Genomic DNA, 144,179 nt, shown 5'->3' on the forward strand with positions numbered 1-144,179 from the left:
TGCAGTAATCTTAGCAGACTAAATGTAAGTTACAGAGGTAGAGGATGACTAGAAGAAAACTTACTCTTAGAGCAGGGCAGGTATAAAATCCCAGGGACTATATAAGGAAACACAAAGGTTTGCAAATCTAAGAAAGATCACATCCAAATGTGAAGATGGGAGCAGCATACATAATTCTATCATTGGTATTAATGAATGAAAATGTTAGAAAACAAAATCTGTCCCTAAGAAAAGAAATACAGATTTTTTTTTTTTTAGTAAAGTCCACACCCTAATAACATGACTATCTTTCATTGAATGATCACTTATCCTAAACACTCTTTCCAGCAAAAAGTAGACACCATAGAGGTAAAAAGTAAAGTAAACAATGTTCTATGGATGATAAGTGAAGGAATTGAAAGTATTACATAAGAATAGTATTATAATCAACAAATAGTGGGAAAATAAGACTATCAAAGAACTATATAGAAAAATATTAAAAAATTTTGCGATGTGACAGTAAGGCCAATGAAATATAATATAGCAAGTAGGAAAAACAAAAAACAAAAGCAAATGAATTCCAAAACCCATATATTTTAGAAACTGTTTTCTAACACATAATAAAATTTTACTACCCTTCTTTCCTACAAAATCAGCTTTTACATACTAAGATCATGAAAAGTTTATATTCAAATTATTCATTCTTCAATAACACTAACGCAAAAGTAATTCAATTCATAGTTATGAATTAAATAAATAAGAAGACATTGCAAAAGAATAGTTATAAAATTAATATCTACATGTGATGGGGACACATGCAGGTATTGCATGATATTGTTAAGTTGTTTATTACTGAGTTCAATTGATTTCAATTGGAGTCATTGGAAAAATTTCTAGTAAAGCTCATTTGGAGTACTTGATGTAATCTGAGTTAACTGTTTTAAATGGTCATCAGAAAACTGATTTAATGAGCTAGGCTTGTTAGAAAATTTGCCCAAGAGGAACCATGCCTTATTTTCATGTCTTCTAACATGGATGGAATCATAAGGTATATGGATGAAAGTATAACAATGAAGAAACTTATTACCCCTTATTTGTTAACTGAATATATGAACTCAGATGGTGATCCAAAGCCATAGAGTTCATCAGAATCCTCCAGAGGCAAACAAAGAACTAAAAAGTAAATTGCTAAGAAAAGTATATTTGTCCTTTCATAGTAAGTACAGCAATAAATTGTGGCAGTTGGTTGGGTTCACAAAATATTAATACATGAGATTCTATCTATCTGACTGTATATGCTGCATTTTGCTCAGATAGAAATCGTACTGACAGGAAAAAGATGTTTTCTATGATCTCTGTCTTCTGGTTTCTGAAGATTTCCCCTATTTTTTGTCATTTGAGTAACCCCAGATGCTTTTGGAGAATAAAAACACTCAGAAAATTATAGAGATTCTGTCTATATGACTGTATATGCTGCATTTTGCTCAGGTAGAAGAATAAAAAACTCAGAAAATTATCTAGGAGATAAAGAATCTATTCATTTCTTTTCTATTTAAACAAAGTATGGTTACGTGAAGAATGATTATTTCAGTTGGAATCTAGAGAAGAAGTAAGTGCATACTGCATTAGCATATTTTACTTTATCATAGGATACAAAGCATTCTACAGGTGCTGGGATATAGACAATGATACATGTGTCTTCTGGCTCTCACTTTCTAGTAGATATCCAAAAATTATTTTATGTTTCAATGCTGATTATTTTCCCCATTCTCGTTGTTTTATGTGTACCTTATTGTCTTTAGTTTTTTTTTTTTTTTCATTTTTGAGTCACAATTTCTAGGTAAATGCTGAAAGAATGACCCATGGTATTGACAATGCTACTAGAGAGACTCCCTTAATTTGCCAATTTCCAACTTATTTTGTCCTGGGATTTACCTAAGAAAATTAGAATAAACATTGATTTTGCTTATTTCATAGAGACTACAATAAAGTATTCTTTATTTGTCTGCTAATGTTTGATCTGTCAGCATGGATGTCCAAGTCCTATACATTACCTATTTGGATATCTGCCCTTATTTTATTTGGATATGTGTATTAAGAAGACATACAGATTTTGTTCAAATAATCTATCTATTATAATTTCAAAATGTTGTGATTTATGAATCCCACAGTAGAAGTCAATACTAAGAGAACTATTTTTCTCACAAGGAGAATTTTCTTCCCTTTCTTTTACATTCTGTTTCAAAGACATTGCCACATATTTTTTTGCACTAACAAATATCAGAAACGTATGTAAATTTATAAATTAGAAACTTATGAAGCATCTCCCTATTTCAACAGATAACTTGTTAATTAGTTTCATTGAAAGATGCCCTTACAAACTACGACTTGCTATTTCTATTTTTAAGTGCTAGAATAAAATATGATGTTTGTGATACCTTATCAAATTTGAGAGAGGAGTACAATGGGTACAGAATTTTCCATTACCAAGACTGTCATTTATAGAATTCAGAATTTTATTTCTCAATATTACTATATATTTTCATCTACTATACTCATTCAACATTTAAATTTATTTCTTTTATCCTTATACTATTAAGGGTGTTTGGATTTATAAAGATTGTGTATACTTTATATAAATTAATATACATTTTATGTAACATCTTTTTAAATGTAGTTACTGTATTTGAAATTTATGTTGAAGACAATGTGATAATTTCTTCACAATATTGAAGGACATTTATCAAAAATGACATTTTAAAGTTTCAATATCACCTTAAAAATGACATCATTCTTCTCTCTGTTTGTGTGTGTGTGTGTGTGTGAGAGAGAGAGAGGGGGGGGGGAGAGAGGGAGAGGGAGAGCAAGGGGAGGGAGGTAGGGGGGAGGGAGGTAGGGAGGTAGGGAGGGAGAGAGAGAGAGAGAGATTTGTACAGTAACATTGACACATTTAGTTAAAGATTCTATTATCCTTTCAGTAGAATATATAAGAATAAAATAAAAATGGTGATGATGAATATTTGTGACTTTTGAGTAGATTAAAGAAAAATATTTAGAAGAAATTGGTAGAGTTATGGGGATAATATAATAGAGAAAATGAGTATTTAATAAAAAAAAATCAGTATTTATAGTAAAGTGTAGGATGGAGGAGATGCTCCTTAAGTCCAAATGTTGAGATAGAGATGAGGAAGTATGTACAGGAAGTTGAGTTGTTTGAACAAGTAAATCTTGAGAAAAACATTTGCCCATCTCCCATTAGCCTGTGATAAGCAAGATATTTCATATAAGCCTTATCATATATAAGGAAATGGTATTTGTAATTAATTTTAATTTCAAAATTTTCTAGCTAATGAGACAATATGTCTAAGTGTTCTCTTTTAAAAGTATGTTGCCAATGGGACTTTGATTGACATTCATTCCGCCAACATTCTCTTCACCACAGTGTGGGCAGAGACCTGGAATAAGGCCCTTCTTGTTTCCTGAGGGATTTTTACAATCCTTCCTAGAGTGTACCAGATTTTAAAACCAAAACATGGAACTTTATTCCCCTGAGAAAGCTTTTTATTTTTTCAAAATTTATTAAATATTTTCTTCATTTATATTTAAGATACTATCCCAAAAGTCCCCTATACCCTCCCCTGACCTGTTCCCCTATTTACCCACTCGCACTTTTCCTGTACTGGGGCATATAAAGTTTGCAAGACCAAGGGAACTCTCTTCCCAACAATGGCCGACTAGGCCATGTTCTGCTACATATGCAGCTAGAAACATGAGCTCCTGGGGATATTAGACCAGAAACAGAATACCAAAGATACAATTTGCAAAACACAAAAAATCAAGAATAAGGAAGACCAATGTGTGGAAACTTCATTCCTCCTTAGAAAAGGGAACAAAATACTCATTGAAGGAGTTACAGAGACAAAGTTTGGAGGTAAGACAAAATAATGGACCATCCAGAGACTACCCCACCCAGGGGATCCATCCCATAATCAGCCACAAAATGCAGAAACTATGGCATATGCCAACAAGATTTTGTTGAGAAAGCTTTTCATTCTCATAGGTTTTCTTAAAATTGTACTGAGTTTCTGTCCTTTCATTGCCATAATGTGGCCTTTTCTATGGTTGGTGAGATGTCTATACATGTTTTAATGTCATACTGCCCCATGGTAAAGCTTACTAGTCATCCTAAAACTGATGAGCCTGTATCAGTCGGTCTGCAGCACTAAGATGAGGTCCTATACTTGCCTGAAAAGTAAAGAAGAAAAAGAGATAAAGTCTTACCTGTCTGGGAGTCCCTATTCAAGCACCATTCTGCCATGGATGAGCTAAGTAGTCCTCTTTCAATCAGTGGAAAATTAGGGTTCCAGACAGGTGGGCATGGAGTTGGCTACAAAACAGGTGACAAACAGATATGAACACAACAGAGTGCTGTACCTGGATGTAATTTTTCACAAAGTGCACAGCAGGCTGTATAATACAGAAAACAAAGGAGTAGGGTGTCACAGCAGGCAAGGTTCATCAAAGTATCTGACACAAAACAGAGGAATGCCTTCAAAGGATTGACAGGAACCAGGCAATGTTTATAGTAAAGATAAAACAGCCCTGCCTAGAGTCAGCTAATGACAGGTAAGGATTTCACACCCTAGTCACAATTTATGCCTTGTGAAAATTAGCACCAGGGATTCTTCACTAGCAGTTCTTATCATGAATAATGCAATTCTACAACCATCTATTTCCTAGGCTTTGGTAAATTTTTGCATATGAGAGTAACTTGGCTGCTCTTTTAAGTATCTGTAGGGAATCTCCATTTGTCAGAAAAATTCACCAACTTTCTCCTAATATGTAATATAGTTTGGAATACCTGACTTTAATGGAGATTCTAGGCATAATTTTGTTAAGCCTGCCCTGAGACTTTTAACTCTTATCCAGTAAAATACTATAAAAAAGCATGCAAGACCTTCCACAATATTGCAGTGACAAATTTGGGGCATTCTAGCTGTGGGAATGCCAAGGTTCCAGGAGGTTAAGTTTCCATGAAACTATTTGTTTTGGGATTGCTTCTAGGCTTTCCAGGCTCATCATGCAGGTCACTACTGGAATGGATTTAGAAGTATGTGAAGTTTTATGTCTAGCTCTCTAACAATTTAACTACATGAATTTTCACTGTATGTGTTTTCACGTATTGCAGAAGAAGAAAGGTTTAGGGAAATGTTATAATTTCTTTTGACTATTAAAAGGAAAACATCAAGTCAAGAATTTCAACTTTAACAACAAACAGTAAACTTTGTGTAGAAAATATATTTTGGATGCATGCATGACTCAGTTTTTAAGTTTTTCTGTAGTCATGATCATTTACAAATGTGTGTGTGTGTGTGTGTGTGTGTGTGTGTGTGTGTGTGTGTGTGTAGTAGTAGTAGTAGTAGTAGTAGTGGTAGTAGTAGTAGTAGTAGTAGTAGATAATAAACTTCCTTTAAAACCTTTTATATTACATAGCAGATATGTTTCCAAAACAATGTATGTTTCTCATGCTATTTTGTACATACTCAAAACAGATTGTATATGATTATTCACTGTTAATTTGTCACCAATACTTGGACATTTATATCATTATTATAAACATGAGAGCAGCATTGAATAAGCCAATCATTTTTAGAAGTAAAAAATTGAATTATTGATGCACATACATGATTTGTGATCTACTTCCAAAGAAATATGATATTAGAACAATGTGAATAAATTAGGATTCTCCAAAATATGGTTATGATGGGGAAGAGACAATAAAATTTAATACAAGTTTAAATCTCAAATGGGAATCTTGTGTGGATATAGTATTTGTAGTATGAAGAGATATTCCACTTAAATACATACTAGTAAAAATTTTAAATTTGGGTTTTAGGTATTTTTGAACAAGATTAAGTTTAGAGTAAAATGAATTATAGGGGAAAGTGCAATGTGATCATATTGCCGCAGATTACATCTAACCATATCTTGAGCCATCATTATGAAAATGTAGAAGGCTTTTGATAGTTTTGTCATTTGCATTTGTAGGCTGTATAAAATCCTAGAAATTTATTTTCTATATTCCCTTACCTGTCAGTAAAAACCAGTACATAACTGTAGAATTTTTGTGTTGACTTCTTCTCTTTATTCTAGGATTTTTTGGATGTTTCTTGTACAGTTTTCTGAATTATATTCCCTATTTCTCTGTCTGCAGGGTGAAACCCAAGACCAACCATTTGATTTTCTCTGTTCATCTTGCCATGGAAGAAATAAATGAGAACTGCCACATTTTACCAACATTTTTCTGATAGTTAATATTCTATGTGATCTACCGAAATAGTGAGAAAACTAGTTTGAATTTGAAAAGTGAGGAACTTACTCTGAATTACTACTGCACAAAATAGAGACGATATTTAATTGTACTTACAATGCCTAATTCAAGAGTATCTACAAGATTTGGACAATTCTTGTACATTTTCAGCATTCCTGAGGTAAGTCAAGATGGATTAATTTTAAGGAAATACTTTCTGACATCAGTGAGACTTTTTGAGTTTGAAGGCAATTAAAAAGCAGAGAAAGAAGTTTCTTTTATTATGACCTATCAAGCATAAATACATAAATATGCTTTGTGGCAAGCAAAACAGCTATATCATAAAAGGGCATGTTAGTCAGCAGTATTTTGAAATGTTATACCAGAAGACTTAGTATACTTATACTTCTTTAGAGAATCACAAAAAGGTAGATATAATTGTAATAATGAGATGGAAAATAAACACTTTCTAACATGATTGTACTTTGCTCAAGCACACTCCAATATTAAAAGGATCCCTCTGCACTCTATCATGTTCATAGTGTTGCCTATGTTCTGTATGTTTCAGCATTACTGTGGGCTTTTTCATCTTCGTCTGAGTGATAATGAACAATTTCCTAATCTTTACCAGATATCTCCTAAGGACACATCTCTACCACTAGCTATGGTGTCCCTAATGGTTCATTTCACATAGAACTGGATAGGTCTGATCATTACAAATGATGACCATGGAATTCAATTCCCTTCAAAATTGAGAGGAGAAATGCAAAACCACATTGCTTGTTTATCACTTACGATTATTATCGAAACTGAGAAGATCATGGATCTTAAAGAGTATTTTATGAATAATAAGAAAATCATAATGTCATCAGCAAAAGTTATGATAGTTTATAGAGTCCAAAACTTGCCCATACATTTTGCCCACATTCTGCGAAAATCTAAAGGCATTTGGAGAATCTGAGTTAGTTTGTCACAATTTGAAATGATCACAATGATAGGAGATTTCTTGCTATACACCTCCACTGGGACTTTCATTTTTTTTTATACCTGCAACCTGAAATGTCTGGTTTTGAACAATGTATCCATACAGTACACCCCTCAAATTACAGTAGTAATTTTTCCCTAAATCAACTATGATGGACATATTTTATAATTTCTTTGTCACCATCTAACTGTAAGAAGCTGAAGAATTGCTTCTGTTATTTAGACAACAAAAGGAGATCAAGGGGATACAAATTGGAAAGGAAGAAGTCAAAATATCACTTTTTGAAAATGATATAATAGTATATATTAGTGACCCTAAAAATTCCACCAGAGAACTCCTAAGCCTGATAAACAGCTTCAATGAAGTAGCTGGATATAAAATTAACTCAAACAAGTGAATGGACTTTCTTTACACAAAGGATAAACAGGTTGAGAAAGAAATTAGGGAAACAACACACTTCTCAATAGTCACACATAATATAAAATACCTTGGTGTGACTCTAACTAAGGAAATGAAAGATCTGTATGATAAGAAATTCAAGTCTCTGAAGAAAGAAATTAAAGAAGAACTCAGAAGATGGAAAGATCTCCCATGCTCATGGATTGGCAGGATCAATATAGTAAAAATGGCTATCTTGCCAAAAGCAATCTACAGATTCAATGCAATCCCCATCAAAATTGCAACTCAATTCTTCAACGAATTAGAAAGAGCAATCTGCAAATTCATCTGGAATAACAAAAAAACTAGGATAGCAAAAACTCTTCTCAAGGTTAAAAGAACCTCTGGTGGAATTACCATGCCTAACCTAAACTGTACTACAGAGCAATTGTGATAAAAACTGCATGGTACTGGTATAGCGACAGACAAGTAGAAAAATGGAACATAATTGAAGGCCCAGAGATGAACCCACACACCTATGGTCACTTGATCTTTGACAAGGGTGCTAAAACCATCCAGTGGAAAAAGACAGCATTTTCAACAAAAGGTGCTGGCACAAGTGGTGGTTATCATGTAGAAGAATGTGAATCGATCCATTCCTATCTCCTTGTACTAAGGTCAAATCTAAGTGGATTAAGAAACTCCATATAAAACCAGAGACACTGAAACTTATAGAGGATAAAGTAGGGAAAAGCCGCGAAGATATGGTACAGGGGAAAACGTCCTGAATAGAACAGCAATGGCTTGTGCTCTAAGATTGAGAATCAATAAATGGGACCTCATAAAGTAGCAAAGGTTCTGCAAGGCAAAAGACAACATCAACAAGACAAAAAGATCACCAACAGATTTGGAAAGGATCTTTACCTATCCTAAATCAGATAGGAGACTAATATCCAATATACATAAAGAACGCAAGAAGGTGTACTCTAGAAAATCAAATAACTCCATTAAAAAATGGGGCTCAGAGCTGAACAAAGAATTCTCACCTGATGAATACTGAATGGCAGAGAAGCACGTGAAAAAATGTTCAACATCCTTAATCATCAGGAAAATGTAAATCAAAACAACCCTGAGATTCTACCTCACACCAGTCAGAATAGCTAAGATTAAAAATTCAGATGATAGCAGATGCTGGCAAGGATGTGGAGAAAGAGGAACGCTCCTCCATTTTTGGTGAGATTGCAATCTTGTACAAACATTCTGGAAATCAGTCTGGCGGTTCCTCAGAAATTTGGACATATTACTAGACAAAGGACCCCACGATACCTCTCCTGGGCATATATCCAGAAGATGTCCCAACTGGTAAGAAGGACACATGCTCCACTATGTTCATAGCAGCCTTATTTATAATATCCAGAAGCTGGAAAGAACCCAGATGCCCCTCAACAGAGGAATGGGTACAGAAATTGTGGTACATTTACACAACGGAGTACTACTCAGCTATTAAAAAGAATGAGTTTATGAAATTCCTAGGCAATTGGATGGACATGGAGGGCATCATCCTGAGTGAGGTAACCCAATCACAAAGGAACTCACACAATATGTATTCACTGATTAGTGGATATTAGCCCAGAAACTTAGGATACCCAAGATATAAGATACAATGTGCTAAATGCATGAAACTTAAAAAGAACGAAGCCCAAAGTGTGGACACTTTGCCCCTTCTTAGAATTGGGAACAAAACACCCATGGAAGGAGTTATAGAGACAAAGTTTGGAGCTGTGACGAAAGGATGGACATTCTAGAGACTGCCATATCGGGGGATCCATCCCATAATCAGCTTCCAAACAAAGACACCATTACACACACTAGCAACATTTTGCTGAAAGTGCCCAGATATAGCTCTCTCTTGTGAGAGTATGCTGGGGCCTGGCTAACACAGAAGTGGATGCTCACAGTCAGCTATTGGATGGATCACCAGGCCCCCAATGGAGGAGCTAGAGAAAGTACCCAAGGAGCTAAAGGGATTTGCAACCCTATAGGTGGAACAACATTATGAACTAACCAGTATCCCGGAGCTCTTAACTCTAGCTGCATATGTATCAAAAGATGGCCTAGTCAGCCATCACTGGAAAGAGAGGCCCATTGGACTTGCAAACATTATATGCCCCAGTACAGGGGAATGCCAGGGCCAAAAAGTGGGAACGGGTGGGTAGAGGAGTGGGGGGGAGGGTATGGGGGACTTTTGGGATAGCATTGGATATGTAAATGAGGAAAATACCTAATAAAAATATTTTAAAAAGCAATAAAAAAAAAAAAGCTGAAGAATTGTCCAGTTGTATATATGCTGTGGCCCAATCACTCCATGAGATGCTCCTGCAATAAGTAGACACATGGTCAAAGAATGCTGTGAAGGAACTGGAATTAGAAACTTTTAAGGAAATGAGACTTACACTAAATAGCATTTATATGGTTTGAGTTCTTTAATAGAACCACATGGTCCGAAGCCATGTTAATAAGTAATTTCACCCATGAATGAATGTATTTCTGTTCTCTAATATTTCATAGGTGGCAGATCATGTTAATGTCATAAATTATGACACAGCCCACATTGCTATACAAGTCAGTATTCACAATCTTAGTCATGAATTTTTGTCCAAATATTTGACTCCTGTATTATTTTTCTCATGAAATTATTAAATAACAATAAAAATGGCATTTCTTTTATGTTATTGAAATGTTGTTGATCAATTTACTAAATAGATACCAAGGAATATCAAGTACTTTTCCATTTACTTCACGTATTAATAATTTCTATTCCATTGCTTGTGGTTAAATATCACTATTAGCAGATAAACCATAGAGAACGTGTCATTACTCTCCAAACATAAAAATCAGAAGTGTATGTGTTAGAGAAACAAATCCAGCAATAAAACTGTATTAGTCTAAAAAGTGGAATGAATATTACATCTACATGAAATTTATTTTCATCTTTAGTACTGTATACTTCAAGAAAATTTAGAATTCTGAAAAAGATAGTAAAAATTGAAAACTATCTAAATGTAATACTTTCTCTTCTAATGTGTAAGCCTAGTTGAACCTAAAATGACAAATGAACTTTATATGTTCTCTTTTCTGAAGACCTTATAATTTGTAAATCCTGCTGGAGACCTAATCACCATGAGCCAGAATTTAAAATTGGATACAGTGTATGCCATTTTTTATATCATGGATTTTCAAAAATATTATGGACTTAAAATGAAAATAGGAAGTTTTTCAGAACATTTTCCAAGTGGTCAACAACTATATATGTCTAAGGAAATGATGGTGTGGGCTACAGATATAGGTCAGGTAATTTAGTAATAATTTTAATTCTTAAAATGTAGCATAATTCCCTACTATGTGTTCTACTTTTGCTTTGTCATGGAATAAATACTTGGTATTTCTTAATTTACTGATTTACTTTACACTGCTCCAGATATTCTATCTTTCTTATTCTTACACACATTTTTATCTTTCATAATATATAAATCATCATGCATTTACACTTTTTATTTGGAAAAAAAAACATTGACATTTATTATGATATCATTGTTTGAAACGAGGTCTTTCAGTAGATTTCTGTTTTGTGTATCACTGGTTGCTTGTCCATTAGAATATTGTCCTTATTTTTATAATGCATTTTTTTCACAGATCCTACCCTCAATATGTAGTATGCCTTGGAGACCAGGACTCAGAAGATTCATTCAGGGATAACAATGATATCTGCTCTTTTGTTTGTATGCCCTGCTGAATATATGAAATTTCCAAAGTGCCAAGTTAGGTTATCATTTATCAAAATAATTAGATTGATTTTTTTTCTCCACTATTTAACATAGTTCTGAAAAAGCCTTTGTGGAAAGGAAGAGATATATCATGTTAAGGAGTAAAAACTTTCAGAAATATTTTTATTCAAAATAAAAAACTCTCTTTCTCTTGAACTATATATTTGTCTCATTATACTAGATCCAAGGAACACAATATTTTTCCTGAATATTTCTTTAGAATTCTAAAGATTACTGCATTATGATGTTTGTACTCTTCAATTTTATTAAAAATAGGAATACTGTGCATTTTAAATACCTTTCCTTTTATTCACTTTACAGTCTTATCACAGCCCCCATCCCTCCTCTTTTGCAAAACAAATTCTTACAAATTCATCCCCCTAAAACACCTTCCCCTTCCCATCAGGAAAGGACAGCATCCCCTTGGATACTGCTCCAGCATTTTCTATCTGTTAAAAAGAGGAATAATGCTAAAGGCCAATGTGACCACCCAAGTATGAGAATTAATTTCAGTAACAAGATGGATATAGATTATGCTCCTCTTGTGACAGGAACCATGTGAACACTAAGCTGTATATATGATATTCATGTGTAGGGAGCCTAGTTCAAGCATCAGTATGTTTCCAAGTTGGTAGTCTAGTTTCCATGTGTTTCTAGAGGCCATGGTTATTTGACTTTGTGTTTTTGTAGTATCCTTGACACTTCTAGCTCACCTATGTTTATTTCAAACTTTCTATAATATTTACTAAACTCACCCTGATATTTGTTGTGAGTTTCTCCATCTATTTCCATCTGCTGCTGTATGAAGCCTCTAAGGAGACAGTTATGCTACTTTCCTATTTGCAAACATAACAGTAGTATTAATACTGGCAGGCATTGGCTCCATCATAGAACTTGGGAAAGCCATTGGGTGGCTATCCCCACGGACTCTGCTCTGTGAGTGCCCAACTCGCCAGCAAGAAAGACGCCACAACAGGATCCTTCTGCACACGTTTATTGGAAGAGCTTGATTGCAGAGGTGAAAGACCCTGAGTCCCAGAACTGGTGCTGCTTATATTTGCCTAGGAGAGGCGTGTCTACACCCGATTGGTTAGGCTTTCAGTACCTCATTTGCATGCCTCCGGCCAGGCAGTGACTTGGCAAAAACTCTACTGCACATGAGCACATTGGTTGTTTACCCAGACTTATGGGTGGTGGCCAACGGTAGCCAGTGCCAATCTGTAATGGCATATGTGGCTTCCCACATCTCTCCCTTTTAATTTTAATAAAATGATGCTGGACTAGGCCTGTGCAGTTATGTCCATCTGCCCCGGCTCCTGTTTTAGGTCGTTCCTCTATTGTCACAGCCTTACCCATCATAGGGTTACCCTATCGCCACCAGCCCCTGTGTCTTAGGTTGGTTTGTGCATGAGGAAAGTTGCCTGTCTTTGGATACCGCGACGCTGTGTGACAGCAACTGCTAAATGACCTAGGGAAAACTCTACAAAAGAGGCCAGCTAAGTTTTAAGGGAATGAATTAGCGGGAAAATCATGATCACCCTATTACGTACAATGAGGAAACCTCAGCAATGTGCAAGGGCTGATCAATGATTGGTGAGTCTCTCTCATCCCAGTGCAATGGATCCATAAATCCGTGGGGTACAAGAGCAGAGAACTCAGATGCTGACTAATTCTTGAGCAGAGATAACCAAACTTCAGAGGAGGCACCATTTTCAATGGCTAAAAGTGCCTGAGTTATAATCACCTTGTCACGTTGGGTTCTGAATTGGCAAACCAACCAAAGCATGAATATCAGTCCACAGCATATGGCAGCACCACACAAAATCACTCCTACCCATTCCTTAAAGTAAGAAAATGCAGAGGTAAGTCAAGAGGTAAAGTCTCCAAGGGTCACTGGTTCCACTCTGGTTCCATTATGGTTCAGGATTTGTATCTGCAGCTTCGTCTGCAATATTTCCAGCTCCTGTGACCAGTTCCCCTTCAGCTAATTCGATAAATCTGTACTTTTAATAAAAGAATCATTAATATACCTAATGGGAGTAATGCACACATGTGAAGTTGATGTCACACAACTCATTTGTATGACATCCATCATCGGTTCCATGTTATGTTGTAAAATATCCACTCTTTGATTCACTAACATTAATCCTGAGGCAATATGAGAATCCACCATTTGCAGGGTAAGCAATGCCTCAGACTTTTTTTTTCTGCTATCTGACTTATGGTGTCATCAGTATTAACTTGATTGGCCATAACAATTCCTGCGGTAACCACTGACGCTGCAGACACCACAATGGCAGTAACAATGGCAGCTGTGATTCCAAAATCTCTCTTTTGCCGCACAAGACTCATGATTGGGAACTTCTCTGGATCTGCCCCAACAGGCACAGGGACAAAGGTTGGTAGATGTACCACCAAGGCTAAGAAAGTGGTTCCATTCCAGCATTGCGTTGAAAAACAAGTGACATTTGTACAATCTAACCATTCTGTATTATTTTGAAATTCAGCCAATATAAAGAAAAATGGAGGATTAACACAAACTTCTATTGGAGAAGTAGTCATATTTTTGATAACTCTATTAGATGTCACATTATCTAAATGAGCAGAGGTATTGGAGAGTGTGGCAGAAACATTCAATATCTCATGAAATGTTTCAGTCAGCAATGCAAAGGCTTACAAACTGGTACTAGCACCTGCCTCATTACTTAAAATCCATTGGTAATATGGCCAAATATTTTCTTTCCCTGTAGCATCTCCTTTATCATTCATTACTTCAAAATCCAATGGAGGTGACAAAACAAAACGCTTTGCTATTTCTTTCCGAGGAAAATTTTTTGATTGACAAGGTGAAAAAACTGTAGGAAATGCAAGGTCCGGATGACACCAGGACATGCAGCGTATAGCAGTAGCATTGCCGACAGGCCATCCTGATCTTTTGGGAATAGTCATATTTCCCTTTATCATAACAGTGGTGATGTTCATAGGTGAAGTTACATTATTTCTAACATCACTTGAGCCTGATTGTGCTCCTTGAACAACTTGCGTTAAAGCATTAAGTAACACTCCAGAGCTCACTTTATTTTGGCTAATGGGATCTGCCCAAGTAGAGATAATCTTTTTCTTTAAAAACATACAAGGTGTAAAAGGTTTATCCACATTATGCACAAAGCATAGTATATAATGTAAATGAAAACTCGTACTATTATGCACCCGTGGCTCTTGTGGAGTTTGTCGTGCACAAGGCGCATCCAAAAAACATTCAGTTGCAAAAAACAAAGGCAAGGTAGAGGAATTGGAATGTACCTGTAAGGGTACTGGCCATGATCTCACTACGGCCCACAAAGGTATACTTATCCCTGTCTCAATCATCAGGAGTAGAAATAACAGGATCATCTTGGGATTCATCTTGATCTTTCACGGTTCTTGTCAGTCGTGTCGGAACCCAAAGTGGATTATCTTCACCCTGTGGAAAAACACAAATAGCTCCCCTGAATCTGATTAATATGGGATCCCAGCCATACCATTTATTATCAAGGGTATTTTTCCATTTGACCATTTCATTGGGTAGTTGAGGCCATTGTCTGTGCCTTTTGGCTGGTGATCTTCCAGCATCATCCAATTTTAAAATATTAAGAGTAAATATTGTAAGGGATAGAGCCATCTTTGGCGTCATAGCCTCTATTCCCCCTTTTTGTTTTTGCAAATATTGTTTCAAAGTACAATGGGTTCTTTCAATGATGCCTTGGCCCTGTGGGTTATAGGACAACCCAGTAATATGTTTCACTTGCATTTGTTTGCAAAATTGACTAAATTTAGAAGAGGTATATGCAGGACCATTATCTGTCTTTAGCAGCAGGGGCTTGCCCCATGCAGCCCAAGCCTCTAAGCGGTGGGATATGACATGAACTGCCTTTTCCCCCATCAAGGGAGAGGCATGTAGGACACAGAACTGGTATTGATGGACACATGTATGTATATATTGTAATTTACCAAAAGCTGGGATATGTGTGACGTCCATCTGCCAAACATCTAGGGGTCGCAATCCATGAGGATTAACGCCCATGGAAGGTGCATTAATAAATTTTACACATTTACCACACTGTACGACAATATCTTGAGCTTCTGTTCGTGTAAGCTTAAACTTCTGTCGCAATGTAGAAGCAGGGACATGATAAAGTTGAGGAAAATTCTTAGCACCTTCTATAGAACTTTGTGATAGCAAAAATCATATCTCTGGTGGCTGAATCAGCAATTGCATTTCCCTTAATCATAGGTCCAGGTAATGATGTATGTGCTCTAATATGTTGAATATAAAAGGGGTGCTCATGCATAAAAATAGAATCCTGTATTTTCATCAAAATTTCAGATACTAGACTAGACTGCTTAAAATTTCCGGCAGTCTCTAATGTTAATACAGCATTAACCACATAAACAGAATCAGAGATAATATTTATTATTATAGAGATAATATTATTATTTATCTATTTTTATTTATTTATTTTATTATTAAATATTTTATTTACATTTTAATATTTATTAAATATTTTATTATTAAAGAATATATTGCTATATTATAAATAATATTAAATATTTATTATTTTTATTAATATTATAGAGATAATATTTATTCTCAAGCCTACTCTTTTTACCCTTTGTACACTGCTTTTGCATGTGACCTATTTGTCCACAATTATAGCAGGTTATTCCTTATTTTGTGCCATCAGAACTGTGGCAGCCAGCCCTGCATTTGAAAGGGCTCCTCCTATTTCTCTACGGGCTTTCATCCACGACTGTAGTCCTTTCCCTTTCTAAGGTGTGATAGCATTTCTGCATTCTTTGGTACATTGCTCATAAACTAGTTGTTCATTTTAGCCGCATTGTGGCCTCAGAATCACCAAATATACGTCCGGCTGCTTCCATCATGTGAGCCACAAATTCAGAGAACGGCTCATTAACTCCCAGAATAATTTTTGTCAAATTACCAGATACCTCTTCTCGATTAGTCAATGCTTTCCAAGCTTTCACTGTTGCCTAATTGATTTGATCATAGACCTGCACTGGGTATCCTAATTGATTGTTTGTCCATATACCCTGACCTGTAAGCATTTCAAAGCTCCATGCTGGTTGCCCTGCAGTAGCATTAGCAAGGGCCTGACTCAAACATAGATCATGCCATATAGACTTCCAGTCTAGATACTGTACCATCGTAAGACATGCCTTTACCACACTTATCCAATCAGAAGGAGTCATGGCATGGTGAGCCAGTCTATCAATTTGGGACTGAGTAAAAGAGGCATTGACTCTATAGGTTCTTACTGACTCTACTAAATCTTTCACTTGTTTATGCAATATTGGCTCATAATATCGCTGTTGAGCTTGATCCTGAAAAACAGGAAAAGCCTGACATATTTTATGCAACCCTCTAGGAGTGCAAAAAGAGTGGCCATTACCAATTGTTTTATTTTCTGTATAAGTCGGAGGTGGTGGGGGAGCACTGAGACTCCTCCCTATTGGACCATATCTTTCTGCCTCATACTCTGCAGCAGTCTACTCCAAATCTTCCTCCTCCCCTGCTGATAATTCCGAGTCCTCCGAGCTAGATAATTCTAATAACTCAAAGTCCTCGAGAGGAGGGTAAATTGACTTAATTTTTCGATCTTCATTCTTTATATTATCTTTTGAATCTCTATATTTTGGTTTCTTTTCCTTTTCTCTTTTTATATCTCTTCCTTTACTTATTTTTCTGCGTGCTCCTTCCTTTTCATTTCTCTCTGTTTCTGACATGCTTTCCTGGTGCTCCTGCAAAAGTCGCTGCCCTTCCTTAACAGCTGGTTCACATTTCTTATCCTGGATACAAGCCTTAATCAACTTCCATAGCGATCTTATTCCTGCTTTCACTTTCCCTTCAGCTTCCTCTCTTGCTATATCTCTCCCTAACTTTTCCCAACTAGGTATTGTCAGCAACCCAGTGGGGGCAAACCAAGGAGCAAGTCTGTCTGTCTCTTTTAAGAACCCTCTCACTATACTTTCAGAAATCTTTAGACCTCGTTCTTGGTTGGTTTTTTTTTTTTTACTTTTTATTAGGTATTTTCCTCATTTACATTTCCAATGCTATCCCAAAAGTCCCCCATACCCTCCCACCCACTCCCCTACCCACCCACTCCCACTTTTTGGCCCTGGCATTCCCCTGTACTGGGGCATATAAAGTTTGCGTGTCCAATGGGCCTCTCTTTCCAGTGATGACCGACTAGGCCATCTTTTGATACATATGCAGCTGGAGTCTAGACCTCGTTCTTTAAGCAAGGCTTGCACCAGCCCTACTAACTGCATAGACTGGCCAGTACCCATGATCGTCCTGGACGAAAGCGTTCTTGAGACACTCACTTATCTACGTGAAATTCTGAGTCCCAAGATGAACTCATGAATTTATCTACACTCTCTTTATGATCGTATGTATCTGCCAAGCTATTCCCAGAAGATGCACTCGTGTCCAGGGAGATGAAAATTAAGACAATAACACAATATCAGGACAAGAAAGAAAACAAGCAACCCAACCCTAGCAACAATTACCAGATGTATTCCGAAAGAAAGCATACCTCTCAGAGACTTACATTAATTTCTTTTTACTTACTGGTACCTCCGTTTCCAAGCTGAAGAGTTCTGAATCCACGAAGTCGAATCCTTCTCAACAGCCTTTATTGTTGGTACACTTCTTCTCCCCATGATGCAGTTCTAAATCCTCCCTGTAATGGGGTGGGGGGGGGTCTTTGCTTGTGCCTGAAGATGTCTCGTCCTGGGATTCGGCACCACTTGTGAGCGCCCAACTCGCAGGCAAAAAAGACTCCACAACAGGATCCTTCTGCACACATTTATTGGGAGAGTTTGATTGCAGAGGCGAAAAACCCCAAGCCCCAGAACTGGTGCTGCTTATATAGGCCTAGGAGAGGCGTGTCTACACCCGATTGGTTATACTTTCAGTACCTCATTTGCATACCTCCGGCCAGGCAGTGATTTGGCAAAAAGTATACTGCACATGAGCACATTGCTTCTTTACCCAGACTTATGGGTGGTGGCCAGCAGTAGCCAGTGCTATCTTGTAATGGCTTATGTGGCTTCCCACAATGCTCCATATTTATCCTTGCAAATAAGTATGACAAATATTTAGTACATCTACGTTCCCTGTGTGGATTTATGTTACTTTCCTTCCTCTAGAAATTGTGCCTAACTACAGCAGGCAGCCAATTTAGTTTCTATATCCCATTCTTCTTAGAATCTCAGTTAGGGACATCACTGTATGTTCTCTGTATCCTCACCCTGCTCAGGCCTCCGTCTTGTCCCAGAGTACCCCTCATCAATTTCAGTTCTCACTCTCAGGCTTTTCTGACTCCTCTACCCATAGTTTTGCAACATTCCCTGACCCCTTTATTCTCTCGTTTATACCTTTATCTCTCTTAATTCACTTCCTAAGACTATTTTGTTACATCTTTTGTGTAATATTTGTACAATCTCATTTGGAACCTCCTTATCACCAGTTTCTTTAGGTCAGTGGATTGTAGCATGTTTATGCTGAAATTTATGGCTAATGTCTAGCTATAAATGAGTACATAAGATCCTTGCCTTTCTGTCTCTCATCCATCTCACTCAGGATAGTATACTAATTCCATTCATTTGCTTGAATATTTCAAGATGTGGGGGTTTTGAAAGCTGAATATTATTGTTTTGTGTAGGTGTGCCCTATTTTATTTATTCTTTCTTCAGGTGACAGAAATGTAGCTTTTTTCAAGTTTCTGGGTATTATGAATGAAGCTGAGATAAACAAGTTTCTCTGTGATACAGTGGGGTTTAATGGGTATATTCCTAGGAGGGTTATAGCTGGGTCATTAGGTCAACATATTACTAGTTTTCTTAGAAAACATCAAATTGATTTCCAATAAGCTCCTACAAGTTTGAACTGCCACCAGCAATGCAGGAGTGTTTTCTCTTTTTACCTGGTCTTGACATCATGTGCTACGAATTCAGATATTTTTATTTTACCCATCCTGGCAAGTTTAAAATGTTATCTCAAGATTCTTTGACTTTCATTTCACTGATGACATTTTAATAATGGTAGCATGATGTCTATGTTTGTCTTAACCTGAAGAATACATGCTCATGCCAAAGAGACTATAGTATGTGTGAATGCTAGATTCTACCCCACACCAGTTCCACCTCCACATGATCAATTACCTGAGTTGAAACCATCCTCAGCTATGGAGGTACACTCTCAAGTTTCAAATGATGACTAGCATCAATCCCTCTTGTTTAGGGACTTTCATGGGAACTACTCATCCAACAAGACAGCTAAATGTTATCTGTTCATACCAATTGCCTATTTAACAAAAATGGCAAGTTCAGTCTCTGTATTCTTTGTTAAAAGAAGTACTCAATACATCCAGGTTATTTCCACTGAATTGTATTTCCACATTTCCCTTCAAATACCTTCCATTTCCACCAGTTTCTCTCCATCCTCTGTCTGTCGATATCCTAAAACTGATCACTTCCTTTCCTGTATTTTGGTCACCAATAACAAAAATGATCTATTTCCTCTTCCCAGAGAGATACATCTTTCTCTGTTCATACCTGTTCTTTATGTAGCTCTCTGGGCCTGTGCATCATAGCTTTTTATCATTTATTTAACATCAATTGTCCACTTTTAAGCCAATACATACAATATTTACTTTCTGTGCCTGAGTTATTTTATTCAGGATGATTCCTTTCTTGTTCTATCAGTTTTACCGTAAATCTCATGATCTCATTTTATTTTATACAGGTGAGTCATCCTGCATTGTGTAGATGCAGTACATTTTCTTTATCCTTTCTTAATTTGAATTGCATCTAGTTTTTTTTCCATTTTTCTGACTCTTTTAAATAAAACTAAAAGGAACTTATTTAAGCAAGTGGCATTGTGGTAAGATAGAATATATTTTGGATGCATATATAAGAGTGTTAAAGCTGGGTTTGATGGTAAAACTAATGCCAATTATCTTAGAAATTTCCATATTGATTTCCATAGTTGCTCTTTAAGTTCAGACTCACATAGACAATTGTGGTATATTGTCCTTGGCCTATATTGTTACAAATATGAGTAATGACTATTATTATTATTATTATTATTATTAAAATATAAATTAAATTTAAATATAGTTATAAGATGTTTTTATTTTTATTGGATATGTTCTTTATTTACATTTCAAACATTATCCCTTTACCTGGTTCGCCCCAACCTGGGAAACCACATAGTCCATTTTCCACCCATGATTCTCTAGGGATGTTCCCCTTCCCACCTACCCATTCCAGACTTCCTTCCCTGCATTTCCCTACACGGAGGCAACTAATCTTCAAAGGACCAAGGACCTCTTCTCACATTGAAGCCCAATAATACTCTGCTACATATGCGGCTAGAGCTATGCATTCTTCCATGTATACTTGAGCTCTGGGTGGCCTGGTTGCTTGATACTTTTGTTCTTTCTATGGTTTTGGAAACCCCTTCAGCTCCTTTAGTCCTTACTCTTAATCCCTCCATTGGAGAGCCATGTTCAGTCCAATGGTGGCCTGTAAGCATCTGCCTCTGTGTTTGTCAGATTTTGGCAGAGCTTCTATCTAGACAGATATTTCATGATCCTGTCAGCACACACTTCTTATATTCCAAAATAGTCCCTGGGTTTTGTGTCTGTATTTGAGATGTTTCCCCAGGAGGGGCAGTCTCTGCATGGCCATTTGTTCAGTCTCTGTTCCACAATTTCTCTCTGCATTTGCTCCCTTGGATACTTTGTTCCCCTTTCTAAGAAAGAAAGAGGCCTCCACACTTGGTTGGCTATAACCTTCCTATAATATATCTTTAGAATCGTTAGGTGTATGTCTTGCCTTAGGAATTATACCAGTATTTGTCTTGGCTATAAACTTGCTGTAAATTGTCTTTAGAATCTTGACATATGTTTCTTGCATTAATGATTACACAAGTACATATCATGAAGAGGAGGAAAATCTTTTTGCTGTGTTCTTGAATTTGCAAGTATTTTATTGAATAATTTTGCATGTATACCTGTTAGATAAACTAATCATAATCCCCTTTCTTCAATGAATCTTTATTTAGCTTGTGTGTTAAGGTAACTATAGTTTCAGAAAATGACCTGTGATGTTTCTTATGTATGTCCTTTGTGGAATAACTTGAGAGGTCCTGATGTTAGTTCTTTGGAATTCTGGTTGAGTTTTTACCTAAAACCAATTTGGACATAGGCTTTGTTGTGGTTGGGAGTATTCAAATGAGTGTTGCTATTTCAATGGGAGACATTGATCAATTTAACTTGCTTGTCTGTCCATGACTTTCCTTTGGTAAGTATTTCATATCAAAAATAATTACTTTTATTAGATTTTATTAGGTTTTGTGCAGTGCTAGTTTTTAAAGTGTGTCCTAATATTTCCCTTCAATGTCTGCTATTTTCTTCTTTCACTATTATTTTTTTTTATCTATTCATTTACTATTTTGATGTTTTTCTATGACTTTCTTATTGGTTGAATAATGACCAGTCTATTTTGCTAACTTTATTAAAGAAACATTTTTTCCTATTTCTTTCTGTAATTGTCTTTTTATATTATTTAATGCATCCCTCATTTCCATAATTTGTTGCCATCATATTTCCTTAGGTATATTTAAACCTTTTGTTGTTGTTGAAACTTTAGATGTGCTGTTCACTTACCAGAATGAGATCTCTCCTATTCCTTACAGAAATACTTAGTTCTATTAACTTTTCTTTTAGCGGCTCTGTCACTATGTCCCATATATTTGAGATTTTGTGTCCAAATATTCATTGAATTCTAGAAAGTTTTCAATATTTATTTTTATTTTTGTCTTGATACATTATTTCATAAAACTACTAAGAGTTGTTCATTTTCCATGAAGGTAAACCTTCTGTGGTTCCTTTTGTATTTGTTGACCATCATTAATTCATGGTGATCTTCTAGAATGTATTGAGATATTTACATTTTTCTAGATATTTTGAGTCTTGCCTTATTTCTGAGTAGGTAGATTTTGGAGAAAACTGTGTGAATTGCTGAATAAGAATTTTATTCTTTAAAGCTTAGCATAATGATCGGTATATATTTGTTACATTAAATTGATTTATAAGATTAGTTAACTCCAATATTTTTCATTTTTCATTTTTGTCTGGATGAATTATCCACAGCTTTGAGTCTGTAGTTGAAGGTGTGTGCATTCTCCATCTGTATTAGTCAGACTATAGCACAACCTCTCTGGGACAACTATACCAGGCTCCTATCACCAATTGTTCTTTGTATCAACAATTGTGTCTGGGATTGGTGTCTGCAGAAGGGATGAACACAGGTGGGAAAATCTCTGGATGGCCTTTTATGGGGTCTCTGCTCCACTCATTGTCCCTGCACTTTCTTCTGACAAGAGAAATTCAGTATTAATATTTTTGAGGTAGGTGTGTGGCCCCATAGCACAAGTAGGGACCATGCCTATCCACTGGATCTGTTCTATGTATCCAGCCACTTCTCTTGAAATTGTTTTTCAGGTGTAGGTGTTCTCTCATGGATTTTTTTGGGGGGATCAGTTATGTGCAGTATCATATCATCTACAAATACTGTTATCTTGAATCCCTCCTTTTCAATTTGTATTATTTTAATCTCATTTCGTTGTCTAATTGCTATGGCTAGAATTTCAAGTAGGATATTTAGTATATGGGGGGAAGTGGACAGCCTTGACTTGTCCCTGAATTTAGTGGGATTGCTTCAAATTTCTCTTCATTTAATTTCATGTTGGCCATTGCTTTGCTGTAAATTTCATATGTTCTATTTATGGATGGTCCTTGATTTCCAGATTTCTTCAATACTTTTAGAAAGAAAAGCTCTTTTATTTTGTAAGTGGATTTTTCAGAATCTAATGAGATGATTAGGTTTTTTGTTTGTTTGTTTGTTTTTGTTTTTTTGGTTTTTTGGTTTATTGTTTTTGTTTCTTTATATAGTGAATTATGATGGATATCCATATATGGAGCCATCTCACCATCACTGGGATTATGTGTTCTTGATCATAGTGAATGACAATTTTGATGTGTTCTAGGAATAAGTTTGCATGAATTTTTTTCTTTACATCAATATTCATGAGAGAATTTGGATATTTTTTTTTCTGCCATTTGGGGTCTTTGAATTTTATATGTATCAGTTTAACTGTAAATTCATAGAATGTGCTGGGTTGTGTTCCTCCTTTATCCTTTTTATAAAAGAGTTTGAGAAGTAATGATATTAGGGCTTTTTGAAGGTCTGATAAAATTTTGCACAAAGATCATCCGGTCTGGGTTTTTGTTCTTGGTAGAATTTTACTGACTGATTCAATTTCCTTAGGGTATATGGTACTGTTTAATGGTTTATCTGATCTTGATTTAACTTTGGTACTTGGTATCTGTCTGGAACATAATTCATTTCATCTAGATTTTCCACTTTTATTGAGTATAGATTTTTGTAGCAGGGTTTGGTAATTTTTTTAATTTCTTCATTTTCTGTTGTTATGTCTCCATTTTCATTTCTGACATTGTTAATTTGAATATGGTCTCTGTGCCTTCTCATTAGTCTGGCAAAGTATGTATTGTATTGATTTTCTCCAAGAATCAGCTTCTACTTTTGTTGTTTGTTTGTTTGTTCATTTGTTTTTTATTTTGTTTTTTTGTCTATGTTTTGTTTTGTTTTTATTCTTTGAGTAGATATATTTGTTTCTAGTTGGTTAATTTGAGCCCTAAGTTTGACTATTACGTATTGTCTACTCCTCTTAGGTGTATTTGCTTCTTTATTATTGAGCTTTATGATGTGTTGTTAAGCTGCTAGGATATGGTCTCTCTAAATTTATTTTGGAAGCACTCAGAGCTATGAATTTTCCACATACTACTGCTTTCCTTGTAGCCCATAAGTTTCATTATGTTTTGCTTTCATTTTTGCTAAATTCTAAAAACACTTTAATTTCTTTCTTCCTTGATCAAGTTTACATTGAGTAGATAGTTTCTCAGCTACCATGTATATATAGGCTTCCTGTTCTTTTATTGTTGAAGCACAGCATTGGTCTTTTTGATCTGATAGAATGCATAGGATCATTTCAATTTTCTTGTATTGGTTGAGGCTTGTTTTGTTGTTGTTGTTTGTTTGTTTTTGGTTTTTGTTTTTTTTTGGGGGGGGTTGTTTGTTTTTTGAGACAGGGTTTCCCTGTGTAGTCCTGGCTATCCTGGAACTCACTCTCTAGACCAGGCTGGCCTCAAACTCCACTTGCCTCTGCCTCTCAAGTGCTGGAATTAAAGACCACCACTGCCTGTCTGGTTGAGGCTTGTTGTGTGTCTGATTATATAGTCTATTTTTTGAGAAGGTAACATTAGGTTCTTGGAAGAGAGTGTATTCTTTTGTTTTAGGGTAAAATATTCTGTATATATCTATTAAGTCCATTAGGTTTATATCTTCTCTTAGTTTCACTGTGTCTCTGTTTAGTTTCTGTTTGTATGATCTGTCTATTGGTGGGAGTGGAATATCAAAGTCTCCTATTATTGTGTAAGGTAGGATCAAGGTATGTTTTGAGCATCTTTAATTTTCTTTTTCAAATGTGGGTGTCCTTGCATTTGGGGCACAAATGTTCAAGATGTTCAAAATTGAGAGCTTATCCTGCTGGATTCTTCCTTTAATCAGTATGTAGTGTTCATCTCCATCTTTTTTGATAATGTTTGATTGAAAATCTATTTTACTAGATACTAGATTTGCTACTCCAGCTTGTTTCTTTGGGCAATTTGCCTGGAAAATATTTTTCCAGCCTCTTATTTTGAAGTAGTATTTGTCTTTATCACTGAGGTAGATTTCCTGTATGAATCAAAATGCTGTTCCTGTTTAAATGTCCAACCTGTTAGTCTATGTCTTTTTCTTGGGATAATTAAGCCCATTATTGTTGAGAGATATTAAGAATCAATAATTTTGCTTCCCATTATTATCCATTGTAGAGGTGGACATATGTATGTATGATTCACTTCTTTTGTTTTTGTTGTGAGGTTAGTTTCTTCTTTCCTTTTGGGTGTAGTTTCTCTACTTGTGTTGATTTTTTTTCTTCTATTATTCTCTGTAGGACAGGATTGTGGAAATATATTGTATAAATTTGGATTTGTTTTGGATTACCTTGATTTCTTCTTAATTATTTGACAGTTTTCTTGATTATATTAGCATAGGTTGACATTTTTATTTTCTTAAGGTCTGTGTGACAACTTCTCAAGATTTTTAGCTTTTAGAGTTGATGAGAACTCTGGTGTAATTCTGATGAGTATCCCTTTATGTGTTACTTGACCTTTCCACTGATAGCTTTCAATATTCTTTATTTGTTCTGTGCATTTGGCATTTTAATTATTATATAGGAGGGATATCTTTTCTGGTCCTATTTGTTTGATGTCCTGTAGGCTTCTTGTACATTTATGGGCATCTCATTCTCTAGGTTAGGGAAGATATATAAATTTTGTTGCAGATGTCCTGGCCCTTTGATTTGGTAATCTTAACTCTCTTCTACACCTATTATTTGCTCTTTTACCTTTACAATTTCTAATTTTTTTCTTCTATCTACTTGGTGTATTGATTAGTATATGGCAATTGTACTTTCTTTTCTGATCTGATACATTTGTTCTCCTGCATGTGTCTTGTGCCTTTAGATGTGTCTTCTTTTTAGGAAAGGAAGTCAATTCTATGATTTTGGTAAAATTATTTTCTTGGCCTTTCAGTTGGTATGCTCCATTCTTTATACATAATATTCATAATCTATATTTTTCATAGTGGCTGATATATCTTAAATATTTTCTCTCATGGAGTTTTATATTTAATATTTTCTTTGATTGCTGTATCAATTTCTCCTCTAGTGACTTCAATGCCTGAGATTCTGTCTTCTATCTTTTGTATTTTATTGGCTAAACTTATCTTGTTTGCCTTCCCCACTTTTTTATTCCAGATATTTCCACAGATTGTCTTTCTTTTACTGTTTTCTTTCCTTTTTCAGGTTTGAAAAACATTCATTTGTTTCCTTCCATAGTTTGTTATTCCATGATCTTCTTTTGTAGACTTACTTATTTCCTCCTATTGCTACTGTTTTCTTGACTTTCATTGACAAATTTCTTACTTTTGTTTTTTGTTTCTGTTGACCTGAATTTCTTCAAGTTATTTTTTTAATATTTTTTTCAAAGACCATACTAATCATTATATTTATGCTTACTTCTATGTTTTTTTTGTTGTTGTTTTTTGTTTGTTTTTTTTTTTTTTTGTACTTTAACTATGTTGGAAAATTAGGACATGCCATTGAAGGAGGCATATTGCTCTGGATTTTATGGGGTTTTGGAATCTAATTATTTACATTTTTGCTGATTATAGGTCTACCAGTTGCCTCCTGTTTTGTATTGGTTGTGTGTGATTTTACTCCATGGCTTTTATTCATCTCTGTATTTTTAGAGAGTAGGTTGGTTGAATTTTGCCTGCTGTACTTGTGTGTTCATGGGCAAGGCTTGCTAATGTTTATTGCTGGTTAATGGTAGGCCAGTGTGATGGTCTGTTAGAACCACAGGATGCATGGGCTACTTTGAAATAAGGATGCTCTAGTTATTTTATTACAATACCGAGACCTGAGAATTATGTATGAGGTAATAGAGACGGTCGCTAGGGTCTATAGATACCCTACACATTCTTCTGGTAAGAATGGCCAGTAATTAACCAGGGGATTTTCCTTCTTTGTATATTTTATAAAGGCTTGAATAAAAAAAGAAATTTTATATATATATATATAAAATAATCAGGAACTCTAATATACACAAATAAATATAAAATAATATATGTACATATAATAAATATATATGTGTATTATAGTACCTGATATTTAATTTTTAATTATGTTATTTTTATTACATTCTTTCTTTATTTAAATTTCAAATGTTCTTAGTTTCCCATCCAAAAATTCCTTACCCCTTCCCCATCCCCTTGCTGCTCAATCTAACCACTCCTGCTTCTTAGCCATGTCATTCCCCTATACTGGGGAGTATGACATTCATAGGACATAAGGCCTTTCCTGCCATTGACAGCCATCTTTTGCTACATATCCATGTAGAGCCATTAGTCCCACTATGTGTTTTCTTTGATAGGTGCTTTAGCCCCAGGGAGCTCTGGCAGTACTGTTAATTCATACTGTTGTTCCTCCTATGACGCTGCAAACCCCTTCAGCTCCTTGGGTACTTTCTCTAGCTCCTTCACTGGGGATACTGTGCTCCATCACAGATGGCTGTGAGCATCCACTTCTGTACTTGTCAGGCACTTGCAGAGCATCTCAGGGGACAACTTTATCAGGCTTCTTTCAGCAAGCTCTTGTTGGCATCTGCCATAGTGTCTAAGTTCGGTGTTTGTTTATGTGATGGATCCCAAGGTGGGGCAGTCTCAGGTTGGTCTATGCTCCTAATTTTGTCTCTGCAACTCTCCGTGGGTATTTTGTTCTCCCTTCTAAGAAGGATCGAAGTATCCACAGTTTGTTCTTCCTTCGTCTTGAGTTTTATGTGTTTTGCAAATTCAATCTTCGGTATTATGAGGTGCTGAGGTATCAGTTATCAGTAAATAGCATTCAGTTATCACTGAATAGCATGTGTGTTCTTTTTTGGTTAGGTTACCTCACTTAGGAGGACATCCTCCAGATCTTTCCATTTGTTTAAGAACTTTATGAATTCATTGGTTTATTTTATGAGTTATATCTACTTTATTTAAAAGCCTTACTAAATATTCAAAGGACACTTTCATCTTAATAAAATATTAGAAATATTTTCCCCTAAAATTATGTTCAAAGATCAATAGTGGACATCGTCTGCAGCCAGAGTGACACCTGACCTTCATGAACCTTGTGAACATTCCTGAGTCTTCATTAACCTTGTGCTACTCTCCCCCTGCTCAGAAGTTGTCCGTCCCTGAGCACTCAGCGCCACCATGCGTGCAGCTGGTGCTCAGGGACAGAGAGCAGTCCTCAAAGTTTGCAGAGGATAGAGTCACAGACATCCTGGTGGGTGACACATGTGAAATGAGGAGCTGATCTGCCAGGCTACCTTGATGTTGTAAAAGTGAACTGTTAGATTTATTTCTTTCACAGGTTAAATGTCTTTGTATTGGCTTGTGTTCAACTGGTTTAAAGTCTGAATCTTGCTTTTGTTGGTACTGAGAAAAATCTTCAGCTACTTCTTTTAAATGAACATCACTGACTTTTGTTGTAGTATGTGTTATAGGAAGAATAAGGTTAGAATCAGGCTGCAACTCCAGTTCCCTTAAGCTCATTGGACCATGACTGGCACATAAATCTTCACAAATATTACCTGAGGCCATATCAGATTGCTGAAATACCACCCTGAAATACCAGGGTCTGCGAGCTGATAAGAATGCTCTGCAGGAGAAGTGGGCTGCAGCATGAGTCCGAACATTCCTGCTGAGATGTCCTCTGCTGCTTTCAGCACAAGCCTCTGTCCTTCACTAAGCTCAACCACACTGTTATCCAAGTCCTCTGCTTGCTGTGAAACTAACAAAACCTGTTCTTGCTTAGTAAGAAAGGGAACGATGGCGTCTTCATAACGCTTTTTATGGGGCCTCCTAATCACCTGCCCTTCACTGGGAGGGTCTCCTTTCATTTCAAGGGCATCCTGCAGAGTGCTGGATAAGCTGTCATTTATGTTCATCAGAAAAAAAGTCCCCAGGTCTCTTGGTGGCCAAGTATTGATCACAGCTAAATAAGATCTTCCCCTCAGATATATGCCTGTCTAGCGTTTCTGTTTCAGTGACAGTTCTCATAGTGTTCTTCAGGGTAGATGAACCAGAACTTGGTATACACCGGAGAGAAGGAGCCTCAGTGCCCTCAGGAAGTGGTGCTAAGGGAGTTGACTCCGAAGGTGCAGGCTGAACAGAAAAGTCCACACTCTCAGGTTCTTCCTTAGCCACACACATTACAACAGCTCTTGGGTAAGGAAATTCTTGAAGAGAGTTAGGATTCTCTTCATTCAGTGGCATGTCTCCACTGTCCCATTGCTTGGGAAGTTCAGGGCTTGATAACTTCAGCTTGTCAAAGGAAATTTCAGACAAAGTTGGGGTAAGAGCTACTGCTGGAGGAGGGGTAGTGACAGGAGTATGTGTTGGCATACTAACAAGCATGACAGCAGGCAAAACACTTCCTTTTTCAACACGTATCTCTTTTATAGAAGAAGCCACATCCAGATCCGATTCACAGGGAGAGGAATCAGGAGTTTTCAATAACATATGCTCCTTCAAAGGTGATGGTGAACAAGGGTGGGTGGGCTGTGGTATAGCTACTGGAGCACAAACTCTTGCCAACAGGTTAGTTTCAGTTTCTGAAAGATCACCAGGAACACTTGTGGCAGCAGGCCTTTGCCTCTCTGCTTCTCTCAGCAAATATGACAATGATGGTCTCAGTCAGAGCTTCTTTGACAAACTGGCTGACCGTGTCTGAGTTCACAGGAACTCTGGGACTAACTGTACGCTGGAGCACTCCACTGATTGTTCCTGCAACAATGTCAGAAGCTGATGGTTCGCTTGACTCACTTAGTGAGACACTGGCATCAAGTCTGGCCTGTTGCTGAAGGGAAAAGAGCCCAGAGATAATTCTTGACATTATCTCTTGTGTTGAATTAAACTATTTTGCAATGTTTCTTTTCTCTCAATTACTTGATGTAAAATATCAGTAGTGTGATGGTAAGCAGAAACTATGGGAGGAAATGAAGGACCATTATAATTTGTAGGAACAACTTCTGTTAAACTCCAACATTGGTGCAGAGTATTCAGGAATTTCGTCACATTTTTCTTCCTCCTGAATAATATCGGTTACTTCATCAAGTTAGTTCCTGGAAGGGGCATCTCTTTTTCATCTACCTTCATAAAGTCTGGAGTCTGGATCCAGGTGTGTAGTGGAGGAAAAGAGGCTTCTTATGGACTTGGGGAAGAGGAAGCCATGTCAGTACCGCTGTATGAAGTGCTATCAATATCCACACTAGATAATATCTGTACAGAGAGCCCAGGAGGATCCTTATTCTCTGATTTCATCTCTATAATGGCTACCTTGGGTTTTTTGACTCCAGAGTTCCCTTTTTGAGATGCCAGAGGAATAGAAGTGACCACAGTCACAGGGCATGGCTTGTTTACTGTGTCTCCAGCAGGTGGCATGGAGTCACTATTGCTTTGGATCTGTACTAAAAGGATTGTCATATGAATTAGATGACCTTCCAGGGTACCGGAAACAGTAGGCCTTTCTCTGCTTGGGCTGAATATTTACTGCTGATCAGCATGAGGTAGTGTGGTGATGGGAAGCTGTATTTTAGAATCCATTTTCATACATGATGCAGCGTGAAAGTCAGTTTGTGTTCTTGCTGACTTGACTTTAGTGCCTTTCCCTCGCTTTATTACCCTTGGCCTCTGTGGCTTGGCAGCACCATTGTTAATAATTTGAAACAAAATTCTTCAATCTATTATTTATCATTACTTGGATGACATTTTATTGGCTGAATCTGGTGCATTAGAGAAATGGGAAACATGAAGAATTCTGCCATGCTATGTGTAACAGATGGCTACAGAAAAAAATACAAAGAGGATATTCACTTAATTATTTGGTTTATAAAAATCAATCAACAAAACATTCAACCACAAACAATACAGATTAGTAGGTACTAATTGCAAGCTGTTAGCAATTTTCAAACATTAATGGGAGATATTAGCTGGCTGAGACTTAACATTAGATTAAGGATTATGAGTTAAGTAATTTCTTTTGCACATTAAAATGGAATTCAATTGTCGACAGTCTGCTATGTCTAAGAGCTGAAGCAGGAAAAGAGTTAAAACTTGTAGAACAGAGACTGCATCATGCAAGTGTGGAGCTATTGAATCCTATACTTGATTGTATTTGTTGATTTTCCTTCAACACATTCTTTTTATAGGGTCATTTTACAAAGGGAAAATAGTATTATGGGATGGATTTTCTTAGCTCACAAAAAAGTAAAACATATAAAGACATGTATAGAAATTATTTCTGAATTAAATATGAAATATAGAATCTATATCAATAGTCAGAAACAGATATGACCAAAATTATAGTACTTCTTTCTATTGCTGAAATTTTGTGACTAAGGTTTGTCAATGAAGAACAAATATGCAAAAAGCAAAGTATACAGTTTATTAAAAGAACTAAATGGTTTCTTCCATGTATAGTAATGAGAACACCAATTCCAAATATACCAACACTTCATCCAGATCCAAAGAAGATGTGCATTTGTGGTTATAAGTTAGACAAAATATGTAAAGTAATCAAAACACAATATGCTTCAGTTCAAAAGAATTATACGCAAATCTCATAGTATCATTAGATTATTCTGAATCTCTTAGTATAATTACTGATTCATTTTATGCAGAAAGTAATTTTGCATATAGTAACAGCGAAATCTGTTTCTAGTAACTCACAATTACCTTTTTTATTTATGCAATTAAAACAAGCCATAAGTAGTAGAAACTATCCATTATATATTACTCATATTCATTGTTATACAAATTTCCCAGGTCCAATGACAAAAGGAAATGGGGAAATTGATGAATTACAAAAAAAAAAAAAAAAAACTGTTACAAACCAAATAATTTCATGATAAACATAGTAATTGGAACGTTTAAGAAAAAAAAAAAAAAACCTCCCACTACTTGTCAAAAAACAATAATAATACTGATAATGATAATGACAATAATAATAATAATAAGTCCTATATATTCCCTATATAATAAAAGTCTGTTACATGCTGTTACTCACCCTAAAGGTGTTAAAAGAAATAATGTTTGACCAATGTTTGTTTTTCATTTTCCAGATTTGGAAAAAATATATTATATATAATAAAATATTAATAATAATAAATAATAATAAAATAAATATAATATAATAATTAATAATAAATAAATATTGATAATAATAAATAATAATAATAAACATATATATACGTGTATATATATATGTATATATTATATACCATATCATTTAAACACACAGTGAGTTTCAATGGGCATCTGCTTTAAGTTCTGAAAACGATGAGTGTGTAATTACACAGTTATTAGAAATAATGGCAATTGTGGGAATACCTGTACAAATAAATGTTGATAATGTTCCTAAATATGCAACTACTAAACTGAAGCATTTCTTTGCATATTACTGTATAAGTCGTATTAGTGATATATTACACAATCCCACAGGACAGGAGATTGTAGCAAGAAGGTGCCAATCATGCCTTAAGAAATGCTTATTAATTAAAAAGGAAGATGTAACACCCCCAGGATCAGGCTTAATATTGTTCTGCTAAGTCTGGGTTTGCTTTGTGCTGGGAAAAGGAACAACAAGGCTGAGAAATACTGGATTATCAAAAGAAGAGAAGAACTAGGCCAAACTATACACTATACAGATGTGCTAATATTAGAATGGAAAACTGCAATAGTGTTAAAATATAAACCTGGTTATGCTTATATATGTACAGGGAATGAAAAATTATAACTACCAATAAAAGTTATAAACATTAGATGTACACATGGAAAAACTTCTCAGCTCAGACATAAAAGTCTTCACAAAGCAAAAAGCCCAGGTATTTCATATTCACAAACTGTATCAGTTATTGATTCTCCAATATATGCATGCAAATAAAATTGACAGGACTAGTGCAAATGATTAATCACTCAGAGACTGTACAACACAGAGACTTGACAGAAAGCAAGTGTCTTGAAAACACAGAGTGCACAACAGAGACACTGGACAGAAAAAGTTGAAAATAGCTTTACAGAAATTTGGCCAATATCCCAATTTTTCGTGGTACACAAAACATATCAATGTCATGAGATAAGTAATTTTAAGAACTTGACTCCCAAAATAAAGAAACAAACAAACAAACAAACAAACAAACTTGACTCCCATACTTCCAAACCTGGGGTGGATGTTTTTGCTCATTTGGTGTGTTAGGCTGCTATTATGTAGGATGTTTACTTATGCTTATTATTGATAATGGTCTTCTGGAAACAAATTAATGTGTAAATCATAAATTGAGCTCTGCTATCTAATTATGCGGGAAAGGATCAAAAATGGAATAAAATTAACTATATATATATATATGTATATATATATATATATATATATATATACATATATGGGTGTGTGGGTGTGTGTATATGTATGGGTGTTTACATAGATAGATAGATAGATAGATAGATAGATAGATAGATAGATAGATAGATAGATAGATAGATAGAGATGATATAGGTATAGATAGATATAGATTTTTTTAATAAAAGTTAAGTCCACTTTACTTTTGCATGGATTAATATATATTGATAAAAATTTAAGGTTATTTTGAAAACTATTATATATTTATTGATTAACTATTATATATTGATAGAAATTTAAGGTGTTTTTTAAACTTTTGTATCTTGATTTTAAAGGTTGTTTTGCTTGACTATGTTTTATTGATCAAAATTATTTGTTTTTCCTTAATTACAGTACTTTGATATATATTTAAAGTTTTCTGAATATCTTTTAATATATCATACATTATAGACTTGTTTAAATGTGATATAAAATTTAAGTTTTATATTTCCCAAATTATTTTATTGTGTATCGATTCTAAATTTTAGAGAAAATTCAATTTTTTTTTAAACAGAGAGGGTGATATGGAGTTGAAGTTTATGGTTTCTTTAAAACAACATTATTAGTATAATATGATGCTTTTCTGGTAGATGTCTTGTGAGCAGACATGTGATATTTTGCTGAAATCAGACACTTGAGAGGGCACATGATGTTCAGAAATAAAATAAGCCAAACCTTACCTTCATTGAAAGCACCCTCTTGCATTGCTACGCTGTACAATGCTTTCCTGGTTTCGCTGATCTTTACTGGTCTTCATTTTGTAGAATATTTGAGCTGATTCTGGACACTTCCAGTATTCTAGCTTATTTAGGGGAGCCTTTCGGTTTTTATTGAATTGTGCTGTCATTGTCTTATCCTTGGTCCCCTTTGATGATCCTTGGCAATAAGAAGTAAGAAGGCACAGTATCATGTACACAGATTCAGTTAGCCAGAGGAGAAGCTGAAAGATACTCATTTATTGTAATAGTTGAGAGTGCCTTTATAACCTCTGCTAAGGTCCTCTCATTCTATAAATGCTCTTCCAGCTCAGAAGGCACAGGCCAAGGGGCTGGACTGATCATAACATGCTTGCCTGTCTTTTTTTTTTTTTTTTCCATTTGCAGATATCAGGCAGATTTCAGGTTTAATAAATGAGGAAGTACCTGATGCCCATGTATATCCAGTTGTGGGTCACTAGTTGGACCATGAAGACTCACTGCTCCTACATGACCACCATTTTTCATTTAAATGTTATCATCTCAATGGGAGGCAGATTTTGCTGTTCCACCCTTTTCTACCCTCAATGGGGGAACAGCATAGGAAACTCTACTGGTCTTTGGTTGCCCCAGCTTTAGGGTCTTGTCGATCACTGACAATTTGTTATGGAATGTCAGACTCCCTTGAGAGCAGGTCTGGGCCAGCCTATTAGGAGGCCTTTCTTATCTCTGAAAACCATGCCTGTAAAACCTGGGTATTAATGACTGTTCAGGGAATACCAGGTACATCAGAACTTCAAGGAAAACTTTAATGACAGAATGCTAGTGCATTATATCACAAGGGACTATTCAAGAGGAATCAAAGAGTCTTTAAAGGTTGTCCTATACTTTTGTGATGAAGCTCAATTCAAAGGACATAGTCAGACATTGTTGAAGTTTAACTTATATATCTGTTTACTGAGGAATATGGACAAATTGAGGAGCTTGGTGGGCCTTGTTCCTTTGTTGGTTAGGCCAACCTCAGACTTTGAAGTAAATTACATGCCTGCCATGGGGTCAGGCAAGGAGATTTAAAGGTAGGGTAACAGGCAAGAGGAGATATGTCTAGTCCCATCTCGAGTTTTCCTGATAATAGACAAACTTTTGCTGCAAAATATTTAGTTACAAAAGGAAGTATGGGCAATGAGATAGTCCCCTGTCCTGGGGCAAGTAGATGCATAATATCCCAGGAAATCCTGTTGCTATTAACTAAATCCTGTAGTGGCCCAATTTCTTGAAAACAATGATGGGGGTATTGTGTTGGCCTGGTAATGGTTCTAAATGGAGGAGGTTAAGTTCTTGACCAGATTTTTTAGGGCCAATAACTGTGGTTCCAATATGGTGTGGGGCATTGGGGTATGCACAGAAAGGCTGGTTTCCAGGCAAGCTGAGATGCTGAACCCTGGGACCCAGTGGCTATAATTTACCTACATGGGATGGAAAGAGTTCTCTCATGCTTCTGGAACTCTGGCTCCTGCTTAAGTTACCGCACCCCACCCCCCCCCGCCAGCCCCCACAAGAGAAGCATGTTTGGAAGTAACATTGGCAATTTTCCGACCTTCTGACATTCAGGCTAAACCCCTCCCCAGTTACCTAGCAACAGTAAAGATAGCAGCTCACTTAAAAGGGGCTGTTTGGCCCCTCCTTGCTCTCTCACTCTTTGTTCTCTTACTCTTACTCTTCCCCTCTTCTTTCTTCTCTTCCTCTAGCCTTTCTTCCCTTTCTCTCTTTCCTGTTCCCCCTTTCTCTCCTCTTGGTCATTGCTAGCCTCTCTGTCTTTTACCTTCCTCCCCCCCCCCCGAGTTTCTCCAATAAAGATCTAAAACCATGGCCTATCTCTGTTCAGCTGCACTCACTCTCACATGTGTGGGAACCTCTCTTACCTCAGCTCTCCCTCACATAACCCCTGGCTACAGGGTGTACCCTGGGATTAATTTTAATTTTGGGGGCTGCCCCTTGACCAACCCTGTCGAGTGGTTCAGAGGCTTAAATGCCCGCCTGGAGCTGGGTGGAAAGCGTCTAGCAACCCTTACACATCTGCCTGTCCAGTACATAGGTGGAACTCTGGTGGGATGTCTATCCACCCCTCCCACTTCCCCTGGGCTCCTTTTGAGTTCCCACAGTAGGGGACATTTTATGTATTTGAATACGATAATTAACAGAGAGAAGTGATTGAACTTAAGGGGTAACAAAAACTGCACAATATTCCAGTTTACGGATATCATAGTTAATCCATGTTCTTCAGGGCATGGGGATTATTTCTATAATCTGAGCAGACTGAATATAAGTTACAGAGGTGGTAGATGACTAGAAGAAAACATACTCTTAGACACATTGGGGCAGGGTAAAATCCCAGTGACTTTACCAGGAAGCACGAAGCCTTGCAAATCTAAGAAAGATAACATCCAAATGTGAAAAGGAGAGCGGCATACACAATTTCATTATTTGTATTAATGAATGGAAATGTTAATCCCTAGGAAAGATAGAGTTTTGTATTTTTTAATACAGTCCACACCCTAATACTGTGATTGTCTTTCATTGAATGATCACTTATCCTAAACATTTTTTTCCAGCAAAATGTAGATTTCATGGATTAAAAAAACAGAGGACCCAAAGTTCTGTGGTTGATAAATGTGGGAATAGAAAGAATTAGGAAAAAATATTATGATAATCAAAAATAGGGCAAAAATAAAGACTATCAAAGAATTAAAAAGAAAAATTTTAAGGTTTTTTTGTTTGTTTTTTGTTTTTTTAAGAAATGAGAGCCAGGCAAATTCAATATAATATAGCTACTAGGAAAAAACAAAAAACAAAAGAAACTGAACGGGAAAACCCAAATATTTTTGAAACTGTATTCTAACAAATGATACTCATTCAAAAAGATCAATGCTCAGCCACATACACTGGGTTTTTTAACTGTCTTTTATAGTGAGATTTTTCACTCCTTTCAGCGGTAATTTTTGCTTCCTATTGCTTATATATACCCGTCACAAAATCTTCCATAAAGGAAACTACAATGGAAGATGAATAAATAAAAATGTTTATAACTAACTGTAAATGGTAATTCACACTGAATATAATTTAGGGCTTGTGTGCATTGTAATGATAAATCATTATGCATATATCTCTTATATTATAATAGACTGAAATTCTTTTATTTTTTAATAGATATTTTCTTTATTTACATTTCAAATGTTATCCCCTTTCATACTTTTCTAGACTGGAATTCTTAATCAGTTTAACAATTAGGTTAATAAATATTGAGGTAAATTAAGAATGATATTCTGTGTACTCAACTTGCTTAAACTTCCCATCAGAAAAAGGAAAGTAAAATTTTACTAGCCTGAAATTTCTTACAAAATCAGTTTTTTACAATATACGTTTATGAAAACTTTCAATTCAAATTACTCATTTTTCCATAACATAAGCACAAAAGTAATTCAAATAATAGTTATCAATTAAAGAAAGAGGAAATCACCCTATAAGACACCTTATAAAATTAATAACTGCAAGTGCTAGGGACCCATGCAGACATTTCATGATACTGTTAATTTGTTCATTATTGAGTTCAGTTGACGTCTTTGGTATAATTTCTAGTAAAGCTCATTTGGAATACCTGATGTAATCTGAGTTAACTGTTCCAAATGGTTATCAGAAAATTTGTTTGATGAACTAGGGTTGTTAGAAAATTTTCACAAGAGGAATTGTGCCTGATGTTCATGTTTACTAATATGGATGTAATCATAAGGGATATGTATGGGAAGGTTAATCATGAACAAAGTTATTTCCTCTTATTTGCTACCTGAACATATGAACTCAGATGCTGAGCCTAAGGATATATAGTGCTTAAGAATACTCCAGAGGCGAACAAGTAACTGTAAAGTAAATATTGCTAAGATAAATACACTTGTCCTTTAGTAGTAGATGCAGTAATAAATACTGGTATCTGGATGGGTTCACAAAATGTTAATACATAAAATTCTGTCTATCTGAATGTATGTGCTGCATTTTCCTCAGGCAGATATCTTTCTGACTGGAAAAAGATGCTCTCCTTGAACTCGGTCTTCTGGTTTCTGAAGATATCCTTTATTTTTTGTCATTTGAGTGATCCCAGATGCTTTTGGAGAATAAAAGACACTGAAAATAATCTAGGAGATAAAGAAACTTATTGTTTCTTTTCTATTTCCACAAAACATGGCTATGTGAAGAATGATTATTTCCAATGGAATCTATACAAGCAGTAAGTGCATACTTCATTTACATATTTTACTTTATCATAAGTGACAAGACATTATAGAGATACTGAGATGTAGACCATGATACCATGTGTCTTCTGGCTCTTCCTTTCTAGGAAATAACCAATTTTTATTTTATGTTTAAACAGTGGTATTTTTTTTCAATTCTGGTTGTTTTATGAGTACCTTATTGTTTTTTTGTTTTTGAGTTACAATTTCTAAGTGAATGGTGAATGAATGACCCATGGTATTGGACTTTCTACTAGAGAGAATCCCATAATTTGTAAATTTCCAAGTTATTTTTTCTTGGGATTTACCATAGAAAATTGGAACAATCATTGTTTTTGCCTTATTTCATAGAGACTGAAATATAGTGGTCTTTATTTGTCTGCTAATGTTTCATCTGTCAGCATGGATACCCAGTTCTTGTACATCAGCCATTTGGGTATCTGCCCTTATTTTTACTTATATTATTAAGAAAATAGACAGATTTTGTTCAAATTATCTATCTACTATAATTTCAAATTTTTCTTGTCTATGAATCCTGCATCAAAATTAGGACTGAGAGAACTAATTTTTTCATAATAAAAATTACTGTTTCATTTATTTGACATTGTATTTCAAAGACATTGCCATATTTTTATTGTATTAATGTCAGAATCTTATGTAAAATTATCAATTAGAATCGTATAAAGAATGTACCTATTCAAGCAGATAATTTGTAAATTTGTTACAAGGAAAGATGCCCATACAAACTAGGACTTGTTATTTCTATTTTGAGTACTAGAATAAAATATTTTGTCTGTGATACCTGATAGAATTTGAGAGAGGATTACTATGGATACAGAATTTTCCATTACCAAGACTATCCTGTACAGATTTCAAAATTTTATTTCTCATTATTATTGTATAATTACATTTACTATACTCATTCAACATTTAAATTTATTTCTGCTTTCCTAATAACATTATATGTGTTTGAATTTATGGGGATTGAATGTACTTTACATACATTTTATGTAATATCTCTTTTTAAAATTGGGTTACTGTATTTGAGATTTCATTTGAAGAAATTGTGATAATTTCTCCCCAATGTTATAGAACATTTATCAAAAAATATTTCAAAGTTTCAATTATATCATATTTAACATGGCATCATATATATATATATATGATATATATATAATATATATCATGATATATATATATAATATATCATATTTAACATGGCATCATATATATATGCATATATATATATGATGTATGTGTGTGTGTGTGTGTGTGTGTGAGAGAGAGAGAGAGAGAGAGAGAGAGAGAGAGAGAGAAAACTAGAAAAGAGAAATATTATCCCAGTGACACTGACACTTTTAGATATAGAGTCTATTCACTTTTAATTAGAATATATCAGAATAAAATCAAAATGGACATAAATATTTTGTCTTTGTATTAGATTAAAAATATTTGGAAAAAAATGGGTTGATTTAACAGAGAAAATCAGTATTTAAAAATAAAAATCTATATTCATGGTATATTGTAGGATGGAGGAGATGAGCCAGAAATACAAATAATTTTGGATTATTTGCTCAGATATAGTTGAGAAAGAATGTAAGAGAGTTGTTTAAACACGACCATCTTCAGAAATACATTTGTAAATATCTCATAAGATTATGATAAGCTAGATACTATTTCATATAAGCCTTGTCATATGTAAGGATGTGATTTTTGTAATTCATTTAATTAACTTTCAAAAATTTTCAGATAATGTGACAATATGTCTAAATGTTCCCTTTTAAGAGTATGTGAGCTTTTATGTCCAGCAGTCAAGAAATTCAAACTCCATGAATTTTCACTCCGTATTTTCAGTTGTTTCAGAAGGAGGTACATTTAGAGAAGTGTTTTAATTACTTACTATTAATAAGAAAAATACCAAGGCAAGAATTTCCTATCTAGACTTTAACAACAAAAAATAAAGTTTTATGTAGAAAATACATTTTTGGATGCTTATATGAGTCAGTTTTTAATTTTTCTGTGGTCATGATCATTTACAAATATATATATATACATATATATATACACAAATGATTGTGTATATATACATCATAGTAGAATTATTATATGTAATTTCCTATAAAGCTTTCTTTATTACAAAGCAGATATGATTCCAAACAATTTATGTTTCTCATGCTATATTGTGCCAACACAAAAGAGGTTGTTATTCACTGTTAATTTGTCACTAATACTTGGACATTTATATCATTACTATAAACATGACAGCACAGTTAAATAAGCCAGTTGTTTTCAGAACTAAAGTATTGGGGTACATTTTTGTGACCTACTTGCAAAATAATATAATATTAGACCAATGTGGATAAATTAGGATTCTCAAAAACATGACCATTATGGAGAAGATACAATTAAACGCAATACAAATTTAAATCTGAAATGGAAATCTTGTGTGGATATAGTATTGGAAGTATGAAGAGATATTCTGCCAACATAAATACTAGTAAAATTTTTAAAGTTGTGTTTTAGGTTTTCTGAGTAACCACATTAATGTTAGAAAAATATGGATTATATAGGAGAAAGTGCAATGTGATTATATTTCTTCACATTACATCTAACCATAACCTATTCCATCATTATGAACATGGAGAAAAAGGCTTGTGACAGCATTATGATTTGTGTTCATATGCTGTATACTACAACAGAAATTTATTTTGTAGGTATATAGAGAATTTAATGTAAACTTATGTTATATTACCTTTACTGTCAGTTAAAACCAGTACATAACTGTTATATTTTTGTGTTGATTTCCTCTCCCTATGCTAGGATTTTTTTCTGACTTGTGCTTGTACAGGCATAGGAATTATATTTTCTACTACTCTGTTTTCAGGGTGACACCCAAGACCAGGCATTTGATTTTCTCTGTTTATCTTGCCTTGGAAGAAATAAATAATAACTTCCATATTTTACCCAACATTTCTCTGGTAGTTGATATTGAATGTATCCTACAAAAATATAGTGAGAAAACTGGTTTGATCTTGAAAAGTGAGGAACTTATTCCTAATTACTACTGCATAAATGAGAGAAGATATTTAATTGTACTTACAGCACCATTATGGGCAATATCTACAAAACTTGGACCGTACCTTTTTATGTCCAGAATTCCTGAGGTAAGTCAAGTAAAGATGGATTAATTTAAGGAAATACTTTCTCACCACAGTGAGACTTCTGAGTATGAAGGCAGTTTAAAAGGCAGAGAAAGGGATTATATTTATTATGATCGGTAAAACATAAATCCATACATATGTTTTGTGGCACACAAAACAACTTTATCATACGTGGAAATGGGAGACAGCAGTATTGTGAAATGTTATACCAGAAGACTAAGTATATTTGTATTGTTTAGAGAATCACAGGAAGTTTGATACAATAGTAATAATGAGATGAAGAATAAACACTTCCTAGCATGAATATACTTTGCTCAAGCACAATCTGATCTTACAAGTATCCTTTGCATTCCATCATGTTCATAGTGTTTATCTATGTTCTGTATGTTTCAGCTTTACTGTGGTCATTTTCATCTTCCTCTTAGTGATAATGAACAGTTTCCTCATCTTTACCAAATATCTCCAAAGGACACATCTCTACCACTAGCCATGGTATCCTTAGTGGTTCATTTCAGATGGAACTGGATAGGAGTGATCATTTCAAATGATGACCATGGAATTCAATTCCTTTCTGAATTGAGAGGAGAAATGCAAATCAACATTGTCTGTTTATCATTTGCTATTATTATCAAAACTCAGAAGTTCATGGCTCTTAAAGAGTTACATATGAATTATAAACAAATCTTAATGTCATCAGCAAAAGTTGTGATAGTTTATGGATACAAAGACTCTCCCATAATCTATGCCCTCCTCCTGTGCAAATCTCAAGGCATGTTTAGAATCTGGGTTAGTGTGTCACAATTTGATATGATCACGATTCTAGGAGATTTCTTGCTCTACTCCTCCACTGGGACTTTCATTTTTTCACACCAGAAACCTGAAATATCTGGCTTTGGACAATTTATCCAAAGAGTACACCCTTCAAACTACAGTAGTGAATTGTCCTTTGCCAAACTCTGGTGGACATATTTTAGATGTTCTTTGCCACCTTCTAATTGTAAGAAACTGAAGAATTGTCCCACCAAAACTGTGTTTAAATGGTTATTCATGACACCACTTGGAATGGCCATGAGTGATACATGCTATAACTTATATAATGCTATTTATGCTGTGGCCCACTCTCTCCATGATATGCTTCTGCAACAACTAGACACATGGTCAAAGAATGATGGGAAGGAACTGGAATTTGACCCGTGGAAGGTAATGAGTGCTACACTAAATGGAATTTATATGTTTTGAATGTTTTAATAAAACCACATGGTCTGAAGCCATGTCAATAGGAAATTTCACAAATCAATGTACATAGTTCTGTACTCTATTGTTGCGTAGGTGGCAGATCATGTTACTCTATGTAATATGACACCATCAACACTGGTATGCAAATCAGCATTCACAATCTAAGTCACATATTTTTGCCTAGATTTTTAACCACATATTTGTTTCATGTGTAAATTTTTTCCCATGAAATTCTTAAATAGCAATAAGGAAATGACTTGTCTTTTATGTTATTCAAAATTTCCTAATCAGTTTACTAAATAGATCTCAAAGAATATCAAGTACTTTTCCATTAATTTTACTTACTAATACTGTCTATTCCATTGCCTGTGATCAAATATCACTATTTGCAGGGAAAAAACAAAGAGGTGTCATTACTCTCCAATCATAAAAATCAGGATTGTAGGTTTAAAAGCACCAAGTCCAGAAAAAAATTATATTAATAAGCAAAGTGGAATTAACTTTACATCTTCATGAAATTTATTTTTTACTTTAGTATTGAATACTTCTGGCAAAGTTAGGTTTTTGGAAAGGATAATAATAATTGGGAACTTTCTAAACAAAAAACTTTCTATTCTAATGTGTAAGCCAGTTGAAACTAAAATGACAAATGTGTTTTAGATGTTCTCTGTTCTGAAGACCTTACAGTTTATAAATCCTGCTGGAGACTTAGTCAACATGAAACAGAATTTGAAACAGAATGTAGAGTATGACATTTTCTATATCATGGATTTTCAAAAAGATTATGGACTTAAAATGAAAATAGGAAGATTTACAGGGCATCTTTCAAGTGGTCAACAGCTATATATGTCTAAAGAAATTATTGAGTGGGCTACAGATATTGATCAGGTAATTTAGTCATAATTTAAATGCTTAACATATAGCATAATTACCTAAAATATCCTTTACATTTGCTTTAGCATGAAATAAATACATAGTATTTTTTCATTTATTGAATTAATTTACAATGCCCTAGATAGTCTCCCTTTCTTATTTTTATGCTCATTTTGGTATTTCTTAATATATAACTCATCATACATTCATTCATTTTATCTGTCAAAAGAAAATAGTAATTTTTTTCAAAATTTTTATTAGATATTTTCTTCATTTACATTTCAAATGCTATACCAAAGATCCCCTATATTCTCCCCCCACACTCTCCCCTAACCACCCACTCCCACATTTTGGCACTGTGTTCCCCTATACTGGGGCATATAAAGTTTGCAATACCAAGGGGCCTGTCTTCCCAATGATGGCCAACTATGCCATCTTCTGCTACATATACAGCTAGAGACACAAACTCTGGGGTTACCGGTTAGTTCATATTGTTGTTCCACCTATAGGGTTGCAGACACCTTCAGCTCTTTGGGTACTTTGTCTAGCTCCTTCATTGGAGCCACTGTGTTCCATCCAATAGATGACTGTGAGCATCCACTTCTGTATTTGCCAGGCACTGGCATAGCCTCACATGAGACCACTATATTAGGGTCCTTTCAGAAATACCATGCAGGCATATGCAATAGTGTCTGCGTATGGTGGCTGATTATGGGATTTATTCCCGGGTGGGGCAGTCTATGGATGGTCCATCCTTTCATCTCAGCTACAAAATGTATCTCTGTAACTCCTTCCATGGTTATTTTGTTCCCTATTCTAAAGAGGAATGAAGTATCCATGCGTTGGTCTTCCTTCTTCTTGATTTTCTTGTGTTTTGCAAATTGAATCTTGGGTATTCTAAGTTTCTGGGCTAATATCCACTAACCAGTGTGTGCATATCAAGTGACTTCTTTTGTGATTGGGTCACCTCACAGCATGATATCCTCCAGATACATCCATTTGCCTAAGAATTCCATAAATTCATTCTTTTTAATAGATGCATAGTACTCCACTGTGTAAATGTACCACATTTTCTCTATCCCTTCCTCTGTCAAGGGATATCTGGGTTTTTTTCAGCTTCTGTGTATTATATATAAGGCTTCTATGAACATAGTGGAACATGTGTCCTTATAACCAGTTGGAACATCTTCTGGGTATATTCCCAGGAGAGGTATTGCTGGATCTTTCTATACTTCTATGTCCAATTTTCTGAGGAACCGCTAGACTGATTTACAAAGTGTTTGTACAACCTTGCAATCCGACCAGCAAATGGAAGAGTGTTCCTCTTTCTCCACATCTTCGCCAGCTTCTGCTGGTAACTGAGTTTTTTATCTTAGCCATTCTGACTGGTGTGAGGTGGAATCTCAGGGTTTTTTAATTTGCATTTCCCTGATGACTAAAAATGTTGAACATTTCTCTAGCTGCTTCTCAGCTATTTGATAATAATCAGTTGTGAATTTTTTCTTTAGCTCTGTACCCCATTTTTAATGGGGAAAACAATAAAATTTAATTTGATACCTGTGTGTTAAATGAGGTCTTTCAAAGGATCTCTGTTGGGTAAATCAATGGATGTTTATCCATTAAAATATTGTCCCTATTTTTATAATGGATATTATTTTTTACAGATTCTACCCTCAATTTGCAGTATGCCTTGCAGACCAGGACTCAGAAAATCCCCTCAGGAAGGAAAGGACATCTGCTGTTTTGATTGTAACCCCTGTGCAGAAAATGAAATTTCCAACATGACAAGTAAGATTATCATTTATCAAAATAATAAGATTGATTTTATTCTCACTTATTTACATAGTTCTGAAAAGTGCTTTGTGGAAAGGAAAAGATGTGTCATGTTAAGGAGTAAAAGGCTGCTTCAGATATACTATAATAAACTCTCTCTCTCTCTCTCTCTCTCTCTCTCTCTCTCTCTCTCTCTCTCTCTCTCTCTCCTTTTGAAATGTATTTTTGTCTCACTATTGTAGATCCCTGGAAAATTATACTTTTCCTGAATATTTCTTACAATACTAAAGATTACTACATTATGACACTTTTCAATTTTATTAAAAATAGGAATACTAGCAAGATTTTCCTGAGAGGACCCTGTTATAGCTGTCTCTTGTGAGACTATGCCCAGGCTAGCAAACATAGAAGTGGATGTTCACAGTCAGCTATTGGATGGATCACAGGGCTCCCAATGGAGGAGCTGGAGGAAGTACCCAGGGAGCTGGAGGGATCTGCAACCCTATAGATGGAACAACTAACCAATACCCCCCCCCCCCAGAGCTCGTGTCTCTAGCTGCGTATGTATCAGAAGATGGCCTGGTCGGCAATCAGCGGAAAGAGAGGTCCATTGGTCTTGCAGACCTTATATGCCTCAGTACAGGGGAACACCAGGGCCAAGAGATGGGAGTGAGTGGGTGGGGGAGTGGGTGTGGGGGACTTTTGGGATAGAATTGGAAATGTAAATGAAATAAATACCTAATAATAATAAAATATAGGAATACTATGCATTTTCAATTCTTAACATTTATTCACTTTACAGTCTTGTCACATTCCCCATCCCTCCACTTCTGCTAGTCCCATTCTTACAAATTAATCGTCCTCACACAACCTGTCTTTCTCATTATGGAAGGACAGCTTCCCTTTGGATACTGCTCCATCATGTGTTATCTGTTTAAAGCAGGACTAGTGATGAGGCCCAATATAGCATCCCAAGTAAGGGAAAGAAATTCACTGGCAGGTCCAAAGATCGAAATAGATTTTGCTCTACTTCTGACAGGACCCAGATGAATAGCAAGCAGTTCATTTTCTATTTATGTGGATAGGATCTAGAGATAGCCTACCAGTTCTTCTGATAAGCAAGGACAGTAATTGAGCAGAGGATGTCATTTCTCTGTATAATGTATAAAGGCATGTATATATCTATATATCTATATATCTCTATCTACATTTCTATCTATATCTCTATATCTCTTTATTTCTATATCTGTTTATCTCTATATTTCTATCTATATCTATATATAAAATAATCAGGTACTATAATATAAACACACACATATACATATACATATATATATGACACGTATATATGTATATTATATATCTGAGTCGTTGTTGTTTTGTTGTTGTTGTTGGGGGTTTTTTTTGTTGTTTTTTTTTGTTTGTTTGTTTTTTTGAAACAGTAATTCTCTGTATAGCCCTGGCTATCCTGGAACTCACTTTGTAGACCAGGCTGGCCTCGAACTCAGAACTCCAAGTGCCTCTGCCTCCCAAATGCTGGGATTAAAGGTGTATACCACCATGCCCTGTTAGGACCTGATTTAAAAAAATTAGAAATTTGAAGTATTTGAGTACTTATACTTACCAATTTAGACAGCATTGTTCAGTACAATCAAAGAGATAATACAAAATGAATTAGAATATATATCTTTCAATACAGAGACAGTATTGGAAAAACACCACAACTATTCAAGTTGCTAAATCTGAATCGGTTAAAATTAAAAGAAAACAGAATACACCTTAGAGAAAGTTAAAAGGATACTAGCAGAAAATGTACTAAGCCTCTGTGTAAATATCCTATCAAGAAATTTTTTGAGAAATAGAATATCATGTAGATATTTCTGAATAAATACTACAACCTTGGGAGAATTGGACTGTCAAATCTTATAGGAAATATGAACAATGGAGGAAATATGCTTTACCAAAATTCATAAATTGAATGACAAAACTGAATATCTCATTTTGATATGTAGAAAATTTGGATGTTAAATTATTCATATCTGTCTCTGCCTTCCTTGACATTATCAGTACTTTCATTTGATATTTTGCTACCAGGATTTTCATACAATAACATCATTTTACCTTTTCATATCCTTCTTACAAAATCAACACTCTTTACTGTCTTTTAAATTTATGACTGATTTTTTTTATTTGCTGGTCCATACAAACATTTTCTATATATAAAATATTTCTAAGTACAATAAATTAGTCTGTATAGTATTACTTTTGTGTTGGGGGGGGGGCGGGCGAGACTATTTTGTTAGTCAAGGACAATTAGTAGGCATCCTCTAATCTAGGAAAGTATCTCAATATTTCCTGGTTATCTTTAGTTTCCTATGTAAGATTTTGCCAGATGATCTTTCATTACTCCACTTTGTTGTGTTTATTGTTTTTATCTCATCCAGCTTACATTATGATTCTCTTTTGTTGAGATTTTATGGGTTTTCCTAGTGATTATCTTAGGAAAGAATATAAACTCACACGAAATTTTCATCTACTAACTGTTACAATCTGTAAACTCCTTCTTTTGGAAATTTAAGTAGAAAATGAGAAATTAATTTTGTAGATATATCCATATGTAGATAAGGCCTCCAAAACCCTTAATTTTACTATGATTTTCTCTAGTGGTGTCTGTTTTTTTCATAGAATAAGGACTATACTTATCTGTGGGTATAAGGAAAATATTTGGAGTATAGTTAGGGATTAAAATATTTTAGTTTTAGTAACATGTTGACCATAGATTGTTTTCCAAGATAGGGAGTGGATATAATTTATTTGTCCAACAATCAACTTGAGACCACATGTAGACTGAAAGAATAGCTGATCCATAATCAGTAACATGTATGGGAACAACCCATTTTAGTTATTTTTGCATAATATAGAGCATAATTAAATTAGAAAATTTTGTATCCATAAATGATAAATTTAAGATATGTGATTGAAGAAACGTGAAAATTATGTGATGGTATGAGTATTTGAAATAAACCAAAAATAACTTGAATATATAGGATAAGTATAGAAAAAAGCTTGCATGAAGATGATAAGTATTAGAATTTGGATCACCTGCTATGCAGCCTCCACATTTAATTTTGCATATACCAGAAAATGCACGTCTAATTTAGATATAATTTTATATTATGTATTAATTCAGTGTTTCTTGCAAATTATAATAAATAAATATATCGGATAATAATTTCCTTTCTATACTAGACATGGATCAGTGTGTGAAGTGTCCAGAAAATCAATATGCCAATGACGACCATACTCTCTGCCTCGAAAAAGTTGTGGCTATTTTAGATTACAGAGACCCTTTGGGGATAACTCTGGTTGGCTTTGCTCTATTCTTCTCTGTCCTTACATCTGTTGTATTGGGTGTCTTCCTGAAACACCGAGATACTCCCATAGTCAAAGCCAACAATCAAACTCTCAGCTTTGTCCTACTCATCTCCCTCATATTTTGTTTTATCTGTTCCTTTCTTTACATTGGTCATCCCACTATGGTCATCTGTATCCTGCAGCAGACCACATTTGCCATTGTGTTCACTGTGGCTACCTCTACTATCTTGGCCAAGACAGTTATTGTACTACTGGCTTTTAAGATAACTGTCCCAGGAAGAAGAATGAGGTGGCTGCTTGAGACAGGGGCACCAAAATACATCATTCTCATATGCACAATAATTCAGCTGATTCTTTGTGGAATCTGGCTGGGAACTTCTCCTCCATTTGTTGATGCTGATGTACAAATGGTACATGGCCACATCATCATTGTTTGCAACAAAGGGTCTGTGATTGCCTTCTACTGTGTCCTTGGATACATGGGATTTGTTGCTCTAGCAAGTTTCACTGTAGCTTTCTTGGCCAGGAATCTGCCTGATACATTCAATGAAGCCAAGCTCTTGACATTCAGCATGCTGGTGTTCTGCAGTGTCTGGATCACTTTTATCCCCGTCTACCACAGCACCAAAGGCAAGATTATGGTTGCTGTGGAAGTTTTCTCTATTTTGGCCTCCAGTGCAGGGCTGCTTCTCTGCATTTTTGCCCCCAAATGCTATATTATTTTATTAAAACCACAGAAAAATTCTTTTCAAAAGTTCAGGAAACCACATGCTATAGCTGACAATGTAAGTTAAATTTCACCAAATACTATAACTAAGTTATGTATATTTTTAAAAAGCTGCTTTCTAAAGCCGGGCGTGGTGGCGAACGCCTTTAATCCCAGCACTGGGGAGGCAGAGGCAGGCGGATTTCTGAGTTCGAGGCCAGCCTGGTCTACAGAGTGAGTTCCAGGACAGCCAGGGCTATACAGAGAAACCCTGTCTCGAAAAACCAACCAACCAACCAACCAACCAACTGACCAACCAACCAACCAAACAAACAAACAAACAAAAAAGCTGCTTTCTACTCATAAATATTATGTTGAAATATGAAGTAGGTATCATATAAACAATGTAGAACATAAGCTGTATAATAAAATTCAAGCACATGATCTAGACTTCAGTTTATTGGATCAAACTGTGTAATCAGACATTTTGATACCTCTAATGACAGTTTGTTTTTTATTATAAAACTGTCAGGTATTTTAAAAATGACACTCGGTTTTGCAAATAATTTCATGTATTATCCACCTATCTATATTAATTTTTCTTTATTGTTCCTTTCTAGAAAAAATATTATCATGTTTATTGTATATAATATAGATATTAAGAAGGAATCCATTTATATTTTTCTAGTTCTGCAAAAAAATTATAAAGAACAATTAACTAATTTTCTTTGTAACATGATATTCCAGGATGTGGGATGATAAAAATTTACAATGGTATCACTTCATTCTGTTTCAATTTGAATACTGATCATAATGAAGATACTCCATGATTTATATTGCATTTCTGCTAAAAGCCTCATGAATGAGAATATAAATGAGTCCATAAAAATCTGTTGTTATTTTCCTTAGTGGTGATTCCCTAAAGTTCATATCTTTGTACTGATATTTATAATTTAGGACATAGACTTCCCTCAATCTTAGTCATAGTTAATTATTTATATAATGCATAGCAATCAGTTAAGAAATGCATAATGGTTTATACTACAAAGAGTAACAGACCAGCTTCTCCACCTTAAGTAAAACATCTTCACCATCAGGACTTGGCAAATATCTTGGCATAGGAGGCAGAGAAACTAAGGGCCAATCACTTAGAAGTGATGTGAAATTCTATCTTTATAATAGAATGCTGTTCTTGAAAGTCTTACTGCTAAACAAAATCTCCAACATATCAAAAATTGAACACACTGGCATATATTCAGATCTTCTTTAGGTTTCCTCCAACATACTTTAAACTATAAGAAGTCGAGAGGGCATGATTTATCCTAGAATGTATACTGTTTAATAAATGGACCTAAATCTTTGCACAGTTTAGCATTACTAACTATACATAGTGACGTATCAAAAACCACAGGAAAATTTGGGAGAAATTTGTTTTGAAAAGTGGTAGAAGCTATATAGGGAAAAGAGGAATGAATATTATTATGCTACAATGAAATTATTGTGAAATTTCATAATTACTCATAATTTATTAATTTACATAATGATCGAAATAATTTAAAAATTTCACAGGTCTATTATATATATATATATAATCTATAATTTGAAGCTAAATTTCCATTATTAATTTTCATGAATTTTGCACTAAATCTTTCATCTGCTATAGGACATTCAAATGGTTCAAAACTTCTTTCAGGATTCTTTGTATTTTTCTCATTCTTCTAGGTAGCAGGTATGATCTCGAGTCTTTTTTTACAACTAATGTTTAGGGAGATGATTCTTTTCCTCAAAGGATTCTTTTCTCTAAGAAAAACTGTCAGCATTTTTAAAATTAGTATTATATCATTTATTAACATTTCAGCCATTTCCTTCCCCAATAGGTCACCCCGCCTAAAGTTCCTTATCTACACTTTTTCCACTTTCTCTCCTAGAATACCTTCCCCATTCCCTGGATACTTCCCCTTATCCAGGACCTCAAGTCTCTTGAAGATTTGGCACATATTCTGCCACCAATGCCACACAAGACAGTGTTTTGCTCTATAACTGCCAGGTACCTGGTACTAATCAATATGTCCTGCACAGTCTCTGAAAGTTTCCTGGAGTCCAGGTTAGTTGCGACTGCTGGCCTCATGGAGTTGCTCACCCCTTCAGCTTCTTCAGTCCTATGCCTAATTCTACCATGGGGATGCTGGACTTCAATCCAATAGTTGGGTGTAATGTATCTTTTTCAGTCAACTGCTGGTAGAGCCTTTCGGAAGGCAACCATTCTAGGCTCTTGTCTTAAGTCTTTTCTCCATTTTTATCTCAGCAGTTCTTTAGACAATTATAGTTCTTGTTCAGATGTGTTGTCATTGGGTTCATAAAATTGTCTCTAAACTTAAGGCTCTCTCTATCTACTGAAGGTGGATTCTTCAAGTTCCCTCTCCCAATGTTAGGCAATTTGACTAAGGTAGCTTGATTGAGTCATGATTGACCCCAAGGAGGTTGGACATTTTCATTCCTTCTTCTGGACCTCTGGCTCTGGGTTTCTTTCCTGTCTCCAAACTCCCATGCCTGATCTTGTTTCCCTTTTCCTCACCCTCCATTCTCCCATCCTGGTCTCTCCCTGTCTCTGCAAGTCATGATAATTTTATTTCCCCTTCTAAGTAGGATTGAAGCATCCTTATTTGGACATTCATTACTGTTAAACTTCATGCAATCTGTGATTTCTTAAGGGTATACTGTGCTTTTTGACTAACATACACTTCTTGGTAAGTACAGATTATGGGTGGCATTTTGAGTCTTGGTTAGCACCCACAGGATGATACTTTCTCATTCTATCCATTTGCCTGGAAGATTCATGATGTCCTCATTTTAATAGCTGGATAGTATTCCATTGTGTAAATGAACCACATTTTCTATATCTTCTTCATTTGAGGGAAATATAAGATTTTTCCAGCCTTTCACTATTACAAAAAAGGTTACTATGATTAAAGTAGAGCACATATTTTGGAGTATGATGCATCATCTTTGTGTATATGTCCAGGAGTGTTATAGCTGGGTCTTCAAGTAGAATAATTTCCAACTTTCTGAGGAAATGGCAAATATAGTCCAGTGTGGTTATACAGGTATATAATTCAGCATCAATAGAGGGCTGTTACTCTTTCTTCACATCCATTCCAGCAAGTGCTGTAACTAGAAAAATTTATCATAGCCAACTTGATTGGTGTGAGGTGGAAACACAGGATGATTTTGATTTGAATTTCATTGATGACTAAAGATATTGAACACTTCTTTAGGTGAGTATCTGCCATCCAAGACTCTTCTGTTGTGAATTCCCTGCTTAGCTCTGTACTGAATTTTAAAAGATGGATTTTTTTTAGAGGTTAACCTCTTGAATTCTTTACATATTTGATATTAGCCCTCTATCAGATGTAGGAATATTGGAGAATTATTTTATTGATCAGTAGGGTGCTAATATGTTTTATTGACTGTGGCTTTTGCCTTTCAAATCTGCTCAGTGTCATGAGGTCCCATTTATCAATTTTTGATCTTATGGCATAAGCCATTGCCAGTCTACTTAAAAATTTTAAATTGTCCCTTGTGCCAATGAGTTTGACGTTCTTTTTACTATCTCCTTTATTAGATTAATTTTAATGGGTTTTATGTTGAGGTCATAGATTCCCTTGAATTTGAGCTTTGTACAAGCTGATAAAGAAGAATATTTTCTCCTTCTTTTAAATAGAGACCACCAAGTAGTCCAGCACCATTTATGAAGATGCTTTCTTTTTTTAAACATGTGTTTTTGGTTTGTGAGAATTTCATTGATTTTTTTTATAGAATTCATAAACAAAAGCAGTGTGAAGTTTTCTTTATTTCTTGGGTATTTGTGTGCTTTAGGTATCAGAATAATTGTGGATCAGAGAATAGTGTACTTTCTGTTTCCTTTTCATGGAATAGTTTTAGGGGTACTGGTATTAGGTCTTCTTCGAAGGTGTTATAGAATTTAGCACTAAAAGCATCTGTCTCTGTGCAATATTTCCTTAGGCAGTTTTTTACTTACTACTAATACTTTCTTAGTGGTTTTGGGAGTGTTTCAATATTTTGTCTGATGCTGATATAAGTATGCTGTTACATGATATCTGTCTAGAAAATCACCACATTCATCCATATTTTCTAGTTATGTTGAGTATAGTCATTTGTCATAATGTATGATGATTTTTAAAATTCCCTTGGTTTCTCTTGTTCTCCCTTTTCAAATCATATTATATTTAATCGAAACTGTCCCTATTCCCTTTATTTAGAGTGTCTAAGGGTTTCTTTTCTCAAAGAACCAACTCTTAGTGTGGCTGATTCTTTGTATTGTTCTTTGGTTCTAATTGGCTGACTTCAGCCAATAAATTGATTTCCTGCCCTCTACTCCTCTTGGGTATGTTTGCATCTTATAGTTCTTGAGCTTTCAGAAGAGCTGTGAAGTGACTATATCAGGATCTCTCCAATTTCTATATAAAGGCACTTAGTACTTTATCCTTTTATCACTGCTTTCATTGTGTCTCATATGTTTGTGGATGCTGTGACTTCATTTTCATTCTATAAAGACTTTAATTTCTTCTTTTATTTCTTCTCTGATGAAGTGGTACCATGAGGTGCTAATAATAAGGTATATTCTTCATTAGTGGCTTAAGAACAATTTAGGATGTATAGATGCCCCTCAGGGAAAAATGAATCAGGGATTTTGTGTTTGAACTGTGGTACACTGCTCAATGTGAAACTATATTCACAATAGTGTTAAATAAGTGGATAATTCATCAGGGACCATGAAACTATTATGGAATTATAGTGGCTTTTCTATGTCCTTTCATGCATCAATATCTCTATAATGTAGGAAAGCCATTGGTTGATATAAGTGATCATGGAAAATGGGGTAATATGTCTTTTTCTGTTACTGGAAGTCTAATGAGAGATGATTTGTGTTAACATGGAGTTCCTAAGGAAAAATGATTTAAAAAGTCTAAATTTGTGCTGCGAAGCTTCTAAGGAACATTTTAATTCCTGGGAAATAATTGTCATTTGATATCCATAATAAAAATTCTAAGGTAAAATTAGTAAAGTCTCTTCAGGACTTTTGAATTTTCCTCCATGGTCAGTATACAAAGGTCATATTTCCTTCCAAGAAAAGGTTATAATGCTAGTGGAGATACTTTGTCCAGGCACACTCTAGTGAAAAGAGTGAAAACAGATTCAGGAACAATGCTATTCCAGTACCACTCTGATCCAGGTAATAAGCAAGTACAATGAGATAGATCATGGCTATACTGATCATTGTTGCTCAATAAGTATGAAGTGATTAACTGAGGCTTCCTGAGTTAATTGGGGTGGTGATATGAAGGAAGGTTCTTTATAAGGAATGAAAAGATTACATTAAATTTAATTTCTCAGAGAGAACTAATTTACTTAGTACTGCCTACCAATGCTTTGTAACAAAACCTGATCACTGCAGTGAATCAACTGATAGAGGTTGTTCAAATTCATTATCTTGTTAGCTGTAAATTTCTGGGATCATGTGACCATTGCTGAAAACTGAATACAATGTATTTGAGTAGATTAGCTTCCTGTGAATTGTTTTCCAGGGAACTATGAGAAACAACACAAATTATAAAAGCTCATCTTGCTTTTCTGCTAAGAGTAGATGGTAAAACCCCATGGATAAAAGGAATACACGTACAGACTTTGACTGAAGAACATCAAGCAATTAACCTGGCTCTAGACTGACAACTTCTATTATGCTGGCTTACAGATACATTGCCAAGGAAGGGACATGAAAGCTTCTGGTGAAAAGCCACCAACATTACTGCTTGACTTTTGACAGTGCACGTTAACCTAAAGTACCTCCATAACATGCATGCCTTTCCTTTTTGTGCAATAGTGGCTCTGATATCAACTAGAGACAGTTTAAGGAAGATGCTGCAACCTAGAACAAAAACCTGAGGATGAGTATGCTACTTCTGTGGCTTTTTTTCAGTTAATGTGGTATGCCCGTGATACTCTTCTTTAAATATGCGTGCATACACTTATATTTTATTGTCAGCCTCAAGTTATAATGGTGAAGATCATGAAAATGATTTTTTGTTTCTATGACATTGTGACTTAGTTTTAGCCATTTTTGGCATGTATTATCATTTCCTATAAGGTAAAGTGATGACTACTGAAAAGGACACAGAAAGAATTTTAAAAAGGGAGGAAGAGCTAGAATAATTTGTGACAGTTCCTTTTGATTTTAAAATGTTCTAATGACCAGAAAGTTACTTAGGCAGGATGGTAAACATAAGGAAATATGTTAAGGAAGTCCATGAAACTCATCACACTCACTAGGCCCATCCTTGTTAAAGGAAGCATTAAAGATGAGAGTCCTTCTCAGAGAAAGAAATCCTTAAGAATTTCTCTCTCTCTCTCTCTCTCTCTCTCTCTCTCTCTCTCTCTCTCTCTCTCTCTCTCTCTCTCTCTCATGTCCTCTTGAAATTTGATTTTTTATTTACATTTCAAATGCTATCGAATTTCCTAGTTTCCTTCCAGAAATCCCCTATACACTCCCTTGATGCCTTACTCTCCTACATACATACTCCTGCTTCTCTGTCCTGGCACTCTCCTAAACTGGGGTATTGAGCCTTCATAGGAACAATCGACTCTCCTCCCCTTGATGTCAGATAAGGCCATGCACAACTACATATGGATCTCCATGTGTGCTCTTTGGTGTATCCATTTGTCTGTGGGAGCTCTGGGGTTTCTGGTTGGTACATATTGTTCATTCTATGGGGTGACAAAATATTTCAGCTCCTTTGATCCTTTCTCTACCTCTTCCTTTGGGGACCTAATGTTCAGATCCTTGGTTGGCTTTGAACATCCACCTCTGTATTTTTCAGGCACTAGCAGAGACTCTAACGATATAGCTATAACAGGCTCCTATCTATTAACAAGCACTTGTTGGCATCCACAATGGAGTCTATGTTTGGAACTTGTATATGGGATGGTTCTCCAGGTAGGGCAGCCTTTGGATTGCCTTTCCTTCAGTCTCTGCTCCACACTTTGTATCTCCTCTCATGATTATTTGGTTCCCTCTTCTAAGAAGGATCAAATTATCCACACTTTGGTCATGCTTTTTCTTGAGCTTCATGTGGTCTGTGAATTATATCTTTGGTATTCCTAGCTTCTGGAATAATATACACTTATCAGTGAGGGCACTGATGTGTGTTTTTGTGATTGGATTATCTCACTCAGTATGTTACCTTCTAGCTCAATCCATTTAACAAATAATTTCATGAATTCATAGTTTTTAATAGTTGAGTTGTACTCCATTGTGTAAATTTAAATGTATCCCATTTTCTGTATCCATTCCTCTGTTGAAGGACATCTAGGTTCTCTCCAGGTTCAGGAAATTATAAATAAGGTGAATATAAATGTAGTGGAGCGTATATTCTTATTACAAGTTGGCACATCTTCTGGGTGTATACCCAGGAGTGGCATAACTGGGTCCTTAGGTAGAACAATGTCCAATTTTCTGAAGGATTGCAAAAATAATTTCCACAATGGTTGGAACAGCATGCAATCCCACCAACAATGGAGAAGTGTCCCTCTTTTTCCACATTCTTGCCAACTTCTGCTGTCACCTGAATTTTTGATGTTAGCCATTTGGACTGGTGTGAGCCAGAATATCAGGGTTGTTTTGATTTGCATTTATTTCCCTGATGATAAAGCTGTTGAATTGTTTAGGTGCTTCTAAGCCATTCAGTATTCCTCAGTTGTGAATTCTTTCTTTAGCTCTGTACCACAGTTTTAATAGGGTTATTTGGTTCTCTGAAGTCTAAGTTCTTGAGTGCATAGTGTATGTTAGAAATTAGCCCTCTGTCAGATGTAGGGTTAGTAAAACATCTTCCTAATCAATTGTTTGCCTTTTTGTGCAACAAAAAGAATAAACAGATTGAAAGAGGAATTAAGGAAACAACACGGTTCATAATGTCCCAATAATATAAAATATGTTGGTGTGACTCAACAAAGCACATGAAAGTTATGTCAGACAAGAACTTCAAATCTCTGAAGAAAAATTGAAGATCTCAGAAGATCAAAAGTTCTCCCATGCTCATAGATGGGCACCATTATTACAGTAAAAATGCCATCTTGCCAAAAGCAAGATAGAGATTCAATGCCATCTCCATAAATTCCAACTCAGTTCTTCAGAAAATTATAAAGAGAAAGTTGCAAATTAATCTAGAATAATAACAAACTTAAGATAGTTAAAATTATTCTGAAAAACATAAGAAATTTTGCAGAATCACCATCCCTGACCTGAAGCTGTACTACACAGCAATTATGATAAAAACTGCAGGATATTGGTACAGTGCTAGGCATGTAGATCAATGGAATAGAATTGAAGACCCAGAAAGGAACCCACACCACTATTGTCACTTGATTTTGACAAGGGGACTAAAATCCAGTGGAAAATGACAGCATTTCCAACAAATGGTGCTAGTTAATTTGGTAATCAGCATGTAGAAGAATGCAAATTCATTGATTCTTATATACTTGTACAAATTTCAAATCCAAGTGAATTAATAAGCCACTTAAACCAGAAGAACTGAAACTAATAGAAAATAAAATGTTGAAGAGCCTTGATCACTTGAGCACTGGGGAATTTTCCTGAACAAAATACCAATAGATTAAAATGGTTTCTCTTAATGAAGAAAAGTGACAAAGAAGATGCCTAAGGTCAAAAAAGCCTGCGTGTCTCTCAGGAGGTCCACAGTGATACATGTGAGACTCCTATCTAAATTCTCATACCAGCTTAGACACTCTCAGATCCCAGCTGACTCTGGACCCACCTGCCATACTGAGGAGCTCAAAATTCCTTGTGGTCTGCTTCCCCACACTCAGCCTGTGTGTCTACCATGAGGTCTGCAGTAACCATGAATACAGCCTTTCTGACACCCAGGAAGACTACAATAACCAGGGACACAGGAGATCTACTACTACCAGGGTCACAATAAATTAGTATATCACCCCCATCTACTATTGTGACAGATCCTGTTCATGGAGCACAGAGCATCCGTGTCTCCCAGAAGGTTAACAATGGGAAGGGACACATGAGGTCTGCCCCAACCAGATACAGAGAAGGTTATTGAGAGCCAGAGATACAGGAGGTCTCCCCACCTCCAACCAGGGACAAAATTGACTGCCATCCAGGAAAACAGCTCAAACACATATCTCAGGGCATAAAGTGCCTCCAAGGAGTTCAGCTTTAATCAGAGGCACCCAGATAAGATGACACCAGAAAAAAACAAACAAACAAACAAACAAAACCAAATGGAGACAGACAAGTGCCCTAACATAAGTGAAAGAAGCCAATGCAATTTAGTACTATCAGAACCCAGTTCTTCCACCATAGCAAGCCCTTGATCCCCTAACAGGCCAGAAAAGCCAGTTTCTGACAAAAAGTCCAATCTCATGAAGAAGGCAGAGGTCTTTGAGGAGGAATATATAAATAACCCATTGAAAAAAAAATACAGGAAAACAGGATAAAGCCCTTAAAATTAAACAAATAAATCCCTTAAAGAAATACAAATACATAGAAAAATAAAGAAATCACAAATGGCGGCAGGAATGGAGATGGACAACTTGAGAAATAGATTAGGAAGTACAGATTCAAGAATCAACAACAGAATGCAAGAGATAAAAAAGAAAATCTCAGCCATAGAAGATGCAATAGTGGGAGGGGTTTGGGGATGTTTGGAGTGGAAACTAGGAAAGGGAATAACATTTGAAATGTAAATAAGGAAAATATTTCAAAAAAAAGAAATATATATATATATATACATATATATATAAAGAAGATGTGGACACATTGGTTAATGATAGTACAAGTGAAAATAGCTCCTAATCCAAAATAGCCAGCGAATTCTCTAAACAACATAAAGATATACCTAAGGATAATAAGAGTAGCACAAGGTGAGCATTCCCAGCTCAAAGGGCCAGAAAATATCAACAAATCATAGAAGCAAACTTCCCCAGTCTTAAAAAAAAAAAAAAAAAGATGGTCATAAATGTTAAAGAAGCCTGCAGAACACCAAAAAGGATGGGCCCCAAAATATTTTTCTGTCACATAATAACCAAAACACATAATACTTAGAGCAAAGAAAGATTATTAAAACTTGTGATAGAAATCACTAAGTATAACAAGAAGGCAGACCTATCATATTATACCAGACTTCTCTACAGACACCCTAAAGGCTAAATGATCCTGGATAGATGTCAAGCAGACCCTAAGGGAACATAAACGTGAACCCAGGCTAATATAACCAGAAAAACGCTTAATCTCCAAAAATGGAAAAACAAAGATAGTCTATGATAAAGTGAAATTTAAACAATATCTTTATATTAATCCAACACTACAGAGGACACTGAAATGAAAACTCAAAATGTGAAGGGTAACTATATCCAAGTATCTCTAATATCAATAATTCAATTCCTCAATAAAAAAAAAACGCATGCTAACAAAGTGGATACATAAACAGGACACAGCATTTCACTGCATACAGAAAACATGACCCCATGTGAATAAAAGCACTACATTAGAGTGATAGGCTGTAAAATTAGGACACAGCATTTTGTTGCATACAGAAAACACACCATGGTAACAAAGACAAACGCTATCTTAGAGTAAAAGGCTGGAAAAAAAAAAAGGTTTGCAGGCATTTATGGTCCCAAGAAAAACCTGGAGTAAAATTCTAGTATCAGTAAAGCAAAAGTGCATGTTACCTCGTTCCAGCCTAGCAAGGCTGGCTGTGACCATCCAGCTACTTAGGCAAAGCCACCTGCTGTGCTGCTTCTCATCCATCCTCTCCTTTGATATGCCACTACCTGCTACCTGCCTGAGGCTGAACCTGTTAGCCAAGATCTTCCTGAGTTAGCACCAAACTGTGATCTTTGCTAGTTCCTACTAAAAGGCTGATCTGACAACTTCAAAGGAACTTTGCATGACTGGGAATGGGCCTCCCCTCTTCTTTATAAAGCGTGTTGTGTTTGCCAACATTAAAGTTGAACCTTGATCAGACTAGTTGTCTTTGGTTACATCTTTCTCTCATCACCTAGTTTACCTCTCTTTCAGTTCCAAGATACCTTCCAGGCTTGAACCCGGACATGAGAGTGGCAGCTGGCCTCCACAGGTTCATACAAACACTTCATACTCATCCAAAGGAAAATACACCAAGAAGAAATCTCAATTTTGTACCTCTGTGCCCCAAATACAAGGGCACCCACATTTATTTTTGTTGTTGTTGTTATAATTGTTGTTGTTGTCTTACTTTATTTATTTATTTATGTTATTCATGTCTTATTAGATATTTTCCTTATTTACATTTCAAATACTATTCTTTTTCCTTGTTTTCCCTCTAAATACCCCCTATTCCATTCCCCCTCCCAATGCTCACCAACCCAAGCACTCCTGCTTCCCTGTCTTGTCATTCAATTCCCACTTACCCCCAATAAGACTGGCTAATAGAATGAATGCAAGAAGAGGATCAATCCTTTTGGTACATACTAGAAACACACCAGAATATTAACGTAGGTATTACAGCAGAATACAGGGTTGGTAAACAATTTATCCAGCTAATGGACCCTAAGAAGCAAACTAGTGTATCTTTTCTATTATCTAACAAAATAATATTTGAAACAAATCAATCAAAACTGATGTGGCATGAGACTTAATATTTATCAAAAAAAAATCAGAATGATATTTAAATCCTTAACTTCTTTGTGTGAAACACTGGAACAGACACATTTGTAAAAATATTTTTATTGGACATTTTGTTTATTTACATTTCAAATGTCATCCTCTTTTCAAGATTCCCTCCCTCTGAGAAACATCCTATCACATCCTCCCTTCATCTCCTTCTATGAGGGTGTTCAAACATCCACCCACCCACATACTCCCACCTCCCCGCCATCAATTCCCTTACACTGGGACATCTATGGAGCCTTCATAGGACCATGGACCTTTTCTCCCATTGATGCATGACAAGGCCATGCTATTAAACTTTAAATCACACAGCAAATCAAATACATTTAAATTTTGAGACTTTTTATACTGATTTTTATACTGATATTGAGAAAAATGAGTAACTTGTGATGTTTTGATATTTATGTGTGTGTATGTGTGCATGTGTGTGTGTGTGTGTGTGCTAGTATGTATTTCTGTGTGTGCTTTCCTTGTTTTGCTGGTATCACATTACTTATTTCCATGGTTTTTTTTTTTAGACTTAGTTATCTTTCGTTGTTTTTTAGATGTAGTTATTCTTCTTGAGTTAGAGTTTTCCTTCTAGTAATTTTCTGTAGGCTTGAAAATGTGAATAGATACTGTTTCAATACAGATTTGACTTTAAATATTTTGTTTTCTCTATTTATGATAACTGGAAGGTTAGCTGGGTATATGCAGTCTAGGTTGGCACCTATGGTCTTTTCGGGGTTTCAAGATATATGTCCAGGCACTTCTAGCATTAAGAGTCTTGGTTGAGAAATCATGTATAATTTTGTTAGATCTGTCTTTGTATGATATCTGACCTTTCTCTGGCAACTTTCAATATTTGTTATTTGTTTTGTGTTGCGGCCCGCCCGCGGTCCACAACACGAACGGTTCACTGAGAATGGCAGTTCCCTGCAAAGAGAGGTAACTAGATAGGGCGGAAGAAAAGAATGAAGCCAGGACAACAAGTTCTGATCGAGGCTCAATTTAATATTTCCAAACACTCAGTTTATAAAGGAAGGGGGAGGGAACCCAATTTCCCGCCAAGTAATCCAGGGTCCAGTAGCAGGACGAACACGTGTGTGCCTCCAGGCAGCAGAGTCAGGTTCCAGCAGTGGGCGTGGCAGGACGAATGAGCCGGTAGCTCCACCCTAGAGCAGGCAGGTTCCAGGCTGGGGGAAGGGAGGCCACATTTCCCCCCATTAGATAACAAAAATAAAAATAAAAAAGGGGTGGCCTGTGGCAGAAAAATTATCTATGTTCAATAGTTCTGCCTGAGTTCCTAGGGCTAAAGAAAAAACCTATTTCCGTGGGATTCCCTAACTTTTCTAATGGTAAACTGTATCTGGCTGAGACTGTCTTAAAGGCACTGACTGAAATACCAGCAGCCTACTGGGCTGTAGGCTCTGACTTTATAATGCTAATTAGTGCTGAATAGGTAGCTACCTGTTTGCCTTTTAAGTAGGGCGTTGGAACCCTGGCTGAGTTTAGCTAAACAATTTTAGAATAACACTGAACTGATAATTATCCACAATTTTGGGTGACAGGCAGGGGAAACAGTGAGAAGCGATTAAGACTGGCTGGCTCCTAGTACAAGGCCAATTGGCTTTTTTATTTTTTGGGTGGGAGGCAGTGAAGGGCTTGCTCTTACAACAGCAAGGTCTCCAATCTCTCTCCCCCCTGTTAATTAAGTTTAAATAGGCAATGCTTAACACAGGTGATCAAAAGATTTTCTCATCCGTAGATGAGTGGGCCTTTAACCTTGACTTGGGTGGACATTAACCTGATTCCTCCCGTGAGTATCGTAACAACTCACATCTGTGGCTCTTGGTATCTTTTGGGGAGGGGAGGCAGAGCCGTAAGTATTTTTAGTGTTTAGCTGGAGTCGGATACCAACCTCTTTCAAATCAGGTGTGTCGCACAGGGAACTCAGAAACGGTCAAACTGGACCTTCCCTCCACAGTGATCTCCTGCGCCAAGCGGTACCCATACTGTATTCATATGATTATGAATCAGTATCGCAATTCTGAGTTATTGCGAGGCCTCTATGTGAGACTTGTCAACCTCAGATTTAGCAAGGCCTAGACAAGAATTATGTCACTATTAACACCATTAATTTTGGTTAAAATAGGAGCTGAAAGTCTTTTCTCCTCATCTCTGTTATTCCCAGTAGCCTGAGGAACTAAGGACACCTTGCAGTAACAGCAAGGGTGAAAAGCCAGAGGCTAGCTAAGGGACTAAGCCTATATCTATCAAAATAAGAACTAATCTTTGTAAATATATATGAAATTTCTACTTCCCTAGCTCTCCTGGTAAATCTAAATCTTATCTTAGACTGAAAAGCCACATGCTGGGATGTCCCTGGAAGGGAGATTAGCAGAACCACCTGTTTGCTCTTAGGGGCGGAGAACCGGAGAATGTAGATTGACCTGCTTGAGAGAAGGAAGAATACTAAACAATTAGAGTGTAGTAATGTAAATTTTCTGTTTGGAGAAGTCAAGGTACTTTATTTGGATGCAAATTGTAAAGCTAAAGTTTATCTCCGGCCTTTTGTAGGGGAATTGGCTCAGAGGAAACAGTGTTTTTTGAGAGCTTCCACTCCCAGCTCAAGAGGAAATTTTAGTCCTCAAGGTGATACTTACGAGGAGAGACAGAATCTGTGTTTACCTGACGAATTAATCTCTCTGGTAGCCACCGTGCTTCATCTTCATCTCGTGAAAAAACACAAACCGAGCCTCTTCCCCAGATTAGGACTGGATCTGGACCCTTCCATTTATTAGTCAGGGCGTCCTTCCATTTTACCAATGCATAAGAATTAGAAGTAACTGGGTGCCAGTGGCGTTCCGCTGCAGACTGACCTTTAATGTCAGTTTGCAAAAAGTTTAGGACAAATAAGGTAAAGGCAAGGTGAGCCTTTGGTGACCTTGGGGCAAATGCTCTGAATTAACTTTGCTAGGTAATTTAGAATATAGGAATCTCTAATAATTGAACTGAATATTAGACCAGTCTAAGATTGAGTTAGAATGGCTGGTCACACTGAAGAAGAGTGAAAAATCATTATGACTCTATTAAATGACTAATTTTACTAAGTCTGAATATACAGTCTCTGATGTACTATTGCCATAAAGTTAAAAGGCTAGAAGCTAGTCCAAACTGGAAAAATGACAAGTAAGGATGGATCTAAAACATGAATTTAATCTTTTAGTCCTTTTAATCAGGACACTGAGTTAACTTACCTGTCAGCTCAGCACACGAATTACCAATATGCTTCTGTAGAGTTCTGTGGAGAGAACTTGTTTTTTCCTTTTCTAATAAGGTAGCTGTTTTAGGATCAATTTATAAGCCAATAAGTAGATCCTTTTAAGATACTAAAAAGCATTTATTAAATTTGACATTTTAATCTCAAATTTTGAAAATAAAGGTATGTTTTAAATAGTGTGCATGGAAATGCACTAAATAGTATATATGGGGATACAATTTCTCTCTTTTGTCTTTTAAGAGGTTAAAGTTTAAAATTTTACAATATCTAACCTTTTGAATTAATAACTTTTTGGACAAAACATTTTAAATATTTGGCTGTAAAGGGGCAGTGACTAATTGCACTTTCAATTATTTTTCTTAAGGAACGGTTGTAACTAGAAGGCTAGAAAAGTTATTAAGAGTCACACGTGCATAATTTATTTATTTATTAACTAGAAATATGTATAAGCAATTGTAAATTTGAGAATTAATAGTATCTGAGGGACGAACAATTTTAAGTAATTATGAGCTCAGAGATATAGCATTGACTATCAATATATAAATTAAGGTTTGATTGTTCAGCATTTTAAAACACCATCTACAGCACACAACCAGATTATTTGTGCTGGAATAGGGGCAACTGTGTGTTAAGACTCCGCTCCACAGCAGCTAGTTGGGCCCACGTGGCCAACGATCGGCTGGGAGGATGAGAAAAATGACTTTACAATAATGTTTTTTTTCTGGCCAAAGAATTGTCTTCGGCACAACTAATTTTTAATTACCAATTAACAACAATTATAAAAGCTTTCTTTATTTTTTGTAAAACCTTTTGCAGCAAACCAAAACACCAAATAACAAAAGGATACTGTCTCTGAATCTTTTGGGTGAGAGCAAGGATTTAAGGTAAACTTCCCTTGAGAAGCATTAGTTAATAAAATACTTTCCACTTAGGAAACAATATATACTGAAAGATTAAAACTTTTGGCTTCTCGTAAAGAAGCAGAAACAATAAACATTTTTCTTACATAATGTAAAGCTATATTAGCCATACATAGAGGCAAAATTTTCTAGTGATTACCAGTTTACTAGAAGCAAAAATCTTTGAATTTAAGCATTATTTTAAACATCTGAATAGATCTGTAACACTGTTAAAAAGAAATTTTCTTGAACACAGGGAAAAACTTTTTTAGGCATTGTTTGCAAAACAAAAGAAAAGGCCACAAGCCGCTCTGGGACTGCCCAGAGCCCTGTATTGACTCAAAGGTAAAATACTTTTTAATCTGAGCATCAATCTTAAATTTGCAATCAAACTGCAAGCTGCAGTCAATGGAACAATGGCAGTTTTAACCATAATTTTTAAGTTTTTGTGCAAGGTTAGGATAATATCTACAAATTTGGGAAAGCAAAACCTATGTTTAAAACAATTTATCACCTTTAAAATCAATATTAGAAGCATTACTATCATATTACGAAGTTTGGATATCAATTAATACCTATGAATACCTATTAAAGCAAGCTTTAACGCTTTAGTAAAGAGGCATTGCTTTATATCTTATCTTAAATTTTACTATTTAGGATAGGAACCACATTAATCATTATCTAAACTAGAAATATCTTAAGAGACTCAGCCTCTGAAGCTTAATCTCAAACTTTAACTCGCTTCAGGGCCTCACCAACTTTTTCCCAGGTTCCACAATCTATCGTTTCTTCTTCTTTGAACCATGAACAACAGCTATCTCTCTTATCTAAAAGATTTCTGACTTTGAACCCTTCTTTCTTCCACCTAAGCAGTTTCCTAAAAAACTGCGGCACACCGCCTGTCTCCGTATCTAGTTCCGATTTACGAACTGCTGACCCCAAGTAGAACCAGTGTTGGGTTAGCACTGCTTCAAACTTGCTTCGTATCCTACTGCATCCCCGCAACACTTTCAAAACTGAAATTTTTTTTTTTTTGGGCTAGCGCTAGCATGTGTACCTGTCCGTTGCTCCGATGCTCCTCCGATACGACGATTCTTTTCTTTCTTGTGGAGCTCCACACAGCAGTCGTTTCTCTTAACATCTCTCTGCCATTCTTCAGGTCCCAGTTCTGGCGCCAACTGTTGCGGCCCGCCCGCGGTCCACAACACGAACGGTTCACTGAGAATGGCAGTTCCCTGCAAAGAGAGGTAACTAGATAGGGCGGAAGAAAAGAATGAAGCCAGGACAACAAGTTCTGATCGAGGCTCAATTTAATATTTCCAAACACTCAGTTTATAAAGGAAGGGGGAGGGAACCCAATTTCCTGCCAAGTAATCCAGGGTCCAGTAGCAGGACGAACACGTGTGTGCCTCCAGGCAGCAGAGTCAGGTTCCAGCAGTGGGCGTGGCAGGACGAATGAGCCGGTAGCTCCACCCTAGAGCAGGCAGGTTCCAGGCTGGGGGAAGGGAGGCCACAGTTTTGTATATTTTTGTGGTTTGAATGATATGTGATGGGAGCATTTTCTTTTCTGCTCTGTTGTAATTGGTATTCTTAAAGCTTCTTTGTGTATTTATAAGCACCGTTTTCTTAAGTTTGGGAATGTTTTCTTCTGTAATTTTGTTAAAAATATTTTCTAGGCATTTGAGTAGAGACTTCTCACATTCTTCTAATCATATTATTGTTACATTAGATTTTTCATGCTATTCCCGAGTTCCTGGACTTCTTTGTCAGTAATAATTATAGATATCACATTTTCTTTGAAAGATGAAAAAGTTTCTTCTATTGTATCTTCTATGCCTGAGATTCTCACTTGCATTTTCTGTATTCTGTGGGTAATGCTTGCATCTGATGTTTCTTTCTCTTCCCTAGATATTCCATATCTAAAATTCCCTCAGTTTATATTTTCTTTATTGCTTTTTTTTTTTTTTCCGATTTGACTTTCAGGTCTTGCTCAGTTTTATTTATTTTCTTCTACTGTTTAATTTTATTTTCCTTTATATGTTAATTGTTTTTTCATCTTGAAGGACTTCTTCTTTAGTTTTTTTTTTTTATTTTTATTTTCATTATGGAACTTACTAAGTTCCTCTTCAAAGGCCTCTATCATCTTTATAAAATGGATTTAAGGTCATTTTCTTTTCTTCAGTTGTGTTAGTATATTCAGAATTTGCTGGAATAAGCTAGCTAGGCTCTGAAGTTGTCATATTGCCCTGTCTTTTGTTCTTTTTCTTCTTCCAAGAGTTTTTCAGTCATCTGGCTGGTTTTAGTCCCTGGATATTCCTATTGAAGTAGGTATAGTTAAGTGGGATAACCTTGACTATAACCTTAGTGTCATAGTCCTCTGGTGAGTGACAGTGTACTGAGGATCTCTTCCTCTTTTCCTCTTGATGCTGCCATCTTTGAGCAGACCTTTTTACAAATAATGGGCAGATCAGCATGCCCCTGTAATAATGAACTGACAGGCTGCTCTGTATAAAACTGACATCAATGTTGCCTTCTCTACAATAAGCAGTATGCCTATGAGTCCAATGCAGGAAAATTTCTGCCAATAGCAACACTGCCTCAAATAGCAGCCACCTTTCCCCATCTTTTACAAGCATGGTCACTCTACCTAGTTAACCTGCTACCAGCTCCTGTCCTTTCCTTGGCTCACTACCTGAAAGTAACAGCTTCTGAAAAATCAGTCCTGCCTCAATTAAGAGTCAAAAGCACAAGCAACAGCAGCAGCCAAAGGAGCCCCCCTCCTTAGTCTGTTTTGATGCCACTTGGATACATTAAACAATGCATGTTTAGTGGGTGCTGTGGCAGCTGTGGCTCAAGCTGCCTGACAGTCAGCTATGCCAACTTATTCCAGAAGGTATTTTCTGCTCTGTTCATGTTTATCTATCATTTCTTACCCCTCATTCCCATAAACAGCAGTGGCTATGCCACTACCCATCATTATGGTTGTGGCTCTTCCTTCCCCATCTACTCACTCCCTAAAATGACAATGCAACTATAGACCCAGTCCTAGGTGCCCAGAATATATTTGAAAGTTCAAAATTTGTAAAAGATATCTAAGTCTTACTTCAAGGGCCTATGACCAAAGGACTTTGAAAATATTAACAAAATTGATGATTTTTTTCTAGACACTTACCACATACCAAATTTTAATCAAGATCAGGTAAACAATTTAAACTGGCTATAAACAATAAAGAAATAGAAACAGCCCTGAAAACTCCCCCAAACAAAAATATCCCAAGGCCAGATGATTGTAACATCTACCAAACTTTCTAAGAAGAGATAATAGCAATTTTCTTCAAATTATTGCACTAACTGGAAACAAAAGGAACACTGTTAAAAACATGCTATGTCTTTCTAATACCTAAACCACATAAAGACTCAACAGATAAAGAGAATTTCAAAATGATTTACCTTAGAACCATTGATGAAAAAAATTATCCCATAAAATATTCCCAAACCCAATCCAGATACATTTCATTAGATCACAAATTATATACAATTTTAATGCAATACATTAAAATGCAAACACAATTTTTAAATGTACTTGAATGAGTAATTCTAAACTTTATATCGAAAAAAATCTATATGCTCAGTGCAATCACAAACAATAAATAACTTTGGGAGAAATCTCCAGTTATGACCTCAAGTTTACTATAGAACAATAGTGTTTAAAACCTCATGGTGTCCGTACAGAGTCAGATAGGTTGATAAAGCAGATCAAATTGAAGATGACAAAATTGACACACACAGCAATGAACACTTAATTTTTGATAAAGAAGGCAAAAAATACAAGGGAAATATGGAAGCATCTTCAACAAGTGATTCTAATTGGATGTCTACCAGTAGAAGAAGGCTACCCTCAAGCCAATCCCCCACAGTCCTATCCCCACCCCACCCCATAAGTGGGATCCCTGCTTGGCCAGGAAGTGTTTAGAACATGCCTATGTTTCTTCACTGCTAGATGATGACTGCAGATTTTTACTGTATACATGTTAAAGGGTTGGTTGACACAGGGGAAGATATCCCTTTATTAGGGAAAAAAAATAAAAGAAAAAAGAATCACTGAGATACCCCCACTGGGAATTCTGGCCTGGTCCCTCTATTACATGAGTTGAAAGCCAACAGGCCAGAGAAATGACTACCTGACCTGTCAGTTGGCAGAACTCGGACAGCAATCAGGGATCTTTTACACCTATTGTTGCTAATATTCCCTTCAACCTCTGGGAAAGAATATTCTGGAAGACATGGATGCTTTCCTTATTGTGGAAGATCATGCCATTTTTGATAATGATATACAACATTGACCAACTGGACTTCACAGGTGTCAAAGTCATTAATCACTGCTAAGTATAATGGTCACTGCCATCAAGAACACTTGACATCAAGTTACCTGATCCTATTAAATTAGACTGGTGGTTGAAAGCCCACACATGGGTAGACCAGTGGATCATGTTGGAACCAAAACTCTCTGTTCTCAAGGAACTGGTCTTGAAACAAATATATTTGTGTCATTTGGAACCCTCAAAACAGCACACATAATAATCCAAGTTTGTCTTTAAAAGGAATTCATGGAAAACCATGCTTCTGTGGATCTGAGAGCCACTAATGAACATATGGAAAAATAGGGACTACTCAAGTGAGATTGCCTCATCCTAGTGCTAGCCCACCCAAGTAACATGCAATGATCCTAGATATTAAGGATTTTTTTTTCAGATTCCTCTGGCTCTCCAGGATAGATAGTTTTTGCCATTATACTATGGGAGTCTAATATGAACAAACCAACTAAAATATATCAATGGACAGACCTGCCTCAGGGCATGAAAAATAGCCTGACCAATTGTTAGCTACATGTGCCTGCAACCATACAGGCATTCCCCAGGGATATTTTTGTAGTGAAATAAATGGATAATTATTATACTTGCACACCCTAGCCTATTTGAAGTTGAAAGATTGTGCTTTCAATACTTGCTTAACATAGAAAAACTAAACTTGAAATTTGTTCCTGAAAAGATTCATGCAGTTAATACCTTGACTTTTATATTTCTGAAAAGATTATAGACTTGAACTTCTCCATTTTAGCAAAAGAATCCTATTCCCTTAGGAACTACAGCAATTGTGTAAAATTGTTAACTGTCTCAAACCTTTCCTGCATATTTCAGACCATGAGAGATGAATCACCTCTTTTCTCTTTTAGAGGGAATTGGCCATGCTTTCACCAGGGTAAAAGTAACATGTGAGACTACCAACTTAGTACAGAACGTTTTGGTGCTTCTTTCTGTACCAACTCTAGAAATGCATGATCCAGGGAAAGCCCTCCTGGCCGTACTTATGTGGTCCATTGAGGGAGATTATAGTAGTGTTATGGCAGAACTTGACCCTCATGTGGTTTAACCAGTCCCATTCTGATCTACCTAAGGTTGCCACAAAGTTTGAAATTTAATTACACATTGCCCTTAAGGTGAGAAGATTAGCAAGTAGAACTTGTAACAGGGAGTCAGACAAAAAATTCTACCATTTTCTTGAAAATATTTTCAATGATTATTGGCAAATTCCATCAACTTTCACGAAATGGTGGTAGGGTTCACGTGTTCCTTGTATAATTATCCACAAGCATCTTTCGTCTCTGTTCCACCTGCCAATTATTGTTGAATCCCATAGCATTCCTAGCACTCTCCCCATTCACAAGGCAACAATGGCATCTTCTCATGGTAATAACCCCATTTATGGCATTCTTATACAAAGACTAAGGGAAAAATGACACTACTCACATTCTCCCTAATACTGGCTCATTGCAACTAAGTGAACTATTTGGACTCCTGAAACTTTATGGGTGTTACCAATAGGAGCCAGTTGATGCTTTCTCAGACAGCCAATACGCATCCCAAACGGTTCTTACCCTGTCCCTTCTCTTCCCTATACGTGTCTGCATATCATATATCAAGAAGCCTCTCAAGAATAGGACACATCCCTGGTTCATCTCACACATAAGATCATATTCTAAATTAACTGGAGTATTAGCAGAAGGAAATGAGAGAACAGGTGCCCTAATTATGTCTGTAATCATGGAATTGCTAGAACAAGCAAGAATTTTATTCCAGCAAATTCATTTTCCCATCAGAATTTACATAACATTTTGCCTAATTTGATTATGTCAAAGTTGATTTTTTCTTTATTTAAATTTTATTAGATTTTTTTTATTTCCATTTCACATGTTACCTCCTTTCCTCGTTTTCCCTCCAAAAAAAAAAAAAAAAAGAAAAAAAAGAAAAAAAAAAAACCTTATACCTTCCCATTCCTTGTGCTTCCAAACCTACAAACTCCTGCTACCTGGCCCTGGCATTCTTACATTGGGGCATAGACTCTTCACAGGACCAAGGGCCTCTTCTCAGATTGATCCTCTGCAGCTAGAAACATAAGTAGCACAATGTGTTTTCTTTGATTGGTGGTTTAGTCCCACGGAGCTCCGGGGCACTGGTTAGTTAATATTGTGGTTCCTCTTATGGGGCTGCAAACCCTTTTAGTTCTTTGGGTCCTTTTCTCCAGCTCCTTCATTGGAGACCCTGTGCTAAGTCCAAAGGATGACTGTGAGTATCCACATTATGTATTTCAGGAACAAGCAGAGCCTCTCAGGAGACAGATTTTTCAGGCTCTTATCAGCAAGTTCTTATTGGCATCTACAATAGTTTCTGGGATTGGTGGTTGTTTATGGGAAGGTTTCCAACATAGAGCAGTCTCTGGATAGTCATTTCTTCAGTCTCTGCTCCAAAGTTTGTCTCCATACCTCCTTCCATGGGCATTTTGTTTCCCCATATAAGAAGGATCGAAATACCTATACTTTGGTCTTCCTTCTTCTTGAGTTTCATGTGTTTTGCAAAGTATATCTTGGGTATTCTGAGATTCTGGGCTACTTGAGATACACAGCTAAACAAAGTATTCTCCACTGAGGAATACCAAATGGCTGAGAAGCACATAAAAATTGATCAACATCCTCAATCATCAGGGAAATACAAATTAAAACAACCTGAGAATCCACCTCACACAGGTCAGAATGCCTAAGATAAAAAAAAAAAAAAAAAAACCTCAGGTGACAGAAGATACTGGCAAGGATGTGGAGAAAGAGGAACACTGCTCCATTTCTGGTAGGATTACAAGCTGATACAACCAGACTGGAAATCAGTTTGGCAGTTCGTCAGAAATCTGGACATAGTAGTACTGGAAGAACCAGCAATAACACTCCTGGGCATATGCTCAAAAGATACTTCAAATTTTAATAAGTACACGTGATCCAATATTTTCACAGCAGACCTATTTATAATAGGAAGAAGCTGTAAAGAACCCAGATGCCCCTCAACAGAGGAATGGATACAGAAAATCTGGTACATCAACAGAATGGAGTATAATGCACCTTTTGAAAGCAATCAATTTATGAAAATTTTAGACAAATGGTTGGATCTGGAGAATATCATTCTAAGTGAGATAACCCAATGACAAATGACCACACATGATATGCACACACAGATATGTGGATATTATGTCAAAATCTTAATATCATTGAAGGTGCTTTAAAACTTCACATCTCTTGCACCATTAGAGCTCCTTGGTAGATCAGGACTTAACCCTAGATTTCTATTCTGCAAAACAATCTGGCAAATTGATGTCTCCCATTACCCAAACCATTGATAAACTTAGGTATGTTCATGTTGTGTAAGATACTTGCTCAGCTTTCATATACATGGTGGCCATGGAGTGTCAAAAGGCCTCTCATCATATAAAGTCCATGAAATCTACAATGCTGGTAATGGGAGTGCCTTGAGCACTCAAGACAGACAGTGAACCAGCTTACTCATCTCAGCAGTTTTGTACTTTCATATTCTCATGTAGAATTAGTCACTCCTTTGGCATACTCTGTAATCCCCAAAGCCAGACAATCATAGTAAAAGCAAATAGCTCCTTTAAGAAAGCACTTGCTTGGAACTACTCTTTAGAATCCAAAAGAGATTCAGACCTAACATTGGTAGAGGTTCTATTTCAACTCAACTTTATCTCCTTTGATGAGAAAGGGCTGATTCCTGCTTTAAATCATTGGCCATCTGAAAAGGGACATTACCCCTCCCATTGGTCAGAAGGAGATACCCAATAACCTCTCAGTGGCAACCTCTCACTTTGCTTCTGACAAAGGGTCAGGTTTTGCTTGTGTTTTACCCCAGACTGTAACCATATGTATATGGGTGCTCTTGAGAGATTTTCACCAATCCATTGACCAGTGTGTGATTTAGGAGTCAGGAAAGGACCAGGACCAGGATAAGCAATGCACATACTGTGTTTATTATTTTTAATTCATTCAGGAAGGGACAATATACTCTGGGCTTTTTTGGCCCTGCTCCTCCATCAATTGCCTGTGGCAGTTATTTCCCTGGCCTACCTTGTTCTTTTTTCTTCCCATGTGAATTGGAACATATTTCCATATAGGATATATTTCCAAATAAAACAGTTGGTGAAAATGAGGACTAGGTAAACCTCCATGAATGTGAACATTGGCAGCCAGTTTGACTGGGAAGCACATCCTGTCTGTGTCCAACCTCCTTTTACTTTCTGGTATCCAATGCCAACATTATCAGAGATAGAGTTAACTGTTTTAATGAAAAATGTCTCCTGACTGCCTGCTGGATGATATATTTAACCATGGCCATCCTGGTGATGCCTGCAGTAAATACCACTCACTTTCATGCCATCACTCTGTTGACCCAGACTCATATACACCTCCTGTATCAGGGAAAGAGGGATTTTGATATGATGGCTGTCATCATTGTTGGCATTACTGGGGCAATAAGACCTGCTGCTGCATTGACACAGAAAGCCATGATGATGGAGACTGTCAATTTGTAGTCTCTAAGTCAGCAGAGGTGCTATACGTGCAGGAGATACTAAATCAACATCATTATCAAGCCATCCACATTTTTAAGCAATAGAGTGACTTGTGGAAAAGAGTTGGCCCTTTGTAGGACATATCTTTATTGGACTGCAATCCCTGGCTTCACTCAATCTGCCTAACCCCTTACCAAGCAAATAACATCACTGAAGCCTAACCACAGTTGGCTCAAAATCTTTATGGTACCTTGTCAGAAAAATTATTTATCTATTCTGTCCTATGAAGAGAGAGCATAGACAACTTCAATCCAACAAAGGAATGTGTGTTCTCACTAGATTCCTGATTCTTGGGAATAGTGTTGGACAATATTAAGAGACTGCTTGATGCCTCGTGGGTAGCCACTTAGGTTGTGATGGGAGGAATTGTTTTTCAAATAATTATCTTGCTTAAGTGTCTTAGATAGCATATTTTTAGGTAGAGCTCCATAAATAAGTAGATCCTCTAGATGCTGAGGGGTCTTGACAATTCCAATTTCACCTATTTCCCTAATGAACTGATCAAAGACTGGATTGCAGTAATCCATGAGACGACCTTGTAGGCTGTTCCTCAACATCCCCTTGTGTGTTGTTAGTCAATGATGGTTAAGATAATAGAAGAAGGGGCAACCTAAGATAAGCACAGTCCAGTATACAGACAATTCTAAGTTGTAGGGAGGTATGGTCAACAATGTTGTGTAATGGATGTTGCTCTGGGAGTACTAGACATTCAAAATCAAAAAGGAAATTAGTGGAAATGTCATAGGAATGATAGTGGCCACACTTCATCAATATCAGGGGTTTTGCATCCATGAAGGCAATCATGCATGAGGAACTAATTTCAGACTGCATGAAAGATTAAGGATTGGAGATACAGACAATTCCAATCAACCAGGAACTGGTGCTTAGAAGAGATGCTTCCTTGTGACCAATTGTATTCAGTAGGAGAGTAAATAGGGTGCACCCGAAAAATAATAAGGGAGTGTATGAAAGTATTCATAAAAGCTTGGTGTGGCATTGTTATCTGCCCTGGGAGTCTTAGCGATTTATTCTGTGCCACCTTATTTCTAAACCTTAAAGGAAAATAGGATCAAGCATGTGGAGTGGCAGGACACCAATAGCAACAATGGACACAATTAACATAGTGAAATGGTAGTCATCAATTTAGAAAATCTCTTCACTATCTCTACACCAAGCAGAGGACTAATATCCAAAATATATAAAATCTTAAATACTTACAAACAAACAAAGCAAAATTAACAATTAATAATTGTGTACAAATCCAAACATAATTCTCAATAGAGGCATCTGAAATGGCAGAGAAGCACTTAAATAAATGTTCAAAATACTTAGTACTAAAGGAAATGTAAATTCACTATGACATTCCAACTTACCTTTGAAAGAGGAAAATTACTGGACACCTGAACTCTCCATGAACTCTTCAGCTCAGAGTTCTCTTACCCCTCCCATCTAGAGATTGTTCCTGGAACACACCTAAACTTTTTACCTCAGAGTACATTCTTGAGCTCTTCACCCCAGAGTCCGACCCCCTCCCAAGTGAGAACGGTTCCAGGAGCATTTCTGAGATAAGGGTCTCCTGGAACGAACAAACCTAGTCCTACCCCTCCTAACTGAAGACTATGCCAAGAACATTTTTGAGATAGGGGCCTCCTGGTACTACCCCAGAATGTTCCAATAGATCAAGTACATTGCCAAAATATAGGACACGACCCCTTGGTTATGTAAAGCCCCTTGGCAGAACACCTTAGTGACGCAAATTTGTACCTTCCCTGCCCTGCTCCCCCCTTACCCTTCTCCCATAAAAGCCTATGACAAGTCTGGGCCAATGGTCGATTCTCCTCTGCACCTTGCTGGCTGCATGAGTTTCGACCCCAGATATCTGGTATATGTGCTTTTTTATGTGCTTTCTTGTCGTTGCTGTATTAAATCTTACTCTCTATACATCTTAAGTTCGGTCTCAGTGTCTTCTTGGGTGCGCGGCTGACCCAAGGCTTGAGTAAGTGCCTCCCTTTGGGAGTCTCAGAGTCTTTCATTTGGTGCGTTGGCCGGGAATCAGCGCGTCCACCCAGAAGTCCTGGACCCACTCAGAGGTAAGATTTTCTATTCTGTTTTGGTCTGGTGTCTGTGTTCTGTTAGTTTCTGGAGGCCAGGAAGGCCATTCTGTATCTGGTGCGATCGCAGTTCTAGTTTTGCGTGACGCTCTGTGCTCAGTAAGAGCACCAGAGACCGCACTCCGGGAGGGAGTGCGGGGTGGATAAGAGCAGACGTGCCCAGGTGTCCACCGTCCGATCTGCCCCTGGGAGACGTCCCAGGTGAGATAGGGGAGGACCAAGGACGCTTGGTGGACCCCTCTGGAGACCAGGAAGGTCTCAATCTGTCGGCCTTGGAGAGGCCATCTGATTCTGTAAGTTGCCTGTGGGCGACGCGAGGTCGCCACTGTTTTTGGTTTCTTTTTTTGTCTAAGTCTCGTATCTGCTCTTGTTGTGTCTGCTATTATTCTAGAAATGGGACAATCTGCTGGGTGTGTAGGTGTGGAACTGCTGCATTTGTGTATTCTGAGATTGTGGGTTTATTCTGGCAGCTGCCACTGTGGACCGTAAGGACCCTAGTGGCTGTGAGAGGACGACTGTCTATGGCCTCACAGTCTGCACCCCAAAAAGATGTTCCAAGGGAGACCCTGGAAGGAGTGCCCAGGGTACAGAACAGTCAAAAAGACCTGGCTGTTGCCTGGCAGAGTGAAAGAGAGAGAGAGTGTTCTCTCTGCCAGAGCGGGAGTGGATGTGGAATCCCACCCCTATCAGGAAAAAGAGTCAATGTGGAATCCGACCCCGTCAGAAAGTGGCGTTTGGCTGGTTGTGTCACGTGACAAGACTGTGTGTGTGTGTGTGTGTGTGTGTGTTAACCCTTTGTCGACTGTAGACTTGGACTGACGTCAGGACAGAATTTGTCAGCAATGGTTTTAAAAGAAGGAAAAAAAAAATAAAACCACCAGGCCGGTCCTCCCCAGGCTGCTCAGAAGAGCTCTGAGATTGCAGAGCTGGGCTAAAAATTTCCGGCTTTGGCGGCGCAGTTAGGGCTTTGATAGCAGCAGTGGCGCTGAGGTTCTGAGTTCTGCAGACACAGTAGCAGCAGAGGCTGTCCGTGCCCCGCAAGCGAGTTGTGAGATGCTGGTGGTGAGTGCGGCGGCCTGCCGGTCCTGGAGTGGCCGTGAAGCCTGCCACAGCTGGGGAGGGGCCGACTACAGCCGCCGTCCCTCCTTTGGTTCCCCCCCCCCCAGAGTCTACCCGCACTCCCTTGTGCCTGCCTGGCTGCGTGCTCCCTCCCCAAAGACAGTGCAGAGAGCACCGGGTGTCTATCAGGTAGTTAAATAGTTAAATTGCTGCCTCTGCCTGCCAGTGTTTGTTTGCCACTCCCAGGAGTTTACGGTGCGCAGCGAGACTCTTCACATCAAAGGATCTGTTTTCAGCCTTTGCCTGCCTCCTGGGTGGGAGAAAGGCTCATTCTCCTGTCCCCTGTATCCTGTCTCTTGTTAATAGAGAAAAAATTGTGTTCATTTTAAAATATCAGTGGTCTGGTGCAGCCAGATGTGAGAGCTGCACTCCCTTCTCTGCCCCATGTGTTTTCTCTTCTCAGGCACTGCCCTGAGCTGCTAGCAGTAAGTCTGTTCTGAGCTCCGGTGAGGGAGACCACTCACTTGGGGCTTCTTCTGTCCAAGGTAAGGAACACCTGCGAGTCTAACTGCCAGGCTCTGATGAGGGTCTCATGTCTGTGGGACTAGAAAGTGTCCCATCAATCTGACCTAGGTAATGAGATCTCCATTGCAGTTAAAAACAGGAGTAAAGAGAGATAAATGACAAAGACTAGAACCTAGCAAAGTGACACTTGCTAATAATACTAGCACTTAGAAATGATCTGTAAAAAATGCTGGTCACAAAAGAAACTAGAGACTAGAAAACTTAGTACCTGGCAACAAAAGCAAGCTTTTGGCTAAAGATTAAAGTCTTCCCTAACAAAAAGAAGAAGAGGAGCCCCCCTCATGACCAAACCCTTCACCTGTTCGTGGCTAAAAGTAAAGAGACTGGTAGCCTACCTGTTGATGCAGCTAAAAAGAGACTGTGTTTTCATATTCCTCCACTGACCAATGCAAAGCAAGTTTAAAAGGTCCCTGGACACTACAGGTCTTTGCAAACTGTGGATTCCAGGTTTTGCTGAATTAAAAAGATAAACAGCCCTTCGTATAAGAAATAAAGAACAACCTTGGATGGCCTTAGATGCTATTGAGACTGCCCTAATGTTGTCCCCAACTTTGGGACTCTTAAATGTGACTGAGAACAAAGGTATTGCCAAAGAGGTTCTTACTCAGAAATTGGGACCCTAAAAGACCAGTGGCACTTGAAAAAATTAGACCTGGTGACTGAGAGATGGCCTGCTTGTCTGCACATAGTGGCTTTTGGTCAGGGACACATGATCCAATTGTTTCCCTGACTGATGGACACATTATTAGAGCTTTTTGTTGACAGAACAAGTGACCTTCGCTTCCCCTGCTAACCTGCTGAGTCTTCACCTACTCATCACTGCTCTGATATTCTGGCAGAAGGAACTTCGGCTCAGAAGGCTGAACTCTTGGCACTAACCCAAGCCCTGCGGTTGGCTGAAGGCAGAGACATCAAAGACAAAGAAAAAATTCTGGCCCTCCTAGAAGCTCCTGAATGAACTGGGTGAGTTGGGGTACCGGGTATCGGCTAAGAAAGCCCAGCTATGTCGCACCGAGGTGACCTACTTAGGGTACACCCTCCGGGAAGGAAAGCGGTGGCTCACCGAAGCCAAGAAAAAGACTGTGATGCTGATCCCAACCCCTACCACCCCGCGCCAAGTACGTGAGTTTTTGGGGACGGTGGGCTTTTGCAGACTCTGAAAAGAAAAAGTCCCATTCACCTGGACTGAGGAACACCAAAAAGCCTTTGACAGCATAAAGGCAGCCTTGCTTGCAGCCCCCGCCCTGGCTTTGCCAGATTTGACTGAGCCTTTTACCCTATATGTTGATGAGCGGGCTGGAGTAGCCCGCGGGGTTTTGACTCAGATTCTGGGGCCCTGACAAGCTTACTCTGGGTCAGCATGTGACTATACCCACTACCAGAGTTTGCTGCTCCTTGGCGGATGACTCCACTCCTGTACATCAATGTGCTGATGTCCTGGCTGAAAAAAACTGGAACAAGGAGAGATCTGACTGATCAGCCTTGGCCAGGTGTGCCTGCCTGGTACACAGATGGCAGCAGCTTTGACACAGGAGCAGCAGTAGTAGATGGAAAGCAGCTCATATCCATGGGACCATCTACCAACAGAGGGGGCTACTTACCTCGGCAGGTAAAGATCAAATCAGCCTTGGCCTGAAAGTTAACTGGTACACGGATGGCAGTAGCCTCATGGTTAAAGGTAAGCGGAAGGCGGGGACAGCAGTGCAGCGGTGGACAAAAAAGCAAGTGATCTAGGCCAGCAGCCTCCCTAAAGGGACTTCAGCCCAGAAAGTTGACAACAAGAAAAGTCTACACTGACAGCAGGTATGCTTTTGCCACTGTATGGAACAATATACAAACAAAGAAAGCTGTTGACATCTGCAGAAAAAGACGTTCTCAATATAGATAAATGAGACTGCTCACATAGTCATCAAGAAGATTATTAAAGAAAATTTTTCCAAGGTTCAGAGTGCCAAAAGCAATAGTGTCAGATAATGGCCCTGCTTTGTTGCCCAGGTAAGTCAGGGTGTGGCCAAGCATTTAGAGGTCAAATAAAAATTACATTGTGTGTATAGACCTCAGAGCTCAGGATAGATAAAAATTAGTTTAAAACTCTAAGACAGACCTTGATAAAATTAATCGTGGAGACTGGCACAGACTTGGTGTTCCTTCCCTATGCCCTATTTCTTGATTCAGTTTTACTCTGTTTAAGATCCTTTATGAAACTCCTATGCCCATCATAGTCTCAAATGATGTGTTTAAACCTATTAGTTTAAAACTCTAAGACAGACCTTGATAAAATTAATCGTGGAGACTGGCACAGACTTGGTGTTCCTTCCCTATGCCCTATTTCTTGATTCAGTTTTACTCTGTTTAAGATCCTTTATGAAACTCCTATGCCCATCATAGTCTCAAATGATGTGTTTAAACCTATGTTGTTATAATAATGATCTGTATGCTAAGTTAAAAGGCTTGTAGGTGGTCTGGTCACAACTGAAAAGGATTGGACTGAGTACGCGGACGACATCGCGCCAGGGATCCCAACAGCCGAGACAGTGAGTGAGCTGAGTACCCCAAGGACATCTCACCAGTTCCAGCCAGAGATCTGATCTACGTGCACCTGCATCATGCCCAGACCCTCCAGCCTCGCTAAAAGGGCCCCTGCCTAGTTCTGTTTACTAATGCTTCTTGTTTTGTTTTTGTTCCCATGTTAAAATAGAGTAAATGCAGTATCTGAAATTCTAAGATTAGAATTATTCACTAGAAGAAGGGGGGAATGAAAGAGGAAAATTACTGGACACCTGAACTCTCCATGAACTCTTCAGCTCAGAGTTCTCTTACCCCTCCCATCTAGAGATTGTTCCTGGAACACACCTAAACTTTTTACCTCAGAGTACATTCTTGAGCTCTTCACCCCAGAGTCCGACCCCCTCCCAAGTGAGAACGGTTCCAGGAGCATTTCTGAGATAAGGGTCTCCTGGAACGAACAAACCTAGTCCTACCCCTCCTAACTGAAGACTATGCCAAGAACATTTTTGAGATAGGGGCCTCCTGGTACTACCCCAGAATGTTCCAATAGATCAAGTACATTGCCAAAATATAGGACACGACCCCTTGGTTATGTAAAGCCCCTTGGCAGAACACCTTAGTGACGCAAATTTGTACCTTCCCTGCCCTGCTCCCCCCTTACCCTTCTCCCATAAAAGCCTATGACAAGTCTGGGCCAATGGTCGATTCTCCTCTGCACCTTGCTGGCTGCATGAGTTTCGACCCCAGATATCTGGTATATGTGCTTTTTTATGTGCTTTCTTGTCGTTGCTGTATTAAATCTTACTCTCTATACATCTTAAGTTCGGTCTCAGTGTCTTCTTGGGTGCGCGGCTGACCCGAGGCTTGAGTAAGTGCCTCCCTTTGGGAGTCTCAGAGTCTTTCACCTTCATCAGAATGACTATAATAAAACCAAAATGACAGCACATGTTGATGACTCCTCAGTTTCTGGTGGAAGTACAAGCATGTACAACAATACTACAAATCAATTAAAATTGAAGACATCACTATACCGCTCCTGGGAAGATACATAAAAGATTTTTCATCATACCATAAGGCCAAAAGCTCTACTACGTTTATTCATATTGGCCAGAACTTGAAAACAACCATGCCCTTCAGGCCAAAATGGATACAGAAAATGTGGATCATTTACACATTGTAATACTACTCAACTATTAAAAACAAGGACATCATAAGTTTGCAGGCAGATGCATGGAACTATAACAATATCATTCAAACGTAGGTAACACAAACCCAAAACACATGCACATTGTATAGATTCTCTTATAAGTGGATGTTAGCCATCAGTGTTACAGTAAATGTCCTCCCAAGTAAGACCCAGCAATGAAAACACAACACAGTTAATATGATTACATGTCATGTGCCTAGATTGGGCAGATCTACCAATACAGTACCATCTTCCACAGCTTATAAGCCCCCTTAGAACTTGCATTTTCTCTAGGCCATGTGCTTCAGATCTGTTTATCTTCATCTTTCTCCTTTACATCCTCTCCCTCTTCTATTTTCTCCTTCTTCTCCCCCACCTTCTGCTCTACCTTCTCTTTTATCTGCCCAATCATCAGCTCTCATTTATTTTACAAATTAAGGTGGAAGCAAATTTACAGGAGATCACTTGAGAGCTGACTCATTCCTTGTTCACAACCACTCACAGGAGAATGGAATTAACATCAAATATAATTAGCCCCATGGCCATCCACACTATTTCCCCCTTTCTGTCCAATTAAAATATTGTATTAGCTCAGATATAATTGAACATAACTATTATTAATTTGTAATTTACAAAGTACAAGAGACCTACCACCACACCTTTAATCCCAGATGAAAGGTGTAGCCCAGATTAAAGGTGTGTTCCATGACACCTTTAATCCCGGATGACCTTGAACTCAGAGATTTAATCTACTGGAATCCATAGCCACTATGCCTCAAGATCTCCATACCAATACCCAGATCAGAAATTTCTAACTCCAAGCCTCCAGATAAGGGTCACTGGTGAGCCTTCCAATTCTGGATTGTAGTTTATTCCAAATGTAGTCAAGTTGACAACCAGGAATTGCCACTACAATCTCCCCCTTGTCAACTTGACACAAATAATATCTCATGTTCACATTAAACAATAACAAGTTTGTGAATATGACTAATATGATATAACTGTCACTCGTACAATTGCAAACCCATTTGTAAATTTACAATGGGGCAATGTCCCTTGGGAACATCCTTATAGTGTCTCAACTTAAATACATATTGATGTTAAAGAAATTGGAAGAAAGGCAAATATATTTGTTAGCAAAATAAGACATTGGCATTCATATTATTTTATATTCCTCATTTCTGCAACTGGTTACATGGCCTTAATTGGTATTTATAACTACCTTCCTCTACTACCCATTCTGTATTTCCTGCAACTTCAGCCAGCACCTCAGCAGGTCTTGGCTCTTTTCTTGGAGGATTGACCCATACCTTCATTCCTGATGGGTCTGTGTCCTTTGTCATCCTGCTTGGATTAGGCTGCTGTAGTTTCCCATTGACTTTAATCACAGGACATGGTAGTACTATGGGACTCCCTAAGGGATCTCCTACATTCCAGACATAATCTTCCTTACCTCCATTGTTGAGAGGTAATCCAATTTCCCCATGGTAATCTGGATCTATCTCCCCTCCTAACACTGTAATTCCTTTTTTAGCCTGTGGGTTTATGGGCATTAGAAGCCCAAAATGACCAGGGGGAAGTCTGAGCTTACAGTTCAATGGAATGTTTGTTGTAGCTCCTGGTAGGAGCACTCCCCTCTCTGAAGCCAAAACTTCTAGGCCTGCAGAGCCTAGAGTTATGGTGATAGGAAGCAAAAATTGTCCTAGAGGGTCACTAGAAGTGATAGTGGCTGGAACTATTTCCTTTTCCACCCTTTGATTCCTGGACCCATGGATCTTGGCTATGGGGGAAACTACCAGATGACCTTGAACTTGGAGATTTAATCTTCTGGAATCCATAGCCACTATGCCTCAAGATCTCCATACCAAGATCCAGATCAGAAACTTCTATCTCCAAGCCTCCAGATAAGGGTCACTTGTGAGCCTTCCAATTCTGGATCGTAGTTCATTCCAAATGTAGTCAAGTTGACAACCAGGAATAGACACTACAAGGTGTAAGCAGGTTTACATGAAATCACCTGAGTGCTGACTCATTCCTTTTCATAACCACTCACAGGAGAATGGAATTAATATCAAATATAATTAACCCCAGGGCTATCTACAACACAGTAGAAGTAGAAACTATCCCCTGTATATTACTCATATTCATTGTCATAAAAGTTTACAAGGTCCAATGCTAAAAGGAAATGAAGAAATTGATGAATTACTAAAAAATAATATGTTACAAACCAAAAAAATTTCATGAGATACATAGTAAGTGGAAAGGTTTAAGAAAAAAAATCTTTCAAAATTTCTTAACTAGCCACAGAAATAATAATAATAATAATAATAATAAGAAGAATAAATAATTGCTATGTGTTCTCTATATAATCATAATCTGTTATGTGCTCATAGTAACCACCATAGAGGCGTCAAAAGAAGTGATAATTGGTAGATCGATGTTTATTATTTTGCAGATTTGGAAATCAAATGTGTATCCACCATAAACTTTAAACATACTCTGAATTTCAATGGTCAACTGCTTCAAGATTGGAAAAGGATGATTGTGTAATTACACAGTAGTAGGTATAATGTCAATTTTGGGGGCACCTGTACAAATTAAGGGTGATTATGTACCCCAATATGCATCTACTAAAGTGAAGCAATTCTTTGCCTATTACAGTATAAATCATATTACTGGTATGCCATGCAATCCCACAGGAAAAGCATTTGTAGAAAGAATATCCAATCATACCTTAAAAAGATGCTTATTAAACCAAAAGGAAGATATTAAACCCCAGGGACAGGATAAATATTGTTTTGTTAACTCTGGGATTCCTTAGCTTTGGAGAAACAGAAACAACAAAAGCTGAAAAAACTGGATTTCAAAAGAAAAGAGGAACTATGTTAACCTGCACATTATAAGGTGTTACTGATATTAAAATGGAAATGTGCAATAGTGTTATGATGTAAATCTGGTTATGCTTATGTATCTACAGGGAATAAAAAATCATGACTACCAATAAAACTTATAAAGATTAGATCTGAACAGAGAAATAGTTCTTATCATCTGAGAAATGAAAGTCTTCACAAAGCAAATATCCCAGGTTATTCACATTCACAGACTGTCTCACTTTCTGATTGTCCAATATATGCATGCAAATCAAATTGAAAGGACTAGCCCAGAGGATTGATCATACAGAGACTGGGCAACACAAAGACTTGACAGAAAGCACTATGCTTGGATGACACAGAATACATAACACAGAGACTGGACAAAAAAGATGCAGCTAGATTTCCCAGCATTTCACCAATATCCCAATTGTTATAGGGTATCCAAAAGATATCAATGTTGTTTATTTGATGGGTTTAGGCTGCTACTGTGCAGGAGGGTTATTTATTGTTGTATGTATATATATATACATATATATATATATATACAGAGAGAGATGATATAGATACATATATAGATACTAGATATAGATGATATACACATACATAAATATAGGCATAGATTTATTTTATAAAACTAAAGTCTACAGGTCTTACATATTTTACTTTGGTGTGGATTAATGTGTATTGATAGAAATTTAAGGTTATTTATTTAAACTATTATATATTCTTTTTATTTAAACAATTTTATTAGATATTTTCTTCATTTACAATTCAAATGCTATCCCTAAATCACCTATAGCCTCCCTGGACCCTGATCCCCATCCCACCCACTCCCGATTCCTGGCCCTGGCATTCCCCTTTATTGGGGCATATAATCTTTGCAAGACCAAGGGCCTCTTTTCCCAATGATGGCCTATTAGGCCATCTTCTGCTAAATATGGAGCTACACACACAAGCTCAGGGGGTACAGGTTAATTCATATTGCTATTCCTCTTATATGGTTATAGATCCCATCAACGCCTTGGGTACTTTCTCTAGCTCCACCATTGGGGGCCCTGAGTTGCATCAGATAGATGACTGTGAGCATTCACTTATGTATTTGACAGGCACTGGCATAGCCTCACAAGAGACAGCTATATCAGGGTCATGTCACCAAAATCTTTCAGGCATATGCAATAGTGTCTGGATTTAGTGGTTGTTAATGGGATGGATCCCTGGGAGGGGCAGTCTCTGAATGATCCTTCCTTCCGTATCAGCTCCAAACTTTATCTCTGTAACTCCTAACATTTTTATTTTGCTCCCCATTCTAAGGAGGGTCAAAGTATCCACGCTTTGGTCTTCCTTCTTCTTGAGTTTCATGTGTTTTGCAAATTGTATCTTGGGTATTCTAAGTTTCTGGGCTAATATTCACTTACCAGTGAGTGCATATCTTGTGAGTTTTTTTGTGTTTGGGTTGCCTCGCTCAGAATGATAACCTCCAAATCCATCCATTTGCCTAAGAATTTCATAAGTTCATTATTTTCAATAGTTGAAGAGTACCCAATGTGTAAATGTACCACAATTTCTGTAGCCATTCCTCTGTCGAGGAACATCTGGTTCCTTTCAAGCTTCTGGCTATTATAAATAAGGCTGCTATGAACATAGTAGAACATGTGTTCTTATAACCAATTTTTCATCTCAGCCATTCTGACTGATGTCAGGTGGAATATCAGGGTTTTTTTTTTTAATTTATTTATTTATTATATGTAAGTACACTGTAGATGTCTTCAGACACTCCAGAAGAGGGCGCCAGATCTCATTGTGGATGGTTGTGAGCCACCATGTGGTTGCTGGGATTTGAACTCTGGACCTTTGGAAGAGCAGTCAGGTGCTCTTACCCACTGAGCCATCTCACCAGCCCCCAGGGTTGTTTTGATTTGCATTTCCGGGATGATTAAGGATGATGAACATTTTTTAAGGTGCTTCTCAGTATTCCTCAGTTGAGAATTCTTTGCTTAACTCTGTGCCCCATAGTTTTAAAGACTTTATTCAACTCAACTTGTTTTATTATTGGTTTTTGAGTAAATATGTTCTGAAAACAACCACCCGGCTCTTTATGAGTTAAGAAAGGAATTCCCCACATAAGCATACATTTCAATTAAAATTAATTTCTGCCTCAGGGCTCCTTTTCTTACAATGAATTCAACATCATGAAATGGGTCATTTTTACTCAAACCTGTCTCCACAATAGATTAGCTATATGGTCTGAGTAGCAGAGTCTTTTTTTATTAGATAGTTTCTTCATTTACATTTCAAAAGCTGTCCCCAAAGCCACCTATACCACCACCACCCCCTGCCCGCCCAGCTCCCCAACCCACCAATTCCAGCTTCCTGGGCTGGTATTCCCCTATACAGGGGAATATGATCTTTGTAATGCCAAGGCCCTCTCCCGCTATTGATGGCCGACTAGGCCATCCTCTGCTACATACGCAACCAGAGACACAGCTCTGGGGGGTACTGGTTAGTTCCTCCTATAGGGTTGCAGACCCCTTTAGCTCCTTAGGTACTTTCTCTACCTCCTTCATTAAGGGCCCTGTGATCTATTCAATAGATGACTGTGCGCATCTACTTCTGTGTTTTACAGGCATTGGCATAGACTCACAAAACAGAGCTATGTCAAAGTCTTGTCAGCCAAATCTTTCTGGCATATGCAATAGTGTCTGGGTTTGGTGGTTGTATATGGAATGGATCCCTGGGTGAGGCAGTCTCTAGATGGTCTTTCCTTCGATATTAGCTCTGGAATTTGTCTCTGTAACTCCTTCCATGGGTACATTGTTCCCCATTGTAAGAAGGAACTAAGTATCCACACTTTGGTTTTCCTTCTTGAGTTTCATTTGTTTTGCAAATTGTTTCTTGGGGTATTTTAAGTTTTCAGACTTCTATCCTCTTATCAGTGAGTGCATACTATGTGTGTTCTTTTGTGATTGAGTTACCTGACTCAGGATGTTACCCTCCAGATGCATCCATTTGCCTAAGAATTTCATGAATTCATTTTTTTTTAAATTGCTGAGTGGTACTCCATTGTGAAAATGTACCACATTTTCTGTATTCATTCCTCTGTTGAGGGACATCTGGGTTCTTTCCAGCTTCTGGCTATTATAAATAAGGCTGCTATGCACATAGTGGAGCATGTGTCCTTATTAAAAGTTGGAACATCTACTGGGTATATGCCCAGGAGAGGTATTGCTGGATCCTCCGGGAGTACTCTGTCCAATTTTCTGAGGAAACACCAGACTGATTTCCATAGTGGTCATAAAGTTTGCAATCCCACCAACAATGGAAGAGTGTTCCTCTCTCTCCACATCCTTGCCAGAATCTGCTATCACCTGAATATTTGATCTTAGCCATTCTGACTGGTGTGAGATGGAATCTCATGGTGTTTTGATTTGGTTTTTCCTGATGAATAAAGATGATGAATATTTTTTCAGGTGTTTCTCAGCCATTCCATATTCCTCAGCTGATAATTCTTTTTTTAGCTCTGTACCACATTATTTAATAGGGTTATTTGATTTTCTGGAGTTCAACTTCTTGAGTTCTTTGTATATATTGAATATTTGTCCCTTATCAGATTTAGGATTGGTAAAGATCCTTTCCCAATATGTAGGTGGCCTTTTTGTCTTATTGACAGTGTCTTTAGCCTTACAGAAGCTTAGCAATCGTATGAGGTCCCATTTGTCGATTCTTGATGTTATAGCAAAAGTCATTGCTGTTCTGGTCAGGAAGTTTTCCCCTGTGCCCATATCTTCGAGGCTTTTCCCCACTTTATCCTCTATAAGTTTCAGTGTTTCTGGTCTTATGTGAAGTTCCTTGATCTACATAGAGTTGACCTTAGTACAAGGAGAAAAGAATGGATCAATTCTCATTCTTCTACTTGATAACCGCCAGTTAAGACAGTACCAAATGTTGAAAATGCTGTCTTTTTTTTCCACTGGATGGTTTCAGCTCCTTCGTCAAAGATGAGGTAACCATAGCTGTGTGGGTTTATTTCTGGGTCTTCAATCTATGCCATTGTTGCTGTACCAGTACCATGCAGTTTTTATCACAATTGCTCTGTAGATAAGCTTGAGGTCAGCTATGATGATTCCCACAGAGGTTCTTTTGTTGTTGAGAATAGTTTTTGCTATCCTAGGTTTTTTGATATTCCAGATGAATTTGCAAATTGCCCTATTTAACTCTGTGAAAAATTGAGTTGGAATTTTGATGGGGATTGCATTGAATGTGTACATTGCTTTTAGCAGGATAGCCATTTTGACTATATTAATCCTGTGAATCCATGAGAATGGAATATCTTTCCATCTTCTGAAACCTTCTTCGATTTCTTTCTTCAGAGACTTGAAGTTTTTAACATACATATCTTCCACTTCCTTAGTTAGAGTCACACTAAGGTATTTTATAATTTTGTGACTATGGTGAAGGGTGTTATTTTCCTAATTTCTTTCTCACCCTGTTTATCCTTTGTGTAGAGAAAGACCATTGATTTGTTTGAGTTAATTTTGTATCTGCCTACTGTACTGAAGCTGTTTATCAGGTTTAGGGGTTCTCTGGTGGAATTTTTAGGATCACTTACATATACTATATATCATCTGCAAAGAGTGATATTTTGACTTTTTCTTTTCCAATTTATATCTCCTTGACCTCCTTTCATCGTCTAATTGATTGGGCTAGGATTTCAAGTACTATATTGAATAGGTAGGGAGGAAGTGGGCAGCCTTGGTTAGTTGTGGGGAGCAGGTGTGGCGGCAGTCCCAAAGGCGCCAGGGACTGCAGCTAAGTCGTATGACTTGCACCTGACTTCCTCATATAAACCACAAACATCTTGAGAGCTGCGCAAGTGTACCAGGATACTGGTGAATCCATTTGGCGGAGATATGCCCCTGCTGCCCTGATTAGCTGAAGCTGCGTGCCTGGTGAGGTGGCGTGGCCTGCTGTGCGTGGATGAGAACTGAGAGTATTTAAGAGTAAGAGGCTCGGGGTGGGGGTGGGGGATATAAACAAGAAGAAACAGGACTGAATAAACTGCTGTTAGAAGGACTCATGGTCATGTCGTTCTTGGTGGTTGAGAGCGGACGCGACAATTGGTGGCCCGTATGGGGAACCGACTCCCCCACCGAGTTCAGAACTTTGAGCAGTCAGTGGTTGCCGGCAGGGTAAGTTCACGGTGAGAGAAACTTTCGACCCCAGGAGTTTGGGAAGGACCTCGGATAAAATAGAGGCGAATATAAAGTTGCCAGGAAGCAGGCACAAAGTAACGGTAAGGTTTCTGGTTTTGGGACAAGTTAAGGTTCCCGGCTTTGAGACAAGTTAAGGTTCACAGTTTTGGGACAAGTTAAGGAACTGTGATAACCTCAGTGTAGTGATCAATAGATCCTCGCTGTGTAGTTATGCTTTTTTCTCCCATTGACCCTTTGTGGGTAGGTCTGATAGTTTTGGTCTTGTTTGTTCTGATATATGGACTCTGTTACTGTTTGAATTGTCAGGCAGTCAAGACAGGTCAAAAAATCCTTACAGAGCAACAAGAAAGTATGTCGAAAGAGGAGAAGGGCTTAAAAAGAAAAAAGAAAAAGGAGACACAGTGTTATCAGGTGGACAGAAAGGATAAAACAAAAGAGCCGAGGTGGAGGAGGAAGGCAAATTGGCTTCTGTGCCCCCTCCTTATGCCTCCTCTGCAGCCGCCTATAAGCAGACCAAACCTCTGTCTGGAGGTTTGGAGAGAGGGTAGATTCTCCTTGCTGGGATATCCTATTTTGACCGACCAAGCAGGGCAGAGATATCAAGAGCCTCTGGATTTCAAAGTAATCAGGAATTTGGCTGAGTCCGTGCGGACATAAGGCTTAACTGCCTCCTATATATACTGTGGCTCAGGTGGAGGCCTTGAATAGACACTGCATGACGCCGTCAGATTGGGCAGGCTTGGTGAAGGCATGCCTTTCACCTGGGTAGTATTTAAATTGGAAAGCCTTCCTTATTGAATTTACAAATGAACGGGCAATGGCTAATGTTGCTGCAGGAAATCCAGCATGGGATAAGGATATGCTGCTTGGCCAAGGTTGCTTTGCACAACAACAGACAGGATATCCAGTGCAGGTGTTTGAGCAGGTGAATCAGATTGTCATAAGGGCATGGAAATCATTGCCCACCCGTGTTGAAGGTGTTGCAGAACTCCAGAGAGGCAATGAGGCGCTGAATCAGGTAAGAGAGGAGCGCTCTCTATTGGTTTGGGAGAGAGGGTCTGTTTGTGTTTCCTCAGGATCATGGACAACAGCTGCAGGTCCCGGAGTGGCTGACCAGAGCAATTCAGGGCAGGTGGAGCTGTGAGGACATGGATGTTCCTGTGGCTGGAGGTGCTCCCGCTAGTGAGAACTGAAGAGCTACATTGGGGCTGTGTTCCTGAAACCCATGTCATTGACGCATTCAAGTGTTTGCTCAATTCTTTACATCTAATGCTTCACTACAATTGCCTTTTTTCTATGCTGCTTCAGCTAAAGGGATTGTTATGTTTTCAGATGATTCAAAATATTTCACAGATGAGTGATTGTGTTCAGCTGTATCTACTAAAACTAATGCTACCTGGATTCGAGGGGTGTGGCCTGCCAATATATCCAAGGGCATTGGCACTATACCCTCCCAACCTAGATGGGCCCCCCTTTCCTTTTTGTAGGAGTGTTCCTGATTCCCTTCCACCTTGGGCAGTGCCCCTTATATGTATGGTTGTTATGTGAGGTTGAATGGTAGTTGCACTTTTATTGGAATGGTTCTAATGTGTTTGAAACTTCTGTATTTCAATTTCCATTCCAGGGCATGGAAATAATTCTAATCTAATTGGATTGGAATTATTGGAATGGTTCTAATGTGTTTGAAACTTCTGTATTTCAATTTGCTGGAGGAAGGAATGTTTCTTTTCTGGCTATGCCTGTTTGTATGTGATCTCCTTTTGTGTTTATTGTTTATAAGAATAATGTCAATTGTAGTAGTGATATTCGTTATATCATTTGGATGTTGTGACTAGGATGCCTTGCTTTGTACCTTTGCCTGTTCAAGTTACTTTGTTTACAAACTGTTTATCCCTTGCCTCAGGGCTGATGGGAGCCCTGGGATGTATGCTTGTAATAGTGTGTGTGTTGTGTGTTTGGCACATGTGTCAGGTGCAGTGTGTGCAAGCCCACACTTTCGCCATGGTAGCGTAGGCTTTTGCTGCAGTGGAGGTGGAACAATCTCCTCAGATTCAGTTTGCCGCTCTAAAAGAAATGCTGCATTATGCCATGGGGTGCGAGGCTAAGCACTGCACAGAGGATAGCTTGCTGTTGGCATCCTCTGGAAGGCACTCTGATTGCATGAAGGTTCAGTGTCCTAGTTCCCTTCCCCCAGGAAAAAGGACATGGGAGCTGGCCAAGACCTCTCTGGGTGATGAGCCCAAGGGATGGTTTTGTGTAGGGCCCCTATGCTTGCACACTGGGGATCAGACCTCTACCTTCACACATGAGGCTTGCTTGCAGCAATTAAGATCTGGCCATAGATTAATCAACATCCTGGCCTTTTGATGCACCTGCCGCAAGCAAAACAATCTCCCCAGGTGTGGCTTGGCATGATAGAGAGGTAGTCAGTGATAAGACTCCCTGGGCATGTCACCAACCTAAGACAGGGATCAAACCAATGCTGTTTGTCTCCCAAGGACGGGTAAGGGGCATGGCTGCGGGGGGCTATCTACAGACATTCTCTCTGCCAAAAAAGAAAAAGGGGAGATATGGGGAGCAGTTGTGGCGGCAGTCCCAAAGGCGCCAGGGACTGCAGCTAAGTCGTATGACTTGCACCTGACTTCCTCATATAAACCACAAACATCTTGAGAGCTGCGCAAGTGTACCAGGATACTGGTGAATCCATTTGGCGGAGATATGCCCCTGCTGCCCTGATTAGCTGAAGCTGCGTGCCTGGTGAGGTGGCGTGGCCTGCTGTGCGTGGATGAGAACTGAGAGTATTTAAGAGTAAGAGGCTCGGGGTGGGGGTGGGGGAGATATAAACAAGAAGAAACAGGACTGAATAAACTTCTGTTAGAAGGACTCGTGGTCCATTCGTTCTTGCTGGTCGAGAGCAGATGCGACAGTTAGTCCCTGAGTTTAGTTGGATTGCTTCAAGTTTCTCTCCATTTAGTTTCATGTTGGCTACTGGTTTGCCGTATATTGCTTTTACTATGTTCATGTATGGATCTTGAATTCCTGATCTTTCCAAGATTTTTGTCATGAATGGGCGTGGAATTTTGTCAAATGAATTCTCAGTATCTAACAAGATGATCATGTGATTTTTGTCTATGAGTTTTGCTTTTTTTTATAGTGGATTATGTTGATGGATTTCCATGTAGTCAACCATCCCTACTTCCCTGGCTTGAGGCCTACTTGATTATGATGGATAATCATTTTGATGTGTTTTTGGATTCAGTTTGTGAGAATTTTATTGAATATTATGCATCAACATTCATAGGGGATTTGGTCTGAAGTTCTCTTTCTTTGTTGGGCCTATATATGGTTTAGATATCAAGAGTAATTGTGGCTTCATAGAATGAATTAGGTAGAGTACCTTCTGTTTCTATTTTGTGAAATAATTGAGGAGAATTGGAATTAAGTCTTCTTTGAAGGTCTGATAGAACACCCGCACTAAACCCATCTGGTCCTGTTGTTATTTGTTTGTTTTGGAGACTATTAATTACAGCTTCTATTTCTTTATGGTAAATGAGACTGTTTAGATCATTAATCTGATCCTGATTTTAATTTGGTACCTCGTATCCTTTTAGGAAATTGTCCATTTCGTCCAAGTTTTCCAGTTTTGTTGAGTATAGCCTTTTGTAGGAGTATCTAATGATGTTGTGGTTTTCCTCAGGTTCTGTTGTTGTGTCTCCTTTTTTATTTCTGATTCTGTTAATTAGCATACTCTCCCTGCACCCACTAGTTAGAATGGCTAAGGGTTTTTCTATCTTGTTGGTTTCCACAATGAACCAGATCCTGGTTTGGTTGATTCTTTGTATAGTTCTATTTGTTTCTACCTGCTTGATTTCAGCCCCAAGTTTATTTCCTGCCTTCTACTCATCTTGGTTGAATTTGCTTCCTTTTGTTCTAGAACTTTTAGGTGTGCTGTTAAGCTGCTAGTGTATGTTCTCTCTAGTTTCTTTTGATGGGCACTCAGAGTTTCGAGTTTTCCTCTTAGGACTGCTTTCATTGTGTCCAATAAGTTTGGGTATGTTGTGGCTTCATTTTTACCAAACACTAAAAATTCTTTAATCTCCGTCTTTATTTCTTCCTTTACCAAGTTTTTTTCTTGAGTAGAGTGTTGTTCAGCTTCAACATGAATGTTGGCTTTTTATTATTTATGTTGTCATTGAAGATCAGCCTCAGTCCATGGTGATTCTGATAGGATGCATGGGAAAATTTCAATATTTTTGTATCTGTTAAATCGTGTTTTGTGACAAGTATAAGATCAATATTTTACAAGATGCCATGGGGTGATGAGAAGAAGGTGTATGCTTTTGTTTTAGGATAAAATATTTTTTAGATATGTGTTACATTTATTTGTTTCATAACTTCTGTTAGTTTTAAAGTGTCTCTGTTTTGTTTCTGTTTCCAGGATCTGTCCATTGATGAGAGTGTGTTGTTGAAGTCTCACATTATAATTGTGTGAGATGCAATGTGTTCTTTGTGCTGTATTAAAGTTTCCTTAATGACTGTGGATGCCCTTTCATTTGGAGCAAAAATTATTCAGAATTGAGAGTTCATCTTGGAAGATTTTAACTTCGATGAATATTAAGTGTCCTGCCTTGTCTGTTTTGATAACTGGATTGGAAGTCGATTTTATTCAATATTAGAATGGCTACTCCAGGTTGTTTCTTCAGACTGTGTATTTGGAAAATTGTTTTCCATCCTTTTACTCTGAGATAGAGTCTGTCTTAGTCCCTGAGGTGGGTTTCCTGCATTGAGAAAAATGTTGGGTCTTATTTATGTTGACAGTCTGTTAGTCTATCTATGTCTTGTTATTGGGTAATTGAGTCCATTGATATTAAGAGATATTAAAGAAAAGTAAGTGTTGTTTCCTGTTATATTTGTTGTTACATTTAGGATTCTGTTCTTGTGGCTACCTTCTTTTAGGTTTGTTGAAGCATTACTTTCTTGCTTTTTCTATTGAATCCTTTCCCTCCTAATGTTGGAGTTTTCTCTTTATTATTCTTTGGAAGGCTGGATTCATGGTATGATACTGTGTGAATTTGGTTTTGTCATTGGATACTTTGGTTTCTCCATCTATGGTAATTGAGAGTTTTGCTGGGTAAAGTAGCCTGTGCTGGTATTTGTGTTCTCTTAGGATCTGTGTAACATCACTCCGGGATCATCTGACTTTCATAGTCTCTGGTGAGAAGTCTGGTATAATTCTATTAGGTCTGCCTTTATATGTTATTTGGCCTTTTTCCCTTACTGCTTTTAATATTCTACCATTATTTAGTAAATTTGTTGTTCTGATTATTATATTTCAGGAGGAATTTCTTTTCTGTTCCAGTCTATTTGTAGTTCTGTAGGCTTCTTATATGTTCATGGGCATCTCTTTCTTTAGGTTATGGGAGTTTTCTTCTATAATTTTGTTGAAAATAGTTATTGGACCTTTAAGTTGGCAATCTTCATTCTCATCTAAACCTATTATCCTTAAGCTTGGTTTTCTCATTGTGTCCTGGATTTCCTGGATGTTTTGAGTTAGGATCTTTTTGCATTTTCTTTGATTGTTGTGTCCATGTTTTCTATGGAATCTTTAGCACCTGAGATTCTCTCTTCCATCTCTTGTCTCCTGTTGCTGATGCTCGAATCTATGGTTCCTGATTTCTTTCCTAGGTTTTCTATCTCCAGAGTTGTCTCCTTTTGGGTTTTCTTTATCGATATTACTTCCATTGTTAAATCTTGGATGGTTTTGTTCAATTCCATCACCTGCTTGGTTGTGTTTTCCTATAGTTCCTTAAAGGATTTTTGTGTTTCCTCTTTAAGGACTTATACCTGTTTGGCAGTGTTTTCTTGTAATTCTTTGAAGGAGTTTTGTTCTTCCTCTTTAAAGACTTCTAACCATTTAGCAGTGTTCTCCTATATTTTTTGAGTTATTAATGCCCTTCTTTTTTTTTTAATTAATGCCCTTCTTAAAGTCATCTACCAGCATTACAAGATATGATTTTATATCCGAATCTTGCTTTTCGGGTTTGCTGGGATTTCCAAGACTTGCTGTGTTGTTCATACTGTGTTCTGATGATGTTGAGTGGTCTTGGTTTTTGTTAGTATAATTCTTACATTTGCCTTTTGCCATCTGGTAAACTCTGATGTTTGATATTCTTGCTATCTCTGGCTGGAGCTTGCTCCTCCTGTGATTCTGTTAGCCTCTCTCAGTACTACTGAGAGTCTAACTCTCTCCTGAGTCCCAGTCGTCAGGCAAGCTCTTCTCTTGCAGAGAAGGTGCACTGAGATCTGGAGCGCAGATCTACCTCCTGGCTGAAGATGAAGGCCTGAAGGGACAATGTTCAAGAAGATCTGCTGGTTCTGCACCCTCAGGCTCTCTTGTGCACAGTGGTCTCTAAGAGTCCCTGGATACAAGGTGGCACTCTCACCTGTGTCACAGGGTCAGACCTCTCTCTGGATGCAGACTCTACACAGTTATACTAAGATCCTGGGTGTACTAGAGTACCTGTGGCATAGAGAGTCCTCTGTGGTCTGTGGGACTGTCTGCCAAGTTCATGTTCAAGGTAGCACAGGGATGGTGCCGACCTGATCAACAGCCGCTGGTTGGGTGGGTTTCTTGTGTCCCTATTCTTGCTGGCACAAGCCCCTTTGGGTTGTTTTGGAACAGATATTGTGTTACACTCACCAGTGACCCCCAAGTCCTGGGTGTGTTAGGGTGTCTGATTCATGGAGAGTCCCTTGGGGACCATGGGACAGTCTGTGCAGTTCACATCCAAGATGGCACTGCGCTGGTACCAACGGGAATAACCAAGGATGCTTCTAAACAACACAAATTATAAAATTCGTTAGTAGTAAGTACTTTTTCTGTTATGCCAAGACTATATGGAAAAATCCTTTGACTAAGGACACAGCACTTGGATTCTTTGATTTTAGGATATGAATAATTTAATATGGGACTAGTCTGAAAATTCCTAGCATGTTGACTTGTTTTTTTCTTTTTTCTTTTTTTTTTTTTTTTTACATTGTCAGGGAGGGAAGGAAATAAATTCTATTGGTGAACCACCACCAACATTTTTGCTTGGCCTAAAACACTACATACTAAACAACCCTCATAACAGGCATGTTACGTCTGCCTATGTAATCTTGACTCAGGTGTCACGGATAAGACCAAGTATCTTCCAGTTGCATTCAATGCCCTCTCCGCAAGAGGGAGTTAAATCCTGGTGCTGTAAGGAAGAAGAAAAGATTTTGGCTAGAGAAGCTATTTCTGTGGTTCTCCTAAGAAGATGTGATATGTGAGTGACGCTCTTTTGTTAGTAGATGTGTTTGAATCCATACTTCAGTGTTACTGCCAGGGTCAACTCATAGCAATTGGTAAAGATAGTGAAAACAAACAGTTTAGTGAAGAAGAGAAGCAAAGATTCCTAGTTTATACCACTTTCCTGGGAGGAGAAACACACAAATCTTCCTTGCAGAAGTTTAGACCAGAGTTCTTTGAAAATTACATGCTGTCTCTAAACTTTTAAGTGCACTGAAGGTTGTGCAATGTATAACATTCCCAGTTTTGTGTGATTATTTTCATGCTGGGTTGTTATGGTGTGTTTTGTGATTCTGTAAATAACTGCTCACTAATATGAAATATGGAATGTACAGAAAGAAAGTATGCAATAAAAACATTTTGCATATACATTTAAATAATAATAATAATAATAATAATAATAATAATAATGCATGTAGTTACTCATATTCTTAAGATTTGGGTCAAGGGGAATAAACCTCCATTTCTGATGTGAGTATGAACTTAGAGAAAATATGGAAATCAATATGGAAGACATTAGCCATAAATTTAAGCATAATCATGCTACAATTCACTGACCCAAAGAAACTTGGTAATGAGGACATTCCAAATGAGGATGTACAAATATTACACAGATGATGCCACTAAATAGTCTTAGGAAGTCAATTAAGAGATAAAGATATAGGAGAGGAAGTAAGGGGCTACAGAGTTTGTGAGAAACTATGGGGAGAGGGGTCAGAGAGGAATGGGATTGAGAATGGAAATTGATGAGGGGCTGCTCTGGGACAAGCTGGAGGCTTGGGAAGGGTGAGGATTCAGGGAATATACAATTATGACCCTAACTGGGATTCTAAGAAGAATGGGATATAGAAACATAATTGGCTACCAGCTGTAGTTAGGCACAACTTTTAGAGGAAGAAAAGAACCATCAATCTACCCAGGAAACCTTCAACCAAATATTTTTCATGCTTGTTTGCAGGGATAGAGATGGAGCAGAGTCTGCAGGAATTGCCAACCAATGTTTTTCCAAAGTTATATGATTGAGCCAAAGTCTGCCAGTATTAATAGTTATGTTTGCAAACAGGAACATAGCATAACTTTCTAATGAGAAGCTCCATATAGCAGCAGATGGAAATAGATGGAGAAACCCACAGCAAATATCAGGATGAGTTTAGGGAGTATTCTAGAAAGTTTAGAATGGACATAGGTGAGCTAGAAGAATGACACTACAAGAACAACTACAGAGGCAAATATCCTAGACCTCTATGAAATCTGGAAAGCTACCCCACCAACTGGAGAGCATGCTGAGGTTGGAATTAGGCTACCTACACATAAATAGCAAATGGATAGCTTGGTCTTCATCTGGGTCCTTTCATAATTTGAGCAACATCTTTTGCCATCTTTGTTCCCTGCTATTGGATTTCTTTCCCCTTTTTGGAGTGCCACACTGGGCCTCAGCACTAGTCCTGCTTTGAATAGATAGCATATGATGGAGCAGTATTCAAGGGTATGCTGTCCTTTTCTGATGGGAAGGGGAGGGAGTATTAGGTGCATGGATTTGTAAGAATGGGACTGACAGAAGATGAGGAATGAAGGCTGTGATTAGAATGTAAAAGGTATAGGGGACTTTAGGGATAGCATTGGAAATGTAAATGAGGAAAATACCTAATAAAAAATGGAAAAAAAAGAAAATAGCCTTTTGGATGAAATCAACATTATGTTTTGAGTAAAAATGATTTTATTAGCCGGAAGTGTACAGGTGACAAGTAGTTTCCTTTCAGAAAAGGAACTGATTTGAAAAGTGTGTGTGAAACCTGGAGAGCGTTGTTTCCTGAAACAAGAGTAGCTGAGCCCTGTGTATGGACTTGGCTCCACATTGTTGACACATGAAGAAGCTCTTTTTAATTAACTGGCCAGGAACTTAATATCTTCACATATGCAAGGCAAGTCGGCTACCCCAGGCAACCAGATACAGCAGCTTTGTCTCTTAGTTCTGCAGCCTTGGCTTGCCAGGGAGCCTCCTAAGTCAAGGGCATTAAGACTGGGTCTTAAGTAATGGTTTTGTACTCAAGTGTTCCTTGGGAAAATTAGGATATGCTGAGCACTGGCAAAAAGTACAAAGTGACCTTGCAAATTAAAAATCGACAACAAGAAGAATAAACCAAAAGAAGCCAGATTTAAATATTCAAAAGATTAATTTGCTAAACAGCATGTGAGCCTCATTGAATGAGAGATCTTTGGAGCTTTGGCAATGTATGAAGCTGGAATTAAACAGAGCGTCCCAGAGCATAATCTGCTTTTGCTTAACTTGTTCCTAAGCCATGCCTAATAATCAGAAATCTGTGGTTTTCTATCTTAGGTCATATTTTAAAGGCATATTTTTCATCTTAATAGGAATATCACATTCTGGTTATGTCTGTGCCCTTCTTAATGGATCCCTAGACTATCTATCACCTTAACAAAATTAAGAATAGTTATCCTGAAAATACAATAGCATTTCTTCTTATTTCCTTATCTTGATATTTTGCAGTTCTGATACATGTACTACTTCCCTCCTACATATAAATACATTCTTAGGTGTATTTATACAAGTCTTTAGATTTTTCTTTGCTCCCTTTTTGTGCTCTCTCAGCTGGGTTCACAGATTGTCTATGAGATATTTACATTTACATTATATTTATAAGATAATTATAACTTAAGGTCAGTTACTACAATTCTTATGTATTTATAAGTTCTCACCACCAGAATTCATGTATGCTTTCTCATAAAAAAGTTCTGAAGGCAAAAAAAAATGTAAAGTAAATAAAATGTAAAGTATTGCATGGTATTCCTACTTTTAATAAAATTGATAATCATGTCATAATTCAGTAATCTTTAGCATTCTAAAACGTTTTCCAGCCTTTTACTCTAAGATAGTATTTCCCTTTGTCACCATGTTGTATTTCCTGTATGCAGTGAAATGCTGGGTCCTGTTTATGTATCCACTCTGTTAGCCTGTGTCTTTTTATTGAGGAATTGAGTTATTGATATTAGAGATACTTGGATGTAGTTTTACTTCATTTTTTTGAGTTTTCACTTCAGTGTCCTCTGTAGTGTTGTATAAACATAAAAATATTGTTTACATTTCACTTCATCATAGAAATATTTTTATTTCTCCATTTATTGAGATTGAAAGTTTTTCTGGGTATGTTAGCCTGGGTTTGCATTTATGTTCCCTTAGGGTCTGCTTGACATCTATCCAGGATCATGTGGGTTTTAGAGTCTCTGTGGAGAAGTCTGTTGTAATCTGATAGGTCTGTCTTCTTGTTTTACTTGGTGATTTCTATCACACATTTTAATAATCTTTCTTTGTTCTAAGCATTAAGTGTTTTGGTTATTATGTGACAGGAAAACTATTTTTTGGGGTCCAACTTTTTTGGTGATCTGTATGCTTCTTTTACATTTCTGACCATCTCTTTTTTTAGACTGGGGAAGTTTGCTTCTATGATTTTGTTGATATTTTCAGGCCCTGTGAGCTGGGAACCCCTACCCTTTGCTACTTTTATTATCCTTAGGTCTGTCTTTACGTTGTTTAGAGAATTCTGGTTATTTTGGATTAAGAGGTTTTGTCACTTGTATTATCATTAGCCAATGTGTCCATACCTTCTATTGTATCCTCTATGGCTGAGATTTTCTTTTCTATCTCTTGTATTCTGCTGTTGATGCTTGCATCTGTAGATCCTAATCTATTCCTTAAGTTGTCCATCTCCATGACTGCCTCCATTTCTGATTTCTTTATTTTTACTACTTCCAATTTTACATCTCAGATCATTGTGCTCTATTCCTTCACCTGCTTGTTTGTATTTTCCTGTATTTTTTGAAGGGATGTATTTGTTTACTGTTTAAGGGTTTCCATCTGCTTTCTTCTGTTTTCCTGCATTTTTTTTTCAATGAGTTATTTATATACTCCTCAAAGACCTCAATCCTCTTCATGAGATTGGACTTTTTGTCAGAAACTGGATTTTCAGGTCTATTAGGGGATCAAGAGATTGCTGGGTGGAAGAACTGGGTTCTGACAGTGCTAAATTGCATTGGTTTCCATCACTTATGTTAGGACACATACCTGTCTCCATTTAGTTATCCCTGGTGTTATCTTGCCCAGATTCCTCTGACAAGAGCTGGCCTCTTTGGAGGCAGTTTATGCCCGGTGACATGTGTTTGAGCTGTTCTCCTGGAAGGGAGTCAATTTTGTCCCTGGTTGAAGGTGTGGAGACCTCCTGTGTCTCTGGTTCTTGATGACCTTCTATGTACCTGGTTGGGGCATACCTCATGTGTTCCTTTCCATGTTAACCTCTGGGAGACATGAAGGCTCTGTGCTCCATGGACAGGTTCTGCCATTATAGTAGATGGGGTTGATATACTAAAATAATGTGTCCCTGGTCATAGTAGTCTTCCTGGGAGTCAGAAGGCTGTATTTATGGTTTCTGCAGACCTCCTGGTAGACTCACGATCTGAGGGTGGAGAAACAGAACATAAGGACTATTGAGCTCCTGAGTATGACAGGTGGGTCCAGAATCAGCTTGGATATGCTGAGTGTATAAGCTCAGATGAAAATTTGGACGGGAGTCTCACATGTGTTACTGCAGACCTCCTGAGAGACAGGTAGGCTGTTAGACCTCAGGTGTCTTCTTTGAAACTCTACTTCATTAAGAGGAACCATTTTAATCTATTGGTGTTCTGTTCATGAAAATTCCCCCAGTGCCCATGTGCTCAAGGCTCTTCACAACTTTATTTTCTATTAGTTTCAGTGCATCTTGTTTTATGTGGCTTACTTAATTCACTTGGACTTGAACTTTGTACAAGAGATAAGAATTAATGAATTTGTATTCTTCTACATGCTGATTACCAATTGAACCAGCACCATTTGTTGAAAATCCTGCCATTTTTCGCTGGATGATTTTAGTACCCTTGTCAAAGATCAGTTGACAATAATAGTATGGGTAAATTTCTAGGTCTTCAATTCTATTCCATTGATCTACATGCCTATCTCTGTACCAATACCATACAGTTTTTTTTATCACAATTGCTCTGTAGTACAGCTTGAGGTCAGGGATGGTGATTCTTCAAAAGTTCTTATATTGTTCAGAATACTTTTTCTATCCTGTGATTTTTGTTATTCTAGGCCAATTTGCAAATTTCTCTTTATTACTCCCTGAAGAATTGAGTTGGAATTTTGATGGGGATTGCATTGAATCTGTAGCTTGCTTTGGTCACGATGGCCATTTTTACTGTATTAATGCTGTCAAGCTATGAGCCTGGGAGAACTTTCCATCTTCTGAGATCTTTAAGTTTTTTTCTTAAGAAATTTGAAGTTCTTGTCGTACATATCTTTCATTTGCTTTGTTAGAGTCACCCCAACATACTTTATATTGTTGTGACTATTGTAAAAAGTGGTTTTACCCTAATCCCCCTCCAAGCCTGTTTATTCTTTCTTTCTCTCTTTCTTTCTCTCTTTCTTTCTCTTTCTTTCTTTCTTTATATTTTTATTGTTTTTTTGAGACAGGGTTTCTCTATGTAGCCCTAGCTGTCCTGGATCTCACTCTGTAGACCAGGCTGTTTTCAAACTCAGAAATTCACCTACCTCTGCCTCCCAAGTGCTGGGATAAAAGGTGTGTGCCACTACTGTCTGGCTGTTTATTTTTTGAGTATAGCACAAAATGGTAAACAGCTTATTGGGAAAAGAATTTTACTAACCCTACATCGAATAGAAGGTTATTTTCCAATATATACAAAGAACTCCAGATCATATACTCCAGAGAACCAAATAATCCTATTAAAAATGTGGTACAGATATAAAGAAAGAATTCACAACTGAGGAATACCGAGTGGATGAGAAATAAAGAAATATTCAACATTTTTAGTCATCATGGAAATGCAAATCAAAACAACACTAAGATTATGGTTCACACCAGTCATAATGACTAGCCTAAAAAATTCAGCAGAAGTTGAAGAAGATGTGGAGAAAGAGAGACACTCTTCCATTGTCAGTGGGATTGCATGCTAGTCCAGACATTTTGGAAATCAATTTGGCATTTTTTCAGAAAATTGGACATTGTTCTACCTAAGGACACACCTATGCCTCTCCTGGGTATATACCCAGAAGAGTTGCCAAATGTAATAAAGACATGCTCCACTACGATCATAACCACCATATTTATAATTGCCTGAACCTGGAGAGATTGCAGATGTCCTTCAACAGAGGAATGGATACAGAAAATGCGGTACATTTAAATTTACACAATGGAGTACAACTCAGCTATTAAAAACTATGAATTCATGAAATTATTTGGCAAATGGACTGAGCTGGAAAATATCATCCTGAGTGGGATAATCCAATCACAAAAGAACACACATGGTATGCACTCACTGATAAGTGGATATTATTCATGAGCTGGGATTACAAAAGATTTAAATTAACAGAACACATAAAGCTCAACACAAAGCAAGATCAAAGTGTGTATACTTTCATCCATCTTAGAAGAGGGAACCAAATAATCATGAGAGGATATACAGAGACAAAATGTTTGGCAGAGGCTGAAGGAAAGGCAATCCAGGGACTGCCCAACCTGGGGAAGCATCCCATATACAAGTACCAAAGCCAGACATTATTGTGTAGGCCAACAAGTGATTGATGATAGGACCCTGTTAGCCCTATCTCTTTATCATCTCTTCTATTACCTGACAATTACAGAGATGTTTACAACCAACCATTGAATTGAACATTGGGTCCCCAATGGAGGAGCTAGAGAAAGGATTGAAGGAGCTGAAGGATTTTGTTGGCCCATAGAATGAACAATATGTACCAACCAGAAATCTCAGAGCTCCCACGGACAAAAGGACCCACAAAAGAGTACATATGGAGGGACCAATGCCTCAAGTTGCATATGTAGCTTGGAATGGCCTTGTCAGACATCAAGAGGAGGAGAGGTGCTTGTTCCTATGAAAGCTCAATTCCACAGTTTAGGTGAGTGTCAGGACAGAGATGAAGGTGTAGGTGTGTTGTTGAGTAAGGAATAAGGGTAGTGGATGGGACATTTTTGGAGGGGAAACTAGAAAAGTGGATAGTATTTGAAATGTAAATAAAAAAATCAAATTTACAAAGGAAGAGAGAGAGAGAATGAGAATTCTTAAGGATATTTTCTCTGAGAAGGACTCTCAGCTTTTAGTGACTTCTTTAACAAGGAGGGGCCTAGTGAGTATGACAAGTTTCAGGGACTTCCTTATAAGAGTTCCTTATGTTTACCTTCATGCCTAAGTAACTTTCTGGTCATTGGAAATATCACCAATTATTCCAGCACTTCCTATCTTTTTTATATTCTTTCTGCTTCCTTTCAGCAGTCATCACTTTACCTTACAGGAAATGATTATACATGTCAAAAAATGGCTAAAATAATAAGTCAAAATGTCATAGTAATAAACACTTGTTTTCAAGATCTTCACCATTATAACTTGAGGATGACAATAAAAGTATAAGTGTATGCACACATAATTTAAAGAAGAGTTTCAGAGGCATAGCACATCAACTGAAAAAAGCCACAGAAGTAGCTTACACATCCTCAGGTTTTTGTTCTAGGTTACAGCATCTGACTTAACATCCCTCTGGTTAAGTGTGCATTGAATCCAATTTGAAAAGAATTGGTATTATCCTTGATATCAGACTCTGTTATATAGTTACTTTAGTTTAACATGCATTGTCAAAATTAAAGCAGTAATATAAGTTCCCAGTCTACAGCCAGTGTAATTGATTCATGTCCTTCAGTCAAAGCCTGCAAATGAATTATTTTTATCCAAAGGGTTTTACCATCTAGTCTTGGCAGAAAAGTGAGACCAGTTTTTATAATTTGTGTTGTTTCTTGTAGTTCTCTGAAAAATAATTCACAGGAATCTAATCTACTCAAATCTATTGTACTCACTTTTCAGCAAAGGTCACATCCCAGAAATTTACAGCTAACAAGATAATGAATTTGAACAACTTCTATCAATTGCTTTGCTGCAAATATCAAGTTTTCTTACAAAGCATTGATAGGCAGTACTAACTTAACAAGTTCTCTCTAATCTTCAGACTTTCTTTGTTAGAAATTAAACTTAATTTAATCTTTAATTTCTTCCATAGAACCTTCCTTCATATCACCATCTCAATTCAGGAAGCCTCAATGAATCACCTACTACCTATTGAGCAACAATGATCAATATGGCCATGTTCTATCCTGTAGTAATTGCTTATTACCTGGATCAGAGTTGCACTGGAATATCATTTTTCCTGAACCTATTGCCACTCTTTTCACTACAGGATGGCTGGCAAAATATTTCCACTGGTATTATAACCTTTTTTTTTTTTTTTTGGAAGGAAATATAACCTTTTCATACTGGGCAGGGAGGCAATTGCTTAAGTTTTGAAGATACTTTATTTTTCTTTAGTTGTTCTATTATGGATATCAAATGAGAATTATTTCCCAGGAATTGAAATGTTCCTTAGAAGCTTCACTGAACAAAATTAGACTTTTTAAAATCATTTTTCTTCTTAGAAACTCCATATTGACAAAAATGTTCTCTCATTAGATTTCCAGTAACACAAACAGAAGTATTTCCCCATTTTCTATGATCACTTAATCAACCAATGTCTTTCCTACATTACAGAGATCTTGATGCATGAAATGGCTTAGAAAAGCCACTGTAATTCCATACTGGTCTCATGGTCCCTTGTGAATTATCCATTTATTTAACACTATTGTGAATACAGTTTCATACTGAGCAGTAAACTGTGCTGCAAACACAAAATGCCTGATTCATTTTTTTTTTCCTGAGTGGCATCTATATGTCCTAAGTTGTTCTTCAGCCACTTATAAAGAATATACCTTCTTATTAGTACCTCATGGTACCAACTCATCAGAGAAGAAATAAAAGAAGAAGTTAATGTCTTCATAAAATGAAAATGAAGTCATAGCATCCCCAAACATGTGAGACACAATGAAAGCAGTGATAAGAGGATAATTTAAAGTACTAAGTGCCTTTGTATAGAAATTGGAGAAATCCTAATATAGCAGCTTCGTAGCTCTTCTGAAAGCTCAAGAACTATAAGATACATACCCAAGAAGAGTAGAGGGCAGGAAATCAATTAAATAGCTGAAGTCAGCCAGTGAGAGCCAAAGAGATCAGTACAAAGAATCAAAAAAAAAAAAAAAAAAGAAAAAAAACCTAAGAGTTGTTCCTTTGAGAAAATAAAACCTTAGAAAATCTAAAGAAAAAGCATATAGACAGTTTCATTTAAACATAATATGAAATAAAAAGAGACATAACAGAAATCAAAGGAATTAACAAAATCATCATAGATTACTACAAATGACTATACTCATGATAACTGGAAAATGTAGATGAAATTGGTGATTTCTAGACAGATATCATGTAGCAGCATAATGTTATCAGGCAAAATACTGAAACACTTTCATAACTGCTAAGGAATTAATAGTAGTAATTAAAAATTGCCTAAGCAAATACTGCCCAGGGCCAGATTATTTTAGTGCAGAATTCTATCACACCTTCAAATAAGACCTAATACCAGTACCCCTGAAACTATTCCTTGAAAAAAAACAACAAAGTACACTAATTCATTTTATGAGGCCACAATTACTCTGACAGCTAAACCCCACAAATACCCAAGAAAGAAACAGAACTTCAGCCTGGCATTGTTTATGAATTTCTATGCAAAAGTACTCAATAAAATTCCCATATGCCAAACTCAAGAACACATCAAAATTATCACTCCCAATTATCAAGTATGTTTATCCCCAGTGATGGAGTGATTATTCAATATAAGAAAATGTATCAACATAATACACTGTGTAAACAAGCTAAAGGAAAAATCACATGATATTCTGATTAGATTCTGAAAGAACCTTTGATTACATCCAACACCCCTTCATGTTAAGTGTTTGGAGTGATCAGGAATTCAAGGCATAATAAAAGTAATATATATAAAACAACATCCAACATCAAAATGAATAAATAAATGGGGAGAAATTAATATCAATCATACTAAAGTCAGGGAAAAGACAAAGTTGTGCCGACTCTATTATAGTTCTAGCTAAATACATTAAAAAACAAAAAAATTATCTTCTTCAACTTACTAATTGAAATGGAAGAAATCATTGTTTCACTATTTGCAGATAATATGATAGTATTCAGACAAATCCCAAAATTCCACTTAAACTTCTGTAGCTGGGAAATAACCTCAACAAAGTAGCAGACAATAAAATTAACTCAAACGAATCACCAGCCTCCCTCTATTCAAATGGTCATGAGGCTAAGAATGTAATTATTGAATCAACAATCTTTAAAATAACACAAATATCATGTTGTAATTCTTACCCAGAAAGTGAAAGATCAGTATGAGAACTTCAATCTCTTAAAGAAGTTGAAGACAACCTCAGAAAATGGAAAGATCTACTATGCTACTGGATTGGTATGATTACATAGTAAAAGTGACCATTGTGCCAAAAGCAATCTACAGATTCAATGGAATCCCTGCCAAAATTCCAACACAATTCTTCAAAGACATGGGAAGGGCAATTTTCAACTTCATCTGGACAAAGAATTCATCATAGCCAAAAAATTCTCAACTATAAAAGACCTTTAGTTGGCATTATTATGTCTTACCTCTAGCTGTACTAAAAAAAGAAAAAATAACAAAGATCACATGGTATTGGTACAGTGACAGACAATTCAATCAGTTGAATAGAATGGATGATCCAGAAGTAAACCTACCCAGGCCCACATCTGGCTCCTGGACATGGGGCTTGAACAGACACGCCTAATGGATACTGAGGGAAGGTGAGCCCTCACACCTCTGAAAACAATCTGTCTTTCCCTACTGTGCTTTTAGACAAGCTGAAGGGACAATTGAAGCCTCCTGGCCAGAGATCCTCTCTAGTGCTGGCCGAAGGTCCCTCTGACCTTTGTCTAAATCCCGATAGCCTGCAATGGGCATTGGCAAAGACGCTCTATCTAACTTCTCCTTAAAACAAAGAAAACCTGGTAATGCAGTAGCCATGTAAAAGCTACAGGGCGGCTGCCAGTTCTTAAATCCGTCAGAAGGCTTAGATTTTTGGACTTCTCTGGAACCCTCCAAAGCCAAAAAGACCAATGGAAGGTTCCATTGCACAGCACTTCTTTTCTATCATGGGCAACTCACTATCACATAAAATATCACCACAGGCCAGAGAAACACGTGTCATACTAAAACACTGAGGAATAAAGATAGCCAAAAACCAAGCCTCCTTATTTTGGGAGGAAGTCCTTCAGATAGTGCCATGCATAGTCAATGATAATATTTATAGTCCGCACTCATGGAACAGAGTGGCTTCTCTCATCAAAAACAAAGATACCTGAGAAGGAAAAAAAACAAAAAAACAAAAAAACAAAAAAAACCCTCCCGTGATTTTTTTGGTCAATCTTAGCCACAGTTAGGCAGTGCACAGGGCCATCTAAAATAAGACAGACTAATAGTAACAGCTGCTGAGCACCCTCAGTCAGATGAATGAATCCAAAGATCAAGGTCTTAGAAACTATTCCATTTCAGATGTCACAGCCCTTACCCAATAAGAGACATAAAATCCATCTACCCACTCCTGCCTCCTTATGCCTCAGAGGAAAAATTAATCCATCTGCTCCTCTGCCTCCCCCCTCAAATGTGGTATCTCTCTCTCTCTCTCTCTCTCTCTCTCCATTCTCCAATCTGTAAAAGCAAAATACCTTCAAAACTCATAGAGGAAGCCCCACGTGGGGCACCAGATGTGGGCCTGGGTACCAGAGGTTTGACAAGGAGATCTCTGTCCAGGCCTGGTGCGAGGGTTCCAGCAAAGGGAAGCGAGTGCAGGCAGGGAGACAAAGTCTCTTCAGTGCCTTCCAGGTCCCTCAGTAACTCTGGAGCCGCTCTGAACTGAGTAGGGTCAGACTGGGCTGATGAGAAGGCAACTATCCAGTGAGAAATGCAGTAGGACCTCAGGTGGTTCTTCGGGAGAGAATATTTCTTCCCAAGTGTTACATACAGCTCTTGGAACAAAAGACTCAGATGAAGGAGTAGTTCTCATGAACCTTTAATTCCCTAGATGGATTTATATACAGTTCTGGGGGTGATTCAGGGTTATACAGCAGGTACCTCTCATTGACTTGAGCTGAGAGTTTGGGGAAAACCTTATTTGCATGTGGGAAGGCTTGGTGCTATTCCTACGTGACTGATAGCCACATGCCTCTGTGGAGGTGGTAACTTCAACAGGAGCCAGGGGTCCAGGAGACATGATAGAATGCCGTCTGTCCCATGTAGGTGGAAATTACCATCCACAGGGTCCCACCAGGGTTCAAGACCAAAGCTCAACTGGAGACCAGGCTGTCTGTGTATAGCCCCTTGCTCCACAACTATGGATACTTGAACTTTTGACAAAGATGTCAAAAACACAAGTATAAAAAGAAAAAAATTCCAATAAATGGTGCTGGACTACTTGGTGGTCTGTATTTAGAAGAATGAGAAAAGATCCTCCTTTATCCTCTTGCACAAACATCAAATTCAAGTGAATCAAGGACCTCAACATAAAATCAAATATAATTAATGTAATAGAAGAGAAAGTGCAAAGAGTCTCCAACTCATCAGCACAAGGGGAGATTTAAATTTTCTAAGGCTTATGCCCTAAGAGCAACAATTGATAAATGGGACCTCATAAGACTGAACAGATTCTGTAAGGCAAAAGACACAGTCAATAGAACAAATTTTTAAAAAACAATATTTAACAAACAGATTGTTTTAAAAAAATTCTCCAGTAACCCTACATCTGATAGAAGGCTAATATCCAAAATATAAAAAGAGCGCAAGAAATTAACCTCTAAGAAAGCAGTAATCCAAGCCAGGCAGTGGTGGTGCTCGCCTTTAATCCCAGCACTTAGGAGGCAGAGGCAGGCAGATTTCTGAGTTTGAGGCCAGCCTGGTCTACAGAGTGATTTCCAGGACAACCAGGGATAAACAGAGAAACCCTAGACAGATGTAAATAATACGTTTTTTCCACTTACACTATAGAGCTTAATCTTACTCTTAATTTATTAATATAACTATAATACTTATTAGTTTAAATATTTATTCTTTATTGAATGTTCCTTTGCCCCATGTTAAACTCCACTCTTAGCTTTTATGCACATAAAAAATAACAGGATCTCTCATTTATCTTCACATAAAATCCCATCAAAGGTATCTCATCTTAAGAATTCCTATAAGAGAGGAAAGTTTTAGTGCAAAATTCATGAAAATTAATATTGAGAATTCAGCTTCAAATTATAGCTGACTAATGTATAATAGCTTAGTGAAAATTTCAAATTATTTCAATCATATAAACTAATAAATTATGAGAAATTATGAAATTTCACAATAAATTAATTGTAATATATTAATATTTATTCCTCCTTTCCCTATATAGCTTCTACCACTTTTCAATACAATCTTTTCCCAAATTTTGTCTTTGATTTTTGATAATTCACTATTTATAGTTAGTGATGCTAGACTGTGCAAAGATTTAGGGCCATTTATTAGACAGTGTATATTCTAGCATAAATCACGTCCCCAATAAAAGAATAAGTTTTCTTTCCAAATGCCCTCTCTACTTCTTATAGTTTAAAGTATGTTGGAGGAGACCTAAAGATGATTTCCTGAGTTATGCCAGTGTTTTCAATTTTTTATATTTTTGGAGATTTTGTTCATTAATATGTCTTTCAAGAACATCACCCAGTTATAAAGATAGAATTTCACAGTTCTAAGTGATTGGCCCTTAGTTTCTCTGCCTCATATGCCAAGATATTTTCCAAGCCTTGATGGTGAGGCTGTTTTACTTAAGGGGGAGGAACAGATTTGTTAATCTTTGTAGTTAAAATCATTATGCATTTCTTAACTGATTGCTATGTATTATATAAATAATTATCTATGACTAAGTTTGAGAGAAGACTATATCCTCAAATATATACATAAATAAAAATATATGCATTTTAGGCAATGGCTATTTAGCCAAATAACAGATTTTTATGGATTTGTTTATATCCTCATCTATGAGACTTTCAGCAGAATTATGATATAAATATCAGAGGATCTTCATTATGATCAGTATTCAAATTGAAACATAATGTAGTGATGCCATCATAAATTTTTATCTTCCCACGTGCTTGGGTATCATGTTCTAAAGAAAATTATTTAATTGTTCTTCATAATTTTTTGGAGAACAAGAAATATAAAAAAGGATTCTTTCTTAATATCTCTATATAATATCAACATGGTGATAATTTTTCTAGAAAGGAAGAATAACAAACAATTAATACAGGTAGGTGGATAATACATGAAATAATTCACAAAGCCAAGTGGCAATTTTCAGATACCTGACAGTTATATAATAAAATTAAACTGTCATTATAGGTATAAAAGTGTCTGATTAAACAGTTTTATCCAATAAACTTAAGTCCAGGTCATGAGTTTGCATTTTATTAAACATCTTATATTCCACATTGTTTATATGATATCAACTTCATATTTCAACATAATGCATGATGAGTAGAAAGCAGTTTGTGAAAATGTAGATAAGTTTGATTCACTATATAAGTGGCTAATTTAACTTTTATTTTCAGCTTTAGCATGAGGTTTCCTGAACTTGTGAAAAGAATTTGATTGTGGTCTTAATAAAATAATATAGCATTTTGGGGCAAAAATACAAAGAAGCAGCCCTGCACTGGAGGCCAAGATACTGAAAACTTCCACAGCAACCATAATCTTCCCTTTAGTGCTGTGGTAGACAGGGATGAAAGTGATCCAGACACTACAGAACACCAGCATGCTGAATGTCAAGAGCTTGGCCTCATTGAATGTATCAGGCAGATTCCTGGCCAAGAAAGCTACAGTGAAACTTGCTAGAGCAACAAATCCCATGTATCCAAGGACACAATAGAAGGCCATCACTGAACCTTTGTTGCAAACAATGATGATGTGGCCATGTACCATGTGTACATCAGCATCAACAAATGGAGGAGAAGTTCCCAGCCAGATTCCACAGAGAATCAGCTGAATCATGGTGCATATGAGAATGATGTATTTGGGTGCCCCTGATACAAGCAGCCACCTCATTCTTCTTCCTGGAACAGTTATCTTGAATGCCAGTACTACAGTAATTGTCTTAGCCAAGATAGTAGAGGTAGCCACAGTGAACGCAATGGCAAATGTGGTCTGCTGCAGGATACAGATGACCATAGTGGGATGACCAATGTAAAGCAAGGAACAGATAAAACAAAATATGAGGGAGATGAGTAGGACAATGCTAAGAGTTTGGTTATTGGCTTTGACTATGGGAGTATCTCGGTGTTTCAGGAAGACAAAGAGTACAACAGATGTAAGGAGAGAGAAGCATAGAGCAAAGCCAGCCAGAGCTTTTCCCAAAGGGTCTCTATAATCTAAAATAGCCACAACTTTTTGGAGACAGAGAGTATGGTCTTCATTGGCATATTGATCTTCCAGACACTTTACACACTGATCCATGTCTAGTATACGAAGAAAAGTGTTATCAGATATATTTATTTATTATCACTAACAAGACACACTGAATTAATTTATTGGAAAAATTATAGCTAAATTAGACTTGCATCTTGTGCTATATGTAAATTTAAATGTGGAGGCTGCATAGCATTTGATCTAAATTTTAATGCTTATCATCTTCATGAAAGCTTTTGTTTATAATATATATTCAAGTTTTTTATGGCTTATTTCAAAAACTCATTCCATCACATAATTTTCATGTTTCCACAATCACACATCTTAAATTGACAATTCGTGGAAACAAAATTTTGTTATTTATGCTTTATATTTGTGTCCATATGGCTTAATGTTTAGCGATCAGCAATTCTTTCAGTCTACATGTGGTCTCAAGTTGTTTGTTTGACCAATAAATTATATCCAAAACATATCTTGGAAAAAAAACATATAGTCAAAATGTTACTAAAACATTTTAATCCCTAACTATGTTCCAAATACTTTTCCTTACACACACAGTTAAGTATAGTCCTTACTCTATGAAAGTCACAGACACCACTAGAGAAAATCATAGTAAAATTAAGAGTTTTGGAGTCCTATCCAATGAATATATCTACAAAATTGATTTGTCATTTAAACCTTATATTTCCAAAAGAAGGAGTCTATAGATTGTAACAGTTAGTAGATGAAAATTTGATGTGAGTTCAAATTTTTTATTTTCTATGATGATCACTAGTAAAACCCATAAAATCTCAACAAAAGAAAATCTTGAGCGTAAGCTGGGTGAGATAAAAAAAAAAAACAATAAACATAACAAAGTGGAGTAGGGAAAGATTATCAAGTAAAAATCTTGCATATGGGACTAAAGACAACCAGAGAATATTGAGATACTTTCCTAGGGTAGAGGCTACCTACTAATTGTCCTTGAATAACAAAATAGTGTTCCCTCAAAACACACAAGTAATAATATACAGACTATTTTATTGTACTTAGAAATATTTTATATACAGAAAATCTTTGCATGAAAAGCAATTAAAAAATCGGTCATAAATTTTAAAGGCACTAAAGAGTATTGATTTTGTAAGAAAAGTATAATCGTGTTATTGTTTTATAATCTTGGTACTAAAAGTAGCAAATGAAAGTACTGATAATGTTAAGGCAGACACAATTTGAAAATTTTAACACCCAAATTTTCTACATGTCAAAAATGATATATTCAGTTTTGTGATTAAATGTATGAATTTTGGTAAAGTATATTTCCTCCAGTATTCATAATTTCTGTAAGATTTTACATCCTAATTCTCCCAAGGTTGTAGTATTTACTCAGAAATGTCTACATAATATTCTATTTCTCAAAAAATTTCTTGGCACGTAATTATACACAGAGGCTTAGAACATTTTTTTGGCTTGTATCATTTTAACTTTCACTACAATGCATTCTGTTTACTTTTAATTTTAACTGAATCAAATTTAGCAATATGAATAGTTGTGTCTTTTAAGTACTGTCTCTGTATTGAAAGTTGTATATTCTGTTTCATTTTGTATTATCTCTTGGATTGTTCTGAATAATGCTGTTTAAATGGTGAGTAAAAGTACTCAAATAATACAAATTTGTATTTTAAAAAATCAGGTACTGTAATATACATATATACCTATTCTCTATATATATATATGTGTGTGTGTGTGTGTGTGTATACAAGTATTTATACATTATACAAAGAAATGTCAGCCACTGCTCAACTACACTTCAAGCTTACCAGAAGAACTGATAGGCTGTCTATAAATCCAATACACATAAAAAAAGAAAAGAAAAGAAAAGAAACTTGATCTTCTGTGTCCTGTTACAAGAGGAGGAAAATCTATACATAACTTTGTGACCTGCCATTGGCTTTCTTTCACTTACTTTTGCTGCGTCATTGGGCCTCAGCGCTAGTCCTGCTTTGAACAGATAACACATGATGAAGCAGGATCCAAGAGGAAGCTGTCTTACTATAATGGGAAAGATAGGGTTCATGAGGGGGATGAATTTGTAAGAATGGGACTGGCAGAAGTGAAGGTATGGGGCATGTGAGTACACCATAAAGTGAATAAATGGTAATGTATTGCAAATATATAGTATTCTGATATTTAATAAAATTGAAAAACACAAACATGTCATAATGTACTTGTCTTTTGTATTCTAAAGAAATATTCAGGAAAATATTGTTTTCCAGGAATCTACAATAGTGAGGCAAAAATACAGTTCAAGAGAGAACGTGTTTAATATTTTGAATAATAGTATATCTGAAATTTTTAATCCTTAACCTGATATATCTTTTCCTTTCTACAAAGGACTTTTGAGAACTATGTAAATTTGTGAGAAAAAAATCAATCTTGTAATTTTGATAACAGACAATCTTACTTGTCATGTTGGAAATTTCATTTTCTGGGCAGGGGATACAAACAAAACAGCAGATATCCTTTCCTTCCTGAGAGGATTTTCTGAGTCCTGGTGTGCAAGGCATACTACATATTGAGGGTAGAATCTGTGAAAAATAACATATATTATATAAATATGGACAATATCCTAATGGACAAATATCCAGGGATTCCAAAATCAGAGATTCACTGAAAGACCACTTTTAACACACATGTATCATGATAAATTGTACAGTTTTATTTTTTACAGATAAAATCAACGAATGTATTATGAGTTATATATTAAGAAATATCAAAACAGAGGGTAGTAATAAGGAAGAGAGAATATCTAGGTCAGTGTAGAGTAAGTCAATAAATGAAGAAATACCAAGTATTTATTCCATGACATAGCAAAAGCAGAGAATATTTTAGGTAACTGTGCTACATGTTAAACACTAAAATTATGACTAAATTACCTGGTCAATATCTGTAGCCCACTCCATAATTTCTTTAGACATATATAGCTGTTGACCGCTTGGAAGATGCCCTGAAAATCTTCCTATTTTCATTTTAAGTCCATAATCTTTTTGGAAATCCATGATATAGAAAATGTTATACTCTGTATCCTGCTTCAGATTCTGGTTCATGTTGACTAGGTCTCCAGCAGGATTTACAAATTTTAAGGACTTCAGAATAGAGAACATCTAAAGCACATTTGTCATTTTAGTTTCAACTAGGCTTACACATTAGAATAGAAAGTATTACATTTAGAAAATTCCCACTTATTACCCTTTCCAAAAATCTATCTTTACCAGAATTATTCAATACTAAAATCAAAAATAAATTTCATGTAGATGTAAATTTAGTTCCACTTTGTTTACTAATACAATTTTCTTGATGGACTTGGTGCTTTAAAACCTATACTCCTGATTTTTATGATTGGAGAGTAATGACACCTCGATGCTTTTTCTCCCAATAATTTTTTTGGATCACAGGCAATGGAGTACAAAGTATTAGTAAGTGAAATTAATAGAAAAGTACATGATATTCTTTGTGATCTATTTAGTAATTTGAATAGGATCTTTTGAATAACGTAAAAGATGAGTAATCTTCTTATGGCTATTTAAGAATTTCATGAGAAAAATTAATACATGTGTCACATAGTTGGTTCAAAGTTCTGTTTAAAACTTCATGACTTAGATTGTGAATGCTGACATGCATACCAGTGGTCACTGTGTCAGAATATATGAGAGAAACATAAACTTCCTCCTATGAAATAATAGAATACAGAACTATGTACATTTATGTGTGAAATTTCTTATTGACATGGCTTTAGACCATGTGATTCTATTAAAATACTCAAACCATGTAAATGCCATTTAGTGTAACACTCATTACCTTCCAAGAGTCAAATTCCAGTTCCTTCCCAGCATTCTTTGACCATGTGTCTACTTCTTGCAGAAGCATCTCATGAAGTGAGTGGGCCACAGCATATATAGCATTGTATGAGTTATAGCATGTATCACTCATGGCCATTCCAAGTGGTGTCCTGAATAACCATGTAAATATAGTTTTTGATGGACAATTCTTCAGCTTCTTACAATTCGATACTGGCAATGAACATCTAAAATATGTCCACCATAGTTTGGCAAAGTAAAATTCACTACTATAGTTTGAAGGGTGTACTGTTTGGATAAATTTTTCAAAACCAGGTATTTCAGGTTGCTGGTGTGAAAAAATAAAAGTCCCAGTAGAGGAGTACAGCAAGAAATCTCCTAGAATCGTGATCATATCAAATTGTGACACACTAACCCAGATTCTTAAAATGCCTTGAGATATCCACACTGTGAGGGCATACTTTATGGGAGAAAATTTGTCTCCATAAACTATCATAACTTTTGCTGATGACATTGAGATATGTTTATAATTCATACGTAGCTCTTTAAGGGCCATGGACATCTCAGTTTGGATAATAATAGCAACTGATAAACAAACAATGTTTTTCTGCATTTCTCCTTTCAATTCAGAAAGGAATTGTATTCCTTGGTCATCACTTGTAACAATCACTCCTATCCAATTCCATCTGAAATGAACAACTAGGGATACCATGGCTAGTGGTAGAGATGTGTCCTTGGGTGATATCTGGTAAATATGAGGAAATTCTTCATTATCACTCAGAAGAGGATGAAAGTGACCACAGTAAAGCTGAAAAATACAGTGCATAGGCAACAATATGAACATGATGGACTGCAGAGGGGTCGTTGTGAGATCTGAGTGTGCTTGAGCAAACTGTATTCATGTTAGAAAGTGATTCTTTTTCATCTCATTATTTCAGTGTATCCAACTTCTTGTGATTCTCTAAATAATAAAGGTATACTGAGACTTCTGGTATAACATTTCACAATACAGATGCCTCCCATGCCCATTTATGATGAAGTTGTTATGTTTGCCACAAACATATCTATCCATAAGCATAAGTTTGATAAATCATAATGAACATAATACCTTCCTCTGTCTTTTAAACTGCCTTCATAATCAGAAAGTCTCACGGAGGTGAGAAAGTATTTCCTTAATATTATTCCATCTTGACTTACCTCAGGAATTCTGGACATGAACAGGAATGGTCCAAGTTTTGTAGATACTGCCCATATAGGAGCTGTAAGTACAATTAAATATCTCCTCTCATTTGTGCAGGAGTAATTAGGAATAATGTTCTCAATTTTCAAAGCCAAACCAGTTTTCTCATCATATTTTCGTCCGTTACATTCAATATTAACTAGCAGAGAAATGTTGGGCAAAATATGGCAGTTCTTATTTACTTCTTCCAAGGCAAGATAAACAGAGAAAATCAAATGGTTGGTCTTGGGTGTCACCCTGAAAACAGAGCAGTAGAGAATATAATTCCTAAAACTGTACAAGCATGAGCCAGAAAAATGCTAGAATACAGAGAGAAAATCAATACAAAAATTTCTCAGTTATGTACTAGTTTTTGACAGGAAAGGGAATATTGCATAAGTTTACATTAAATTCTCTAAATTCCCACAAAATAAATTTCTGTTGTTTTATATAGCCTACAAAACACAAATCATAAGCCTCATTTTCCAAGTTCATAATGATGGCATAAGTTATAGTTAGATGTAATGTGATGAAATGATCACATTTCACTTTCTCCTATAATCCTAATGTTTCTCAAACCTTAATGATGCTACTCAGAAATAACTAAAGCACAACATTAAAATTTTTACTAGTTGGTATTTAGGCAGAATATCTCTTCATACTACCAATACTGTATACACCCAAGATTCCAATATGAGATTATCAATTTGTATTAAATTGTATTATATCTCCACCACCATGGTCAAGTTTTTGAGTATCCTAATTTATTAGCATTGCTCTAATATTATATTGTTTTGCATGTAGATCATAAACAATGTAGGTGCAACAGTAACTCAATATTTTACTTCTAAAAGTAACTGGCCTATTTAACTATGCTGTCATGTTTATAGTAAGGAAATAAATGTCCAAATATTGGTGACAAATTATCAGTGAATAACTGTTCAACAATTTCTTTTGTGTAGGCACAATGTAGGATGAGAAACATACATAGTTTTGGAAACATATCTGCTATGTAATATAAAAGGCTTTTAAAGAAATTATATATAATGATTCTACTCTCTCTCCCTCCCTCCCTCCCCCTCTCTCACTCTCTCCCTCTCCCCCCCCCTCTCTCTGTATATATATATTTGTAAATGATCATGACCAAAGAAAAACTTAAAAACTAAGTCATGTATATATCCAAAAGGTATTTTCTACATAATATGTTACCTGTTGTTAAATTCTAGATAGAAAATTCTTGCCTTGATATTTTCCTTATTAATAGTAAGTAAGAAAAAATTAAAACTTTTATATAGACTCTACCCTTCTGTACCACGTGAAAACACATACAGTGAAAGTAACGCAGTTTAAACTGTTAGAGTGCTGGACATAAAACTTCCCATATTTTAAAAGAGAACACTAAGACATATTTTCCCAGTAGCTAGAAATATTTGAAAGTAATTTAAATTAATTACAAAAGCCCTTTCCTTATATATTACAAGGCTTATTTGAAATAATATCTAGCTTACCACAATCTTATGGGAGATGTACAAATGTGTTTTGACCATTTTCTTGTTCAAACAACTTCCCTACATTCTTTCTCAACTATATCTAAGCATTTAGATTTCTGGTTCATCTCTTCCATCCTGCATTTTACCATGAGTATTAATTTTTATTATTAAATACTCACTTTCTCTATTATATCAACCCATGGCTCTACCAATTTCTTTTAAATAATTCCTTTAATCTACTCCAAAGACAAAAATATTCATTGTTTCCATTTTTATTTTATTCTGTTATGTTCAATTTAAAAGTGAATAGAATCTTTATCTAAAACTCATAATGTCATTGTGAGAATATCTCTCTGTCTGTCTGTCTGTCTGTCTCTTTCTCTCTCTCTCACTCTATGTCTGACTGTCCCTCATACACACACATATATAATTTCTTTTTAAATATGATATTATTGAAACTTTGAAATCTTATTTTGATAAATGTCCTACAATATTGTGGAGAAATTATCACAATTTCTTCAACTAAAATTTCAAATACAGTAACCCCATTTTAAAAGAGATATTATATATCATAAAATGTATATCAATTTATATAAAGTATACTCAATCCCCATAACTCAAAACACATTAATATTATTAGGAAAACAGAAATAAATTTAAATATTGAATGACTATAGTATATGAAATTATACAGTAATAATGGGAAATAAATTTGTGAAATCTGTACATGACAGTCTTGGTAATGGAAAAGTCTGTACCCATAGTAATCCTCCCTCAAATTTTATCAAGTATCACAGACAACATATTTTATTATAGCACTCAAAAATAAAATATACACTCATAGGTTGTATGGGTATCATCCCTTGTAACAAATTAACAAATTATATGCTGAAACAGAGAGATACTTCAAAGGTTTCTAATTGATAAATTTGCATAAGTTTCTGACATTAATACAAAAAATATGTGCCAATGACATTGTAACAGAATGTAAAAAAATGAAAAATGAAAATTCTCCTTGTGAAAAAAATACTTGTCTCAGTCTTGACTTCTGCTGCAGGATTCATAGATCACAACATTTTGAAATTATGATAGATTGATTATTTGAACAATATCTGTATATCTTCTTAAGACATGTAACTAATAAGGGCAGATATCCAAATGCCTGATGTGTAGGAATTGGGCATCCACGATGACAGATGAAACATTAGCAGACTAATAAAGACCACTATATTTTAGTCTCCATGAAATAACCAAAATCATTATTTATTCCAATATTCTCAGGTTAATCCCAAGACACAATAAGTGGGAAATTGGCAAATTAGGGGAGTCTCTCTAGTAGCATGGTCAATATCATAGGGTCATTCATTTAGTATCTACCTAGAAATTGTGACTCAAAAATCAAAACAAATAAGGTACTCATAAAACAACCAGAATTGGAAAAAATACCCAGAATTGAAACATAAAATAATTTTTGGATATCACCTAGAAAGGGAGAGCCAGAAGACACATGGTATCATGGTCTACATCGTAGCATTTCTAGAATGTTTGTCTCTAATGATAAAGTAAAATAACTAAATGAATTATGCACTTACTGCTTGTCCAGATTCCAACTGAAATAATCATTCTTCACATAACCTTGCTTTGTGGAAATAGAAAACAAACAAAAAGTTTCTTTATCTCCTAGATCATTCTCAGTTTCTTTTATTCTCCAAAAGCATCTGGGGTCACTCAAATGACAAAAAATAAAGTTAATCTTCATAAACCAGAAGACAGAGATCAAAGAGAACATCTTTTTCCTGTTCACAAGATATCTACCAGAGCAAAATGCAGCATATACAGTCAGATATAAAGAATTTCATTCATTATTATTGTGTGAACGCATCCAGAACCCACTATTTATTACTGTACTTACTACTAAAGGACAAATGTACTTCTCTTAGTAATTTCCTTTTGAGTTCTATGTTTGCCTCTGGAGAATTCTTGAGCACTCTATGTCCTTAGGCTTGGCATCTGAGTTCATATGTTCAAGTAACAAATAAGTGGTAATAACTTTGTTCATAATTATCCTTTTATCCATATTCCTTATGATTACATGCATGTCAGTAGACATGAACATCAGGCAGGATTCCTCCTGGGCAAATTTTCTAACAAGCCTAGTTCATCAACCAGTTTTCTGATGACTATTTGAACAGTTAACTCAGATTACGTCAGGTATTCCAAATGAACTTTACTAGGAATTATGCCAGTAACTCCAAGTGACCTCAATTGAACTCAGTAATAAACAAATTATCAATATCGTGCAATGCCTGTATGTGTCACCAGCACTTGTAAATATTAATTTTATAAGGTTTCCTTTAGGGTGTATTCCTCCTTCTTTAACACATAACTATAAATTGAATTACTTTTGTGTCAGGGATATAGAAGGATGAGTAATTTGAATTTAAATATTCATAATCTTCGTGTGTAAAAGCTGATTGTGTAGAAATTTAAGGCTAGTAAAAGTTTACTTTCATATTTCTTAAGAGAAGGTTAAACAACAAGCTAAGTGCACAGAATATCATTCTTAATAAACCTCACATTATAAACCTTAATTTTTATAGTGATTAAGAATTCCAGTCTATTATAAGGTAAGAACTATTTGCATAATATTTCATCATTACAATGCACATAGCTCTACATTATACTCAGTTTGAAAAACCATTTAAATTTAGTTATAAAAAATTTATGTATTCATCTTCTGTGGTAATTTCCTTTATGGAAGATTTTGTGGGGAGTATATATGAGCAATAAGAAGCAAAAATATAAAGGAGTGAAAAATCTCACTATAAAAGACAGATAAAACCTCAGTGTATGGGGCTTGGCATATAAGCCACTGAATACTTTTTTTAATAGTATAATTTGTTAGAATACAGTTTAAAAAATATATGAGTTTTCCTATTCTGTAGCTTTTTTTTGTTTGTTTTATCCTATTCACTATATTATATTGCATTGGCCTGACTGTCATATCTTTAAAAATATAATATTTTTCTCTTTAGTTCTTTGATACTCTCTATTTTTACACTATTTTTGATTATAATAATATTCTTCCCTAATTCTTTATATTCCCACATTCATCATCCAAAGAACTTTGTATCCATTATTTTTTTTCATCTATGAAATCTACTTTTTATTTGAAATTTTGTTTAGGATATATGATCATTCAATGAAAGACAGTCACAATATCCGGGAGTGGATTATATTAAAAATACAAAATCTGTTTTTCTTTTCTAAGGGACTGAAATTTCCATTCATTAATACCAATGATGGAATTGTGTATGCAGCTCTTAGCATCACATTTGGATGTGATTGTTTTTACATTTGCAAGGCTTTGCGTTTCCTCTTAACATCACTAGGATTTTATACCTGCCCTGGTGTGTCTAAGAGTATGTTTTCTTCTAGTCATCTACCACCTCTGTAATTTATATTAAATCGGCTCAAATTACTGCAGTAATTAGCATGCCCTGAAAAACATGGATTAACTATGATATCCGCAGACTAGAATATTGTGTAGGTTTTAGTTATCACCCTTACAGTTCAGTCATTTCTCTGTGTTAATTATCATATTCAAATGAGTAAAACTTCTGAGATATGTGTTGAGAGCTCTCTTGGATTATGCAATTAATTTAAGAATTCTGGGGTCCTATAACACATGTCTACATATATAGCAGTATTTCAACTTAGTCTTCATGGAGATCCCTCATCAACTGGAGTAGGGGCTATCCAGTGTTGTCAGTCACACAGTTACTGCCTGTGGTTACAGTTCCCCTAAGTGGTCTGAGTTTTCTGGCCTCAGTTGTAGATGTGCCTAGCCATGCAGTGACTTGATATTCCAGAATGGAGTGGATCCCAGCGTGGTAAGCCTCCTCTTCTCAGAGGAAAATATTTCTTAGGTTTTTACTTCAGTGATCAAATACCATGACCAAAGAAACTCTCTTTTGGACAGCACTTAATTGGGATTGGCTTACACTTTAAGAAGCTCATCAAGGTAGGAATATGAGAGCATCCAGGTGGTGCAGGGAAGCTAAAATTTTCAAAGGCAAACAGGAAAAGACTGCACAGAAATTTTAAATCCCATGCCCACATTGACAGACTTAATTAAACAAGACTATCATAATTGTTTTGTCTGTCCATATGAAGTTTGCCTTATGATTTCTATCTGCACCTCAAAGTCAACCCTGTGCTATATCTCTCTGCAACACAATCCAGCACAGAGACAGCATGTCTCCCAGTAACACTGACACACCTAAGATTAGAGGCTCACTAGAGGTTCCAGTCAGTGACAGTAAGACAAGCTAACATGAGAGATAACCAAGTGGAGAGAGGCAAGAGAAAGAACATATGCAATAGAAACCAAGACTACTCAGCATCAACAAAATCCAGTTTTCACACCAAAGCAAGCCCGGAATACCGCATCACACGTGGAAAGCAAGATTCTAAAATTCTCTTTTATTGTTGGGTTGTTGTGAGGGTTAGGTCTCAGAGTAATTGTGGCATCATAGAATGAATTAGGTACTGTTCCCTCTGTTTCTATTTTCTGGAATAGTTGTAGGAGCATTGGTATTATCTTTCTTAAAGGTCTGGTAGAATTCTGCACTAAATCCATCTGACCCTGGGCTTTTTTGCATAGGAAGATTTTAATGACTTTCTTTAAGTGATAAGGGCCTGTTTAGATTGTTTACCTGCTCTTGATTTAAGTTTAGTATGTGGCATCTGTCTTGAAAATCATCAGTCTCATCTAGATTTTCCAGTTTTGTTGTATATGGGCTTTTTAGTAGGATCTGATTATTTTTGAAAATTTCCTCAGTTCTTCTTATGTCTTTCTTTTCATTTCTGATTTTGTTAATTTGGATACTCTCTCTGGGTCCTATAATATTTTTGTTGTTTTTTTGTTGCTGTTGCCTAGTAGTTTATCTATCTTGTTGATATTTTCAAGGAACCTGCATTTAGTTCCTTGATTCTTTGTATTGATCATTTTTTTTTCTATTTGGTTGATTTTTGCCCTTAGTTTGACTATTTCCTCTGTCTACCCTTCTTAGGTGTGTTTCTTTTCTTTTCTTTTTCTTTTCTTTTCTTTTCTTTTCTTTTCTTTTCTTTTCTTTTCTTTTCTCTTCTCTTCTCTTCTCTTTTCTTTTCCTTTCTTTTCCTTTCTTTTTCTAGAGCTCTCAGGTGTATAGTTAAGTTGGTAGTGTAAGATTTCTCCAATTTCTTTACCAGGGCATATAGTGTCATGAAATTCCCTCTTAGCACTGCTTTAATTTTGCCCTATAAGTTTGGATATGCTGTTTCATCATTTTCACTGAATTCCAAAAATTCTTTACTTTATTTTCTACATTTCTTCCATGACCAAGTTATCAACAAGTAGAGAGCTATTCAGGTTCCATGGGTATGTGGGGTTTTTGTTGTTTTTTTTTTTTTTTTTGTTCTTGAAGACTGAAACTTAATCCATGGTGATCTGATATGATGCCTGGGATTATTTCAATCTGTTCAGTTTTGATTTTTGATTGGTTATAAAGTCCATTTTGGAGAAGGTAGCATTAGATGCTTAGAAGATAAATTCTTTTGTTTTAATGTGAAATAGGGTGTATCTATATGTTAAATCCATTGGGCTCATAACTTCTGTTAGTTTCACTATGTCTCTGTTTAGTTTCTGTTTCAATGATCTGTCCCATACTGAGAGTTAGCATTGAATTCTCCTATTTTAATTGTATGGGGTCAGTGTGTTTTGTAGTTGGTTATCTTGGGTCTTTTTATTGGGGATTTGGGACTGTTGATCTTGAGAGATATTAAAGAGAAATGATTGTTAATTCAGCTATATATTTATATAGATGTCATTATGTGCATGTGATTCTCTCCTTTTGGTTATGTTGTAGGATTTTTAACATCTTGTTTTTTGTTATAGGTTCCCACATTGTGTTGGAGCTTTACTTCTGGATTCCTCTGTAGGTATGGATTAGTAAATAGATATTGTTTGAATTTGGATTTTCCCTGGAATATATTGTTTTTTCCATCTATGCTGATTGAGAATATTGTTAGGTATAGTAGCCTTGGCTTGCATTGTGTTCTCTTAGGGTCTGCATGACATCCATCAGTCCATGGTCTTCTGGATTTTATTGTGTTAGCTGTAAAGTCTGGCATAATTCTTATAGGTCTCTTTTACATGTTACTTGTCCATTGTCCCTTTCTGCTTTTGATATTATTTATTTAGTCTGTGAATTTTCTGTTTTGATCATTATGTGATGAGAGAATTTTCTTTTATCGATTTGTTGTTTTATCAGCTTCTTGTGCTTTTATGGCCATCTCTTGCTTTAGGTTGGAAAAGTTTTCTTTTAGGATTTTGTTGACAAAGTTTTTGGGTCCTTTGAGCTGGGAATCTTCTCTCTCCTGTATCATTGTTATTCTTAGATTCAGTTTTTTCATTGTGCCCTGGATGTTCTGCATTAGAAGGTTTTTGTTATGGTTTGATTTTTCTATGACAGTTGTGACAATATCTTTTTAGGTATTTTCTGCACCTTAGAGTCTCTCTTCTATCTCTTGCACTTTATTGGTTTTGCTTACCTCTGTAATTCTTGACATTTTCCCTAGGTTTTCCATTTATACTTTTGCCTCCTGTTTTGTTTTCCTCATTGTTTCTCCTTCCACTTTTAGGTCTTGGACCATTTTGTTCAGTTCCCTCATCTGTTTGATTCTGTTTTCCTGTATTTCTTTAAGGGAATTATTTGTTTCCTCTTAAGTGTTTCTACCTGTTTCCCTGTGTTTTCTGGTATGTCTTTAAATGAATTATTTATATCCTCCTTAAAGTTAACTATTATTTTTATGATATAGGATTTTAGGTCAGCTTCTTGATTTTTCAGTTCTGTTGGTATATCTGGGCCGTGCTGTGTTGGGAGAACTGGGTTCTGATGATGCCAATGTATATTATCTTATGTTGCTTGTGGTCATGCACTTGCCTCTCATCATCTGGTTATCCCTGGTTTAAGCTGGTCTGAGTGTCTGTGTCTGGAGCCTGATTCGGTAGCCTGTTCCCTTTTCTGTAGCATACCTCTTGTGAGGCCTTCAGAGTGTTGGATTTTCAGAGGAGCAGTTCAGCTGTTGCCTGTATGTAGCTATTCCCTGGAAGAACTTCAGACAATGGGTTCTGTTGCCATATTTGCAGGAGAACTCCAGGGTGGCTTTCAGACTGTTAGGTCAGTTGTCCTGCATGCATAGAAACTCCTGGGATATCTTTATACTGCACTGCCTTCAGAGGAGAAGACAAGCTGGGGAACTGCCCTCTGTGAAGGTGCAAGCCAGAAGGGGAGTAGAATTCAGGGTGCAGGAGATTTGATGTGTAATGGGTCCTGAGTCCACTGGTATCCACAGAATTCCAAGCGACAACAACTGTTTGTGAGATTGCCTTGCCTACTTGCCCGTTTTGCAACAGAACTTCTAAGAGGCCTTCAGTGTGTGGAGTCCTCAGAGGAGCAGACAAGCTGGTAATCTGCCTAGGCAGATGGATCAGGTCAAAAGGTTATTTAACTTTCATAAGTGGTATCTGTCTTGAAAAACTATATATTTCATTTAGATTTTCCAGTATTTTTGAGTACACACTTTTAAAATAAGATTTTTTTAAAATTCCCTTAGTTTCTGTCGTTATGTCTCCCGTTCCTTTTCTGATTTTGAAAAGTTGGATTCTGTCTATTTGCATTTTAGTTACTTTATCTAAATGTCTATCTATCTTTTTTAATTTTTGCAAAGATAAGCTCTTTGTTTTTATTCTATCTATTGTTTAACTGCATGATTTCATCATTGAGTTTGAGTATTTACTGCCATCCTTTTCTCTTGCATGTGTTTGCTTCTTTTTGTTCTAGAGCTTCATGTGTGTATTAAGTTGCTTAATAGGATATCTCCAATTTCTTTTTCCCTGTCTTTCTTTCTTTCTTTCTTTCTTTCTTTCTTTCTTTCTTTCTTTCTTTCTTTCTTTCTTTCTTTCTCTCTCTCTCTCTCTCTCTCTCTCTCTCTCTCTCTCTCTCTCTCTCTCTCTCTCTCTCTCTCTCTATTTTATAGATAGAGTATAGAGTATCTCTGTATTGCCTTGACTACCGTGAAACTCACACTGTAGGCCAGGCTGGCCTCAAACTCAGAAATCTGCCAGCCTCTGCTTCACCAGTGCTAGGATAAAAGGCATGTGCCACTACTCCCTGGGTCTAGTTTCTTTATTAAGGCCCTTTTTTCTATAATTTTTTCTCTCAACACTACTTTCGTTGTTACCCATAAGTGTGGCTATGTGCACCTTCATTTTCAACGAATTCTTGAAAGTCTTTAACTTCTTTCTTTATTACTTCTTTGATCTAGTGCTCATTGCATAGAGAGTTGTTCACTTTCCTGAGTATATGGGTGTTTTGTGTTTCTGTTGTTGTTAAAGTCCAGCTTGTATCTATGGTAATCTAATAAGATTCAAGATGTTATTTAAATTTTCTTGTATCTGTTGAGACTTTTTTTTTTTTTTTTTAGAACAATCATATGGTCAATTTTGAAGAAAGTTCCGTTAGGAGCTGAAAAGAAAGTAAATTCATTTGTGTTTGTGTAAATGGTTCTGAACATAACTACTAGACTTAATTGGTTTTTAACATCTGGTAGTTGCATTATTTCTGTTTGGTTTCTATTTTAATGGCATATTTATTGGTGAGAGTTGGGGGGCATTGAATAACAGCACTATTAAATTCTGGGGTTTGTAGTGAGATTTGGTCTTTTGTAATGCATCATTTACAAATGTGGATGTCCTTGCATTTGAGGCATAGATGTCATGAATTGAGATATTAACTTAATGTGCTGTTCTTTGGATGGGTATAAAGTGTCCTTCCCCATTTCTTTTGATTATTTTGGATTGAATTTATTAGATGTTAGAATGGTTACTACAACTTGCTTCTTAGTGGGTTTCCTTGAAAAAAAAATACTTTCTACACTTCATTCTGAAGTTTTATCTATTTTGGTTATTGATGTGTGTTTATTTTATGCAGTATAATGGTAGATCCTGTTTAGACATATACTCTGTTAGACTGTGTCTTTTTATTTATGAATTGAGTTATTGATGTGGCGAGATAGTAATGACTAGTGATAGATCCTAATGTGTTGTTGAAGGAAATAATAGAGTGTGTGTGTGTGTGTGTGTTTCTCCTGCTTATGTTAGAGTTTACCTTCTAGTATCCTCTGTAGGGTGGGGTTAGTAGAAAGATGTCCTTTAAATTTTGTTTTGTCATGGGATATCTTAGAATTTCCACTTATAGTGATTAAAAATTTTGCTGAGTATATAAATCTAAGCTGGCATCTTTTATTTTTTAGGGTTTGCAAGACATCTTTCCAGTATCTTCTGTACTTTTATAATCTCTGTTGAGAAGTCTTAAACTTTTAAAGACTTTAAAAGAACTTTCAGAAACTTCATATGACAAAGAAATAACTGAAGATAGAAAGAAAAGGAAAAAAATCATGAACAATAAGAGAACTGCTATATGTAGTACCATTTCTGATTACAAGTTTTAAAATCTATACTAATAAATGCCATATTATATTTAAGTAAACACATAGATCAATGGAATAGAATTAAAGATAAATTATATATCACATATCAATGGACATTTGTAGAAAATTTTGTTGGTAAATTTGTTATGTTGTCTCTTGATATTAAAAATGCTTTTCTTATGGACAAATTTCTTAGCAAATACAAGGTACCAAAATTAAATTGGGATCAGATTAATGACCTAAATAGTCTTATATCCCCTAAAGAAAGAGAAGCAATCATTAATAGTCTCCCAACCAAAAAAGCCCAGGACCAGATGGGTTTAGTGCAGAGTTCTATCAGACCTTCAAAGAAGACATAATTTCAGTTATTCTCAAACTATTCCACAAAATTAAAACAGAAGGTACTCTACCCAATTCATTTTATGAAGCTACAATTACTCTGATACCTAAACCATATAAACACCCAACAAGGATAGAGAACTTCAGAACAATTTCCCTTATGAATATCCATGCAAAAAATACAATTACTCAATAAAATTCTAGCTAACTGAATCCGAGAACACATCAAAACAATTATTCATCATGATCAAGTAGCCTTCATTCCAGAGATGCAGAGATAGTTTAATATATGGAAATCCATCAACTTAATCCACTATATAAACAAACTCAAAGGAAAAAAAAACCTACATAATTATCTTGTTAGATGCTGAGAAAGCACTTGACAAAATCCAAGAACCATTCATGATAAAATTCTTGGAAAGGTCAGGAATTCAAGGCCCATACCTAAACATAATAAAAGCAATCTACAGCAAACCAGGAGCCAATATCAAACTAAATGGAGGGAATCTGGAAGCAATCCCACTAAAGTCAGGGACTAGACAAGGCTGCCCACTCTCTCCCTACCTAGTCAATATAGTACTTGAAGTCCTAGCCAGAGCAATTAGACAACAAAAGGAGGTCAAGGGGATACAATATGGAAAGGAAGAAGTCAAAATATTACTATTTGCAGATGATATGATAGCATATATAAGTGATCCTAAAATTTCCACCAGAGAACACCTCAACCTGATAAAGAGCTTCATTGAAGTAGCTGGATATAAAAATAACTCAAACAAATCAATGGCCTTTCTCTACACAAGGATAAACAGGCTGAGAAACAAATTAGGAGAAAAAACATCCTTCACAATAGTCACAAATAATATAAAATACCTTGATTTGACTCTAAATAAGGAAGTGAAAGATCTATATGATAAGAACTTCAAGTCTCTGAAGAAAGAAATCAAACAAGATCTCAGAAGACAGAATGATCTCCCATGCTCATGGATTGGCAGGATCAATATACTAAAAATGGCTATCTTTCTGAAAGTCATCTATAGATTCAATACAATCCCCATCAAAATTACAACTCAATTCTTCAACGAATTAGAAAGGACAATTTGCAAATTCATCTGGAATAACAAAAAACCTAGGTTAGCAAAAACTCTTCTCAATGATAAAAGAATTTCTGGTGGAATCACCATGCCTGACCTAAAGCTGTACTACAGAGCAATTGTGATAAAAAGTGTATGGTAATTGTACAGCAACAGATGGGTAGACCAAAGGAATAGAATTAAAGACCCAGAAATAAACCCACACAACTATGGTCACTTGATCATTGGCAAGGGAGCTAAAACCATCCCGTGGAAAAAAGACAGCATTTTTAACAAATGGTGCTGGCAACAACTGGCAGTTATCATGTGGAAGAATACAAATTGATCTGTTCTTATCTCCTTATATTAAGATCAAGTCTAAGTGGATCAAGGAACTCCACATAAATCCAGAGACACTGAAACATATAGTGGAAAAAAGTAGGGAAAAGCCTCGAAGATATGGGCACAGGGGAAAAATTCCTGAACAGAAAAGCAGTAGCTTGTGCTGTAAGATCTAGAATTTACAAATGGGACCTTGATAATTTGAAAAGTGTCTGTAAGGCAAAAGACACTGTCAATAAGACAAAAAGGCACCAACAGATTGGGAAAGGATCTTTACTAGGGGACTAATATCTAATATATATAAAGAACACAAGAAGATGGACTCCAGAAAATCAAATAACCCTATTAAAAAATGGAGTACAGACCTAAACAAAGAATTCTCAACTGAGGAATACTGAATGGCTGAGAAGCACCTGAAAAAATGTTCAACATCCTTAATCATCAGGGAAATGCAAATCATAACTACCCTGAGATTCCACCTCACACCAGTCAGAATGGCTAAGATCAAAAATTCAGGTGACAGCAGATGCTGGTGAGGATGTGGAGAAAGAGGAACAATCCTCCATTGTTGGTGGGATTGAAAGCTGGTACGACCACTCTGGAAATCTGTCTGGCAGTTCCTCAGAAAATTGGACATAATACTAACAGAAGATCCAGCAATTCCTGTCCTGGGCATATACCCAGAGATGTTCCAACTTGTAATAAGGATTCATGCTCCACTACGCTCATAGCAGCCTTATTTATAATATTCAGAAACTGGAAAGAACCCAGATGTCCCTTAACAGTAGAATAGATACAGAAAATGTGGTACATTTACATAATGAAGTACTACTCAGCAATTAAAAACAATGAATTCATGAAAGTCTTAGGCAAATGGATGCATCTGGAGGATATCACCCTAATGAAGTAACCCAATCACAAAAGAACACACATGGTATGAACTCACTGATAAGCAGATATTAGCCTAGAATCTTAGAATATCCAAGATACAATTTGCAAAAAAAAAAAAAAAAACCTCGAGAAGAAAGAAGACCAAAGTGTGGATACCTTGCTCCTTCTTAGAATGGGGAACAAAATACCCATGGAAGGAGTTACAGGTACAAAGTTTGTAGGTAAGCCTGAAGGAAAGACCATCCAGAGACTGCCCCATCCAGGGATTCATCCCATATATAACCACTAAACCCAGACTGTATTACATATGCCAGAAAGGTTTTGCTGATAGGACCCTGATATAGCTCTCTCTTGTGAGGCTATGTCAGTCCCTGGCAAATACAGAATTGAATGCTCATAGTCATCTATTGGATGGAACACAGGCCCCTCAATGTAGGAGCTAGAAAATGTACCCAAGGAGCTGAAGGGGTCTGAAACTTTATAGGAGGAACAAGTACCCCCAGAGCTTGTGTGTCTAGCTGCACATGTAGCAGAAGATGGCCTAATCGCCAATCAATGGGAAGAGAGGTCCCTTGGTTTTGAAAACTTTATGTGCCCTAGTACAGTGGAATACCAGGGCCAGGAAGTGGAAGTGGGTGGGGAGGTGAATAGGATGCGGAGATGAGCAGGGCCAGGGGAAGGCATAGGGGACTTTCTGGATAGCGTTTAAAATGTAAATGAAGAAAATATCTAATAAAAAATTGAAAAAATAAATTTTAAAATGCTTTTCTTCTTTTTAACATTTTATTTATTTATTATTAATTTTGATATTAATATTAAATACTTTATTTATTATTATATACGTTTTAATATTTTACTTACTTTACATGATTTCCTTGATATTAAAATGCTTTTCTTCAATTAATTAATTAATTAATTAATTTGCATTCCAGATCTCATTTCCCTCCCTGTGTACCCTCTATCCATTCCACATCCCATATATCCTCCCCACTCCCCTGTCTCCACTATGATATCCACACTACACACACCCCTCCACATCAGACCTCAACTCCCTGGGGCCTCTATTTTCTCTGGTTACTTTCATCTTCTCTGATTTTTCCCAAAACCAAAAGTCCTCTGCTATATAGGTATTGGGGACCTCATTTTAGCTGGTGTATGCTGTCAAGTTGGTAGTGCTGTTTTTGATAGATCTCAGGGATCCTGATAAATTGAGACTGCTGGTCCTTCTTTAGGGTCAATCTCCTGCTCAGGCTCCTTTAGCCTTTCTCCAATCCAACTACAGTGGTCAGTGGCTTTTTTCTACTGGTTGTGTCCAAATATCTGTATCTGACTTTTTCTGCTGCTTGTTGGATCTTTCAGGAAGACAGCCATGATAGGTCCATTTTTGTGAGCACTCTATATTCTCAGTAATAGTGCTCCTTGGGACTTCCCCTTGACCTGGATCCTAATTTGGGCCTGTTGTAGGACCTCCTTTTCCTCAGGCTCTGCTCCATTTCCATCCCTGCGGTTCTTTCAGACAGGAATAATTATGGGTCAGAGTTTTGACTGTGGGTTGGCACCCCCTTCCCCAATCACTTCAAGCCCTGATTCTGTTAGAGGTCGGCTCTATAAGTTTCCCCTCCATATTCTTGGGCATTTCGTCCAAGGTCTTTCCTTTCTATGCCCAAGATTTTCTCACTCCCCAGGTTTCTTAGGGGAAACCTGGTAACCCAGGAAGTCTGGTTCCATTCTTTATCCTGGCCCTCAGGGATCCAGGTCTTTTTCTTCATCTAATACCAGATCATGTTCCCATCTAACCCCTACCCCATCCACATTCCCTACCAGGCCTTTCCCTCCCTCCCCCTTGTATTTGATTCTTCTCCGTTCCAAGTGGGACTGAGGCATCCTTACTTGGGCCCTTCAACTTACTGAATTTTTTGAGTTCTGTGGACTGTATCTTTGATATTCTATACTTATTTTGAACTAATATCAACTTATTTGTGAGTCCATACCATGCCTTTCTTTTTGGATCTGAGTAACTTTACTCAAGATAATGTTTTCTAGTTCCATTCATTTTCATGAAAAACTCAGCATGTCCTCATACTTAATAACTGAGTAGTATTCCATTGTTAGATCTCAGGGATCCTGATAAATTGAGATGTCATGAAAAATTAAAATATCATGAAAAATGTTTTCTGTATCCTTGATTTTGTCTTGGAACATCTAGTTTTTTTTTTTTCTGTTTCTGGATATCACAAATAAGGCCTCTGTGAACATAATTGAACACATGCTCTTATGACATTGTGGGGTATCATTTGGGTATATTCCCAAGAGTGGTATTGCTGAATTTTTAGGTAGATCTATTTCTAATTTTCTGAAGAACCTCCAGAATGAGTTGCAGAGTGGTTGGACCAGTTTGCAATCACACCAACAATGGAGGAGTGTTCCTCTATCTCCACATCCTCAACAACATGTTTTGTCATCTGAGGTTTTGACCTTAGCTGTTCTGATTGCTGTAAGGTGGATTCCCAGGGTCATTATGATTTGTATTTCTCTAATCACTGAAGGGGTTGAACATTTCTTTAGGTACTTCTCAGCCAATTGATATTCCTCCAATTGATATAACCCCATTTTTTGACTGGGTTGTTTGGTTTTTAGGTAGTTATCTTCTTGAATTCTTTATATATTTTGGATGTTATCCCTCTATTGGATGTGGGATTAGTGAATATATTTTCCCAATCTGTAGGTTGCTGATTGGGCTAATTGACAATGTCCTTTGCCTTACAGAAGCTTTCCAGTTCCATGAGGGTCCATTTATCCATTCGTGATCTTAGAGCATGAGCCATTGGAGTTCTATTTAGGAAATTTCCCCCTGTACCAATGACTTCATGGTTCTTTTCCAGTTTATCTTCTATTAGATTTAGTGTATCTGGTTTTATGTTGAGCCTCTTGATCCACTTGGAATGGAGCTTTCTGCAAGGTAATATATATGGATCTATTTTAATTCTTCTACATACAAACAGACAGTTATATCAGCACTATTTATTGAAATTGCTCTTTTCACTCCATTGTATAGTTTTGGATTCTTTGTCAAATATCAAGTGCCCATAAGTGTGTGCTTTTACATCTGGGTCTTCAATACTATTCCACTGATCAAAGTGTCTGTCTCAGTGCCAATAATATACAGGTCTTAGTACTATTGAGCTGTAGTAAACCTTGAGGTCAGGGATCCTGATTCCCCAGAAGTTCCTTTATTATTAAGAATTGTCTTTGTGGAGCTGGAGAGATGGCTCAGCAGGTAAGAGCACTGACTGCTCTTCCAGAGTTCCTGAGTTTAATTCCCAGCAAACACATAGTGGCTCACAACCATCTGTAATGGGATCTAATGCCCTCCTCTGGTTTGTCTCAAAAGAGCAATGTTGTACTCCTATGCAGAAAATAAACAAATAAATCTTACAACAGAGAGAATTATCTTTGCTATTGTCAATTTTTTGGCTTTTCAGATGAATTTGAGAATTGTTCATTCCATGTCTTTGAAGATTTGTGTTGGGATTTTGATGAGGATTGCATTGAATCTGTAGGTTGCTTTGCTAGGATGGCCATTTTTACTATGCGTATTTTGCCATTCTGTGGCATTTTCTGAGATTTTTGCTTTTTTCTTGAGAGACACTAAGTTATGGTCCTACAGGTTTCTCACTTATTTGGTTAGAGTTACCAAAAGATAGGTTATACTATTTGTGGCTACTGTGAATGGAGTTGCTTCCTTAATTTGCTTCTCAGCCAGTTTTCCATTTGTATAAGGAAGGCTATAAATTTATTTGGGTTCATTTTATATCTGGTCAATTTGCTAAGTTGTTTATAAGCTTGAGATGTCCTCTGGTGGACTTTTTGTGGTTGCTTATGCATACTATCATGTCATCTCAAAATAGTGATACCTTTATTTCTTCTTTGCCAATTTTTCTCCCCTTAATCTCTTTTTGTTTTCTTGTTGTTCTAGCTAATGCTTCTAGTGTTATATTCAATAGATATTGGGAGAGTGGTTATCCATTCCTTGTCCCTGATTTTAGTGTGATTGCTTTAAGTATCTCTCTATATAATTTGATGTTGGCTGTTGTTTTTCAGTAAATTGCTTTTATCATGTTTAGTTATAAGCCTTGAATTCCATTCCTGACCTCTCCAATACTTTTAACATGAAGGGGTGTTATATTTTGTCAAATTATTTTTCTTCACCTAAGGAGATGATCATGTATTGATAATTAAAAAGGGGGGATGGGAAAGAGGGGGGGAGAGACCCACACCCTGCCAGAGTTTTACCTAGTTCTGGTCTGTCAGGCATGGGAGAGTTGCCATACACTTTCCACTCAGCTCTGGGTGGGCATTCAGGACTCTGACCCACTTTTCAGGGGGTGGCCAAGGGGCAGCTCTACCTGGAAACCCCAGAGCTTCTTTGCTAAAGCCACCAGGGTTATAAGAGAGAGGGATGAGGGAAGATTGTTTCCCAACATCTCCAAGAGTGAGTGCAGCAGATCTTACTGGAACACAGGAAGGCCTCCTAATGGGAGATTAGAAATGGCTCATTAGGAAAAAGGCTGTCCCATCCTCCAAGCACAGTGGCCCTTGATGAGAAGAGACATTCTATGGTTTAGAGCTTTATTATAGAAATGCAGGAGGGAAGAGAGAAGGTAGAAAAGAGAGAGAAAGAGAGGAAAGGCTAGGAAGAAAGAGTAAGAGGGAGAGAAAAGAGGAGAGGAGAGAGGAGAGAAGACAAAGAGAAAGGAAAGAGGAGAGCAGAGTGAGAAAAGTGAGAGGTAAGAGAACAAAGGAGTGAGAGACAGGTAAGAGAGCAAGCAGGGGCTGAACAGTCCTTTTTATGGTCTTTACTGTTGCTAGGTAACTGGGGAGGAATTTATCCTGAAGATCAGAAGCTTGGTCCATTGCCTAAGTGACTACTGACGATGCTTCTCTTGTGGGGGCTGTGGGGAGCAGTAACTTAGGCAGGAGCCAGAGTTCCAGGAGCATGAGGGAATGCCTATCTTGTCATGTAGGTGAATTTTAACTTCGGGGTTCAGACCTCCACTTGACTGGAGACCAGCCTGTCTGTGCATAGCCCAATGCCCCACAATCATGTGATATTTTTTCTTTGAGTTTGTTTATATACTGGGATATATTAATGGATTTTGTACATTGAACCAACCATGCAACCCTTGGGTGAAGCCTACTTGATCATCATGAATGATGGTTTTTGGTATGTTCTTGGATTCAGTTTGCAAAAATTTTATTATGTATTTATCCATTGATATTCAGAATTGAGATTGGTCTGAAGGTCTCATTTTTGAATGATTTCTTGAGCAGTTGAAGTGTCAGAGTAATTGTGGCTTCATAGAATGAATTAGGTAGTATACCTTCTGTTTCTATATTATGGAATAGTTTGAGGAATATTGGTGACTGTGAAGGTCTGGTAGAATTCTGCCCTAAATCTATCTGTCCCTGTGGTGTTTATGTTTTGGGGATTTTTTAATGAATTCCTCTATTTCTTTGTTAATTATGTACATGTTTAGACAATTTTTCTGTTGTTGATTTGACTTTGGTGTGTGATATCTGCCTAGAAAACCATCCAGTTTTCTAAAATTTCCAGTTTTATTGAGTATAGACTTTTGTAGTAGGATCTGATGATTTTTTTAAAATTTCTTCTGCTTCTGTTATTATGTCTCCTTTTTCATTTATCATTTTGTTAATTTGGATATTGCCTCTGGGACCTTTAGTTAGTTTGTCTAGGGGTTTATCTATGTTGTTGATTCTCTTAAAGAACCAGCTTTTGGTTTTGTTGATCCTTTGTATTGTTCTCTTTGTTTCTATTTGGTACATTTTCACCCTGTGTTTGACTATTTTCTTCTGTTTATTTCTCTTGTGTGAGTTTGCTTCTTTTTGTTCTAGACCTCTCTGGTGTGATTTTAAGTTGCTCACCAGTTTCTTTACCAGGGCACTGTTCATTATCTGTCCTGTCCCTTATTCTCTCCTGACTCCTTCATCACACCCTGGTCAATGGCTGAGTGAATATCTCTCAAGAGAACCCATATTGCTATGGTTGCATACTTGGGGAAAACACAAGCATAACCTGCTCCCTTATCAAAAGGTGGGTGGGACCAATGGGAAGATAGTGTCCCTTGGCAAAATGCCCAGTGTTTTAAGCAGGGCTCAGCCCTTTCTCATCAAAGTAGAGAAGGTTAAAATGAAATATGCTCCTTACCAATGTTAGCTATTAATCTCTTTTGGATTCTGGAGAGGTGATCCAAGCAAGTACTTCATTAAAGGAGATATTTGCACTTTCTATGATTGTCTGGCCTTGAGGATTATAGACTACCCCAAAGGAGTGACTAATTTTCCATGAGGATAAGAAGGTACTGTACTACTGAGATGAGTAAGCAGGTCCATTGTAAGTCTTGAGTGCTCAAGGCACTCTCATTATCAGCATTGCTAATTTCATGGCCTTAATAGCATGACAGTACTTTTTTCCCTCCATGGCAACCATGTGTATGAAGGCTGAGTAAGCACCTCCCACAACATGTACATACCTAAGATTATCAAAGACTGGGTAGTGGGTGACATCCCTTTTCCAGATTGCTTTGGGGAGTAAACCTATAGGGTTAATTGTGGACCTGAAAGGGGCTCCAATGGTGCAAGAGTTGTACAAGTTGTACAGGAACTTGCAAGATGTTGAGATTTTGACATAAGCAATTTGGGCAAGAACTTACATAATTCTAAAGGAAAAGGTGAATTTATTGGTATAATATTCTTCCTTTTTCTATCATTTTCATGTCTACAACCTTAATCAGGGTTTTGGTTCTCTAATTTCCCTATACTAAAATGCCAGACAATTTAGAATGTGATCTTGTGTGTAAGATGAATCAGGCATATGCACTATTCTTGAAAGCCTTCCAGATAGATCTTATGTAGACATGTATAGGGCTGTTTTTCTGTTTAGTAAAGTTGAATTACAGGGTGAGGGCAGCTTGTACTGCATATTGACTATCTGAAAATATTGACCAGCTCCAGATGGTAACACTCAAAAAGTTTCAGGAAACCAAATAATGCACTTAGTTGCAATGAGAAAGGATCAGAGAGAATGTGAGTTGTGCCATTTTACTCCTTGTCTTTAGATAAGAGCCACACATCTGGTGTTATTAGCATGAGAAAAGTCATAGTTGCTTTGGGAATGGAGAGAGAGCTAGGAATGCTTTCAAATTTAAGTGTAATTGGCACCTGGAGTGTAGCAGTGGAATTCTTGTTTGGCAGTTGGTAATTATTCAAGGAACCTATGAATCCTGCACCATTTCTTGAAAGCTGAAGGAATCTGCCATTAATAATTGAAAATATCTTAGGGAGAATGGCAGGATTTTTATGGCTGGTTCACTTTTATAAGTTCTCTTTGCTAAGCTTCTCATCTTTATGTCAGTGTGGAAGGCAATATCAAACTTTTTGCTAACCTTAAATAAATCAGAGTGTGCCTGGTGCAACCACATGTGGGGCCCATTCTGTTAAAACACTCCTAGGAACTTCCTCAATGAACCACAGACATATAGACTTGAGGGATTTTTTTCTGGATCGTGCATTTCTAGAGTTGTTACAGAAAGAAGGACCATAATTTTCTGTAGTAAGTTGCTTGCCTCAGATGTTAGTTTAACCCTGTTGGAAACAATGCTAGGCCACTCCAATAGAGAAAAGATATGATTCATTTGTCATGGTCCAGAATAGGCAGGAAAGTTTTGAGCCAGTTAAAAGTTCCATACAATTGCTGTCATTTCAGGAAGGGATAGGATACTTTTGCTGATATGGAGAAGTCCAAGGGATGAATCCTATCACAGATAGAAAAGCCCAGGAAGGCACATTGGGGAAACTCCATGCATCTTTTCTGGAACAATCTTCAATTCTAATTTTTCTAAGTTAAGCAACAATTGACAGGACACTTTTTCAGACCTGGCAGGCTAGTTTGTGAAAACATAATATCATCCATTTAATTGACTTCAATAACAGCCTTGGAGAGAGCTTGTATGGCTCCAGCCACATAAAGCTGACAAATGGTCAGGCTATTCCCATGCCATGAGACAGGACTGTCCATTGGTATCTTTTGGCTGGTGTATTCACACTAGGCTCACATAGTATAAAGGCAAAAACTATTTATCCTGGGGAGCAAGAGGAATCTGGAAAAAGCTATCTTCAATACGTAGATTCTTCACATGGTACTTGTGTGGGCTGGCACTAGAATGAGGCCATCCCACTTGAGTCGTCCCCATTTTCCATATGTTTACTAATGGCTATACGATCCACAGAAACATATTTCACTGAATTATTTTTAAGAACAAAACATGGAGCAATATGTCTGCTGGTTAAGGCTTCGAAATGTCCCATAGATACTTGTTCTAAGACCAGTTCCTTAAGAACAGAACGTGTAGGTTCCAAAATGGGTTGCAGGTCCATCCAGGTATGGACTTTCAACAGAAGACCAATGTTATAGGATCAGGTACCTCTATGTGAAATGACTCTGGATGACAATGGCCAGTATAATTAACAGTGATTCCTGATTTTAAGACCTGTGAGGCCCAGTTGGTCAATCTTGTATAGCATTATTAGCAAAGGAATGATCTTCCATAGTAAGGAGAACACCCATGTCTTCCAGAATATCTCTTTCCCAGAGGTTGCAGGGAACATCAACAACAATAGGTGTAAAAGATACATGATTGCTGTCCAAGTTCTGCCAACTGACAGGTCAGGTAGTCTTTTTGGTTGCCTGTTAACTTTCAACTCCAGTAATGGAGGGATCAGGTCTATATTCCCAGTGATGGAACTTCAATAATTGTTCTTTTGTTTGTTTGTTTTTGCTATTATAGTGACAACTTCCCCTCTGTCAACCAACCATTTAAGGAGTACACAGTCGATATGTAGTCATCATGTAGGAGGGAAGAAACACAGGCAAGGTCCAAAACCCTTCTGGCCAAACAGGGCTCACTCTGGGGTGGTAGGGGTGGGGGTGAGGGATGCCTCTTTTGGAATTTAAATTGTCTTCCTGCTATTGAGAAAGTTAATCCCTAGTGCAATGGAAAGATTTGCTACAACTAGAACATCTGCTCTTTCGCATAGCTAGCTGAGTAGGAGTCCTATTTGAGGTGACTGTGCTTGGCACAGTCCCACAGATATGATCAGGGGACTCTTCAATAGGAGGGTTGGTGCATCCTCTATACATGATCCATGACCAAAGTGCTTGGCAACAAACCACTTATGGATATCATCATTCCTTATGGCTGTCACAGCATTGTGAGTGGAGGAATTATGACCTTCCCTTGAAAGCTGATTAATGATCATGTCTCTGCTTATACCATCATTGACCTATCTCTTCAGTGTCCCAGTCACAGGGAACAGGAATTTCATGAAGAACTCCTCAGACTGCTGGTGTTATGCCCAATTTTTAGCACTTCCAGAAGAACTCTAAGAATTTTGAACATGATGCAAAGTAACAAGAGTCTTTTATTAGAGTCAGACCCACATGGAAAACCTTCCCACTGTGAGGGATAGGAGTGTGGGTCAGGAGTGCAACTAGGGGTTTGGAGTTTTTATATATATAGAAGCATAAACAGGGATTCTCGGTATTAGGGGTAAGTGACAAGAGTAGGTGACAAGTGAAGTCATCTTTCGAACAGGATATCATTTGTTCAGGCAGAGGAGCAGAATCTAGCAACTGGGAGTGGGGACTCTTCTGAACTGGGAAGTAACATTGTGGTTCTAGCAGGAACTAGCATGTTTTTAAAAACTGGCAAAAGATGTCTGGGAAATCATAATTGTCCCTATCTCATGGACCCAAATTAGGACAATTATTTCTACAAAGATGTTTGAACTTTGCGTATCATAAAGACAGAAGTCATCTGAGGAGAATAACACACTAGGAGAGAGGCAATCCAGCATGAAAGACAGAAATTGCAAAAATGACCACAGCAGTAGTAACCACTGGAAGGCAACATCCTGCAAGATCACACCGGGGGCAAACTAGGGATACCTCCAATGGGGCTGGAGCAGAAATGGTTGACAGAAAGCATCCTGGGACAGCAGGATTAGAGGATGGTTTAGAGCCTGACAGCAAGAGGGTCAGAGCAGAGATGTCCTCATCCTCATTTTTGAGATCATCTTGTTTACCTGGAGAAAGCACTTCAACTGTAGCATAATTTTAAAGGCTGGTACAAACAACAATGAAGATGGAGAAAAAGAGTAAGGAAGGGGTAATCTCAGACTGTCCCTCTCTCTTCTTGAGGGCCAGGAAGAGAACACCTATCCAGAAGTCATATCCCCACATATTCTCCAGAAATATCGAGGGGGCCAAAGCAGCTTCATCCCTAAATTGGTCCATGCATCACAGAAAGGATTTTAAGGACCAAATCTGGGTTTCTTTAATGGTGAAGGGGAGCGAATCTATAAGGATGAGGAGCTGAAATGAAACAAACGAGGGACAGACAGATAAGACAGATGAGATGTCAAAAGGCTTGTACTAAACAGAAGACTGCCTCGGATGTTACTCCCAGGCCTTATGCTTGCAAGATGTCCCTGGGAGAGGAAAAAAAATCAGAGTTTATCACTAGTACCATGATGTATGAAACAAGCACCTGTGTGAGGTACCAGAATGAATCCATACAGAAATTAAAAGCTAGTAGAGCTTAGAGATGAGGGGATAAAGGCAAAAAAGAAAAAAGAAAAAACAAAACAAAAACTGAAAGTGAAAATGGATGGTCACCACGATGAGAGGACAAAACAGACAAAGAATATAGGTCCATGCATGCTCAACTTCACAGGACCCACAACATAAAACACTATGGGTCCAACTCACCTAAAAAGCAACCAAAGGGAGAACAATAATTGTGACTCCAGGAGAAAGAAAACAGATCAGGTCTAATTATGAACACAGTTCTGTGGCAACATGCAAAAGGTTCTCCCAGAAAAGGATATGCACATGCAGCCCCAAATGGAGGATAATGTAGTCCATAGACGACATTGGGTAACAGATGCTGCTTATTCCCTAGACTGCCCACTGCCCTACCCTAGTTGATCCTGTGTGTTGGAGATGAGGAGGCACAGAATTTCCAACACAGACTCCACTAGTAATAAAATCATTGCAGCAATACTGTATGGATACTGCAGCATATAAATCCTCAGGGGTGCCCTTTATTCCCTCCAAACAAGTAAGAATCTCTTTCAAGCACCTGATCCAGGGGGGGGCTGGCATTGTCTTCATCACAGATGCCTAGTCTCTTGTGCAGTCTTCAATTAGGTCCTCATACCAGAGTTGCCTTAGTAGCTGTATGCTACCCTGATGTTTATGCAGAGGCAGTCATTCCTTGTATACTTTGCATCACAAAAGATTTAGATTTCATGAGTTCCCACTTATCAATTGTTGATCTTAGAGCTTGAGAACTTGGTGTTCCATTGAGAAACTTTTCACCAGTAACAATGCTGTCAAGGCTACTTACTACCTTCTCTTCTATTAGATTTAGTGTATGTGGATTTATGTTGATGTCTAAGATTCACTTGGTCTTGAGTTTTGTGCAGGTTCACTATGTGTGTGTGTGTGTTTGTGTGTGTGTGAAGGGTATTGTTTCCATAATTTTTTCTTCTCAGTCAAATTTTTGTTTGTATAAATGCTGGCTACTGATGTTCCTGAGTTAACTTTGTGTACAGTCACATCTCTATTGGTGTTTTTGATCTGTAGAAGTTCTCTGGTAGAATTGTGAGTGTTATGTGATACTTTGACTTCCTTTCAAATTTACATTCTCTTGGGTTTTTTTGTTTTTGTTTTTGTTTTTGTTTTTTGTTTGTTTGTTTTTTAATTTGTTTGTTTTAATACTCCAGTTAGACCTTAACCTCTATACTAAATAGTTATTAAAATACTGGGTATTTTTGTTCCTGATTTTCATGATATATATATAATGAAGCCATTTTAAAGCAGATAAGCAGGACAAAACAACATCCCACACCACCTCTTTATAACAAATACTAGGGTAAACAAACAACCTTCATTTGTCCTTGTTAAAATGTATTGTATGTGATTTTCAGCAAGTTCTCATGACCCTAGAAATGTATAGCTAACAAAATAATGAATTTGAACAACCTCTATTTCTTTGCTCCAAAGATCAGTTTTTGTTACAAAGCATTTTAGGCAGTTCTAACTTAACTTGTTCTCATTAATCTTCAATCTTTCCCTTAGAAATTATATTTAATGTAATCTTTGATTTCTTACATAGAGCCTTCCTACATATCTCCAGCTCAATTAACTCAGGAAGCCTCACTTAACCAGCTCAGACATAGTGAGCAACAATAGTCAATATGGCCATGATCTATTTGGCAGTACTTGCTTATTAC

At 36.8% G+C, this 144,179-nt stretch overlaps 2 protein-coding genes and 2 pseudogenes across 9 annotated transcripts; 2 read left to right on the forward strand and 2 right to left on the reverse strand.

Annotated features, from left to right (window-relative positions):
• The first annotated feature begins 1,318 nt into the window (after positions 1-1,318).
• On the forward strand, positions 1,319-16,511 carry LOC110288582 (vomeronasal type-2 receptor 116-like; annotated as a pseudogene).
• An 11,942-nt stretch (positions 16,512-28,453) lies between these two features.
• LOC110288583 (protein TALPID3-like) lies at positions 28,454-34,418 on the reverse strand (annotated as a pseudogene).
• Positions 34,419-38,355: 3,937 nt separating this feature from the next.
• On the forward strand, positions 38,356-61,280 carry LOC110288584 (vomeronasal type-2 receptor 116-like). Of its 5 annotated transcripts, XR_015047855.1 has the most exons (7): positions 38,356-38,687; positions 41,576-41,855; positions 42,246-43,052; positions 43,749-43,976; positions 45,626-45,749; positions 48,984-51,919; positions 60,947-61,280. XR_015047855.1 is itself a non-coding variant. In XM_085841564.1 (6 exons), exons 1-6 carry the CDS (start codon positions 38,491-38,493, stop codon positions 49,901-49,903), a joined length of 2,556 nt encoding a protein of 851 aa, XP_085697690.1. In that variant the 5' UTR covers positions 38,356-38,490; the 3' UTR covers positions 49,904-61,280. The 5 variants fall into 5 exon arrangements, 4 of the variants coding, with proteins under 4 accessions (XP_085697690.1, XP_085697691.1, XP_085697692.1 ...); XM_085841564.1 differs by having other exon boundaries at positions 48,984-61,280; XM_085841565.1 differs by having other exon boundaries at positions 43,767-43,976; positions 48,984-61,280.
• A 48,380-nt stretch (positions 61,281-109,660) lies between these two features.
• Positions 109,661-121,558, reverse strand: LOC110289107 (vomeronasal type-2 receptor 116-like). Of its 4 annotated transcripts, none has more exons than XM_085841568.1 (6): positions 121,221-121,558; positions 118,117-118,396; positions 116,921-117,664; positions 115,999-116,226; positions 115,527-115,650; positions 109,661-113,136 (listed from the first exon to the last, which is right to left on the reverse strand). In XM_085841568.1, the coding sequence occupies exons 1-6, from the start codon at positions 121,415-121,417 to the stop codon at positions 112,217-112,219; spliced, it is 2,493 nt and encodes an 830-aa protein (XP_085697694.1). In that variant the 5' UTR covers positions 121,418-121,558; the 3' UTR covers positions 109,661-112,216. The 4 variants fall into 4 exon arrangements, with proteins under 4 accessions (XP_085697694.1, XP_021010956.1, XP_085697695.1 ...); XM_021155297.2 differs by having other exon boundaries at positions 116,921-117,727; XM_085841569.1 differs by lacking the exon at positions 115,999-116,226 and having other exon boundaries at positions 116,921-117,727.
• Between the last annotated feature and the right edge of the window lie 22,621 nt (positions 121,559-144,179).

Source organism: Mus caroli, unplaced genomic scaffold, assembly GCF_978045245.1.
Source record: "Mus caroli unplaced genomic scaffold, Mus_caroli_1 scaffold_8, whole genome shotgun sequence".
NCBI classification, from domain to species: domain Eukaryota; kingdom Metazoa; phylum Chordata; class Mammalia; order Rodentia; family Muridae; genus Mus; species Mus caroli.

Excerpts from the sequence above, each read along its gene's own strand:
- LOC110288584 (XM_085841564.1), top strand. The coding sequence starts at position 38,491 with ATGCTCTCCTTGAACTCGGTCTTCTGGTTTCTGAAGATATCCTTTATT. Across the intron at positions 38,688-41,575 it reads CAATGGAATCTATACAAGCA|GGTGACACCCAAGACCAGGC; the intron begins GTAAGTGCATAC and ends CTCTGTTTTCAG. Across the intron at positions 43,977-45,625 it reads GGGCTACAGATATTGATCAG|ATTCTACCCTCAATTTGCAG; the intron begins GTAATTTAGTCA and ends TATTTTTTACAG.
- LOC110289107 (XM_021155297.2), bottom strand. The coding sequence starts at position 121,417 with ATGTTCTCTTTGATCTCTGTCTTCTGGTTTATGAAGATTAACTTTATT. Across the intron at positions 115,651-115,998 it reads GGGCTACAGATATTGACCAG|ATTCTACCCTCAATATGTAG; the intron begins GTAATTTAGTCA and ends TATTTTTCACAG. Across the intron at positions 113,137-115,526 it reads TGAAATTTCCAACATGACAA|ACATGGATCAGTGTGTAAAG; the intron begins GTAAGATTGTCT and ends TTCGTATACTAG.